General features: G+C 31.2%; 3 protein-coding genes and 1 long non-coding RNA gene across 14 annotated transcripts; 3 read left to right on the top strand and 1 right to left on the bottom strand.

The window, feature by feature from the left end:
• Positions 1 to 5,996: 5,996 nt before the first annotated feature.
• LOC107877780 (suppressor protein SRP40) lies at positions 5,997 to 12,246 on the top strand. The gene is made up of 8 exons (XM_016724494.2): positions 5,997 to 6,376; positions 7,943 to 8,007; positions 8,630 to 8,670; positions 8,785 to 8,981; positions 9,087 to 9,518; positions 11,100 to 11,189; positions 11,291 to 11,352; positions 11,866 to 12,246. The coding sequence occupies exons 1-8, from the start codon at positions 6,101 to 6,103 to the stop codon at positions 11,969 to 11,971; spliced, it is 1,269 nt and encodes a 422-aa protein (XP_016579980.2). The 5' UTR covers positions 5,997 to 6,100; the 3' UTR covers positions 11,972 to 12,246.
• A 23,629-nt stretch (positions 12,247 to 35,875) lies between these two features.
• LOC107876422 lies at positions 35,876 to 36,746 on the bottom strand. Its single transcript, XM_016723350.1, has 2 exons — positions 36,479 to 36,746; positions 35,876 to 36,318 (listed from the first exon to the last, which is right to left on the bottom strand). Exons 1-2 carry the CDS (start codon positions 36,744 to 36,746, stop codon positions 35,876 to 35,878), a joined length of 711 nt encoding a protein of 236 aa, XP_016578836.1.
• Positions 36,747 to 46,220: 9,474 nt separating this feature from the next.
• LOC107877781 (calcium-transporting ATPase 10, plasma membrane-type) lies at positions 46,221 to 108,781 on the top strand. 11 transcript variants are annotated; one of them, XM_047393474.1, is made up of 37 exons: positions 46,222 to 46,370; positions 47,111 to 47,185; positions 60,153 to 60,191; positions 78,329 to 78,378; positions 89,956 to 90,127; positions 91,981 to 92,097; positions 92,188 to 92,227; positions 93,086 to 93,210; positions 93,318 to 93,449; positions 93,555 to 93,644; positions 95,240 to 95,309; positions 96,636 to 96,706; positions 96,846 to 96,929; positions 97,014 to 97,091; positions 97,167 to 97,238; positions 97,516 to 97,599; positions 97,675 to 97,757; positions 97,844 to 97,952; positions 98,030 to 98,085; positions 98,308 to 98,350; positions 98,421 to 98,504; positions 98,694 to 98,831; positions 99,965 to 100,030; positions 100,107 to 100,205; positions 101,009 to 101,116; positions 101,534 to 101,701; positions 103,029 to 103,088; positions 104,412 to 104,576; positions 104,651 to 104,767; positions 105,129 to 105,227; positions 105,660 to 105,797; positions 105,906 to 106,006; positions 107,220 to 107,265; positions 107,359 to 107,493; positions 108,153 to 108,260; positions 108,339 to 108,430; positions 108,509 to 108,781. In XM_047393474.1, the coding sequence occupies exons 3-37, from the start codon at positions 60,156 to 60,158 to the stop codon at positions 108,618 to 108,620; spliced, it is 3,348 nt and encodes a 1,115-aa protein (XP_047249430.1). In that variant the 5' UTR covers positions 46,222 to 46,370; positions 47,111 to 47,185; positions 60,153 to 60,155; the 3' UTR covers positions 108,621 to 108,781. The 11 variants fall into 11 exon arrangements, 9 of the variants coding, with proteins under 9 accessions (XP_047249433.1, XP_047249430.1, XP_047249429.1 ...); XM_047393473.1 differs by having other exon boundaries at positions 78,326 to 78,378; XM_016724499.2 differs by lacking the exon at positions 60,153 to 60,191.
• A 762-nt stretch (positions 108,782 to 109,543) lies between these two features.
• LOC107877080 lies at positions 109,544 to 117,989 on the top strand. Its single transcript, XR_001676147.2, has 10 exons — positions 109,544 to 111,484; positions 112,036 to 112,844; positions 112,931 to 113,395; positions 113,564 to 113,659; positions 113,738 to 113,818; positions 113,905 to 114,000; positions 114,282 to 114,362; positions 115,121 to 115,201; positions 115,737 to 117,527; positions 117,611 to 117,989. It is a non-coding gene; the product is annotated as an uncharacterized LOC107877080 (long non-coding RNA).
• Positions 117,990 to 144,179: the final 26,190 nt, after the last annotated feature.

Here is a 144,179-nt window from a genome sequence, read left to right as displayed (position 1 = left end):
TCGATAATTATAAAGTGTTTTGAGCTTTGCTATCTTTATTGATATATTTTAAAATTATATATTTAAAAAATATTTAAATATGTAGTTTCTAAATTTATTTAAATGTAATAAATAATAGAATTACTTAAGTAGAGGTTTCATTAATTATAAAATTAACTAATGATTCACAAGTTATCAAATCGGCTTAATATAGAGGAGAGAGTCTAAATTAGTGCGTGAGTATTCTCTTAAGTCGATGTTAACTAGGGTCATCATTAATTATTTGAATTTTTATTGTACTTTTTAGAAGATGATAACTAATAAATATGTAAAACATCAACATTTTTTTTTTGGTAAATAAACGATTTTATTTAACCAAGTGAACGTTTACAACACCGGGAAGCTATAAAACTTTAACATTAATGCGTGACTCTCTTGAGTTGTTATAAAATAGGATTGACACTTATGGATCAATAATTTTTATGATTTATATAGAGTGGTGATTTCTACCATGTCTAAAATGTTTTTAGTTTAATTTCTACTGTCGTTATTGTATTATTTTCAAATAATGTTTAAATATTTATTTAAATATGTGTTTTAAATTTATTCAAACATAATAATTTATAAAATTATTTAATTATAAGTCATAATAATAACAAATATAAGTAATGATTCTCAAATTATCAATCAATGTAATATGGGCGCAAGACTACAATATTAACGTGTGACTCTCTTGGGTTGTTGTTAACTAGAGTCGACGATAATGAATACTTTGATTTTTATAACTTGTCAATGTCCACCACATCTAAAGTGTTTAAGTTTTTATTGCTGTTATTACAATATTTTAAAATTATACTTAAAATATTATTCAAATATGAAAAATTTTAGATTTAAAATTTAACAAATAAAATATACTCAAATATAAATAATGATTCACAAATTATCAAACCAACATTACATAAGGATGCAAGACTACAATATTAATACACGACTTTTTTGGTTGATATTAACTAGGATCGATACTTATAAACTATATAATTTTTATGATACATTAATATCTACCATGTTTAAAGTGTTAGAGTTTTAACTTTCGTTATTAAAATATTTTCAAATTACATTTAAAAAATTATTTAAATTATGTAGTTTAATTTTTTTAAAAACATAATAATTTTCTACACAATTTTTAAACAATGTATGTTATACCCTTTGTCTCAATTTATGTGGTATTGATACAATTTTAAGAGTGTACTAATTTTTTTTATATTTTTTAAATATTTTAATTTATTAATTATTATGATTTATAGTACTTGTTCTTTTGCCTCAATTTATGTGGCAGTAATAAAATTTAGAGAGTCAATTAAATTTTTTACATCTTTTTAACTATTTTAAGTTGTTAATTATTATGATTTATAATACTTTTACGTAATTCTCAAATTATGAATTATTACTTATATTTGTTACTAAAATGATCTCTAATGAATTTTTTTTTATTATTACGCTTAAATAAAGTTCACACACACACACACACATATATATAATTTCCAAATATAATTTATAAAATATTTTGATAACAACAAATCAACACACTTTACCTTGATCAAGTGTTACGAAAGCGGTTATTTTATTCGAAGATTCGAACCTCATCTATCTGAACAATATTTTTATAGTCTAGTACTAAATTATTAATTAATAATTATTTTAAATATAGTTATAATTAGTTAAACCAAGGATTAATAATTGAACATATCTATCACAAAAGTATATTTGTACAATAATTTATATCTAAATACATAAGTAATTAAATTTTGTTATTTGTTACTCAACTTATTATAACGAATTTAAACAAATTAACTTTACTAAATTTCACTTTAGACTTGTTTCATCGAAATAATATCTTTATCGGTCTAGTTTAATTAGTGTTGTCAATGATGCAATTTATTTTTATAACTTGTAAGTTTCAAATATAATTTTTTAAAAAATAAATATTTATATTAATGATTCTATCAACTTCAATTAACTAATTATAAAGGATTTAAACAAAATTTTAATAATGTTAGAGGTGTTTATTATTCGGCTTAATTCAAATTTAAAGGATCTTATTTATAAGATTCAAATATAATTTGAATAAATAAATTATTATATCTAATTATTTTATTAATTAATATACTTAATCTAATTTTTTTTTTATAAATTCTCGCTAATTATATAAAGATAGATACAAATTATTTGTTGTGGATAAAATCACTTACTATATATATATATATATATATATATATATATATATAGTAAAGTAAAATTCTCTTTATAACTACGGTCTACAACATAATAGATTTCATAGCAATAAGTATAAATTCTTAGTCATGGACCATATAAAATATGTATATAAATTATAGCCACATTTATTGCTACAAATATTACGAAAAAAAAACATTGTGGTTAAATTATTTAGCAAACTAACTTTTAACATTTAACCACAACCTATTTTGTTAGTATATCTATCTATAGACAAATAGAAAATAACAAAATTTTAAACACGCCAAAACATGTTATTATTAATTTGAGAATTTCTTTCAAATATCACATATATTTCATTTAGAACCACAATATTACTCAACTATCACTCTTTTTCTAAAAAAAAATAATAAACACCTCAAAAATATTTTTCTCTCTTAGTTGACATGCCATGTCATTAAAATCATATTTTTTAAATAATAAATTATTTAATTCATCAAACTCATTTACTTAAAATTATAACTTTATTCTTTAAAAAAAAAATGCATTAGTTTAATTTTTCTGTTTAGAAATTCTTTACCATACTTAATCTTTATCATATTATTTTAAATGCAAATTAAAATCTCTAGATAACTTATGTAATTTAGTGATATTATTTTCTTTAGAAAACAACTGATCTTTGTCGGCAATTATACATAAAAACCTGAATGATCATCTAGAAAAATAACTCTAGAAAAAAAGTAATTATATTAACTTTGATTAACTAATTATATCAAATCTAAACAAAATTTTAATAAGTCTCACACAAGTTTATCCTAATCATAAAATTGCTATTATAGCTATTATATGTCCTTTAATTTGTTATTTTCTAATAGTACACAAAAATTATGGTCAAATAATTTTTGTGTTCTAAATTTTAAAGGTAGAATATTTTTATGTCACAAATATATTAGTTTTTAAAGTTAAATGATGTTTATGTTTGAATTTTTTTATGTGATAGAATCAATGTTAGGTAATAGCAGATAAATTTTACCTATCTTTGATTTCAATTATTCAATTTTTCAATTCTTTTTAATTTTCACCTACAACATGCCTAGTGTAAGTGAAAAAATTATTCTTCACACGATAAAAGTTAATTTAGCAATAGTAACCTCAGCTTGTAGCTGTAATAAATTATTTCAAACAAAATATTATAATTAATCAATATTTCTACTTTGGGTTATTAATAAATGTAAAAACAATTAAATGTGGACATAGTTAATTTTTATTTAGAGTACTAAGAATTTATGACAATGGTTAACTTAATAGCTATGATGAGTGATTATTTTGGGCTGAGGGTCAACAATTATGAACTCTATAATTTTTATAATGTGTTGATATCTATCATGTCTAAAGAATTTTGAATTTAGACAATCGTTGTAGAAATATTTTTTAATTATATTTTAAAACTATTTAAATATGTTTTTCGATTTTTTTAAACATAAAAGTAAAATTACTTAGTTAAAGTTCATATTAATAAAAAATATAATTAATGATTCGCTAGTTAATAATTATATATTGTTAATTCACCGGTTAACAAATATAATAATTAAAGTACGCAGGATCACAAGACTATAACATTAATATAATGTGTGACTTTCTTGAATTGATGTTTAACCAATATCGACTTTTTTTGAACTATATAATTTTTATTTTGTGTCGATATCATGTCTAAAGTAATTTGAGCTTTGACTATCGCTATTGAAATATTTTAAACTATATTTAAAAAAAAAACTATTCAAATATGTAGTTTAAATTTCTATAAACATAAAAATTAATATAGTTCCTTAATTAGAAGTTATATATATTAATAAAAATATAAATAATGGTTCCTAAGTTATCAAATCGGCATAACATAGTGACGCAAGACTACAATATCAATGTGTTGCTCTCTTAGGTTATTGTTAATTAAAGGCGACACTTATGAACTATATGATTTTTATAACCTGTCAATGTCTACCACGTCTAAAGTGCTTTAAGTTTTTGTTATTTTTATTAAAATATTTTTATATTATATTAAAAATTATTTAACTATGCAAACTTTTAATTTTAAAACTCGTAAATATTTTTTATTATTTTCTTTATGTATTTTTCTTATCATTTATATATAATTTAAGTGTAAGATTAACATAGAGTAATTTTTGTTTTCAACTAAAATTTTTTTTATGCAAAAAGGAAGTGACAGAGAAAAGAAATTTTTTATGCAAAATTTTTAAAGCTTATGTTTACTTCTTTTCGCCCTACTTCTAAAAATAGATAGAAAAGATTTGAAATGAAAAAAAAATCATTTGAATTATCATGAGAAAAATTATAGCATAATTTAAATTATACAACTGAATTCATAAAAAAAATAATTAACTTTTTGTGTTGGAAATTTCGATAATTGCTTATTTTATGTAATACTAAACTATGAATCAGATTTCAACAAAAATAAAAAACTAAAAGTTATTCAAAATATTGATAGGTTTGAAGATATATATCTATACCTCCTATTTATCTATATAAAATAAAGAGATTTAAAATTTAAAATTAAAGATTAATAAAATAAGAATTATTTATATGATAAAACACATAATTATAATACTACTTTGGTCACACTGATTTTGGATATATGAGAATATAATTAATTAATTTATATTATTATTTTTATCCTAGACTATTCTTTTCAAGTAATAAGTACTATGCAATCATATTTATGAAAATTATGTTAATTTGTCCATTTCCTAAAAGAAAACTAGTTTAAGTGTGAATAGAATTTATTACTATTATGACCAAATTATGGCCAAAAGGATTTTTCCTTTTAATAAAAGGTAAAAAGTTCAAATCTCTTTTATAAGGGGCTTCACACTTTTAATATATTATAGATATTTATTTTAATTTAATTAGATTCTTAAAAAATAAAAAATATTTTATTAAATTTTTTAATATTATTTTTATTATTAAATAACTACATATATAATCTATATCTATATCTATAATCTATCTATAATCTATAATATATTAAAAGTGTGAAGGACCTTAAAAATATTGTTTGAAATTTTTATCCTTCATTAAAAATCTTTGGTTTAGACAAAATTATTTTTCACTATTTTTTTCTAATATTTAAAAGTTAAAAATTAATTAAATATATTTATGGTAAAACCTTTCCTTATTATAAGTCATCACAATTTCACTATTTTTTTTTTCTAATTTAAGAGTTGAAATTAATTAAACATATTCATAGTAAAACTTTTTCTTATTATAAGTCATCAAAATTAATGACAACTAATACTTAGTTCATTAGTTTAAGAATTCTAAATCAATTAAATTTGATTTTAAGAAGATTTGAAAAATATAGAAATAAATAAAAAATCGTTAGAATAAGAAAAATAATATATATATATAAATCTTTGTAATAAATAAAATTATTTAATTTTAATTAATCAAACGTTACACGTCCGAGGCACGTGCCGGTTAAACTAGTAAAGTATATACGTTCAAATTTCGTTCGCTTTTAATTATCACGTATTTTTAAAAATAATTTTTATTTTTATTTATCGCTTTTAACATATTACGAAAATATATTTTTATTTTATTCTTAATATTAGTTGTTTATTCTATAAATTACTTTTAAGATATAATATTATAAATAATAATTAATAGAGATAGATCAATAATTAATTTTTTAATAGGCATATCAAGTAAAAATGTGTAGAGGGAATTATTTTCTTATTGGAGTGCCAATTTAACATTTTTCCTTTTGTTCCAATGTTCATGATCTTGTAGAACCACAAATATAATTATTTGGTATGAGGCAGTCTCATTTTTTATCCTTTTGCCCTAAAACCCTTCCTTGTTCCTTCCTTAATATATGCTAGAACCCAAACACAAAATCAGGCAGCTGCAAAACCCTAGTGCCTCATCCTCAGCAGCAGCTCAGTTGCTAACCTTTAAGCCTAGGCAAGTAGTTCTAGCAGAGTCATCAAAATCCAATCTTCTTGTTGCTATGGCTAAGAAGAAGGAGCAGCAGAATGTAGAAAATAACAACAAGAACAAGTGTGTTTTACAAGAATGTATACTTCATTATCTTCACCTTAATGGTTTCTCCAAAACCCTCAAATACTTCCTCAAAGAATCTCAGATTGAGGTTTGTTTGTTTTTTATAAACCCCCTTTTCATTCCCCAATGCTTTATTTTTAAAATGTGATTTTTATTCAAGAGTTTTAGAACCTGTATATCGTATGTATGCTACTGTTGTTTGGAGCAGATTGTTGAAACTATTTTAAGGTCTAGCCTTGTGTGTCAAAATATAAAGAAGTAAATTCACGAAAAAGTCAAGGGGTTTCAATACGTAATAAATGTTTTTACCTAGCCACACAGTGTAATTTTCCAATAAAAGTATATGTGGCTCTGCCACTGGTGGTGGAAGGTGAAGGGTGCTTACCACCCAAGCAATCCCTCGTCTTAAGGTTTCGTCTCAATTCAAATAAATTCCTATTTTTGAAATAAGATTTATGTATTCAAAAGCTGCATAGAAGTACTACATGTCACATGATTATAGTTAAAGTATTTGTTCTATTTTTACTTGTCCAGTATTGTCTTGGCACACCTCTCGAAGAGAAATAAATAGAATGATAATTTTAAGCTTTGAATATAATAAATTCAATGTTTCAGGAAATGTAATGAGAAATAAGTATAGTTAATAATAAGGTCTAGGAACTAGAGGGATGAATTATTTCTTGGTTTTCTAAACTAGAGTAAAAGTAGATATTTATTTTTAGTATAGTAGATAAATAAAAGTGGATGGAAGGACTATTAACACTTTACAAACAGTAACAATGTCGTAGAGATATGGAGAAAGGGATTATTATTTTTCTTGAGAAACCGAGAAGTAGGAGTCAAGAATTACGACTCCAGTTTGATCGAGCTTGTGTGATGCTGTGTACACTGCACTCTTGAGATATGTTTTCTGGTTGACTATATGTCATATCTTTGATGAATTGTGTCTTGTGAATTTAAGTAGGATGGTTGGTTTTCCTTATCTAACCAAAACAAGGAGGATGGTTGGTTTCGTTGGAAGAAGTTGAGTGGTACATGATGAGAAGTCGGTAGTAGAATCTGAATTTGTTTTTATAGGCTCGTAGGAACAAGTGAGGAAGAAAGATACGGAACAGGGGTCGAGGAGAATAGTAAGATGTTTGTTAGAAAGACACGGTGTTAAGTGGAATGAAATGCCAAAACAAGGATTTCCTTGGAATCTAGAGAATAATTGTGCTTTGTTTTCCTCGTCTGTTCTTCCACGGAGAAGAAAATGTTCAATAAGAGTTTGTTTTTTGACTTGAAATTTTTTTCTTTCATTCATATTTTGTGTGATTGTGTTTCATAGTCAATGAAGAAAATTGCTTTTGAATTAGGAAGAAGAAAAAAGTCATTCACTGAAGGTTTCTGCATTTGTGCTAGTATAACTATGTCGAAGAAACCTCCACTTATTGAATTAACATTTTATATCATGTATGGCATTCTGTTCCACGGGTTGAAGAATATGCTAGGTAGTGTTTACAGGTTTTGTTGGAAATTCCATATGTACTTTCTGGTTAGTTCCTCCATTTTGATTGAAAAGCTTGACTTGATTTATTAAATCTGCAACTTGCCTACGCGCAAGGGATGTTGGTGCAGTCATTCACATCTTTCTTCTTTTGAATTTTTTATGCAGGGGAACAATTGGAAGTCTTGCTCTCTTAGTTTGGAGGATTTATACAACAAGTATCTAAACAGCGGGTATGTTGGGAAGTAATCACTTACGTCTCAACTAGCACAATCTATCCTGATGACAAGTGTTTCTGTTTCATTAATTTCCTTTGTTTTTGGGATTCGTGGAAGAAGTATTTTTTTTTCTCCCGTAATTTTGGTGTCCGGGCCGCTTGCACGCACCTTGACTCATTCCACCAACAGAAGAATTGGGTAACGATGTCCAACAAGGCTTGGGCAGTTTCGAGGAAATCACTTAGTGCTTTGCCTCCACTAGAATATGAACCTGGGGCCTCACGGTTCTCAACTAACTTCATTGACCACGGGAGTACATAGTTGGGTGTTAGAAGGAATTTTGATCTCAAATAACACAAGTACACAACTATAATGATTCTCAAGCAAGAATTTATCTTTTGTAAGTTTGTTGATTGAAAGTAGTAAATTTTTTTTTGGAGTGGAGGTGGGGGTGGGTGGGGAGTAAATTTGTGTCCAACACAATAAATATAACATCTCTTGTATGTGGGATGCTGTTTGGTGGGTTACTTTGACTAAACCTGCCCTGATTCCTTCTTACTTGACTGTGTAGTTATTTCTAGTAATTTTACTTTCTAGTTCCTTCTCTCATGCTGCTTGACCTTCTACAAATATGCAGTGCTGATAATGATACAATATCTAAGGGCGACAAAGAGCCAGGTAATTTATAGTATAGTTCCATTCATCTTGAACTTAGTTTTTCTCGTGAAGCTTGTATTTGTGATGCTACGAGTGTTATTCTAACTTGATTATCTTACACGATTTGGTGTGCAGCACAATGTGAAAATGGTACAAAGGGACACAACATAAATAGCAATGATGTTGACTCTCAGGAAAGAGTTAGCAAGAAAAAGAAGAAAAAGAGAATTGAAGACAATAATATCGATGTTCCAGATGCTTCTCATCCTGAAAATGTTGATAAATCCATGAAAAATGGTACTACTGCTCAAGAGGATTTAGCAGATGATAAGGTTAGCAATCAAATTCTCATGAAAAAATGTGAGTGACTAGATAGCCATCGTGACAATAATCTGAAGCATAAGAAGAGTGCTGATGATAGTCTTTTTCTATTATAGGAAGACGTACCCTTGAAGAAGCAGAAGGAGAAGAAGAAGAAAACTGAGGAGAAATCAGAAAGTGTAGACCCTATAGACACTGATAATAATGATCTTGCTGCAGAAACAACTAAAAAGGATAAAAAGAAGAAGTCCAAGGAAGAGAGTGGAGCTACTGATTCTAAGGATTCCAAGAAGAGGAAAAGGTTAGCTTCGGATGAAAATGCAAATCAGGGAGTTGATGGAGTTGGAACTGCAGAATCTAAGCGCAAAAAGACTAAAGGCTTGGAAGAATCAAAGGCTGTAGCGGAACAAGGGAAATCAAATGCTCTGTGCACAGACAACGGACATGCCACAAGTGACAGTCAAGAGCAAAATGGTGAAGTTATTGATGAGTTCAACAATTCTGCTAAGCAGAAATCCTCAAGTAAAGTACTTAATGGATCAGCAGAGGTACGCTTGCTTCTTTTTTCTGTTACCTTTTTAGCCTTGGATTGTCAGTGTGTGCCAATTCTTAACGAGTGAAGTCCGTAATTTGCTGTCAATTGTTAATGTCATGGTACAACTCTTAAATGGTGATTACGTTACTATTTCTCAAAAAACAACCCTTAAATTGTATGTTGTGTACTAAAGGAAAGATGATATGAAAGAATTCCTAATTGCAGAATAATTACAATCTTTTAAAATGACTTTCCGTCATGCTTGTCTAAAGCTTTTATTAATAGTCTTGAAGCATGCTTCTATTGGTCATCTGCAAAGATTCACCAATGAGGAAACAAATGTTGTTGTTTAGGCATTCATTGATCTTTGAGACTTCAAAGTAACCTCGGGCATTCACAGAGGAGTTATTTGGCCTTGCGTGGAGGATTAAGTGGGCATTATTTTTATGTTTGGTTTATCGACTTTATGCTATAGATTTGGATAATTATGTTTACGTTTGGTTTCTGGACATTATGTTTATGTTTGTTTTATGGATTTTATGCAATAGATTTGGATAATGAGACATCATAGTATGACTTGGTAGAGAGGAATTTATTTACACAAAAGAAAAGAAAATGGACTGGATAGCAAGGGATTGTAGTTCAACCGGATTATGAGAAATCATGGATCAGTCTGAAGAAGGATGAGCTAGGTATCTTTTGTGATAGATTAAAGGATAACGAAGGATAACAATCTCCTCATAGTTTTGGGTGGAAAGGAACTTAGGTTTTGTTCCTATTCCTGTTACATATACACTCTCCTTTCATTTCTCTCATTTCCTCTCTCGTTCTATCTAAATTGGCGAAACTCATAACTTTTTCCTTCTCATCACATTCTTTCCTTTTGTCTCCTTTGTTTCAATCCAATAGATAAGCCTTGTTAAATGCTCTCGTCATTCCAATTTATGTGTCTTAGTTATTATTTGGAGAGTCAAAGGATGTTTTCTTGATCATAGGTTTTTCAAATACTTCCTAAAATTTTGAGTTTTTAACTATTATGACTTGTAAGTCCTTTTTATTTAGTTTTTATACAAGTAAATTTATTAAAAATAATTGAAGATATCATGTTTGAATTCACGCCGAATATTTGTTAGTATTGACCCTTCTACTCCGAGTCAAGCCACATAAATTGAAACAAAGGGAGTATCTACTTTGACAATTCAGACAATGTATTTTAGCTAGAAAGTAGACATTTTAGCTGCCTTTTTTTTCCAAGTGAGATGGTAAGAAAGTAGACAAAATCTGAAGAAAAGAACCATATACAGTGAGAAAACCTGTTTCCTTATTTCTAATTATAGAAGGGGTTGGGGAAACTTTCCTGTAATCTTAAGAGAGTATTTCTTTTCTTCTTTCATATTAAAATTGATGATGTCAGCTTATCATACGTAGTTCTTTTGTTTGGTTTCATGCCCCATCATTCCTTCCATAACGTTGTATGGCTATGTTACGTTGGCTAACAGATTATCTATATGGTGGTCGTTGTTGGGAAGAATTATGAATTTGCTTACTGTATTATCACCAATGTTCTGAAAATGCATTTTGATTGTTATTGCAGCCAAAAACTGTAAATGCCTTTCAAAGAGTGAAAATTGATCAGGTGGAGTTTAAAGATGATAGACTGAAAGATAATTCTTACTGGGCAAAGGTAGGACCAGATTCTCATCTTCGACCTTTACTCATTTAAATATATGTTGGTTATTCAGCTTTTACCATGGAACTAACTTTTTCATGTACCTCTGTTTGCAGGATGGTGCAGATATTGGCTATGGTGCGAAGGCACAGGAAGTTTTGGGCCAGGTTAAAGGAAGGTATAATTTTCCAAATATTGTCCAGAAGTTTCACGTCCTTGAATTTACTCTTGACGAAAATGAATTAATTTACAAATAAAGATCACCTAGTCGACGCTCTTTTCACATGAGTGAAAATATAAAATGTCTGAAGTCAGTTGAGGAGGGGAAGTAGGGAAGAGTACTAGATTGCTTACATTTGTCAATGCTCCAATGCTTTGAAAATTACAAATCATCTTACAGGTATACTCATCAAGATTCATTAGCACTAAATATCATTTTGCACCAAGGCTTTTACTTGTTATCTTTTTCCACCCCTTCTGCTCATCTTTCTGTTTAAGTATTAGTTCTGTCCATGTTTGTTAGGCGAGGGACCAGTGACAATTCGTTTGATTTTGGGTGAAGGGAGTTATTGATATCTTTCTTTCTTTTGGTTGCTATTTTCTCTATCAAGAACTCGAATCATGTTCATGGTCTGTTTAGGTTCGACTCTTGTTTCAATGGCAAAGCTTAATTTTCTATGCTATTTTCCAGGGATTTCCGACATGAGAAGACCAAGAAGAAGCGAGGCAGTTATAGAGGAGGGGTAATTGACTTGCAATCGCACTCTGTCAAGTTCAACTACTCAGATGAAGAGTAGCTAGCCTGTTTCAGCCTATATTCAGGGATAACTGCTTTCATCCTTTTACAAAGAAAATATAATTATTTTTTGCTGTTAGTGGGGTTTTTGATTAAGATTTTATTAAAACTTTAAGTGGATCGTATCAAAGATAATCCCACCATTGAAACGCTGTCAAAAGGTCCTCTGCACTATCGTTTTGTTTGTTATTTTCTTCAAGTTGTTTTGAGCTCTCAGAAACTGTATCAATTCATGAATTTGTATTTATATTAATCAGCCTAGTGCCTTGTTTCCTATATAATTTTTGTATTTATATTCCTTGGAGGAGTTGAGGGTCTGTCAGAAACAATCAGATTTACGGTCGATCCTCTCCAAATCATGTTGTGGGAGTATATGGGTTATGTTTTGTATTTGTTATTGAGCTTAATATAATGTGAAAATCACCTATATAACGACATGTTTACTAGTATTTACAAAAGTCCAATTATTTTTTAAATTTCAAAAAATTTTAATTTTTAGCCTTTGATGATACATATAAATTAGTATAAATAACATAAATATCAGTCTTTTTGAAAGTAATTACACCCTCTTCCACCTTTTTAATTACTTTACTTGCTCTCTCTATTAATATACATAACTTAGTTGGCATATGCATAACATTCTGGGTATATGTTGAGATTTTTGTAATATGTTTAGGGAGTTGAATTTTTTTTTAATATTGAAAACATAGTTGTGTATTTATGTTATTTTTAGTATAAATTATGTTGAATCTATCCTATAGATACATGTAATAATTAAAATAATTAGCATATTTTAAGGGATGGAACGGCTAACTAGCATTAATATAGTAATTAACATAACTAATTATGGTAAAAATTTAATAAAATTCTATGAAAAAAGGTAATTTGTTTGTTATTTCAACCTTTTAAACAAATTCTCTTTCATAATCAATTTCAAACTATTTGTACAACTTTTTTTTTTTTTGTTTTTCTTGATTTTGTCATAGCTTTAGCTACAAACTCTTCTGCCGTTTTAAATTTTTGAGTTACTCCGTTGTCGTTGGTGATTGATGACGGAGGTTGTAGTGGAGTTTTCGGTTGCTCCGTCGAAGTCACCGGCACCGGAGATTGGTCCATAACACTGAATTTCTTTAATTTCTATGTGATTAAGCCATTGAGCAAGGTATGGAAAGTTATGTCATTGAGCATTCCTTCTATTTTTATGTGAAAAGATCGGACATAAAAAGGTATGTATCTTGTTTAACATATCAGAAGTAGTTAATTATCTCTTGTTTAATAGATTATGTATCTAACATAAAATTAATTACTGTTTTAACTAACACTTTCGTAGTTATTTTAAGTTGGCTGTTGGTCGAGATACATATTTTACCACGCATGATACATTTTTCATATTATTATGTCTTTGGTATTCTGAATGTGTACAAATATGTATCTCGTGATGTTTTAGTTTTAGTGATATAAGCATACGAAAGATTATGCAGTGTATGCATCTCTCATTATTTATTGTGCACGATGGTGCAGTGTATGTATCTCTCATTATTTTTTTAGTACGTTAAAATACATCTGATTCTTTGTAACAGATTATGAAGTTTTTTTTGTGTGATTACAATTATATCCTAAAATGTCGTTCGGAGGATTGTATATGAGATATTTAAAACATCATGTTGGTGGGAGATTAACATCTTTAAGTGGATATAGCCATATTAGTTGAAGACTATGTTACTGGAATCTCAAAAACTGATGTCTCGGTCTTGCCGGATTCTTCAAACATACACGCACCATTTTTAAAGAGTTCGAGCAACATAAATTGGACGTGATTCAGTTGAAAAAAGAAGAAAGTTGTTTCTGACTTTTACTTGTACTATACTATTTTCTGTTTATAGAGAGTTTATCTTATTCTTTCTTTTTAGGTTTTACAAGTCCATCCTATTGTCTATACCCCAAATCCTCCTTGAAATTCAAGGAAGCATTGTTCTGTTCCGTAGCATGAAAAAATCCACTTAGAATTATAAGATGTCAAAACACTCAATGATTTCTATATTGATCCGTTCAAGCTTTGGTGGATAGAGTTATCTGATATTTGTGTTGTTGATAAATAGCAGCTATCCCATGGAATATTCATGGTGCTTACAAATTGGTTCGAACACTTTTTTGAGTATAATATTATTTTCTTTTGTAGAAGTTTCTTTTATTTTTCTTTTTAGTGTTTTCAAGTCCATCATATTGTATATTCCCTAATCTTTCTTTAAATTCAAAGAAGCATTGTTCTATGCTATATCTTGAAAAGACTTACTAAGGATCATAAGTTTTCAGAATCTGTAACTTTTTTTTTTTCTATTCTACAAACTTTACTACTAAAGAATTTTAATTTCTAATGAATCTTGAGTTTTCCTGCTTAGCACTTTGTCAATATAATTTTTATTTTACCTCTTGAATACAAAACTTTTACAGCGCGATACTTGACAATTTGCACAAGATAGTCAAAGCAGGAGCCTATCCTTATCAACGTGCATTCAAAATTCTGTATCCGTATTTGATCATCTTAGAAATGGAAGTAGTTTGTTTTCTGAATACAGTGAAAGTTTATATATAAGGATACTCAATAAACATACATGAAGGTCATACACCTCAATTCAAATAGAATTTATGTCAATAGAATATGTTAATAAAAAATTTGCGCATTTCTCTCGACATATTCAATAAATCTTTGACTGCTTTCAATATAATAATTTGATAATGCAAAGTGTCATAGAGCTATAGATCCTTGGTGACATTAGCGAATGATATATCATCATTACATATAGGGCAAATCTGCAAAGAAAAATATAGAGAAGTATGAACATTAAGAAATTATATATATACAATAACAAAAGATACATACATCTACAATAACACAATATTAGAGATACAAAATGCTTAAATTGTATCTATTGTTTTACAAAATATGTATTTTTGATATAAATATTTGAATTCGAAAAAAATAAAATAATGCGAGATACATATAATATACCTCTCATACACAATATGTATCTTTAAGCTTACTACATGCATCTTTAATATGATAATTTCACTAAAACTTTAAAACAAAAGTTACATATAAAACTTAAAGAGATAACAAGAGATACAAGATATTGAAAAAAGTATCATGTATATCTAAATATGTATCTAAGCCTAAAGTTATCCAGATCTGAAATAACAAGAGATACATAAATCCACAATAACACAAAATCAGATATACAAAAAACTTAAAATGTATTTGTTGTTTTACAGAATATGTATCTTTGGTATAAATAATTGAATCAAAATAAAAAAATAATGTGAGATACATACAAAACATCCTCGTACACAATATGTTTCTTTAAACTTACTAACATGTATCTTTGATATGCTTATTCCACTAAAATTTTAAAAACAAGAGATACATATAAAAACATAAACGGAGAACAAAAGATACAAGAAATTAAAAAAAGTATCTTTAGTGTCTTAATATGTATCTCGGCCTAAAATTGTCATGTCTGAAGATGCAAATACCTCTGAAAGCACATCTCTTGAAATAACTTCAATAACTCTTCTCTTCAAGCTTCAATTATTTACCTTCTGATTCAAATTCGCCTAACAAAATCAATCCTTTTTCAAAAATATATATATATATATATATATAATGAAAATAACCTGGCGGCATTCACGCTTCATTTGTCGTTTAGATTTCTTATCCTTAATAATGGGAGCACTTTTAGTCTCAGATACATCATCATTTTGGATTCAAACAACGTCCTCCTTGTTCTTGGTAGAAGGTCTAGAAGGTGGAGGGGGAAGATACTCTCTCTTTAAAGGAGCTATAGCTTTAGCTACTAACTCTTCCGCCGTTCTAAATTTTTGAGTTACTTCATTATCGTCGTTGGTTGATGACGGAGGTTGTAGTGGAGTTTCCGGCTGCTCCGCCAGATTCGCCGGCGACTGGTCCATAACACCAAAAATTACTTTGTAAAAAAAGTCCCAAATTATTATTTTTTTTGAAATAAAATCGTCAGCCAAGATTAGAAGAAATTGAAAAAGATTTTAGGGGAAAATTTTACCTTACTTCAAAATTTTGAATTAGAGGAAAAAATGAGATTGAAACCGGCCCCTAAAATAATGGCATAGAATGAAGAGAAATCGTTCTTAATTTGATAAAGTAAAGGCGTAGGATGAGGGGCTTTTAACATGTATCTCAACTTTTAGTAAAGTAGTAAATGTTGAAATATATGTAATATTTTTAAAGTATCAAATTTTTTAATAATTTAAAAACTTAAATTGTTCTTTTAGGTAATTTTTCCTAATATAATCTTACTTGAATAAAGCTGAAAGGCCCAAAGAGTATTGTGTCCTTTCTAAGTCCAAATAGTTTGTTGTGAACAATTGAACCCCATGGGCCATGATGTTGTGGCAAAGCCCAAAGGTGACATGACATGGGTAGTGTGTGGCAAAGCCCAAAAAGATAAGGGTGTGTCATTAAAAAGAAGGTAGGGAAAATTGAGTTCAATAAGGGGTTGTTTGGTAGGGTACATAAAAATAACTCTGAATAAAATGTATTAATAATGACTGTATTATTAATGCAAGTATTAGTAATGTTGGTATTAGTTATACAAATATCATTTTTTACAGAGTGTTTGGTTCAATGTATTAAAAATAATATATATTTATATTTTATTATAAAAAGATATTTATTTACCAAAATACCCTTCTTTTTTACTTCTCTTTGAAGAACAGCAGTAGCAGTAGCTACTGCTGGAAAATCCGATGACGCACCAACAATACAGTTAGGGGTGGGCGTTCGGTATTCGATTCGCTATTATTATAATTCGAATTTGGTAATTCAATAATCAGTAAATGAAAGTACATACCAAATACCATACCATTAAATTTCGATTTGGTAATTCGGTAATCGATAAATTAAACTTTGATTCGGTACGGTGTTTGATAAGACCATATTAAATTTAAATTTGGTAGACTCTACTCTAGGCCAACGGTAACAGTTTTCTTTAGAACTTAAATCAAAACACAAGATAAAGTTTCAGCCCTATGCCTTACAGAAATAACACTTTTTAACACTTCATCAGTAATGTTTCATAGCTCATTCATCATAATTTAACATAATAACTATTTAATGCAGCAATTGCTCCGGAAGATAATAGCCACATTTGTTCCTCAAATATTTGCCTCGTAGTGACTAGTGAGTGAGTTTAAATAAAAGAATTCACCAACCCTTTCATAAAAAATAACTTAGGAGATATTTAAAATCACAAAACATAGCGTCAAACCTTTTTGATAACTTAGTTACTTAGATAAAGCAGGAAATGAGTAACTCTGCATCAACTCTCTCACTGGACATAACTTAGATATACCTACAAGTTGCAACAAGACTAGATAAGTTCAGGTTGTCTTGATAGATAGAACCAGAATGAAGAAAACACAAGTAATATGAAACAATAACTTCATATTTGAACATGTTGTCCACTGCTGCTAACAATAAAAATTTTAAAAGAGATTTTCATTTTAAAATTTTAAAATGAATATAGTATTATAGACTTTTAGGTTGTGGACTTTTTTTGATTTTTTGTAGAATATTAATTTGGACTCGTGGCCTATGGAGTATAGACTATAGTCAGTTAACAATAATTTGATATTCGGTAAATACCAAATACCAAATGGTAGTAATATCTTTTACCAATTCCAAACCCAAATACCGTAATTTTAAAATTTTACTCCTAATTACCATATCAAATACCGAATACCAAATTCTTCGATTTTTCAGTAATTCGATTTTTGATATTTTATACCCTGCCCTAAATACACCTACAAATCAGCTACAATCCGAGGACGCACTAGCAATACAGCTACAAATCAGCTACAATCCAAGGACGCACCAGCAATACAACTACAAATCAGCTAGTAGCAGCAACAGCAACACGCAGGAAGCCAAATATCTTCATGGAGGCAGCAGCAATACAGCTATAAATCAGCAGCAGCTACAAGACGGAGCAAAAAAGTGGAGGTAGCAACTACTCAGAGAAAAAAAAAACTGAAAAGAGGGGTAAATTTATCATTTAACAAATTAATGCATGTGTTAGAGATTTCGTATTACTAATACATGGGAACTGGTGTGTATTATTAATACACCCTTCAATATACAATAGTGTGTATAACTAATGCTTGTATTAGTTATACATAGACTAAAAATTGTATCAAACAAGGCACTTATAATACACATTAACTAATACATGCACTATTTTTTTCAATACACTCTACCAAACGATTAACATATCAGTTGTTTTTCTCTCCACCCATCCAACACCCCCAGTTCTTACTCCTTACACTTTGGATGGTGGTTTGTCATGATTTCATAATGTATGGTATAGTATGATATGATATTGTATTGTGCAGTATAACACAATACAATGTCTGAATGAACTGTATTGTTCATTGTTGTTTAATAGCAATTTTATTATTTGGTTTGATGGTATGGTACTGTATCGTAACCTGTAAGTTTACTAAAATATCCTTCATTGTAAGAAATATTAAATTTATCAATAATTGTTAATAAAATAGTTTCTTCCTATTAATTTGTCACAAATTATGCCATGTAAATATATTAAGTCGTTAAATTCATATAAATTCTAACAAAATCAATATAAGAGTAGATCAAAATAAGTGTAATTAGATTATTTTTTATTGTAACAAATTTTATTTCTTTTTGGTGTTTTGAAACCTAACACCAATGATAAATACAAAGTTTGAATGCATCTTTTGTGTATTCTACGAGTGTGTTCACTATGGAATTCAAAAAAAAAAAAAATTAGGAAAATAAATTGTTTCTTATTTATTTTCTTGTATTTATCACACAAATAGAATCTTTTTCTCTAAAAAAATTTGTATATATTTAACACAAAATAATGAGAACGAATAAGATAAGTGGGGAGGGGTTGTTGGTAGGAGTTGGAGGTGGTGGTGAGGTATGAATAAATTTCTTAAACTTTTTAAAAAATAAAAAGAAAATTGACAGGTGGATGGGATGAGGGTAGCTTGTGGGGGAAGGGGTAGGAAGTGGGTGAAGGTGGGGTAAGAAAAAAATTTAAAATATTTTAAAAAAATAAATTCTAAAAAAGATTGAGGTGGGGTTTGGTTAGGGGTTGGGACAGGGAAGTGAGATAAGAAAAAAGTTTAAAATTTTTTAAATAGAAATTTAATTTTTTTTTGTGTGTGTGTGGGGGGAGGGGGAGTTTTGGTGGGGCGGAGGTCAAACTTGTGAGGTATGTTAATATATATATATATGTGTGTGTGTAATAGAGATATTTTTGTTATAAAAAAATAATTTTCTGCTTCTTCCCAAAAGCAGAAAAACTGCTTCTGCTTATTTTTAAGAACATTTTTACAAATTTATCAAACATCTTTTTTTAAAAAAAAATATTTTTTTCTCAAAATAAATATTTATTTTGAAAAATAAATAATCTCAAACAGACACTTAGTAACCATATCATATCATATAGATCCCTTTCTGTAACAAATGATGTCCAAGATTTTTGACCATTTTGGATTTTAACATGCTGATCTAGGCTAACTAACTTGGGAGTATGAAATTATTGAATATATTTGTTAGAAGAACATGTTGAAAGTTGCTAGACAAGTGTAAATATTTCCAAAGTAGTTTCCTAGGAAAGTCTTAATTTTTTTTTAAAATGTCATACAGTAGTGTTATTTTAATTATTTAGTTGACCTTCAATTAATACAAAATGACCCTTCTTCCTCAAGACTGGTAGAATTATAAAATTCATTGGCTGGATGCAACAATTTAATAGTTACTTTATCCTTCTGAATGTGAATGGCATCAGTATCCATTTTGTAAGTCATCAGTTTATCATTGTTTTTAAGGTAGGTATTTGAAATACTTCTAAAAATATGCAAGAATCAGGCCTTTAGAAATTTCTTAGCCTTTTCCTTTTACTATTATCTCTTAGATTTCTTGAAATTTTTTTGAAAAATAACTTTGGAAAATGTACTACACTCGTATGTTATGTCTCAACTTATACTCAAGTGTATAATGGGTAGTTAAGCTATTCAGGAAAAGCATGTCAAAGTTTTTAAGTATGTAAGTGAACTTTAATTGGAATAGACCTCAAGTTTTATTGGCTCATTGAGACAAGAGTTTAAGTTTGGTGCATTATTGGTGCGTTTTCGTTTTACATCATGCAATTTTTATAGAATTAAAGGAGGTGACATATCTGTTAGGTTTTTACCCTGATTTTCTTACTAAAATTAAGTTTTATTTTTTCTTATAAAGAAAATAAAAGTAATCATAAATACTTTTACTTTTAAATATAAAACTTTTCCATATTTGGCTAACCTCTTTCTTGAAGGAAAAGTTTTGAAACTCTATAAATAAAAGACTCCTCTTCTCATACTCCTCTTCTCATACCTTAACACAATAACATCCACAATGTAGTCTTTAAAGAATTTTTTTTAGGGGGAGATTTCTCCTAATAGATTTTAAATTTTTTCAATTTTATTTTTAATATGTAGGCCGTTTGGTCAAACCATATTAATAATATGCCTTTTAGTATTATGTTTTTTGTCGTCTGATTTATCGTTTTATGATTTGGCAACTAAAAGCTTCCACATGACGCCCTCTCAATTTCAAACCCAACGAGTGGTATCAAAGCCTACAGTTCAAAGCTCCAATAATTTGGTGAAACGAGATTAAACAGGTTCAAATCGGTTTCAAATCAAGTTGCAATCAATTTGGCGATAATGATGTTTTTGTCCAACTACATGTGGAGATGATATTTCAGTCAACAATCTTGCTGTCATATATTTAAAAATAAAGCTCACTTTTAATCCCTACAAAGGGCTCATATATTTTTAACCCGAAAAGGCTCATATATTTTTAATCCAAAAGCTCCATTTTTAATCATGCCAAGCAACAGTGATGAAGACTATATGAAGAACAAAGATCAAAGATGTTAAAAAGACGAATCACGTGAAGGAAAGATTTATTAGGCTTTTTGCCCTGATTTTCTTACCAAAATTAAGTTTTGTTTTTTCTTGTAAGGAAAATAAAAGTAACCATAAATACTTTTACTTTTCCTAAAAGGAAAATATAAAATTTTTCCTTATTTGGCTAACCTCTTTCTTGGAAGAAAGGTTTTGAAACTCTATAAATAGAAGACCCTCTTCTCATACCTTAACACAATATCATCCACAATATAGTCTTTAAAGAATTTTTGTTTAGGGGGAGATTTCTCCCAATAGGTTTTATGTTTTTTTTAATTTTATATCATAATCCAAAAACGAGGATCATGATGGCACTTGTCGCGGCGTACCTTGACAAGTAAGCTTATCACCCAAACTGATACGAATAGAGAAAAATATAGAAATACCCAAGGTAAGGCTTCTAGAATGAAGCCGAACCATATAAATAATCATAAGAATGCGGAAAGAACTTATCCAAAACACCAATCATGCCCAAAACTAGGTGTCAATAGTGTAAGAACTACTAATACAATCCAAGAGTCAAATACATTGGAAAAATAACCACAAAGGAATAATAACTGTCTCTGAACACTAATAAGGACATAACTAGTATAGAAAGCTAAAGGTGAACTTCGGACGCATAAATGTCCAACCGCTACCTTGGAAGCTCCAACAATCGCCCGAATTAAGTAAGCCGAGGAGCACTCGAGCTAGGACCTGCACCGAAAGGACGCAGTAGGCATGAGTACGGTCCATTTGTACTCAGTAGGTATCATAGGCCGACTAAGCAAAGTAGTAAATAAGGCATACAAAATATACACTAAGGGTATGTCACCTGCAATCAGAAAATGTCCCACAACGGTAGCCCACACCGCTTACACTAACAGTTCTAATATATCTCACATATATTGCAAAAACACATCAAGATATAGAACATAAGTATAGATTATGTCACATATAAAATTGAGAAAGAGAGAACATGTAGATACAAGATCATCAAATATAAGTAAAGAAAGGTAAGGCAAATACATAGATGACAAGTCAATAAGGCAATACAACATAACATGAACACAATAAAGTAAGTGCAATGTATATGATAATGATAATGATGATTATGATGCACGAGGTTGTCGCACAACCTCCGGGATCATCGCACAATCCCCGTATACACCTACAGAGCCAAAGCTTTTCGACGTAAGACCCATGGGGGGTTCTTCAACCCATGTACAATCCACATATCTCGTATCTCCTTTCCGGCACATCCCTCAGAAAGGATTTTGTAAGGTGTTACAATATTTTTAAAAAGATGTTGTCAGTGTTTCTCAGATGTTGCCACAGTGGTACCAATGTTTCATGAATGAATATGATATAAAGATGTAATGCTCACAACCAATCACAATAAGTATTTCCACAACCAAACACATGATATATTTCCAAAACCAACCATAATGATACATTTCCATAACCACATGAGCCAATATTCACTCGTTATTTTCATTTCATCCATGAATTTCCACTGTTTCATATGCCAGTAAAGTATGAATATAATCACAATACACCCATGGTACCACATTAAACAATACAATACAATTACTCACATGTATTCAAGGCTATCAATGTCACATAGGACCCCACACGGTCAAACATATCACATAATATTTTAATTTCGACAATTACATCACATATAGGCCTCCACACAAGCACAACACGTAGATAGCCATTTTTCATGATTAGTTCCCACCCTTAACATGCATTTTGTACCATCATTTACTACTCATCCCTGTCTGAAGAGTTAAGCCATAACCTACTTCGAAAGCCAAAACTGGTTCGCTACACTTGAACCCGCGACCTTACTTTTCATGAATAATCCCAAACTCTACTAAAAACATCAAATATGAAATCTACCCATCAAAACAAAACCAACGACACCCATATTGACTACTTTTGGTTCGGTGTCAAAACGGACCCTCAAAATAGGTTTTCAAAAAAGAAGGGCAAAATTGGAACTTTACTTCAAAAATATGTTCCTCATATTTTTAGGAACCTATAGCTAAAAATTCAAGTTAAATCAAGTGAAAAACGGGGTTCAAATCGAACAAAAACCATTTTTGAGCTTTATCGGGTAAAATCCTTGAAATCTGGGTTAAAATCAAGAATCGAAGTTGTTTTGAAGGTTAAATTGATGAAAAACTAGTAATTATAAGATAAAAATATTATTCAAGTGAAAAGGGATGAAATTTTGATTTAAAATCATGCCCTAAGATTTTTGGAGTTTTGAGAAATTTATCAAGAAATTTCTAAGAAAAGGGTGAATTTTTACCTTTGTCCGTAATAAAACTAAGAAAAAGATGTTAATCTAGCTTTCCAAGCCCTCACAAACTTCACTTTTAAACTCCCAAACTATTTAGGGTTTAACTCCCAAGAAGCAAGATGAAAAATAAGCAAAATAGGTCAAAAAAGGTTATTTATCAGTGCAGATTTTTCTGCACTACTGTCAAAAGAAAAAGTTATTTTTTTAAAACTCAATCCGAACTTCAACGGGGTGCCCGGGATTCGTTCGAAGTTCGATTTATGCAAACGAACTATGCAACCACACTAAATTCGACGTTCCGGACGCGATGGCGATACAAGATTTTCCAGAAAAATCATTTTTCACAAAATTGACCCCCGATACCTGAAATCATAATTTTTCAAATCGAGGGTCGAAATGAGATTTAAAAGCCGTAAAATCATACCAAACATGCTAACACACTAAAATCGACAATCCGGATCTGTTGGCGAAGTCGGATTTTCCATACGAGGTTGTTTCAACTAAAAGTGGGTCCCACACCCAACTTTTCAATTTTTTCAACTTTTCGACCAATAGGTCGAAATGAGCTCAGGTGAACCAGGACCCGAACCAAAGGTCTACCTAGCCTGAAATCAATATTTCGGAGCTGCTGATGCATTCCGTTCGGTCATCCGTTGCACGAATCAAAATATAACCACATAAGTCCAAAATAAGGCTCTCGAAACCATCAAAAATCACAATATTGCATAAATGATACCAAAATGTATCAAAAATCATGTCAACCACTCCCACGCCCCAGAAATACCATAATGCAACTACGAGGAGGGGTAAAATAGTCAAATCACATAAAATCACAAATTTCACATATTTCATCAAATTTTTAGGTCGTTACATCATCCACCACTAAAAATCTAGTTCGTCCTCGAACTAAGGCAAGGAAATACCTGAATCAATGAAAAACTGAGGATAGGAACTGTACATATCAGACTCAATCTCCCAAGTAGCCACATCTACAAGTCAAAGTTGCCACTGGACCTGAATCACAAGGATCACTTTAGAGCACAACTGCCTAACATCCCTAGCCAAAATAGAAATTGGTTCCTCAACAAAGGACAACCGCTCATCTAACTAAACTGACTCCCAACGAATGACATGAGACTCATCAAGAATATAGCAACAAAGCATAAAAACATGAACAACTGATAGATCAAGGGGCAAAGCCAACTCATAAGCCACATCACTAACAGTCCAAAAAATCTCAAATAGATCAATATACCTGGGGCTAAGTTTGCCCCTCTTACCAAACCTCATCACACCCTTCATGGGTAAAACTCGAATGAAAACATGATCACCAACACCAAAACTCAAAACATGAAGTCTACGAACAACATAACACTTTTGCCTACTTTGGGCTGCTCTAAGTCTATCCTGAATGACCCGGACCCTATCCAAAAACTCACAAAGCAAGTCCGTACCTCAAGGTCTCACCTCTGAAACATCGAACCAACCTACTGGAGAGCGGAAACGCCTACCATGCAACGCCTCAAAAGGAGCCATATCAATACTGGAATGGTAGCTATTACTATGTCCAAACTATGCTAAAGCCAAATACTGCTCCCACTGGCCACCAAAATCCATTACGCACTCGCGGAGTATACTCCAAAACCTGGATAGTCTATTCTGACTGGCCATCAGTCTGGGGTGAAACCCTGAACTAAGATCCACTCGAGTACCTAACTCATCCTGAAAAGTTTTCCAAAAGTGAGATGTGAACACTGGACCTCGATCTGAAATAATGGACACCGGCACACCATGCAGACGCATAATCTCACGAATGTGGATACGGGCCAACCTCTCAGCACTAAATGAGACCTGAACCGGAATAAAATGAGCTAATTTGGTCGATCGATCCACGATGATCCAAACACTGTCGGAACCATGAGATGTACGCGGTAAACCAGTCACAAAGTCCATAGTGATGCATTCCCACTTCCACTCAGGAATGGGTAACCTCTGAAGTAAACCACCAAATCTCATATGGTCGGCCTTCACCTGCTGACAACATAGACAACGAGACACAAATTCTGCTATATCTATCCTCATACCACCCCACCAGTAGTGCTATCTCAAATCACGATACATCTTAGTCACACCTGGTTGGATGGAATATCTGGAACAATGGGCCTGCTCCAAGATCAACCTAATTCAATCACCACTCTCGGCATACAAACTCAGCCCTCAATCCTCAAAACTTCATCTGAATTAGGTGAGGCTTCCTTAGACTCTCTACTCAACATCTTATCTCGAATCAACCTCAAACCAACATCGTCAAACTAATGAGCTCGAATCTGCTCCATCAAAAAGGGTCTACCATCCATAAGTGCCTAAACACGCCCTGGTGTTGAAATATCAAACCTGACCATCAGATTAGCTAAAGACTGAACCTCCGAGGCTAACGACCTCTCCTGAGTCAAAAGATGCACCAAGCTACCTATGCTAGCCAAATTCTAGCTCATGGTATCCACAACCACATTAGCCTTTCCCTGATGGTAGAGAATAGTCAAGTCATAATCCTTAAGCAACTCAAGCCAACAACGCTGCCTCCTAGAAAGATCTCATTGATAAAGAAGTACAAAAGGCTACGATGATCTGAGAAGATCTCACAATGGAATCCATACAAGTAGTGCCTCCAAAACTTCAAGGCAAACACAACTGCGCACAACTCCAAATCATGGGTAGGATAATTCCTCTTATGAGGATTCAATAGACGAGATGCATAAGCAATTACCTTGCCCTCCCGCATCAACACAACACCTAACCCAACACCTAAAGCATCACAAAAGACAGTAAAACCCACGTCCTCCTTAGGCAAAGCTAATATAAGAGCTGAAGTCAACAAATCCTTGAACCTCACAAGCTTCGGACCACTGAAAATAAATCTTCTTCTGGGTAAACTTGGTCAATGGAGCTGCAATGGATGAAAAACCCTTAACAAAACGTCGATAATACTCATCCAAGCCAATAAAACTTCGAATCTCAGTGGGCGAAGTAGGTTTAGCCCAAATTACGAACCGCTGCAACCTTAGCTGGATCAACCATAATACTTTCCTTAGTCACCACATGACCCAAGAAAGAAAATAGACACTAACTAAAACTTACACTTAGAGAACATAGCATACTTCTCATCCCTCAATCTCTAAAGCACAATCCACAAATGCTCTTCTTGCTCAACCTCACTTTTGGAATAAACCAAGATATCATCTATAAATACCATAATAAAGGAGCTAATATATGGTCGAAACACTTATTCATCAACTCCATGAACGAAGCAGGGGAATTGGTCAACCCAAAAGACATGACCAAGAACTTATAATGACCATATCGAGTCCTAAAAACTATTTTCAAAATATCCAAAGCCCTAATCCTTAACTGGATGATAACCGAACCACAATTCAATCTTCAAAAACACTACAATGCCCTGAAACTGATCAAACAAATCATCAATGCGATGAAGAGGATACTTATTCTTGACCATCACCTTGTTCAACTGCCGATAATCAATACATATCTGTATAGACCCATCCTTTCTCTTTACATACAAGACAGACGCACCCCAAGGTGAAACACTAGGTCGAATAAATCCCTTATCCAACAACTCATATAACTGATTCTTTAGTTCCTTTCAACTCTATTGGGGCCATCCTATAAGGAGGAATAGAAATGGGATCGATTCCCGACTCAACATCAATAATAAAATCAATATCTCAATTCGAAGGCATACTAGGAAAGTCTGAGGAAACATCTCCATAAACTCACGGACAACACGAACAGAATCCAAGAAAGGAGGCGAAACAACACTTGTGTCATGAATATGGGCCAAGTAAGATAAACATCCCTTCTCAACCAATTTATGAACCTGAACATAAGATATAACCCTTTTAGGACCCGAATTAAGTGTACCCTTTCCAAGCTATCCTTGTCACACCAACTAAAGCTAAAGTCACAGTCCTAGTAAAACAATCTAAGACAACATGATAATGAGCCAAACAATCCATATCCAAAATAACATCAAAATTGACCATATCTAACATAAGCAAGTCTACCAAAGTTTCACGTCCGACAAAAATCACAACACAAGATCGGTACACCCGATCCACCACTAAAGAATCACCTACCGAGGTAGATACACGAATAGGCATGGCAAGAGTCTCCCTAACATAATCAAAACCCGAAAAAAAATATACAGACACGTAGAAGAAAGTCAATCCAGGATCAAATAATAACATGTAGGTCTAAAACAAACGAAACGGTACTTGCGATCACAACATCTGAAGCGTCCGCCTCAAATATGACTGATATAGCGTAGCACTATCCATGACTACCATCTGGATGAGTGGCCTCATAACCACCAACACGGGCTCTACCATCTCTACCTCTAGCACCTTTGGTAGAACACCTACCTCTCACAGCTGAAATAAGGTTATCTCTAAACACGCAGCGAGAACAGTCCTTGGCCACATGGTCAATCTCATCACACACATAAAAACCTCTGCGACTAGTCTCAATAGGAGAAGGTATAACTGGGCCTGAACAACCACCCTGAATTGCTGGACTAGAAGGTCCACCACCTGAACTCTGTAATGTTGCCTGTACTGGTCTACCATAATATCCACGAGAACCTCTAAAAGTTCTGCCTCGAGAGGTCTGACTCCTGAATTCACCAAAATATCGCGCCTTCTTGGCGCCTCCCTGAGATGCACTAAGAATATCCTCTGTCATCTTAGCATGATCCACAATACTCTAAAAAGAAGCCCCAAACACAACTATATGAAATGTAGCCAACAGAAGGAAGACAATCCAACCCTTCACACACTTTTGAATCTTCTCAAACTTGGTGGAAATGCTATCTTAGAAATATCAAGACAGGGTATGGAAGCATGCCTTATACTCAAAAACTGTCATGAAGCACCGCTCCAAATTATCAAAATCGTCCCACATATGATCTCTCAAACTAAAAGGCACAAATCTCTCCAGAAAGTCATCAACAAACTAATCCCATGACAACTCAGGAGCATTAACAAGCCTACAACCAACAAATGATATCCAATAATCTTTCGCTGCATCTCTCAACTGATAAGAGGTATAAGTAACTCCATTCGCGCAGAAAGAGTGAGACACAACTCAGAATATAGGGTATGAAAGAATTTCGCATGATAAAGAATGAAATGAGGGAATTTTCCTAGAAACATCCTATAGCCTCTCGAAGATAGATACGGACGTCTACGTACCGATTCGCGAGACTCTATTAGACATTCCGTTCTTACACTGTTGAGACCAATGAAACCTGGCTGCTCTGATACCAATTTGTCACGACCCAAAAACGAGGGTCATGATGGCACTTGTCGCGGCGTACCTTGACAAGTAAGCCTATCACCCAAACTGATACAAATAGAGAAAAAGACAGATTTACCCAAGGTAAGTCTTCTAGAATGAAGCCGAACCATATAAATAATCATAACAATGAAGAAAGAACTTATCCAAAACACCAATCATGCCCAAAATCAGGTGTCAATAGTGTAAGAACTACTAATACAATTCAAGAGTCAAATACATCGAAAAAATAACTATAAAGTAATAATAACTGTCTCCGAACACTAATAAATACATAACTAGAATAGAAAGATAGAGGTGAACTTCGGATGCATGAATGTCCAACCGCTACCTTGGAAGCTCCAACAATGCCCGAATCAAGTAAGTTGAGGCACATTCGAGCTAGGACCTGCACCGAAAGAGCGCAACAGGCATGAGTACGATCCACTTGTACTCAGTAGGTATCATAGGCCGACTAAGCAAAGTAGTAAATAAGACATACAAAATATACACTAAGGTCACATCACCTGCAATCAGAAAATGTCCCACAACGGTAGCCCACACCGCTTACACTAACAATTCTAATATATCTCACATATATTGCAAAAACACATCAAGATATAGAACACAATTATAGATTATGTCACATATAAAATAGAGCAAGAGAGAATATGTAGATACAAAATATTCAAATAAAGTAAAGAAAGGTAAGACAAATACATAGATGACAAGTCAATAAGGCAATACAACACAACATAAACACAATTAAGTAAGTGCAATGTATATGATAATGATGATGATGCACGAGATTGTCGCATAACCTCCGAAATCGTTGCACAATCCACATATACACCTACAGAGCCAAAGCTTTTCGACGTAGGACCTATGGGGGGTTCGTCAACCCATATACAATCCACATATCTCATATCTCCTTTCCAGCACATCCCTCAGAAAGGATTTTATAAGGTGTTACAATATTTTTAAAAAGGTGTTGTCAGTGTTTCTCAGATGTTGCCATGGTGGTACCAATGTTTCATGAATGAATATGATATGAAGATGTAATGCTCACAACCAATCACAATAAGTATTTCCACAACCAAACACATGATATATTTCCACAACCAACCACAATGATACATTTCCACAACCACATGAGCCAATATTCACTCGTTATTTCCATTTCATCAATGAATTCCACTATCTCATATGCCAGTAAAGTATGAATATAATCACAATACACCCATGGTACCACATTAAACAATACAATACAATTACTCACATGTATTCAAGGCTATCAGTGTCACATAGGACCCCACACGGTCAAACATATCACATAATATTTTAATTTCGACAATTACATCACATATAGGCCTCCACACAGGCACAACACGTAGATAGCCATTTTTCATGATTAGTTCCCACCCTTAACATGCATTTTGTACCATCATTTACTACTCATCCCAGTCTGAAGAGTTAAGCCATAACCTACTTCAAAAGCCGAAACAGGTCCGCTACACTTGAACCCGCGACCTTACTTTTCATGAATAATCCCAAACTCTACTAAAAACATCAAATATGAAATCTACCTGTCAAAACAAAACCAACGACACCCATAATGACTACGTTTGGTTCGGTGTCAAAACGGACCCCCAAAATAGGTTTTCAAAAAAGAAGGGCAAAATTGGAACTTTACTTCAAAAATATGTTCCTCATATTTTTAGGAACCTACAGCTAAAAACCCAAGTTAAATCGAGTGAAAAACGGGGTTCAAATCGAAGAAAACCCATTTTTGAGCTTTATCGGGTAAAATCCTTGAAATCCGGGTCAAAATCAAGAATCGAAGTTGTTTTGAAGGTTAAATTGATGAAAAACTAGTAATTATAAGATAAAAATATTATTCAAGTGAAAAGGGATGAAATTTTGGTTTAAAATCATGCCCTAAGATTTTTGGAGTTTTGAGAAATTTATCAAGAAATTTCTAAGAAAAGGATGAATTTTTACCTTTATCCGTAATAAAACTAAGAAAAAGATGTTAATCTAGCTTTCCAAGCCCTCACAAACTTCACTTTTAAACTTCCAAACTATTTAGGGTTTAACTCCCAAGAGGCAAGATGAAAAATAAGCAAAATAGGTCAAAAAAGGTTATTTATCAGTGCAGATTTTTCTGCACTACTGTCAAAAGAAAAAGTTATTTTTTTTTAAACTCAATCCGGACTTCAACGGGGTGCCCGGGATTCGTTCGGAGTTCGATTTATGCAAACGAACTATGCAACCACACTAAATTCGACGTTCCGGACGCGATGGCAATACAAGATTTTCCAAAAAAATTCATTTTTCACAAAATTGACCCCCGAGACCTGAAATCACAATTTTTCAAATCAAGAGTCGAAATGAGATTTAAAAGCCGTAAAATCATACCAAACATGCTAACACACTAAAATCGACATTTCGGATCTGTTGGCGAAGTCGGATTTTTCATACGAGGTCGTTTCAACTAAAAGTGGGTCCCACACCCAACTTTTCAATTTTTTTAACTTTCCGACCAATAGGTCGAAATGAGCTCGGGTGAACCAGGTCCCGGACCAAAGGTCTACCTAGCCTAAAATCGATATTCCGGAGCTGCTGGCGCATTTGGTTCGGTCATCCGTCGCACGGATCAAAATATAACCACATAAGTCCAAAATAAGGCTCTCGAAGCCATAAAAACCCACAATATTGCATAAATGATACCAAAATGGATCAAAAATCATGTCAACCACTCCCACATCTCAGAAATACCATAATACAACTACTGAGAGGGGTAAAATAGTCAAATCACACAAAATCACACATTTCACATATTTCATCAAATTTTTAGGTCGTTACATTTTATTTTAAATATGTAGGCCGTTTGGCCAAATCATATCAATAATATGTCTTTTAATTTTTGTTGTCTGATTTATCATCTTATGATTTACAAACTAAAAACTTTTGCATGACGCCCTCTCGATTTTGAACCCAACAATATCCTCTATAGTGTTTGAGAATCTGAGCAAATTTTTTTTTTTAAAAAAAATTAAATTGAAAATGTTTAATATGAACGAGCCTCGAGACACACTATCACGATGACGTATCTCCACTCAACCAAAGAGAAGTTCACCAATATGTGTGTACTAATTTACAAAAGCTGCCTAAGGTTTGGGATATGTTGAGACTCAAGTGTGTGCTAGATACAATGGAAAATGTTTCCTACAAAATTAAGTGATATATCTATATCTATAATATATTAAAAGTATAAAAATTCTTAGAAAAATGATTTGAAAAAGATTCTTCTTTAAACAAAACTATTTTTTTATTATTTTATTAATTTATTATTCTTTATTATATTAACTAGACTTCCTAAAATATATTGTAGAAGAATTAATCAATATTTTCCTTTCTATTAGACTTCCTAAAATATATGAACTCCTAAAATATATGGTAGAAGAATTAATTAATATTTTCCTTTCTATTAAGAAAATACTTCTATAAATATTGAGATATACGTTAAACTAGAGAACAAATCGATTTATTTATTGGGAGAATATGATTGATGTTAATCTAACTTGATTCGACTGCATGTCTAGATTGATAGATGCATGATTTTCAAACCCTTAATTTGTTCACTATTTTTGTCAGCATAATAGAATTCAACATGTGTGTGTGTGTATATATATATATATATATATATATATATATATATATATATCATTATTTAGGGTCAAAATTTTCGCTCAGATAAAAATTAGTTGGATCAAAATTAAAGCTTTGTGATCACTATTATATTGTTATTTTTTATAGTTTACAGGTCGTAGAAGAATGTCGGTTGACTTTGAACAATTTCTTGTTAAAAATAGATTTAATTGTATTGTTTTGATATCTTTATTATCTTATTGTTTTATTTTAATTTACAGATGCTAGATGAATGTGGGTCGACTTTGAATTTTTTCTTTTTAGGTAAATGTTAGCTTTAATTGTATTATCGTAATATCTCTATTAGTTTGTTATTTTGTGATAGTTTACGGTTCGTAGATGAATCTCGATCTGCTTTGAGAATTTTTTGTGTGTAAAATTTAAGTTTAATTGTATTATTTTTATATCACTTTTATCGTATTATTTTGTTGCAGTTTACAGGTGATAGATAAATATTGGTCGACTTTGAAGAAATTTTTTTATGTAAAGGTTAGGTTTAATTGTATTATTTTGATATCTCTATTATCGTATTATTTTGTTATTATTTACAGGTGGTAAATGAGTGTCGGATGACTTTGAGAAAAATTTTGTGTGTAAGGATTAGATTAATTGTATTATTTTGATGTCTCTATCATTGCATTGTTTTATTGCAATTTACAAATAGTAGATGAATGTCGATTGACTTTCAAAAAATATTTTTGGTAAAGGTTAGACTAAATAGATAAATTCTCCATCTTTATATACTCAAAAGATATTAAATTTAATTATTATATTTATTTCTATTATTTAAACAAATATGCTACTCAGTTTAATATTTGAACTCATCAAAGTGAGATACACGCGCAAGGTGCGTACACCTAAACTAGTGTGTACATATATATACATAAGAGAGAGTATTTGATGTGTAAATTTAAAAGTATTATCTTAAAAATGTTGGTATATAAATTAGATAAATATTATGGAAGGCGAAGATATAATCATGAAGATATGGGGAAGATGAGATATAACAACTAATGTGAAATGTTATTTTTGGAGTTTATTTTTTCTATTTCTTCGAGAAAAATCATTTTTCTCATTTTTAATAAATTTATTTTTCTAAAAAGAAAATTCTAAAAACTTTGATTAACCAAATATAAAAAAAAAAAATTAAAAATATTTTCCTCCACACAAAACACGACTAAGTTTAGCAGACAAGAAAGATATAAAATGGGAATGGACGGTGGAAGTCACTATAATAAACCCCCACTCATATGCATCCTCATCATCGTATGTTTTTCTTGGAAACAAATCAATCTTTTCACAATGCAAATCTAAACCGGAACTTCCTCTTTGTTAAACATGTGTGCCATAGACTTATGTTAACCAAGAGAATTTCCAAACTATTTTTTGGCTTAATGATGGATAGTGGTGTTTGGACTGATTTGAGTGAATTTTGATTACGAGAGATGGAATCAGAATTTAAAATTTTATCACTTCCAATTATTTATAAATATGTATAAATATATATAAAAATATTTAAGACAAATATAAAGTTTGAATGAAAACTTTATTTTTGTAAATTAAGTTCTAGATAGGTTTTATCTTTCTTGCTCGGTCTAGGCGTTCTTATCTTTTTGTTCCTTTGAAAATTCAAACTTATAATTTAGGATGGAGGTGAAGGATACTTACCATCTGAGCAACCTCTCTTATTGAGTTTTAGATAGCTTGCTTACACAAATTAATTAATTTTTTAAAATAAAAATACAAAATTTTAGCAAGAGTTTATAATAGTGTTGAATTATAGTCTGTTCGATACAAAAATAAAAGTTATATAGAGGAATTAAAAAAATATAACTATTCGTTTTGAACATATAGTGAATAGAGATCGGGTTACTATCTAATAATTAGGATGTGTGTTTCCATTTAGTATATGAAATTATCATCCGATTGATTCATATTCATGTCGTGTAAGATCACAATATAAAAAATGCTCTTTATTATAGTTTCTCCATTTTAAGACGTGGACATAAAATCTGTGATTAAGAATGGATAATTAGATTACCATTTCCACTACTGTTGGAAAAAAACAGAACTTAATCTGTAAAAGAGAAACAAAAACAGAACTTGAATTTAGAAGAGAAAGAGCAGAAAGCTTGGTTATATTTTTTATTGCTTATTGAAATAATCACTTTCACATTTATACATAATATTATAACTGAAAACGCTTAATTAAAGGAGTAAAATAAGATATCATAATCTCTAACATTTATAGCCTGAAGATCAGTAACGGTAATAAATTAAATTCTACAAGATTGCAATCTTATTTTGCTATCCTACTTTAAAGCTGTATTTTGAATCACAGCGGCAACTACATCTAATAATCTCCAGCTTTTGAGACATTACTATTAACACTCCTCCTTGACTCAAGAGCAGTAACACCAAGTCTTTCTCTGAGAAACTCGAATCTTGCTCCAGGTAAAGACTTAGTTAAAATATCAATATTCTGGAAATCAATTCTGCAGTGCACCATGTTTATGTCTCCATTCTTTTCCACCTCCCTTAAGAAATAAAGCTTGATCTTGAAATGTTTTGTCTTTCCACGAGAAACAGGATTATGTGCAATTAAAATTGCAGCTTCATTATCCACAAGGATTTCGGTACTATTCTTTTGTTCCATGTACAAATCTGCCAGTAATTTCAGAATCCAAAAGGCATGATTCACAGCTAAAGTAGCTGCAATGTATTCTGCTTTAACTATAGATTGAGCCACAACATCTTGCTTTTTTTTTAACACCAAGAGAATATTCCAGAACCAAAACTAAAAGAGTACCTTGAGGTGCATAAGAAAAATAAAGACAACTAAATATTTTCAGATTTGTTAGCAAAGGTTTGTAACCAAACCAAGCCTTAAATGGTGTCTTCTTTTGCAGAGCCTTAGTTGGCAATTTATTTAGCAGAAATTCTGCGGTATTGGTAGCTTCAACCCAAAATTTCTTTGGCAGCTCTTTCTCATGAAGCAAACACCTTGTCATCTCCATTAGCGTCCTATTTTTTCTTTTCACTACTCTTTTTTATTGAGGAATATAAGGTGTCGTTAGCTGATGCTCGATTCCTGCTTCATTACAAAAGTTATTGAACTTTTCTGAAGTATACTCGATTCCATTATCTGTTCTTATGTCTTGAATTCTGCAACCACTCTGATTTTTTACAAAAGTACCCTTTAAAGATGGTCTTTTTTGAGGTCCTCCTACATCTGTGTGAACAAGTTGCAGCTTATTCTTTGGCCTCTATGATGAATTCTGAAAAGAAAGCCTTGTTTGCTTCTCATACCGACAAGCTTCACAAGCAAGCAAATTTTTCTCAAGGATCGGGAGACCTTCTGCTAGTTGATTTTCTTTCATGAAGAGTACGACATCATGATGATAATTTTTGAGTCTTTTATGCCATAACTCGAAATCATTTTCCAACCTCACAACTATTGCTTGCTCCTCATCCAATAGATTTAAGAAAAATAATATTCCTCTCATCTTGACCTTGAACAACTCCTTATTATCGGGATCCTTCATGACACATGTTTTTTTCTTCAAACAACACTTTGAAACCATTTTCAAGTAGCTGCCCAATACTTAAGAGGTTTTGATCAAGGTCGAGAACAAAGAAAACATCAGCTATAAGTTTCAAACCTACAGGGCTTTGAATTGCAATTGTTCCTTTGCCTTTTGCGTCAAGATATTCTCCATTTCCAATTTTGACTTTGGAAATAACAAATTTATCTAGTTCTTTAAAGAGCTCTTGATCACTGGTCATATGATTTGTGCATCCGCTATCAATTAACCAATTTTCAGAAGTGTTTTTGCTAGCAAAAGAAGTTGTTACAAACAACTGCTCTTTTTCATATTGATTTACAGCAACCTTGGCTTCTTCTTGTTGCGTTTGTGACTTGCATACTCTCTCCACATGGCCCAGTTGACCATATTTGTTACACTTGATATCTGGTCTTCACCAACATTTCTGTTGAGAGTGATTTGTCTTTTTGCAATGAGGGCAAGGTGGATTACTTCCCCTGATTATTGTAATTATTGTCTTGCCTTTGCTTTTGGTTCTTTTTCTTTCCCTTGTATGACTCATTTTATGATTTATCTTGAGAAACACCTTCAACAGAACCTTCTTTCCTTATTATTCTCCTTTGCTCTAATTCCTGCAAAGCTTTAATAAGTTTTGCCAAGGTAATGCTTGACATATCCTTAGAATTTTCTAAAGAAGAGATTGTGGCTTCATATTTCTCAAGAAGTGTGACAAGAATTTTTTGAATAATTCTTTCATAAATAAAATCCTTACCAAACAATCTCACTTTGTTGGCTAAGTCGAGTAGTTGATCTGCATAATCTTTTATAGTTTCTGGTTCTTTCATTCTCTTCATTTTAAATTTTCGAATCAGATTCATCACTTACATATTCTGAATTCTTTCATTTCCTTGGTATTACTTTTTGAGATACTCCCAAATTTCTGCACGAACTTCATTTGCATAATTCTAGTAAGAATTGAAGAAGATACCGCAGAGAAAAGGCATGCTTTGGCTTTGGCTTTCCTTGTCTTTCTCTCTTTGTGATGTTTCATTTGATTCACTATTAGATTATCTACAAGAAGAGTTACTTCATAGTCCTCTTCTACTTCTTCCCATAGATCAGTGTCTCAAGATGAACTGTCATTCTAATTGCTCAAATTTGATAATTCTTACATTGAAGACAGGTGGAGTTAGAAAGCTTGTTTCAGAATTCATTTTCTATAAACTATTTAAGATAACAGTTTAAAGAATGGTTATATAGAAAGAACTTGTATTTTTTGACTTACTCTCTTCTCACAGGTCCCTCAAGATGGCAATGCACTGATACCAATTTTTTGGGAAAAAATAAAACTTAATCTGTAAAAGAGAAACAAAAACAAAACTTGAATTTATAAGAGAAGGAGCAGAAAGCTTGATTATATTTTTTATTGCTTATTGAAATGATCATTGCCACATTTATACATAATATCATAACTGAAAATGCTTAATTAAAGGAGAAAAATAATCTATCATAATCTCTAACATTTATAGTCTAAAGATCAGTTACGGTAATAAATTAAATTTTGCAAGATTCCAGCCTTATTTTGCTATCCAACTTTAAATATGTATTTTGAATCACAGTAGCAACTACAGCTAATGATCTCCAATTTTTGAGGCATTAGTATTAACAACCACATCCCTTGGTGGTGATCAAAGTCTAATAACCTTTTGGATCTGTTGGACAATAAAATTTCGAGAACGAAAATAATAATCGAGACAAGAAAATATATCGCAATAATTAATTTATTGATTTCAATATGTTAGTAGTACAATCTCTATGAATACTCTGATTCGCCTTTTCAAATATAAATTCAAGGGCTTAAAGCTTGATCTCAAATTTGAACTTGATTTGTTGATTTGAGGGACTTGGTCTTGACTTATGCTTGAATTCAAGGGCTTTTGAGCTTGTTCTTGAATATTCCGGTCTTGATCTTGAATCTTGATGAACTTGATTTGAATACTTGAGCTTTGTAGAGAAATTGCGGCGTTTTATCTAAGAGCTTTCTCTTACTTCTTGTTAGAGCTTTGGGGTCTTTCTTCTGAATTATGAGACCCCTATTTATAGTTGTAGAAAGGAAAGAGTCATGATGAGGATGGACTTTCTTTGACCAGTCAAATTCACGTGATGTGGCATCTTTTATGGGTTTTTTATTTCACTAGGTCTGCTGCATCATTTTGACATGTGGCATAGTTCTATTGACTCCTTCACTTGACTTGACATTCCACGTCATTTGACAAGTGACACTCCTTTGGGCCTCTAGAATATGACAATATTTTGAGCTTAGCAAAATGGGCTCATCATTTGTAGCCCAAATCAATGGGTTAGCCCAATAAATATTGCACTTTATTTAAATCCATACATATTTGGATTTAAATAATTGATTCAATTATATTAATCCGCAATATTTATTTGGGACTAATCTATTTTGAATTTAACATAATTCGAATTTCATATGAATTTAAATTTAATAAAATTTCATTGCCCATAAATGCCCTTACTTCAAGACTTGTCGAGACATTTTATTTTTTTTCGAAGAGTAGACTTAAGTATTCATTTATAATTAAATTGGGATCAATGACCTTTACTGCATGCATGTGAATCGTGCCATGTCTAGGATAGCATGCAGTACAAGTTGTGGTTTCAAGTAACAATGATAATTATTTATCATTTTAATGTCTCCTTTATATTTTTAGCAAATACAATCTTCATGATTTAAACATCACTGCTTAGCAGTCTCCTTTCCTTTTTCTTTCACCAGTTGATCATATTTAAGTAGAAAATTGTGCACTCGTAGCCGTCTTTGACACTAATTAGATTAGTGGTCAATTATTCAGTTCTTTTTGGACTCGAACTGTTGCATTGAATCCTATCAAATTAGGATGTGGGTGTCGCCCCTCTTTGCCTATAAATAGGAGGATGCCTCTCATTCTCTTAACATTAGTTTTGCAACTTCTTTCACGGATTGCTTTGAAGTTAATTTGCTGGTATTAGTAACGAGGTACTTTCTTTCTCTTTCTTCTTGACCTTCACCAACTTCTTTTCTTTTCTTTTCTTTGTTCTCTCTCTTTATTCTTTTGTTTTTGTTTTTGGAGAATTGAAACAAATAGCAACATGCAACAATTGGTCAGCTTAAGGTGCGAGAGTTTAACTTCGACTTCGTCACCTTAAGATCGAAAGATTTTGCTTGAAGATGGTGGACACCGGCTTAAGGTTCGAGAGTTTAACTTTGCCTCCGTCACCTTAAGATCGAAAGACTTTGCTTGAAAACGGTGGACACCGGCTTAAGGTGCGAGAGTTTAACTTCGCCTTCGTCACCTTAAGATCGAAAGACTTTGCTTGAAGATGTGGACACCGGTTTAAGGTGCGAGAGTTTAACTTTGCCTCCGTCACCTTAAGACCGAAAGATTTTTCTTGAAGACGGAATGGTTTTCTTTAAGTATGGGCCCTTTCATCGATGTATTTATGCGATGGTCTTCTCTAAGTATGAACCTTTTTACCAATGCACTTATGCAATAGTATTCTTTAATTATGGGCCCTTTCACAGATGAACTTATGCAATGGTATTCTTTATGCATGGGCTCATTTCAATGGTCATCTTAAGGTGCAAAAGGACAAATCTTGTCCGCTTTAAGACATGAAAATTTTGATATCCCTTAAAGGATAAACTCGTTAGAGGCCAGCTTAAGGTGCAAAAGGACAAATCTTGTCCACCTTAAGGTATGAAAATTTCGATATCCTTTTATGGATAAACCCGTGAGAGGTCAGCTTAAAATGCAAAGGGACAAATCTTGTTCACCTTAAGACATGAAAATTTTGATATCCTTTTAAGGATAAACCCGTGACAGGCCAGCTTAAGGTACAAAGGGACAAATATTTTCCATCTTAAGGCATGAAAATTTTGATATCCTTTTAAGGATAAGCCCGTTAGAGGCCATCTTAAGGTGCAAAGGGACAAATCTTGTCTACCTTGAGGCATGAAAATTTTGATATCCTTTAACGGAAAAACCCGTGAGAGGCCAGCTTAAGGTGCAAAGGGATAAATCTTGTCCGCCTTAAGGCATGGAAATACTGATATACTTTTAAGGATAAACCTGTTACAGGCCAGCTTAAGGTGCAAATGGACAAATCTTGTCCACCTTAAGATATGAAAATTTTGATATCCTTTAGGAATAAACTCGTGAGAGGCCAGCTTAAGATGCAAAGGGACAAATCTTATCCACCTTAAGACATAGAAATTTTGATATCCTTTTAAGGATAAACCCATGAGAGGCCAGCTTAAGGTGCAAAGGGATAAATCTTGTCCGTCTTAAGGCATGGAAATATTGATATCCTTTTAAGGATAAAACCGTTAGAGGCCAACTTAAGGTGCAAAGGGACAAATCTTGTTCACCTTAAGGCATCAAAATTTTGATATCCTTTTACGGATAAACCCGTGAGAGGCCAGCTTAAGGTGCAAAGGGACAAATCTTGTCCGCCTTAAGACATGAAAATTTTGATATACTTTTAAGAAAAAACCCATTAGAGGCCAGCTTAAGGTGCAAAGGGACAAATCTTGTCCACCTTAAGCATGGAAATTTTGATATTCTTTTACGGATAAACTCGTGAGAGGCCATCTTAAGGTGCAAAGGGACAAATCTTGTTCACCTTAAGCTATTGAAATTTCGATATCCTTTTAAGGTTAAACCCGTGAGAGACCATTTTAAGGTACAAAGGGACAAATCTTTCCCACCTTAAGACACAAAAATTTTGGAGACCTTGATTTAAAGACTTGGATTGTCAACTTTCACTCCCAAATTTGGCGTTTTGAGTGGTTCAACTTCTAAATTTAGAAAGTTTGGAGACTTTATCTTATGTGAACGAAGCTCATATTTCATTGGAGTTTTCCCCCATTGAGCCACCAATTCTTGGAGTGAGTCTAAGATTTAATTAGAATATTTTCATATTTGGTATCCATATGGCGGATACTGCAGGAACATGTTTTTTTTGACACTCATGCAACTGAACTCAGAATGAAATTCCAAGCGCCTACGCACCTCAATAAGAGGATCAAGTCATAACGTAGTTCTGGGTGAGTATTTTTTTCATCCTAACTTTTGCCTAGGCCGCCTCTTTGAGGTTTTCAACCTAACGGACTTTCCCTTTTATTTAGCCGCACACAGTTTATACTTTTGTGGGTCAGAAGTGATTAGACTTGAAGAATTAGCTTGAATTTATAGAGCTTAGCTTTATACAGGTTAAGCTAGAATTTCAAGGAGCATTTTGACTTGAATACTTAGCTCAAATTTGAAGAGCTTGGTGATATACAGTTTAGGCTCATGTTTCAAGGAGCATTTTGACTTGAATACTTAGCTCAAATTTGAAGAGCTTTGTGATTTGAAAATTTAGCTTGCAATTTGGAGAGTTTTATAACATTTAGCTCAAATTTGAAGAGCTTGATGATATATAGTTTAGGCTCATATTTCGAGGAGCATTTTGACTTGAATACTTAGCTCAAATTTGAAGACCTTTATGATTTAAAAATTTAGCTCACAATTTGGTGAGCTTTGTAACATTTAGCTCAAATTTAAAGAGATTGGTGATATACAGTTTAGGCTCTTATTTCGAGGAGCATTTTGACTTAAAAATTTTGACCAAATTTAAAGAGCTTCACAATTAAAATTTAGCTCATTATTTGATGAGCTTTGTGGCATAAAGACTTCGCTCAAGTTTGAAGAGCACTGTGATTTCAAGATTTAGCTTGAATTTGAATAGTGATTTAAAGTTTTAGCTCAAATTTGAAGAGCTTTACAACTTGCAGATTTGACTCAAATTTGTAGATCTTCATGACATGTATTTAAGCCCATACTTCCCAAAGCAATTTAACTTCCAGTTTAGACTCGTGCTTTGAGGAGTTTTATAAATTGCAGGTTAAGCTCATGTATTGAGGAGCGTTTTAACTTGCAGTTTAGGCGCATGCATTGAGAAGTTTTGTAACTTGCAATTTGATCTCATGCGTTGAGGATCACTTTACCTTGCAGTTTAGACTCGTGCATTGAGGAGTTTTGTAACTTGCAGTTTAAGCTCATGCGTTGAGGAGCCTTAAGACAAAAATAGTCTCTTCAAATTCATCTTCGGGTGTAAATTTTCCCCCACTATAAAGGTCTTCTATATCTTCAACTTTGTAAGGCTCACAGACAAGCATCCATTGATCTCCTCTTATAGCCATGCTTAATTCCATATCATGCGTATGAGTTACCAACTTTTCAAATGTATTGGATTTTAATCCTTGCAAGATATAACAAAGACCCCAATTCATGCCTTGAATGCACATTTCATTGCTAGAAGTTTCACTGAGGCGATCTTTACAGTTGAGGCTTAAACTTCTCCATCTATTGATAAAGTCAACAATTGGCTCATCTTAATCTTGGTGAGCCTTTGTAAGTTCAGTCATACTAACGATACGTCTTGTGCTATAGAAACGATTAAGAAATTCTTGCTCCAATTGTTCCCAACTATCTCTAGAACTAGGTTCGAGGTTGGTGTACCAATCAAAGGCATTTTCTTTGAGAGATCATACGAACTGCTTGACAAGATGATCACCATATGTTCAAGCATCATTCCAAGTCTCAATAAAGTCTGTTATATGTTGTTTAGGGTCACCTTTTCCATCAAAATGTTGAAGCTTAGGAGGTTAATATCCATCAGGCATCTTCACGTTATCAATCCTTTGTGCATATGGCTTTGCATATATGAGCGAAAATACGGATGACAACTCAAATTTGTCTTTGATTGCTCCCATGATAAAGTCTTTCAATTGACCAATAGGAATCAAACCTTCAGCAGAGACTTGAAGCTCTTTGGTCGTTGTTGTTTGCCTTATGAACGACTCTCTTTTTTCTAGAATTTCAGGAAACTTGATGGGTGTCTGACTTGATTCTCTCTCATACATGCTCTCCATATTATTTGTTAACCTTGCAAGTTTATTATCTCATTCTTGCACGCAATTTGTTAAGTATTCAACTGCTTTAGCCAAGCTTGCTAGTTGTTCTTTCATCGTGGAAGTCATTTCGATGTTCTTCAATATTGATATTGAAAAAGATAAGATGAGAGGTAGAGATTGTCCCACTGGGCGTACCAGAATCTGTTGGATAATAAAATTTCGAGACCGAAAATAATAACCGAGACAAGAAAATATATCGCAACAATCAATTTATTGATTTCAATATGTGAGTGTTACAATCTCTATGAATCCTCTGATTCGCCTTTTCAAATACAATTCAAGTTCTTAAAGCTTGATCTCGAATTTGAACTTGATTTGTTGATTTAAGGGACTTGATCTTGACTTATGCTTGAATTCAAGGGCTTTTGAGCTTGTTCTTGAATATTGCGGTCTTGATCTTGAATCTTGATGAACTTGATTTGAATATTTTGGGCTTAGCAAAGTGTGTTCATCATTTGTAGCCCAAATCAATGGGCTAACCCAATAAATATTGCACTTTATTTAAATCCATACATATTTGGATTTAAATAATTAATTCAATTATATTAATCCGCAATATTTATTTGGGACTAATCTATTTTGAATTTAACATAATTCGAATTTCGTACGGATTTAAATTTAATAAAATTTCATTTCCCACAGGATCCTCCAAACATAAGTTTATATGATTTTATATATGAATTATTGTTCTTATGGCAAATTATGTAAAACTCTCTACTTTAAATATGATCAGTCCTTTGTCTAACAAGATAAAATAATTTAGTGTAGAGTATAATAGCTCCAAAATCTTTTCTTTTTTTTGTTGCTGAAATCCAAAATTTGTTTCAAGTACCCCTTCTCAATTCATGAAACTTAATTACCACAAATTACTCTAAAACAAGATATAGTAAAATTAGTTGGAACATATATAATTGCAGGACAAAGTACTGATAATGATGGGATAATATTGGTTGAATTAAAATTGAAGTTTAATTATGCGTAGGGAAGACTAGATTAATGATGGGAAATCCCAACCTTAATCTAATATTGTTGTTGCGTTTGATTTACTCCCGAATTAATTGTCTTTTTCCAAGAAATTATACCGCAAGTCTTGAATTAAGGTAATGATCTCCATTCCCCCCTCCTTTTTTGTACGTTTGAAATTAAGAGAATGACCTCCATCGATCGACTAGGAAGGAGGTTGATTTGCATGCAACAATAAAGATCACTTTTAACCCTATAAAGGGATCCAATATTTTTAACCCGAAAAGGGCTCATATACTTTTAACCCAAAAACTTTATTTTTAAACATGTCAAGACTATATGAAGCACAAGGACCAAAGATCTCAAGAAGGCGGATTAAGTGAAGAAAATCAAGCCAAAGAGGGGAGATTTGTTAGGATTTTTGCCCCGATTTTCTTACCAAATTTTAAGTTTTACTTTTTCTTGTAAGGAAATAAAAGTAACCATAAATACTTTTACTTTTCCTAAAAGGAAAATATAAAACTTTTTCATATTTGGCTAACCTCTTTCTTGGAGGAAAGGTTTTGGACATCTATAAATAGAAGATCCCTTTCTCATACCATAACATAATAGCATCCACAATGTAGTCATTTAAAAGTCTCGTTTAGGGGGAGATTTTCTCCCAATAGTTTTTAATGTTTTTTATATTAGTTTTCAATATGTAGGTCACTTGATCAAATTACATCAATAATATGTTTTTTAATATGTTTTTCTTTGTCATCTGAGTTATTATCTTTATGGTTTGCAACTAATAGCTTCCGCATGACACCCTCTCGATTTCGAACCCAACAAGTAGTATCAGAGCCCACGGTTCAATGATTTCGATGGTCTAATTGTTGAATAAAGTTGCAACAAATTTGATGATAATGAAGATATATGTCCAAAAGCTACATGCGGAGACGATTGTCAAACATATTTTCAATAATTCTGGTGTTACATATTTGAAAATAAAACTCACTTTTAACCCTACAAAGGGATCCAATATTTTTAACCCGAAAAGGGCTCATATACTTTTAACCCAAAAACTCCATTTTTAAACATGTCAAACAATGGTGATGAAGACTATATGAAGCACAAGGACCAAAGATCTGAATAAGGCGGATTAAGTGAAGAAAATCAAGCCAAAAAGGGGAGATTTGTTAGGATTTTTGTCCCAATTTTCTTACCAAATTTTAAGTTTTACTTTTTCTTGTAAGGAAATAAAAATAACCATAAATACTTTTACTTTTCCTTTAAGGAAAATATAATACTTTTACTTTTCCTGTAAGGAAAATATAAAATTTTTTCACATTTGGCTAACCTCTTTCTTGAAGGAAAGGTTTTGGACATAATAGCATCCACAATGTAATCCTTTAAAGAGTCTCGTTTAGGGGGAAATTTTCTCCCAATAATTTTTAATGTTTTTTATATTAGTTTTCAATATGTAGGTCACTTGACCAAATTACATCAATAATATATTTTTTAGTATGTTTTTCTTTGTCATCTGAGTTATTGTCTTTATGATTTGCAGATTACAACTAATAGCTTACGCATGACGCCCTCTCAATTTCGAACCCAACGGGAGGTTGACTAGCGACAATGAGTTAATAAACAACAATAAGATACTGGGAAATGACCTCCATTGACAAAGAAAAAGGTTGATCATTATAGACTATAGGGGACAAAACAATAATTTTTCTTTGAAAAAGGTTGATCATTATAGACTATAGGGGACAAAACAATAATTTTTATTTTTTAATAATTAATTCTTCAATCTAATTAAAGGTTCACCCCCTCAATAAAAAATAACTTGAGGCCATTTACCTAATTGAAGACTTAAGAGGCTTTTAATCAAAATGTTCCAACTAAACGATCTTCAATGGCTTCCATTCGTGAGTAAAAGAGAATATAATGTTCCTTTTGGAATCTCCTGTGTCTAAAGATGAAAATTTCTAAAAGCAAATTTATGTGACTACAAAATTGACCCATAAAAGCCCATGTTTCTAACATCAAAATATTACTCTCGAGTGTATGTAATCATAATAGGACTAAAATTAACTAATTATAAAAATGAATATAGCTCAAACATAAGACAGAAAAGTGCACAACCCCCCCAATTCATGACCAATACATCTTATAAATTAAGATTAGAAATCAACTCTTGAAGTTTAATTTGCATAAACAACATTAACCCTTTTCTGCAAAAGGGGAAAGAAAGATGAATTGGCATGTCATTCAATTTAGTCATGATGGGGTCATCTCAGAAATTTCTTGGAAATTTCCTAAAGCAAAAGAATGACCAAGACTTCTCAACTAAACCTGAGAGAATCATAAAAGGGAAGAGGATTAGTTATCTTAAATATAAATTTTTGCTTGTCTCCACTTTCTATATCAACTGTACATATTAGCAAAAACACTATGAGTTTAATTAGTGATGCCTTTTGGTCATATCAAAAAACCAAGGAAAGAAATACGTGTGGTAAGCAACTTTAAATTAAAGTTACACTATTTCTTAATTTTTTACTCTATTAGGATAATTTAACTTGTTATGACATGCCACATAATATAATATTTATTGTAGGTTATCTGGAAATATTTATATTTATTTGTCTAAATTTCTAAAATTTACTTATTTTGGAAAATAAAAAAAGTACTTCGGAGAGTAATAATTTACGTTTGACTAATCAATTTCAGAAAGTGTTTTTACTAATATAAAAGCAATAATTTGTGTTTGATCAGATTTTCAAAAATACTTTGCGAGTAAAACTGCTATTTTAATTTTGTTTCGGGAAAACAACTAGTATTACTACTCAAAAGCATTCAAAAGTTGGTCAAACATTTTGATTTTCTAAACTTTTTTTTTTTTTGGAATAAATAAACATTTTTGACTTATTAAAAGATTAACCAATAAATTATTATTTGTATCAAATAAAGTGACCTCCAGCATCTTTCTAAAGTTATCTGATTATGTAAATATTGTTTATATCATGAGACATTGACGCATATAACTTAAAATCTTTTGTTCTTATTTTCAACTTTATAACAAGATATTATCATTTTCAACTGAAGCATACTCTATCTACTCCACTTTTATTTCTAACTTTACGCGCATTCAACTTTAAATTCTTTGATATGTGTCTAAAGATTCTTGATTTTATATATATTCTTGACCTTATTGTATAGTATTTTTATTCCTTGTCTCTCTATGTGTATATATAGGATTTGAGAAAATGGTTGTCGATTGATTCTTGAGGACTTTAACTTCACCTTTAGCTCATTCACACATCCCACAAGGCAAGTATATAGCACTTTATATCCATACATAAATATTATTAAAGAGAAAGATGAGTAATTGTGCATGATTTTGATTCTCTTCATATACTGTTTCTTAAATTTTACAGCACATGGTTTCATTTTTGGATCATTGTGATATATGTGGCGGCAGAATCATTAAAATATAATGAAATAAAGTATAAATAAGTTAATGACATTCAATATATATAAAATATAAAACAATATCAATATATATGTGTGTTTAGTATAACTCACAAGTTGAGTCTAGAAGAATAGTGTGTATGCATATCTTAACCTTACTTGATTTACCCCCTATATGGATGGTGGTTTTTCATGGTATGGTTACTAAGGGTTTGTTTTGATTATTTTCTGAAAGGCATGGTATGGTATGGTATCTTTTCATGATTTGATAATCATGAATTATTCCTCAATATTCACAGCCATTGATTCGGTGGTATTCCATGATTTTTCCTTTTTTTTTTCAATTATGCCCTTATATAATATTATTTAATCATATTTTACCCTTTATCCTATATTACTTCCTCATAGTTTATCTGTTGTCTCAAACTGCTTAATTTTGTAGTAGTAGTAATCAAATCAACCTAAAATTACATAGATCTGATCAGTGGCGGATGTAGAGAGAAGGTGTGATGTTAGTTAAGCATTAATATTACCACTCACAGGTAACTAATCAAGTGAACGAAAACCAAAGGAAAAGAGAGATAACGAAGAGGAAGTAATGGCACATATTTGTTCAAATATTCCCGATAGTTAGCAGCTCTAACACGAGTTGTTGAACTGTAATGATGGTGCATCGACACAACTAGAAAGCCTCTTATTATTTTGTTGCCAAAAATACTCAAGGAAATGCTTGGAACTTGCATCACTTTTTGTGCTGATTTTTTTCGTTACCATGGAAGTGGTAAGCAACATTTTCAACTAAATTTTTTTTCCTTCAAGGCTATGCAGATATCAAATAATTAGTCCTGATCAACAATAGTTTATTAAAAATAATTATTAAAAGATGAATTTTCATGAATTTAACAATTTAATATATTTACAAGGCATGATTTTTGATGAATTTGTAGAAAGAAAATTATTTTATTAACAATTATTGATGAATTTAAAATAATTAGGAGCAATTTAGTAAACTTGCCTGTTACGATACAATATCATACCATCAAATCAAACAAAAAAATTGTTATTAAACAGTAGTGAACGTTACAGTCCATCCAAATATTGTATTGTACTATACCATACAGTACAATACCTAAGTATACTGTACCATGCATAATGAAACCATGGTAAACCATCATCCAAACAGAGTATTAAGGAAAAGCATTTCAAAGCCGTTAATTTGGAAAAAGAAAATAACAAAAGTGAAGAACTCGTAGCAAAATACTAAAGAAAGCATGACAAACATTTTAATAAAAAAAAAGTAACTAACAACAAAATTATAAGATAATCAAAATATAAATAATAGATATATAGCAATAAAAATTGAAGATCAAGAAACTACAAATATAATATCATGACCCTAATACATATAAGAAAATACTTTTAACTTAATACATATAAAACAGCCTTGTGTCTCCCTAGCTAGCTTGCTCCGTCCTAGAGATAGTAGGATTTGAAACAGTCCTACTGTCGATATTATTGGAGGAAAAAATGATGGAGAAAGGTCAAAAGGATAAAGCTTTTGGTACGGCAGTAATAAGTCTCACTCACCTTGTTGACTTTAGTGGGAGACCTAGCTTGACCCCCACCCCCCACCCCACCCCACCCCACCCCTCCCCCAGAATTAAAAAAAAAAGAAATCTAACAAATAAGCAAACAAAACAATTACAAAAGAATAGTGAAAATTAAATTACAAAATAGGTGCGTTCGAAAATATTTCTATGAAAAAAGCTTTTTATATGAATATGAGGATTTTTATTTTCGGTCTATTCCTTAGGGTTCGTTTGGTTGGAAACATATTATCCTGCTATTTATTATTTGAGGATTATCTATCTTAAAATTAATTTTTCTATAAAATCTTTTCTCAAATATGTTGATACGTGATGTACACAAGTGAATATATAGAGCATCTAGCTTAGAGTCCTATGATTAAACAATTACAATAACAAAGTCAACACAAACTACGAGATAAGAGACCAATTTCTAGTTGGACTACAGTGATCTATCAACACTCCCCCTCAAGTTAAGCAGGGTGTTGAACCACTGTCAACTTGGTCTCTAAATCAAGAAAATGAGACTTCAACAAGGGCTTGGTGAGCAAATCGACAACTTGATCATGAGTACTCACATATCATACCGAAAGTGACTTAGCACAAACTTTATCGTAAACAAAATGAAAATTGATTTTCATATATTTGGTACGAAAGTGGAAAATGGAATTAGTTGTCAAGTAGGTAGCTACTAAGGTTATCACACCAAAGAATAGGAACAATAGATGTGAAGCAACCTATTTCACAAAGAAGGGATTCAATCCAAGTATTTCAGATGTACCTGTTGCTAATGCTCGATACTTGGCCTTAGTGCTGGACCTAGAGACAACTTTTTATTTTTGTTATGACAAAGAGAACAAGTTATCATCGATAAATATAGCAAAATTAGTGGTGAATTTGCGATGATCCACATCTCCCCCTAATCAGAATCAGAGTATCCATTAAGCAAGTTATTTGAAGCAGGCATAAAGATCAAGCCATGGGAAGCGGTAGCTTTAACATAATGTAAGATACATTTCACAACTGTCCAGTGAACATCCATGGGACAATTCATGAATTGAGATACTTTGTTCACAGCATAAGCAACATCCGGTCGAGTGAAGGTGAGGTACTGAAGTGCTCCAATAGTGTTGCGATATAAAGTAGGATCACTGAAAGGAACTCTAACAATAGAAGATAGCTTCGACACGGGCGAAATGAGTGACAAAACAAGACTATAATCAACCATATACACTCGATTAATAAGGTCCTCAACATATTTTCATTGAGACATAAATAATCCTTCACTTATCTAGGTTGCTACAATGCCCAAAACTAAGTGACTTGAGTCGAGCAGGGTTATTACCTATTAAGAATATATTCATCGACATATACCAAAATAGGACAACATATCAGTAACAGTAGACATGTAGAATAAAGAGCTATTGGTCTTGAAACCTAAGAATCCAAGAAAGAAAAATGCATCAATTAGTTTTTCGTTCCACATACGAGGTGTTTATTTCAAATCATAAAAAGAGCATTTCAGCATACAAACATGATCTAGATGAGACGGATCAACAAAACCTAGAGGTTGTGACATATAAACGACCTCATTCAAGTGCCTAAAGAGGAACACATTAGAAATACCCAGTTGTGTGATATTCCAACCACTAGTCACAGCTAAGGAAAACAACAGTTTGATTGTTGTCGGCTTCACCACCAGACTAAATATGTTCACAAAGTCAATCCCAGGTCGTTGATGATAACCCTTGGCAACTAAGCGTGCCTTGTGACAATCTAAAAATCCATCAGACTTCAATTTTATTTTGAACACCCAACGACAACTAATAATATTCTAAGAAAGTGGTGGAGGTATAAGTTCCCAGGTCCTATTCTATATCAAATCTTTATACTCCTCAGCCATTGCACGAATCCAATGATCATTTTTAACAACTTGTGAGTAACAAGTAGGTACCTCACTATAATGTGCAATAGCAGACAAGTAAACGGGCAACTTGGGCTTTAGCGAGCCTGCTTGAGAACGAGTGACCATGCGCTAAATTGGAAGTTGTAGAGTCAGAGATGAATTCGTATCAGTAGAGCAGTAAGTAAAGTAGTTTGAGAGAGGTCAACACTCAATGAGAGGCCATCACTAAAATCTGATGGTTTTGACACAGATGGTGGGATGAAACCTGACAGTGGTGAGTGTATATTTGTTCTGGTGAAGGCTGGTGCAAGGCTGGACTAGGTAAAGACAACAGAAAATCGATAACATCCATCTCAGAGGAAGCATAAGGTATTGGTTGTTAAGGCAACAGAGGTTATTATAATGTTATTGGGTCATTAGCAGAATTGGTCGATGATGTATGCACCTTGCTCTAGTAAGGAAAATGAAAATACATTTCAATCAAAAATGAAATGATGAGATATAAAAAAAAAATCCAAAGCAGGATCAAAACATTTATATCCTTTATGAATTTTACTATATCCTATAAAAACATAAAGCTTAGACCAAGGTGACAACTTGTCCTTTGCATAAGGACAAAGCAAAGAAAAATCAACCAAAGACGCGTAGTAAAAAGTAATTAGGATCTGTTTGAAAGTATGTGAAATTGGGATTGATGTTATAGCCATGGTGTAGGTGGCACGCCTCAAATCCTATTGGGGCGGATTGGCACCCGTAACCGAGGAGGCCCAGGAGAACCAGCTCATAACCTTATACTTCCCATGCATACCTCTATGACAACTCAAAATTCGGACAACATCATGTCGCATATAAAAAGAAATAATCATTTGTATAATCTCGAGCACACGTATATATGTATATACAATACTTGACCGTTGGAGCCATCACGTCTATTAACAAAACACCACCTTGACTGTACATTAGGTCTACAAAGCCTCTAGACAATACACAGAGTTTAACTAAGTTCGGGACACACCCCGCCATATAACTAACTTCTATACAATATCAAAAGTGACTGGATATGACACGGAAAGCCCCAAAGCAAACTGGAGTTCACCAAAAACAGCTGGATATCCTGGCTCCTACTTGTGCGGTGTATGAGTTGAGGTACCTGTGCCTGCAGCATGAAATACAGGTCCCCCGTGGGGGACGTCAGTACGAAATATGTACTGAGTATGTAAAACTGTAGATAATCACATATGATATAGGAGCTCAATAGAAATCAGAAACAAGTGAATAAATCGTAATAGGAGTGGACCACACTTACTAGAACTTGTGACAACTTGTACATTGTATTTATTCAATCACTTTACCTTCGTTATTATCATCTTTGTAATCATTACTGTACTGTACTGTGACCATTAGGCTGCCTCCAGTACATATCAACTGGGATCGACCCATGATAGGCTTATGCCCCTGGGATACCACCTATAAACACATAAATAGGGATCGATCCATGATAGGTTTATGCCCCTGGGATACCACCCGATAAGAGAGAACTTCCATCACTTAGTTCAATTAATCTTTGAGATTGTTATTTCGGTCGCCACTACATTTTTGATACTTTGAAACAATGATACATCAATAAGAGACATATAAATAGACCATCAATGCAATAACAATGACGTAAGAACTCATTGGCACATCAATGAAGTGTTTTGGAGTCATCAATGCCATAACAATAAAGTAGGAACTTATTGGTATATCAATGAAACGTTTTGGAGTCATTAATAGTATATGGATCTTGTTTGAGTAACCGGATACCTTCTGACATTTATTAGTGCAATAAACATGTAAGATTTGGAAAACAAGTAAGTATTGGAATGTCTTGACATCTTGTAGGGTGGAAACAAGTTCATTGGTAACGTAGGACATCATACAAAACCATTATGGATCACATGTTACTGAATAACTTTGGAAACTTTCTAAATAGAACAATTGTTCACTTTCATGCCAAAGATATGGTATAGAGTATGCTTTACATACCTGACTGTCAACCTTCAATACTAGTCCCAAATGGACTTCCCGTCTTTTTGGATTACTTATCTACAATGAACATATATAGCAATCTAGTATTAGCGACCAAACGTCACGATACAATTATTTGAATTCACCAAACTAGTGGTTAAGTAGTAAGCCTTAATTACACCATAAAGGGTGTCACTTTAACCCTCTTATACTCCAATTACATTCATATGTCATGCATATTCATACAACATCCTCTAATATCAAGTTTGGATTCATTTATCCTTCCAACCAATCCATTAAACCAAATTTAGCCATAGACATAAATAATCATCAATTCAATAGTATATCACCATATCCACCTTCCATAACTCAATTACCATATCCACCTTCCACAATTCAATACAGCCAAACCATGCAAAATAGTCCATAACACTATTTTCATCACCTTTCAATAACAACCAATACATATAATCCTTTATCACACATATACATATGGAAAAGAATAAAGGCAAACAATATTCATACCTTAGAATTCACCTCTTGATTATGCAATCTTGTTTGCACAAATAATAGGTGCCGTTCGAAGCTCTCGAGATGACAAACGCACTTATCGGATTACTTTGGAATTTCTACGGTTGAATCAAAAGTAATTTAAAGGTCAAATTTTGCTAGGGCTTGTTCTTTCTCAATGATTGATGATGAAAATGAGTTTTGAAATCATATACATGTATATATACACATATTCCCGTCCATAATATAATAGGAAATGACCAAAATGCCTTTAAAATTTAAATAATGTCAAATCTGTCCTTTGGTGGACTGTTTTGATAAGCTAAAGTAGATCGACCATAACTCTTTTCTCCGATATCGGATTTGGGTGAAATTGGTATCGTTGGAAGGATAATTCAAAGGTCTTTCATTTCATATAAAGTAGGCCACTCAGTTCGTCCTGTACAAGGTGTTATGGTCGTTTGAAGTTGACCCTAAAATCTGTTTTGATAGGTTGAAGTAAAACGAGTATAACTCCTTACTCAAACGTTGGATTTAGATGAAACCAATTGCATTGGAAAGAAGACTCAAATATCTTTTTTTTCATAGGTCGCAGATCTCCCAGTTCATTATATTAAGGGAGTTATGATCATTCGAAGTTGATCAAAAAATTCGGCTGGCCTCAGTAGTTTGTGTGCAGGAAATTTTCCTGCACATTTACTATTCCCAAATATCCCGGCCACCGTTTTATAGTTTCAAACGTGCTCGATTATATCCGAAATCTATCCGTTTTTGGAAATCTTTATATCGTTGGAAAGCTTATTCAATAACCTTCGCATGGAACCATCGAAGGGCAAATTCCGGTATAAATAAAATAAAAAAAATTAATTCCATATAAATAAGACCAATATACGTACTTGAATACACCAATACACGTACTTGAATACGGGGTGTTACAGTAGGTAGTCTATTAATAGCATAAATGACAGTTTCAAAAGATTGATCCAAAAATGAGAAGGAACATTAAAATGATGCAAGAATGCCCTCCCTGTTTCAACACTATGATTATGTTTTTGTTTGACACAATTATTTTGTTTCGAAGTATATGAACAGGAGAATCGTTGTGTAATCCCATTACCACATATTTTCCTAAGGGTTGAAACTCACCTCCCCAACCAACTTGAAAAAATTAATAGATCACCCAAGATATTTTTCAAAAATAGCACAAATTTGAACAAATACGAAAGAACTTTAGACTCAAAATGAATGACGTAGATCCAAGTATATTTTCTAAAATGATAAAAATAAAATATGACACAATAACAATAATCATCATTTGAAACAATAGGAGTAGAACCCTAAACATCAGAATAAATTAAATCAAGAGGGCCAGAGACCTTAAAACTAGACTCACTAAAAGGGACTTTATAATTCTTGCCAATTGTACACGCGGTGTATAACAACAGCTGATAACGCTTGACAAACTGTAGGGTAGGATGGATGCACCAGACTAGCATGCCAAACACCAAAAAAGCTGCAAAGAAATATGGTGAGCGTAATTTCATCACAGGAAGTGAATAAAGTTCATCACTACTTGAATCCTGTGCAGTATTTTTCTCGTTATCAAGTGTTTGATCAAAAAATGGTAAGAAAAAAATTCAACAGAAAAATTCTTAGACTTAGCAAAAGAACTAATAGATACCAAGTTCTACGTACCAGCAATAACATGTAGAATATTATCAAGTGTAGATTTTTTATCAGAAGCAGTAATGAAATTTTTACCAGGGTGAGATATGGATAATTTAGAACCATTATCTAGAATAACTTTCTTGGGACCTTGATATTCAGAGTGAACAGCAACGTTAACAAAATCAGAGGTAAAATGATGTATGGCGCTACTATTCAATCAATCAATTCTACGTAGATGGCCTGGCCATATTCGAGGTAGGGTGACTTGATATTCTAGTTTCGTTAGGTGTTTTAGATGAGGGACAGACTCGTGCAATGTATCCTTGGCCTTCACAATTGTGACAAATAATTATTGACAAATTCGAAGGTACTGAATTAGAGGGGTGGTAAGACATTTAATTTTTAGTCGATTGAGAGAATTCCTTATTTTTATAGCGTTCACGATAGAGATGTCAATATGAGTTGACCCATCCCAACCTATCCCAATTCTAGTGGGCTAGAAAGATAAATGGATTAGGACGGGCTGACCCTAACTAAAGGGCCATTGAAAAAACAGCTCAATCCCGTCCTAGGAGGGCCACGAGTTGACTTTTCAAAAAAAAAAAAATTGAAACACGATAAATGAAAATATATAAACAATATGAGCTTATCGCATATTTTAGTAGTCATAAATTCTCTAACAGATGCAAGAAGTGAATGAATACAATGACTAAAAAGATCAATTCAAAGCCAATAATATAAACATTCTGTAAATGGATCAAAAAAATTATGAGATTTAAAGTATAATCAGACAATATAAACCTGAATTAGAGATTTATAGTCATCTCATTTCAAAAAAAAAAAAAAAAAAAAAACCACCAAAAAATGGACAAAAATTAAATCGAAAAACTTACAAATTTTAACTGGACTAAAATCTTTCCTAGTTACAAAATAAATCTAGGATTTTAAATATTACAAAATTAATCAATTAAAGCTTATCGACTCCTCTTTCACTTGCACTTGTAATGTATTTGGAACCATCAATCACATTTGACATAATTTTCTTAAGAAGTTCATTTTTACCAATAAATACAATTCACATCAAACAAGATATTAGTTAGATAACTATTAATAAATACTTTAAGAAAAATAAAAAATATTACCTGTATTCATTGAGTAAATTCACGCAATTAATTTCTTACAAGAGTTTGAATATTTTCACGATGGATATAATTTTTATACTTGATAACAATATGACCATCAATACTAAATGTCAATTCCGATGCTACTGAAGTAATTGAAATACTTAGTACATCACGTGCCATCATTGAAAGATCAAAATATTTTTTTTTGTTATCCTACCAATACTTAATAACATCCATCTCATGAAAGGATTCATAATCAAGTTTTTGTTCCCCAAATAAAGGATCAATTATGACTTTCCAACATTGCAAACAAATGTACACTCAAACATTTTAAACTCCTATTAATTTGAAATATGAAATATAATTATAATAAGATTAGTAAAGATGTAAAAAAAATGTAAGCAATTTTACGATTTTGTTTGTCACTTAGCTAAGTAGCTAAGTCAGCTTTCTTTTTACTGTAATAGATTAATGTAATAAGTCCATTCTATGATATAACTGTAAACATAATAACTATAATAAACAAAACTAAGTAGCTCGGTGCTTTTTTCTAGTGCTATCATTGTAGTCCTCTATAAGTTAGCGTTGGTGTAACAGTCTGAAAAACAGAACTAGCGTTAGTGTTACAGTCTGTTAAGTGCCCTTTGCAAGTTGTCAGTTGCCACTTAGTAACTTAGCTATTGTTTAATAGTATTTTTATTGAACAAAGAATCTTGCATCAAAATAACCACAAACAAATTGACTATACAAAAAACAGAATAGTAAAATTAATTATTCTGTAATATAAGTCATGTAAGAGTTAAGATATGTACCACAAATCCATGACTGTAATTTCATTAATTATAAATTAACTATCATCAATAATGTCAAACACAACGTGCCACAAATCTGAAGAAAGGAAAGTAGAAGAATAGATAAAAAAAAAATTGATATTTACCACAAATAAAGTGAACTTTTTTTGTTTGGATTGACTTTCTTCTTCAATTGAATTACATTAAACAGTAACAGTTTTTTCAATTTGATTATTTTCATATTGTTCATAGAGTGTGCGAAATTTTTTCTCAATAGCTGCAACTTTTTTTTTATCGAAAAGCATCCATCTTTGAAAAATAAAATTCTAAAAGTTGCATCTTGAAGTGAGGATCAAGAATAACTTCAAATGAGAGTACTAAACTAAACCTATTCCAGTATTTTCGAAATTTTTTGAACATTCTTTAAGCCATTTTCTTAATAACTTCATCAGAATTACTGGAATTCTCCTTCAGAAAGCACTCAATTTTTAAAATTTGTATAAAGTACAAGTTGAAAGTTGGAAAACTTGAACAAGAAATCAAGTTAGCTATTTCATAAAAAGATTTCAAGAATTCAAATATTTTTCTGTCCCTCTCCAATGATCAAATGTAGGACAAAAAGAGTAATATTTGTCAATCAAATGTAGACTAGGAAAAGCTTTTTCATATGGTTGTGCACTCTCAAGCATCAAGTACGTTGAATTTCATCTAGTTGTCACATTCAAACGTAAATTCAAATTTATACTAATCCCCACTTACTTAGTTCATTGTTCAAATTTTTTCATTCTACCATCAGATCTTTTTACATACTTCACACTTTCTCTGATTCTAAATAAGGCATCAGTAGCTGCTTTTAAACCTTCTTGGACAATCAAATTAAGAATAAGAGCAAAACTACACACATGAAAAAACCCACCATAACATAATAAACTCCTTTGCAAATCAATATATTCTTTTAAAATAATTTGCAGGGTATCATTATTAATGGCATTATCCGAAATGATAAAGAACAGCTTTCTATCAATGCCCTATTCCTTCAAATAGTCATATATGATTATAACCTATTCAACTCAAGTATGAGGAAGAATCATACGACAAAAGTTTAAAATTTACAAACTAACTTTCAGTTATAATCAACATATTGAGCAGTTAAGCAAAGATATTATCGGATGTACTTGTTGTCCTGCAATTAAAAGCTAAGCAAATTCGATTAGGAATCTTAGTCAAGACTTGTCTTAACTTATCTTTCTTTTTGAAATGCACTTTTTGATATCCACAATAGAAGTATTTTCTTGATGGTACTATTACTTCTGAATTTACATAATCTATCTAGGCTCTAATTTTTTTTATAGTCAACAAAAGAATACGATAAATTTTGCTCAATAATAGCTTCAACAAGTTTTTCACGAGAAGCCAATGATCTCTTTTTTTCGACTGTATGTTACCTTGTTGATCCATATGCATCTAACCTAATAATGGTATTTGATCATTTTACATTTAATATGTGTTATTTTAAATGTGATGTTTCATAATTTTTATCATTAATCTCAGAGTAGAACCAACCTCATATACTTCCTTACAATCTCTGCATAATGTCCTTTCTACTCTATCTTTACCTCTACCAATTTTTCTGATATATGTCCAAATATATAATTTTAACTGCCTCATTTTCTTCTGCACGGGTTCTTCAGATTCATTCACCGCTACACTATTCTCATGTGCAATATTTTCATTACCATTATTCCGCATTGATTTTTTTGTAATAAGATGAACATGTCAAAAGATGATTTCAGACTTCAAAAAACTAAAAAAGTTAAAATTTTCAATTTGAATTTTAAAAGTATAGTTTCTGAACACAAAAATGAAACATAAAAACGTATATCAATTCCATTGAGAGAAGTTTTATAGATTCACCCCCATTCATATGATATTAAATACGATCACAAAAGAAATGAAAAAAAAAAGTAACAGATAATTAAGTTCAGAATGCAGTCGACTAGTACATAAAGTCGGTACCATCTCATAGTTGAAAGTAGCATTAATTTTTTCTCAATAATTTCATTATTTATGGTACCAACCTGTAAGGATTTCGATGATATCGATAAAATTTCAAAAATGCTACCACATGAAGAAAAAAGATCAAAGTCAAAACTCTCAAATCGTCGTTACTTAAATCGTCAGTATCCAAATTAATCAAATTTGAGTTCGGAGAGGTCAATTCATGATACCGACAACCATCAGGAGTAGATCGTTGGAGAGGTCAGTTCAGTGTCAATATTAGATTCTAAAATCGACAAATGTCATGAAACTTTCAAAATTCAAAAAATTAGTGATTAACTAGGAGAGAGGGAGGATAATTTTTTCATATGCTTACCTGTATCTATTTGGAGAAATATAAACGAACTCAATTTTTTTACTCAAAAGCATCACAGTCGCAGGTCACAACTATAAAAACTCAAAAAACTCAAAGAAAAGAAATGATGTAAACCCTAGTCCTAATTCTCTAATGTACGTAGTACGTTCAACGTTTTCTAAGTCTGTTGAGAGATAAGTTGGGTTGGGCTTGGGGCTTGGGCCTTAGAGTTGGATACTTGAATTTTTTGTTGATTTTATGGTTTATTAACACTTGGCAATCATAAAACTTCAACAAATAAAAGACTAACTTAAAATATTTTATAATTATTTTTAACATCGCAGCCTACGGATTGGCCACTAAGGCCGACGAGCTAGGCCCCGGAGACCTACGGATCAAGTGGGCCTAGGCTTATAAGTCTCATTTCTAAAAGGGATAAAAAAATATAACCCAATCCCACTTAATTAAAGGGTTGAGTTGGGTCGGCCTCACGTGTAAGCTCATTTTGATAGTTCTAATCCACGACCTCGATTACCTCTTTCTTCTCTCTCACGGTTACGATTTAGAGCGAATGAACTTTGAGTGAATTGTTCTGTCGATGCAACAATAATAAGAACTTTATCTCTTTTTAATTATCTTTCCCACACAAAGCGTCAAAAGAAATCTCCTCTTGATTTGATTCTAGCAATCTTGTGAAAGGATGATAAGTTGATCTTAATCTAATAAGAACAATTTGACCAAATCATCATTAAAAACTAGATGTTGTAAAGGAGTCAACTTGTTCGAAATTTCCTTCGCTTTTACAAGACTCAATACTTGTATTCTCTCTCTGTAAATTATGCAACTGAGATTTTAACTCACGAATTTGTGGCTTTGACCAGCTTATGCTTTGCGAGCAATTTCAGCACCAATTAGTTGAGGTAATATGGATTCAGAAGCTGAAGCAACAATCCAACTCAAGACAAGTTGATCTTCTCTTACCCATAAATTATACACTGGATTGAATTGATTGTCTAGAAGCTTTTCTGGAATCACCATCACTTTCAATATGATATCTAAGACCACAACCCCTAACTATATGGAGAAATTGTGTCTTCCACAATAAGAAATTGGAGAATGTAAATATCACAAGCAGTTGATAGGTAAGGTTTGGAGAAGATGGGGTAGTAGAAAATGAATTATGTAGCGACAAATGTTCTCGACCTAGGAAAAGAGATGCGTGCTATTGCTGCAGAAGTTATGCATGATTTTGTTGGGGTTGTTTTAACTTCATAGCGCTCTGACACCATATAAAACCTTTTCTCAAATATGTTGATACATGACACAAATGAATATATAGAGCATTTAGCTTAGAGTCCTACAGTCATACAATTACAATAACAAAGTCAACACAAACTAGAAGATAAGTGATACAAGATCGACAAAAAAGACACAAAAACATACACCAAAATAGTCAACGATTTGAAGAATCGAGGACCCCCTTTGATGACCTCTCTCGGATTCACAAGAAGAACAAGAAAGGAAATGACATCAAGAGTAAAACATACTAAAAATAATAACAACACTTGATGAACAAGATGCAATAACAACAACACACGGTTACAAAACAAGAACACAAATGGATTACACTAGATATAGACAAACGATTACAAGAAAGTAAAGATAGATGGATAGACAAATGAAGATGTAATATTAACAATCCAAAAGCTTATTCCACTTTTGGACCTTTAATCTCAAACACAATCTAAATCTATCTCTTACGTGACCTTAAGGGAACCGGAACCCCCAAGCAATCTTCGTTTCTAAGCAAATCATCAACACAAGGACTCCACCTTACCCAAGGATTCCACCTTCAAAGTGGCTACAAATATGTCATCTAAAATCTCCTTAAAATGAAGGAAAACTAACTATTTATAGGTCAGGGGTCTTTATTACACAATGGGCCCAAAAGTGACCCTAAAAGCTATTGGGCTCAAAAGTGATCCAAAGCCCAAAATAATGTCATAGACGTCCATGCTCTCTCAAAGTCCACGCTATCTTCCAAACACGTCGTGGTTCAATGCTCCGTGGATGACATCATCAAATGTAGCTTCTACCGCGCTCCAAGCTATCATCCACACACGTATTTCTTCCCTTAAAATAACTAAATCTTGGATCCATAGATGTGATCCTTGAAGCATCCATTCCAAAGGAGTGGAGCCCATTGATCTTGTATCATCCTCCCTTTCTTGGAGAGGATTCGTCCTCGAATCCAACTCTTTTATCAACTTGTCGTTGCATCTTTCAAGTTTGGAATTCTTTGGTAAGAACTCCGTTAGGCTTTCAAACTCATTTTCATATGGCATTCTCCTTGCATCATCCTTTGATATTATTTGTTCATAAACCTGCACAAATGAAGGAGCAATGCTAGGTAAAATGTTAGCATCATGGTTAGCGAGTGACAAAGGTTCCATGTTAGAATTGATTTTCTCAATTTGGATTTGGGTTGGATGAACAATGTCGTCGGGAACTTTGTTTGTAGTGGGAACATGTTCTTAAAGTGAAATCGGATGTGGTCTTTGGTAATGAGGTGTTTGTTGGTGGAATTGTGGTGGTTGGGGTACATTTGGTGAGTTTTGGGTAGTAAGACATGTCACCTTTTCCTCGTTTCCTTCCAAACGTGACCCATCCTTCTTCCAACTATTCAATTCTTATCGCCAATCCATGAGAGCTTTCATTATCGCTTTTTTTGAGATAGGTTGGATCTCATCTCCCAAAGCCATAGTACTTATAAATTAGGCAATCAACATAACTTTTTCTTCAATTTTGAGGATCAAACACCACGTTTTGAAAAGAATTCAAGATGAAGGTTTGAATCTTCTCAAGAACACCAAGAACTTCGAAAATCTCTAACTCTTGAACAGATTATCGGAATGCGATGAAATTTTGATCCAAGGCTATTCTCAACCTTCTAAACACATTCCAAACATCAATTTGTTCAATTTCTCAACCAAAATTCCAGATCTCGAACCCACCTCTCTTTCTTCAAGTTTAAGCCCACATCAAGGGTAGAACACTCAAATCAACTCCGATTTAGCTCAAATTCGAACCCTAGACTCCTACAGTGTTAGAGAACAATAATCTAACACTAAAAATACAAGAAAACAACAAAATCAAATCTCAAATTTTGACCTAGGGTCAAAAACGGGAATAGTTTTTTTTTTTTTGAAATTTTCAATTTTGACACTTCTTTTTTTTGTTGCAATTTTCAAGATAAAAAATCCAAGATTGACTTCGTAGGAACGAAATCAAGCTCGTCTTTGATACCAAATGATACAAGATCGACAATAAAGACACAAAAACATACACCAAAATAGTCAACGATTTGAAGAACCGAGGACCCCCTTTGATGACCTCTCTCGGATTCACAAGAAGAACAAGAAAGTAAATGACATCAAGAGTAAAACACACTAAAAAAAATAACAACACTTGATGAACAAAATGCAATAACAACAACACACGGTTACAAAACAAGAACACAAATGGATTACACTAGATACAGACAAACGATTACAAGAAAGTAAAGATAGATAGATAGACAAATGAAGATGTAATATTAACAATCCAAAAGCTTATTCCACTTTTGGACCTTTAATATCACACACAACCTAAACCTATCTTTTACGTGACCTCAATGGAACTGGAACCCCCAAGCAATCTTTATTTCTAAGCAAATCATCAACACAAAGATTCCACCTTGAAAGAGGCTCTCAAAAGAGGCTACAAATATGTCATCTAAAACCTCCTTAAAATGAAGGCAAACTAGCTATTTATAGGCCATGGATCTTTATTACACAATGGGCCCAAAAGTGACCCTAAAAGCTATTGGGCCCAAAAGTGACCCAAAGCCCAAAATAATGTCATGGGCATCCATGCTCTCTCGAAGCCCACGCTATCTTCCAAACACGTCGTGGCTCAATGCTCCCGTGGATGACATCATCAAATGTAGCTTCTCCCGCGCTCCAAGCTATCATCCACACACGTATTTGTTCCCCTAAAATAACTAAATCTTGGATTCATAGATGTGATCCTTGAAGCATCGATCCCAAAGGAGTGGAGCCCATTAATCTTGTATCAATAAGGGACCACGTCCTAGCTGGACTATAATAATCTGTCTTCGTATTTCACCCTCAGGGTGGATTAGTATAACATTATAATTTCAAAATTAGAATTTCTAATATGATTATCTCATGTATTTTATCTCAAACAAGTATGAGATAAACTCATCATAAAATTAATATCGAAGTTAATTATCCTTCATCCCTGGCTTGTATCAAATGGGCCCTTAGTGTTCATAACCTTTGTTTGCCTCCTTGTCAAACTTACATAACTTTTGGTTGTACCACCTACCATAACAATTTCATCAATTTAGTAAGCAATATTTTTCCATCTCAATGTTTTCATTGCTATAATAGCTAATCTGATTTACATTCATTGTAAGTGAAAAAGACCCATTTATTATCAATTAATATATTCAATAATTTGGTATACTTCTCTTGTCCTTCAAAATTGAGCATTAATGGAAAAATTTGCTCGAATTGAACACCTTCCATCATAATTCGACAGACACTGAAAAATTCACTTTGATACTAGGGGTCATTTGGTGTGAGGTATAAGGGATAAATAGTTTTGGGATAAAATTAAGGACTATTTTATCCCATGTTTGATGTGAGGTATTAGTTTGTCCCAAGATTATTTATCCCACCATCTACACTATAGTGATGAGATAAGTTATCACATATACATAGTGAAATAATTAATCCTGAGATAACATTTTTTCAATCAAACGACAGAGGTCTTTGGCATAAAGGAAAATACTTTTCAATCTTTTTTTATGTTCGATTAGTTAAAAAAATTTAAATATATTTTTCTAAAAAAAATAACTTTTCAAGTGATATTCTATGTTAGTTGTATCCTCCCTCCCTCATAGCACCCACCCCTTCATCCCCATCACCACATACAGTCCCCCACTCTATAATATAATATTTATCTAGATTATATAAAAATTATTTTAATATATATTATCTACTAATAAAACACAATAATAAAATAAACTCACTTATTTTTCTAAAAAACATTTTCTTTCGTACAAAACACACACACTAGATGTTGAAATTTGAGCGGTGAAATACTCAACGATTCTCTTAAAAATAAAAGGACCAAAGTTTTTTTTTTTCTTATAGATTACTGTTTAGATTAACTTATTTTAGATGTTTTTAAATTAAAGTAGTTTTTAAGTACATTTATAATATTTGAATAAAATAAAAAAAATATTTATAAATACTTAATTTTAAGTCAAAATAATAAAATAAGCCAATGATCATAAATATAAAATCCTAACTTATGGTTTTTGATTTACAAATCAAAAGCCAAATGGCACTCCAAGCACTCTAATTATTGGGTTAAACTAGATTTTGAGGTTTTCAATTTGTGGTCCAAGACTCCAAGTACAGACAATCAGAACAATATCCACCGCCCAAAATGTAAGATAATGAAATATCGATCTTAATTAATTTAAGTCCTAGATAAATGTATAATTCTCAAAGTGCATGCACGTCTGTCTTTTTCCTTCATGTTTTCTGTTGGATGCATCTTAGCCCACAGAATAAAACTTCCATTATAATATTAGTCTCTTCTGCCTGTACAATGACGAAAGGTACTGTTCTGGTCATGATTTACAGGTTAGAAGAGTCAAAGGTTATAACAACAATATATAATTTGTCTTAATTCATATGAAAGTGTTTGATTAATGTAAAATTTAAAAATGTGTACGTTTTATTTTAAAACTTATATATTTTGATATAGTGGCAGAATTTGATGGGTTATTGTAAATGTAAATAGAAAATAGAGATAACAAATAGAGGGAAAAGTGGACGGTATTTTCACTTTAAATAAGTAAAGTTCTCCCACATTGATTAAAAAAAAAAATGTTCTTTTATGTGGTTAGTGATGCAAGAACTAGACAAGTCTAGTGTCATTGTCGCATACTTGGCTTGAATTTGTTTTTGAAAAATAATTAAGAGAGATTGCTTTTTTGGAGAAAGTTCATTTGAAACTTAAGAATTGGTAAGTTTTTAAATTCGAAAATCTGTTTGAAACAATTTTCTTAATTGCGGATGCATATGATATGTGCGGATGCATATGATATGTGCGGATGCATGTCATACCTCGAAGGAACGTGACCTTCAAGGTACTGTTTTGGAACAAAATTATAACTTGTGCGGGAAGGTGGCCAGCGCAGGCTGAGTTGGAAGTTTCTGGTTTTGAGAAAAATGCCACCTCTGGACGCAGGTCCCCATCTGGGGGCACAAGTGGGATTCCCAGGTCATCCTAATTTTTTTAAAAAGTTGCAACTTTTTCATGAACATTGTTTCTTTTTTGAAGCAATTCTTTGTGGCTATAAATACAAGGACGGATGTAGAGTATTCGGTGGGGGTTCTCGGGAACCCAGTAACTTTCGTATGATTCTTGAATTTATATTGAAAAAGCTAGTAAATATATAAGAATTATAAGTTAGGAACCCACAAACAAAGTGTGTTATTGATCTAGCGGTAAAGAATTATAAGGTGGGAACCCACAACCTTTAAATTTTAGGTCTCTGTATAAATGTCTATTTTTTCTCAAGTTTTAGTACGAAATTTTGAAGTGAAAAATCATCTTCTTCTTCTTAAAAACTCTAGTGTGATTAACAAACTGTTGAGTGAGTTCGTTGTTCGGCATATTTGAGGTACCATTGTTTGATGGAGTGAATCATTTATTCTAGAAGGATACATTTCATTAACCTCGGGTACTTGAAGGAAATACATTTCTTAAAAACACATTGTGAATTCGGTGGACTTGATTCTTTCTGTTTTCATCTCTTTCTAAAGTTGATTTTACTATTTTTCAAGAAAATAGTTTAAACTTCAATATTGATAGTTCTTCAACCGTTTGAACTTGTATTTGAAGTTCTTGAAACTTTATTTTGAGATTTCATAAGTTAGTTGAACTTGTATTTGAAATTCTTGTGAAAAAATCATCTTATGTGGTGAGGTGGCAATTGACACCCTTTCCATTGAAAAATTACAGTATTTTAGCTAGATTAAAATTTTATGTTTATATATAAATACATTATGTTGATTCTCATTATCTTTCATATATCTGCTTTTTTATATTTTGACATCATTAACTCCATCACTATTTGGATACCTTAATGAAATTGCGGACAACATAAGAACTTTAAAGTTAAAATAAAAAAAAAATATATCACATAAATTAAGATCAAATAACAATATACTTTAGTTATTATTAGATAGTTTCTATTCAACTTAAGCAAGTGAAGTAAAAAAAAGGATAAAGCACACCAATTGTTAAATGGATATTTTGGGTTGCTTATCTTATAAGACGCAATAAAGTAAGAAACATCTATAGGCTTCTATCAAAAAAAAAAAAAAGTGACTGCATATTATAATTGGTTGAAAACTGACTAGTTGGAGGAAAGTATTAATTAGTGGATACATGAGAGAAGATAAGAAGATGATGAGAAGATGTAGAAGTAACTACTGGTTAATAAAGTGAGATGAAATTATAAGATTTCGCTGATTATAAATATTTTTTTCTATAAAGTATTGGATGTTGGATTTAATTCAACCTTAAAAGTTAACTTATAAGAAGAGGATTATCTAAGATCATTTAATGAAACTGTATGTCCATTTCATGAAACTCTTCAAGAAGATATTTGGCGCTCACAATGCATATTTAAAACGTAAATAATTTAATATGAAGATGCAATATTAGTAAACATGAATTAAGATGAGTTTTTTTCTGATGTTAAAAATATGAATATTAAGTTTAACTCAACTTTTAAAATTCGCCCAGTAGTTAACTATATTATTACATAAATTATATTAAGAGATCACACAAAATTTAACATTTCTTACTTAATTAAGTTTGGTAATAAATAAAGTTGTTTAATATTTATTTAGTGAAATGTAAATATATTTGATGAGATACCAGTTGAAATGAATCCAAATTTTCACCAAAAAAAAATATTCCAAATTGGACACAAAAAGTCATTAGTTATTGTGGAAAGATGCAATATAAAGTCAAAGTTCAAAGAAAAGTACAAAATAGAAAGTGACTTTACCTTTTAAACGAAAAAACATTTCAAGAATTACGGCTTACGGATGAATGAATGAATAAATATAAATATTTACCATAAAAAAAAAGAATAAATACAAATAAATAATACTAAAGGACATGTTTGACTTGAAGTATTATGGATTCGGTTTGTTTGTCTTTTCTTTTTTCAAATATTTTAGAAAAACTTTTATTGTTGCATATTTCGGTCATGTGTAATATACTTTAATTATGTATTATATATACATTATGTATTTGTTAGATAAAAATATTTTTAAAAATAATTAACATATTAAGTAAAACTTACACATGGTGGAAGGCTGAATTATCTGTAATTGTGATGTTAATGTTAGTGAGATAAAAGTTTTGAGATTGTCCTATTAGAAAACACTAGTATAGGTAGCCGCTCTATGCGCGGAATATTTTTCAAAAAATAAATTATTAAAAATGTTATTTTATAGTTGGAAATAATAAATTATTCTTTATTGTATCACATTAATATATTGAATAATTTTTATAATAAATAATTCATAAAATTACATAGTTCAATTAATTTAGTTGAACTATGTACTTTCCATTCGTCTCCATCGCTCTGCCGCGCCATCTCCACTCGTCTTCAACCCTCTCAACCTCTGCTCCAGACAATCTCATAATCAAATCATATCAAAAGAAAATAAATAATGAATCATGTAATTATCAAAAATAAAAATAATCAACAATTTTCTTTATTTCATTATTCACTATCAAATATTATTCGATTGTTAATGTTGACTTTTATTAACTTATCAAATTGCTTAATGTTTTTTAAAGCTCAAACTTGTTCTTATATTTAATTATTTGTTTTAAAAATTCATAATAGTGCTTCTACAATATTTTAACGTATTTTTAATAGTGTTTTAATTATTATTATTATTATTATTATTATTATTATTATTATTATTATTATTATTTCCACTTTCAAATTTGATTTAATTGTTTAATTTTCTTTTTATCTTTTGGACTGATCACCTATTCACCTTAGACTCGATTTAGTAATAGATTTTAATTTTTGGACTTTTTAAATAAAAAGGCCTGGAGCCCATCTTTAATTTAAAAAATATAAAAAAAATTCTAATAATAATAATAATAATAATAATAATAATAATAATTATTATTATTATTATTATTATTATTATTATTATTATTATTATTATTATTCTTTTTATCCTACTTATACGTACTAACACAACTGCTCCTATCACTATACTACTAATTATTATTATTATTATTTTAATCACATTTTTATCTTTTATTAATAAGTAATTAAATTATATTTAAATAGTTTTTTATAATTTAGAATTTAAATTTAAAAAGAGATAAGTTTAAAATAGTAAAAGTCTATTAGAATTCTTTAAGCATGCTTCTATTATTAATATAATAATTTTTTTTTAAAATGAGGATAATATTTTTTTAAAGAAGAATAATATATTTCAAATTCAATTTTAGAGCTTAGTTAGGACTCCTTTTTTCCCCTCTTTTATTTTCAAATTCAAATTTTTAATATTCTTTATAACAAATTTTTTATTATAACACTTAATAATTTTGTCCTAAGAATTGCCACGTGGCTTAACAACAGCTTGCCACGTGGCTTCCTCTTATGCTTCGTCCTCTACTTTATAATATACTAGTATACATACCCGCGCGATGCGCAGATAATATTTAAGTAATATTTATGATCGTTTCATATTGAAATGTCTCGTTCGAATTTGTAAATTATATTATCTTAAGAAAAATCACTTATCATCTTATTTCTCGATAAAATGAGAAAGTAAAATAATATTTTTTTCCATCCACTTCTCCCATTCCTCAATCATTTTTTTCATTTTTTTAATATAAATATTTTTCTATCGCTTTCCTCTCATGCCTCCACCCACATCCATTCCTTTCACACCCAATCCCCCACTGGTAATCAAATCTATCCCGAAAAACAATCATCTAATTGTAAACAAAAATTATGTTTCATATATTTTAATAATATTATTCACAATTTAAAGATAGTGGATTGTTAATAAGATAGTGGACTGTTAATAACCTCTACCCCGCCCCCGTCCCTTCAAAATCAACTATATATTAGCAAAAATAATAATGTAATTGTAAAAAAGTGTTTATGTAGCATATTTTGAATTATATTTTGACAATTTAAAGATTTTAGATTATCAAAAGCAATTTGAATTTTTATTCTATTGTCCCTTCATCTCTTCTGTTGAAAATTTTATAAATAATAATATGTGTACTATGATTTTCTCACTATATTCTCAAAATTATTTAAATTTCCTTCACCCCCCCCCCCTCCCCCTCCAAACCAATCCTTCATGTATATTTCTTTATTGTAATTTGATTACTTTATTTTTTTCTAATTTGACCTTGAATTAGTTTTCGTCTTTCTTATCTCAAAATATAAAATTAAAATAGATAAATTTTGTTATGCATAACAAAATATATGAAATATAGATTAGAAGAAGATTTCAAAATAATCTAGTATGTTATAAATGGTTATAATTTAAAGTTTAAGTCAAACATTTTCACGTCTATCAAAATATGAATTTATCTCATATATTTGATATAAAAAATATCTACTTTTTTAAAAATCAAATTAAAAAAAATATTAACATGTCCTTATAATTAAAATGAATTTTATAATGTACGTGAATTTTTTTTAATATGAATTTTAAAGTAGAAAGTAAAATCATGAATTTTATTCTAAGAAACAGAATTTTCTTATATAACCTCTGTACATTATATTTAATTAAACTCTAAGTTACATCATTAAATGTATTTTTTTAGATTTTAATTTGACATTCAGTGATTATGATTCAATTGCATTTACTAAAAGTTATTTCATTAGTTTTTTAAATTTTTTAGTTTTATTTTTTATACTACACAAAATCAATTAGAAAATAAACAAATAGAGATGTAGATTTTTAGGTAAAATCAAGAAAAGACTAAATCAATTGAAATATCTAAATACCTGTAATTTTTTTTTGTTAATCTTCCCAAAAAATATTTTATTTTATAGTAATAATGCTCCATGAAGTTGTCTTTCTACTTAAGATAGCATTGTTAAAGTAAGTGCCTAAATAACTGATTTTATAAAATTCCACTTAAATAAATAAAAAAATAGTTATCAATTCAAACTAAAATTAATACAACAATTAATTTTATTATTGAGCTACCATGAATATTATGATTTGAATTTTAATAAATCTGTTATTCTCTTGGAATAAAAAAAATGATGAAAAATGAGATAAAAATGTTATACATGTCATTAAATTTTAAAATAATGACATACCTAAATATTTTATATACCCGCGCGACGTGCGGTTAAAAATATTATTTCTAATTTTTTCGGATTGTGATGTTCGAGCATGTTAAACCATATTACCTTAAACAAAATTTAATTATCATATTATTCCTTAATGAAATAAACCCCAACTCCAAATCATTTCCTCTCCCCCCTCCCCACTATTTCATAGTCAAAATTATACACATCGTGACAATGAATCACAAAATATTGAAAACTTTTATATTTTATATTTTATTTATAATATTGCTCAATTTTTAAATTTATTATTAACTCGTTAATATTAATTTTTAATAACTTATCACATGGCATAATGTAGTTATTAAGTGTCCTTTTGATTAATTATGAAATAGATATATTAATTTTGGTTTAATTGTGACTTTTTTTATTTTTTTATTTTTATTTTATTATTCACATCTTTTCAATTTAAAATTTATAGATAGTAATATATATATAATCTAGTTACTAAATTATATTCTCAAAATTAGTTCAAAATATTACCCTCACCCTACCCCCACTCCCCATCTTTATATTTTTTTTCTACTGCATTTAATTGTTTTCTTTTGTATATTTTGATATTTATATTCTTGCTTATTTCAAAACATACAATGCTAATTTAAAATTTAAGTTACTTAAATTTTTATATTTTGATATCCCTTTAATTCATTATCATCAGAATTTTAGTTACTATTTATCAAAATTTTAGTTAATAACGATAATAATAATAATAATAATAACAACAACAACAACAACAACAATAATAATAATAATAATATATTTATCATTATATCTGATTTAGATAAGCTTGTGAAATATAAGATTATATTTAACTATATTTTATATCATTTAAATTTTAAATAGATAAGTTATGAGTTTCTATTTTTAAGATAATGAAAAAAATTTATTTAAGGATAATGACTTCAAATACTTAATTTTTCAATTCAAAACTTGATAAGAGTCCAATTAGAACTCTCTAATGTGCTAACTAACCATTTTTAATAAGTAATTTTATTTTATAATTATGTTTAATTTAAAATTAATAATTTAATAGTCTTAATTATCTTTTTATAGTTTATCTTCTTTTTTTTGGCACTTTTTTAATTTTATTTTCTTTTCTTTCCTTTCTTTTTTATTTTGTTTGTTTGTTATTTTTTGTTTTTATAAAAATAAATTGACAACTTAGATATATAAAGGTATTTCAAGTAGATATATATGTTAAATTTATTTATTAAATTTTAATTTATATTTACAATATTAAAATAATCGCGAGTAAGGATAAATTTTAGATACACACACAAATATATATTATTTATATCTATAAATAATAGTAATAATAATAATAATAATACATTTATCATTATATTTGATATAGATAAATTTATGAAATATAAAATTATATTTAACTATATTTTATTACATTTGAATTTTAAATAGACTAGTTTGAAATAACAAATATCTATTAGAACTCTCCAATTATGAGTTTCTATTTTTAAGATAATGAAAATCTTTTTCTTTAAAAGATAATGACTTCAAATTCAACTATTTAGTTTTTCAATTCAAAACTTGATAAGAGTCCAATTAGAACTCTCTAATGTGATAACTAACCATTTCTAATAAATAATTTTATTTTATAATTATTTTTAATTCAAAATCAATAATTTATTAGTCTTAATTATCTTTTGATAGTTTATCTTCTTCTTTTTTGGCACATTTTTATTTTATTTTATTTTCTTTCCTTTCAATTATGGGTTTCTATTTTTAAGATAATGAAAATCTTTTTATTAAAACGATAATGTATTTCAAATTCAAACACTTAATTTTTTAATTCAAAACTTGATAAGAGTCCAATTAAAACTCTCTAATGTGATAACTAACTGTTTCTAATATGTAGTTTTATTTTGTAATTTTTTAATTTAAAACTAACAATTTATTGATCTAATTATCTTTTGATAGTTTAACCTTTTTTTGCACGTATTTTTTAAAAGATTCAATGGTAAAGTTATTATTAACACAAAACTATAATGGCCCAATTTTTTTTGCACGTTTCCTTAAAACTATAATTTATTATTATTATTAATATTATTATTATTATTACTCCTATTCTTCTTCGTATTATTATTATAGTCTTATCTTTAATTTAATATTTAAATAAATTTTTTAAAAATATATTATATAACTTAAATTTTTAGAGAGATAAGTTTGTGAAAGAGTAGAAGTCACTCTAGAGTTACAAACTATACCACATTCAATAGCTATTGACATCTAGAAATTTATGGTTGTCATATTCCTATTTAAGCAAAAATGAAGACATGGACACTTAATATATGTGTCACAAACACGACACCTCAATGTCAAATCCTTTCCTTTTAACATATATCATAAGGAATTGACTATGCAAAATTATTATGCATAAAGAAAAATAAATAGGCATGATAGTCAAATATACTACTGAAAAGTAAAAACGAGAAGCGCAAAAAAAAAAGAAGAATCATACCCATAAAAATTGAGCATTGAGAAACTTGTTAGCTCCAGCCATATGTGAATCAAAAGGGTTTAGATTTAACAATCTTGGAGTCGAAATCTTATTCCCCATGCAGTCAGCAAAATCAATTTTAGTACTTCCGTTCTTGTCAACAAATAAGGTGCATATCAATATCAAATAAGTATCAGTTGTCCCTAATATCTACTTCCCATCATAGGTAACATCGATATGAGTGATAGGAGAACCAAGCCCTGAAAAAGCAGTTTTAGTCTGTCTCATGATACTGCTTGAGTACAACCTAATCTTGCCATCATGTGAACCAACAACTATCGATCCATCACCAATAGTAGCAAAGCACTGAAAGTTAGTTCCCCTTGAAGGACATCAATTTTAAATGTCGTGGTTATTGTTTCTACCACTACTATTGATTATATAAATATAAAAGAGATATTAAGAAAATAGAACTCTACTTCAATTTAAATTTCATTTAAATTCAAATTCAAATTTATATTCAAGTTCAAATATAATATCTATTTATTAAAAGAAGATGAATTATTATTCTTCCTTATCCATAATTTTTCAAATATAGTACATACTTATCTTATAATGTCTAACATAAGTTTAATTTTTTAATACCTAAATATACTATTTAGTTATTTATTTATATTATTATTATTATTATTATTATTATTATTATATTTTATTATTATTAGGATACTACCACCATCACACGTATGTGCTACTATTATTACTACTAATATTATTATATTTTATATTATTTTTTTATTATTAGTATACTATACCACTAGGGGCTGAGCTACACTTGGTCGAGGGGGTTCATCCGAATCTTCTTCGGTAATTTTTTTACTATTTATACACCGTTAAAATTATTTTGTATGTATATACAATAGAGATTGAACTCCTTTCGATTAGTTCTTATGTTTACTTCTGAACCTCTAACAAAAATCTTGGTTCTGCCACTGACTACCACTATCACACGTATGTACTACTATTATTACTACTAATATTATTTATTTATAGATTATTATCATTATAAAATATTTAGAGTTTATTTAGACTCTTCAATTATGAATTTTTATTTTTAAACTAATGATTTTTTTTTCTTTCTAAAAGCTTTATATTTCTAAATTCAAATAATTTCAAATGTTTTATTATAATATTATAAGTTTTGTCCTAAAATCTGTCAAGCGGCTTATTCTTATGCTGTCACTCGGCTTCTCCTGATGCTTCGTTCTCTGCTTTATAATGTATATAGATATAGATAATTATCTGGCTTCTCCTGATGCTTCGTTCTCTGCTTTATAATGTATATAGATATAGATAATTATCTGGTTTTGATGCAACGAAATTATGATAATTTATGAAATTTACTTCGACCTTATTAAATAACAATTCTTTTAGCTTGAATAATCATGTAATAGATTTATTACCATTAAATAGATTGTTCGTTTCTCGATTTAAACTGATTGTAAGGAAAAATTAAACTTATGTTTATTGGGAAAAAATATTTATACTGTATATTTTAGTGTGAAAAATAATATACTATTATAATAATTTAGCCATATTTATATGTAAACACATTTTGATATATACTATTATATAATTTACTAGATACTGAGATGTTATTTTTTTTTCTCAATTTATGTGACACAAATATAATTTAGATAGTTAATTATTAAAATAATTTAAATTTTTAATTATTGTGATTTAAAATATTTTTTCTTATATTCCAATTTACGTGACACTGATATAATTTCGAGAGTCAATCGAATAATTTATATCTTTTATATTCTTAAGTTTTTAATTATGTAATTTATAATGTTTTTAGCATATTTTTTAATAATTTTTTAATAAAATATTAACACTATCTCCATCCCAGTTTACGTGTTTTCTTATCTTTAAATAATATATGTTACTTTATGTCTTCCCCTGTCCCATCGTAATTTCTATAACACTAATATAATTTCGATAGTCAACCAAATGTTTTATGTTGACATATCATTTTGTGTGTATTTTTTTTTGTGAAATATTATTTATTTTTTAATGCTTAGATGACCATAAAAATTAATTAGGGGTGATATAATAAAATCACGATTGAAATAACGAAGTCTTAAATGACTTATAACAATTAATTAAAAGTGATATAACAAAATTACTATAAAAAATACTTGTGAAAAAAAATTAAATGGGTCTCATATAAGACATCAAGTTAATTTAAAACATCAAGAGTTAATTTATTATTTTATATCCAAATTATCTTTTTTATTAAATATTATTAATTTTTTAATATTTAGATAATTTGTAATAATTAATTAGGAATAATATAATAAAATTACGATTGAAATATGTCAAAAACATGCCTACTTACTGCCCTTTATTATTAGTTAGAAATTAGAAATGCAAAGTTGACATGTAATAATTAATTAAAATTAATATAATTAAATTATGATTGAAATAGATGAAGCGGTCAGCACAAACAAACACAGCAGGCATGCTTATTACCCTTTATTCTTAGTTAGAATATAAGGTTGACAGTATACTGATTTTCTCCGAATACAATATTTTACGGGGTATACTACATGACGTAATATTTTTTTGTTGGGTAGTATATTTTTGAAATTTCTCCTTAAAAATGAAAATTTAACATGAATAACCATCCATAAAACCAACAATTATATACTTTTTATATACTTAACTAATAAATCTAGTTATTTCTTAACAATTGATCAAATATATAACTTACTCATAAGTCATAATAATAGTCCTTCGTTTTCCGAACTTCGTGATGCCTTGCCGCCCACGCTAGAGATATCGAAGACACTAAGGGATCGTTTGGTACAAAGAGATGTTATCCATGGATTAACAATATAGGGATTAGCAATGTAGGGATTTATATTAAAACATAGATATATTATGTATTGTGTTTGGATTTAAAACTCTACCAAATTTCTTTTATAACTATAGCCGTAATTTTTTTTGGAATTTTCTACTTCATTTAACCAGTCAAATTACTCACCCTTTGCATGATCTTATAGAAAAGTTAAAATATGAATAATAATTTTTATTTTGCTTAGTTAAGCATTTATTTTTTTTCAAAAAAAAATTGAGTCTATTTGATCAAGAAAAATTCAAAACAACAAATAATTGTCATATTATACAGAAATAATTTTTAAAAATACAAAAGCACATTATATAAGAACATCACGGATCGTTGATAATATAGTTTTAGATTTTCAAATTATATATTTGTTTGACAATAATCTTTTCTATATAAATAAATCCATTTGTAAATTAAACAATTATAGAATAGCATAAATGTAGTTCTCATTCGACGCTATCAACCAATATAAGGAAGAAAATGATATTTAAGCACTTGATCAGCATACACAAAGAAAAAAGAGGTTGCAAATTATTGTAACATAACAATCAAATTTTTAGTGATTAGATTTAAAATGGAACAAAAAGAAAAAATTTAATAAAAAGAATTGAGGGGTAGTTAAGTCATTTAATTCACTTATTCATGTATCATTATACCATGGATAAGTAATCCCATGATTTCCAAGGTATAAGATATTACACCATATGATGTATTAGTTATCCATAGATGAGAAGGGATTAAATTAAGTTGTGCAACCAAACGATCTATTAAATTGAATTAAATTTTAATATATAAACTATTTTAAATAATACATCCTACCAAACGTGTCCTAAATAGCAGGAAAAACAGCAGGAGATAGAGGAAGTCCGCTTTCCCTTTTTTGTTCTTGCTTAATTGCTTGTATTTGGTGCCAGACTAAAGCGAAAGGGAGTTGTTGTTCTTTTTTATTTATTTGCTCGGTGTTTGAAATTTATATTGAAATTTAATAAAATTTAAATTTGTATTAAAAAGTCGACATTGAAGGTACTTTGTTCGCCTAATAAAAATAATTTTATATTTAAAAAGATTCAAACTTAAAATATCTGATTAATAATAAAAGAGTACTACTACTCCACCACAATTCGTGTTTATGAGTTGTTAGTCGGCAACGTAGAGAGACTTGCTGTGTAAATTTGGTCTGCTGGCATTCGTACTCCTTGATAGGCGCTCAACGTGTCATCAGCTGTTCATGACTCAGCTTACACCTCCCAATATTCATACCCCTCTTTCCCAGTAATTTACATCAAAGTAAGCTAATGTGACTGGGATGAAGAAAAATGTTTTCATCCAAAATATTTTCTTCACGTTGTTATTCTTAAAATATTTACATATAATAATTTTAAATCAATACTATGGAGAAGGATAATGGAAATATGCCGAAGTCAGAATTTTTATTTAAAAATTTAATATATAAAAAAATAAACGTATGAAAGAAATTAAAATTATATAATATATCAAAAGATTTTAGGATGAAATCCTCAAACCACGTGGATTGGAGTGGGGGAGGACCGAGGGGGAGGGGATGAAGTGTTTAAAACAATAGAATCATGAATCTGAAATTTCTTTTATAAAATTTGTTTTCTGTACTACCTAATTTCATTAAAAAGGACATTTTCTGCATGGTACAGGAACTTGATATTTCTAAAAGTTTGACCAATCGAAGATTGAAAAAAATAATTTGCAGAATATATTTCACCCATAATCCAACCCCACCTTAAGTGTCTAATTTTTCTAAAAATTTGACCAATTGGATTTTTCTCTTGCTTTGGTATATATATATATATATATAACAAATACGTTTTCATAGTGAGTCTTAGCTTTCTGTAATAATACTAAATAAAAGAAAAAGTAAGGCGGGGGAATATCAATTTACTACTATTATAAAAAGGCCTGCATCTAGTGATTACAGAATGTGAACATTTGGCACATTCGTTAAATTCTTTTCTTTCTAGTGAAGCATAAAACAATATTACTATATAAAAAGGTAAGATATATTTTTTAATTGTATTAATAGAATATATAAAAGGGTCATCGATGATAATTGTGGATGTACGCAATAAGTTCTGTTCAGATAGCAGGGATTTGGACTGGAAGTGAAAGGTTTCAATATATAATTTGCAGTTTTATATTATTGTAGCAGTTTTCTGAAAGTTGGAGGAGGAAGAAGAGAAGAGAAGTTCTGCTCTTTTGGTAAGTAACATATCAAAGCTTGTTATTATTACTTTTATAATCATCGTGTCTGGATCAATTTCATCTATATTCTTGTTAGAAATATCGCGAGACTTCATGGTATTGAGCTCACGTTGTTGCTCAATATATAGGTCACCATCCTTATTGCCGTTGTTATTATTACTCCCTTAGTTTACTTTTATGCGTTTCAATTTTTAAAAAATGAAAAATAATTATTTTTTTCTTATTGTACCTCAACATTACTTAATTATTCAAAAATCATTTCTCAAGTATAAGCATAAGTTGAGAGTGGACAAATAAAGTAAATAGATGGAGTATTTCATTATAATTATGATTTCCGAGTTAATTTAATTATGCATATATTTATAATTTCTAGAATATAAGTGTATCATTATAAAGAAGGGAAAATGTATTTAGTAGGAATTGATTTCTAATTCTTTAAGTAAATAACTCAATCTTCAAGGAAATGCATTATTTAATTTTATTGTAACAATGACACTTTTTTTGAAGAGACTACTACTTTACGTGCTTTAATTTTTATCTATTTATTCATCTTGGCGCGTACCTCAACCGTTTTCATGTACTATATATTTTCGACCATCATAGCTACTATCGAATAACTTTATTCGCTAAAGCTGGAATGAAGTTTCATTTATTTTTTCACGGATTAGTAAATTGTCTGCTCTATTAGTTATTTCAGTTTGTTTTTAATCCTGTGATCTAATTCTTTTCCGTGTTTCGCACATAGTATATTAATGTAACATGATCAGTACATTGAATTGTCAATTCTTTAATTAATCATTTTTTGCTTGGACACTTGTACACTAATGCAACTGGCAAGATCAAAATATTCCCAAAAAAAACTTTACTGTACATTAATTCGTCTTAATTATTGTAACTTACGTGCTACCGAAGAAAACCCCATAATGAAAGATAACAAAAATTAAGAAAAAAAAAAAAAAAAGAAACTTTGAGAACTACTATTTAAAACAAATTCCATAACTTGTAACTTGAGAAAAGAAAAAAAGAGTATGCCACCTAATTATCACACCAAATAAAACAATCAATACTTTTTTGAAGAAACAATTAGATACCGCTTTTTAGGTTGTCATTTTCAGTTAATCAACTTAATTTATCTAGACAACTAATACTAAAATATAAATATATATTCCTCTTCGAAACACGTAGTAACCCCTCGAAGGGGAAATTAATATTGAAAGACTCGTAATTAAAGTCATAATCATGTGGTGGGGACAAACTAATGTCCTTTATATCTAGGGTTTATGCATGTGATCCATCTGTCTTTATTGACAAATTAAAGTTATATAGTCATTAAATTTTTTCACATGTCACGACTTTAGACATATAATGTCTACAATTACGCTTTTGATAAAATCAAACTTCAAATATATATGAAGTTTAACACCATAGGAATTGAATATTATCGAATATTATATTTAAAATTAGATTTTATAAAAATTAATCTTACATAAAAAAATACCACATATTATTATATTAAAGCAAACGAAAAATAAATAATGATGTTAAAACTGTAGGGATTTCACCTTTCAAAATCTTTTAATTAGATATTTTGAATTTGTATCATACAAATTTTTTTTTTAATAGTAAAAATAATATAAATTTCAACCTTATTAGAATTATTTACACTATCTCTTACTTACTTAATTACTTTACTCTCTATCAATTCATATACATATCATAACTGACATTTCTTTTCTATATTATAGAAGTGTGGGTTTCGACATGACAGTTTCTAGGCATTGAATAACATGTTTAAGGGTATAATAGACTTAAGCCATCTTCCGGTGTAATCTTGGGCAAATATATATTATGTGTTTGTTCTTTATTAGTTGGACCATAGCAACAAAGTTAAAGAAAGTCCACCTTTTTTTAATAAATTACAACTCATGTCATTTCAATAAATTATCACTCTGCCATGGATGCTATTCCTATTGAATATGATGGGGCCCAGAGATGATTATCTATTCTCATTTCTTCCATATAATAATATAATATAAAATGTTCGTTTGAATACGTGAAAGATAAGTGGTTTTGACTGGTTATGCTTGCTTCGTAACTATATCACTCTCAACTAATTATTATAAGTTAATTATATATTAAAAATTAATAATATTTAATTAAAATAAAATAAATATTTATAACATGTCTGCTTCAACCATAATTATACTATATCATTCCTAATTAATTATTACATCACACATAATTAATTATTATAAGTTACTTATATATTAAAAATTAATAATATTTAATAAAAAAATAAAATAAATATTTATAACATGTCTGCTTCAATCGTAATTGTACTATATCACCCTTAATTAATTATTATATCACACCTAGTTGATTATTATAAGTTATTTATATATTAAAAAATTAATAATATTTAATTAAAAATAAAAAGATATTTATGATATGTCTGCTTCAACCGTAATTGTACCATATCACCCCTAATTAATTATTATATCATTCCTAATTAATTATTATAAGTTATTTATATATTAAAAAATTAATAATATTTAATTAAAAAATAAAATAGACATTTATGACATGTCTGCTTCAACTGTAATTTACTATATCACACCTAATTAATTATTATATGTTATTTATATATTAAAAAATTAACAACATATAATTAAAAATATAAAATAAGCATTTATAACATGTCTGTTTCAACTGTGATTTTACTATACCACCTTTAATTAATTATTATAGTCATTTATGTATTAAAAATTAATAATATTTAATTAAAAATAAAATAAATATTTATAACATGTCTATTTTAACTGCTTCTATCATAATTTTACTAAATATTACCCTAATTACTTATTATAAATCATTGAAGTATTAAAAAATTAATAATAATTAGTAAAAAAGGTAAAATAGATATAAAAATGATAAATTAACTCTTGATGTTTTAAATTAACTTAACCTCATATATGAGGTCCACTTAAAAAAATTTCACCAGTAATTTTTATAATAATTTTGTTATGTCACTTCTAATTAGTTGTTGTAAGTCATTTAAGATATTTATACTTCGTTGCTCCAATCATGATTTTATTATATCACCCATAATTAATTATTATAGACATCTAAGCATTGTGCCACTTAAATTTGAATAGAAAAAATATTATAAATCTCAATAATTAAAAATTTATTTTAAAAATATAATTGACTATCGAGAAATAAAACTTTGGACAAAAAGAGTAACATATATTATTCAAAAATTACATAATTTTTTTTTATAAGTTACAGTATTTAACAATTTTAAATATCTAAAAATAATTTTATATGTTATATATTTCAAAAAAAATGTAAAAATACTATAAATTTAAAGCTTAAAAATTTTTTTAAATATAAAATATTTGATTGACTCTCGAAATTTATTAGTTTCACTTAAATTGGAATAGAAAAAAAGTATTATAAATCACAATAATTAAAAACTTAAATTATTTTTAAAATATGATTGACTATCAGTGCCATAGAAGTTTGGACAAAAAAATAATATATATTATTTAAAAATTATATAAAAAATATTTTAAATTACAATAGTTAACAAATTAAATTATCTAAATACCTATTAAAAGTATGATTGATTATCTAAATTTTATCTGTGTCACATAAATTGAGATAAAAATTAATATATTGAACCCGTGCTAGATCTCGAATGAATCATGAAATGTATATGCAATTCTTCTTTTAAAAAGAAAACTTTTATTTAAATATATCACAATTGAAAAGGCAAATTCTAATGCACCACATTAAACAATTTATAAGAACTAATGTTAACATAAATAATGCCAGTATTTACTAATAGAAGCATTACTAATACAAACATGACTAATATATTCTATTCAAAAAGAAAATTTATACACACTAAGAAACGACTCCTACGTTTCCATGGAAGGAATATATACAAAAGAAAAGTTTGATAAAAAATTTACAGAAGTATATTTTATAAGTATATTTTACCATATTCTCAAAATCAAATATCTTAAATTAATATGACAGATGTTAACTTATAATTTCTCTCTCTTTTTAAAAATATTTTTCAACACACTTTAAATTTAAAATATTAATTTAATTTAACTTTAAAAAACAAGTTGACAAATAAAAGAGGAGGAAAAATGAAAGCAAAGGATGTTTATGTCGACTAATACGATGCAATTTTGAGTTATTAATTACAATTCATATGTGATGTAATATGCAATGAAAAGATAACCCTTTATCTTTTCAACAATTAGTCTCTATTTTATACGAGTGTCAAGTCTTATGTATTAATTTTAATCTAATATTTTATATTTAATGTGGCAAATTTCAATCATATAATTAAAGATCTAAACTTTAAAATACATTTAATTTTGTTATTTATATATGAGTAAGTTATATATAATTATCTTGTGAAATAATTTGGCCCCTTAAAAAATATTATTAAGTAGTTAATACATTTTATTCATTCATGTTTTATAATTCATAATTGAAATCGACATCAATTTAATTTATCATATATAATCAAATAATCTTAATTTTGGGTCAGTGCTGACACGAGTCATGTACCTCTAATATACATAGAAACCTTTGTATATGACAATGTCTACATAATATATAATAAGATCGATTCATATACATAACAAGTGTGACAAGATTGATATATACATAACAGGCCGACATATACATAGAAAGCTAGGTATATGTATTTTTAGAGAAAAATGAGATTTTTATAATATGTTTGGAAAAATTATTTTTTTTGTAATAAGTGAAACTTAGGTTGTTGGTTTGTATATTTTTTAGTTTAATAATGAGCATTTCTTTTTTGAATAATCAGTCGAATAAGCGAATATTGAATGTATAGCAGTACTTTATCATATAAAAAGAAAGTTATTTATGGTCAAGAAATTTCTCTTATTTTTTCTTGATAAAAAAATATATTGTCTTACTGTTTTATAATATAGTTTTTTTTTAAAAAATTAGTATACATACTTGCGCGATGCGCGAATATATTCAAGTAATATTTTTAATATTTCATATTGAAATGTCTCATTCAAACTTGTTAAATTATATTATCTTTAAAAAAAACGTTTAGCATCTTATTTCTCAATAAAATAAGAAAAAAATAAAATCTTTTCCTATCCGCCTTCCTTCATCCCCCATTATTTATTTTTATTTTCTTTAATATAAATGTTTTTCTACCCCTTTCCCCTCATGCCTCTATCCGGATCTATTCCTTTCCTCACACTCAATTTCCCCATTGATAATTAAATTTATACCAAAAATAATTATTTAATTGCAAACAAAATTTATGTTTCATATTTTTATTTATAATATTATTCACAATAAATGTGGTGGATTGTTAATAGTCTCTATCACCCACCCACCCACCCACGCATTCGCTTTCAAAATCTCATATATATTAGTAAAAATAATCTTATAATTGCAAAAAGAATTTATGTTTCATATTTTTTATATTTTGACAATTTAACGATTTTAAATTGTCAAAAATAATTAGAATTTTTATTCTACTATCCTTTCATTTTTTTGTGCAAATTTTTACAAATAGACATGTGTATTATGATTTTTTTTCATTATATTCGTAAAATTGTCTAAATATCCTCCCTCCCCCCCTCCCCCCAAATAATAATAATAATAATAATAATCCTCCATGTATGTAATTTGATAACTTTACTTTTTTTTAATTTAACTTTGATTTAGATTATATTTTATGTTACGTACGTAGGCAGTTGAATTTTCTTCTCTCTTATCTCAAAACACAAAATTAGAATAGATATGAAATACAGATTAAAAAAAGATTTCAACATAATCTAGTCCGTTAGAAATAGTTATAATTTAAAATTTAAGTCAAATATTTTCACATCTATCAAAATATGAATTTATCTCATATATTTGATTTTGAATTTTTTTATAAATCAAATTGAAAAAAAAAATATTAACATGTCCTTATAACTAAAATGAATTCCATAATGCATGTAAAAGATTTTAAATTTAAATTTTAAAGTAGAAAGTAAAATCATGAGTTTTATTCTAAGAAAAAAAAATTATAATATGTAAATTTCTTCTAATATATTGAAATTTATTTTTTATTTTATTTTCGTATTCATTCCAAGCTAGTTCTCTCCGTTTAGTTAATTTATCAAAAAATATTAAAAAATAAATATTTTTTTTACTTATACTTTTCTTGTCTTTTTTTGTCTTTCATTCATACTTCTATTATAAAATATTTTATTTTTACCTAAAAAATAACTGAGTTAAAATATTACAAATTATAAAAATATTTATTTTGAATTTTCTTCAACCAATTCAAAATATCAATCTGCTTTGCCATGAACTGTCAAAGTTGTTCACAAGTATAAAATTTTAAAGTTATGGATAATAATTATATTCATCAATCTCAATTCGAACTTGAATCCTAATAATCAAATTTTACGTAAAATAACAATTACTTTGTCTAATATCACGTATTAAAAATTAAGGATATATTTAATTACTTTTATAAAATTATATGAAAAATATCACTTACTTGAATTTAGATCCGAATACAAAAAACATAATTATTAAACATCATCATCTGCATAAAAAAATAACAATGTCAAATCAAATGAAGTTTTTTTTTTTAAAAAAAATGAAGAGTGTAATAAGTAAATTTATAAACAAAGCTAATAATCAGTAATCAATAACAAGGAAAAAGAAGAAAATTTAACACTACATATCAGGATTGGAGTGAATATATATATATATATATATACACACACATATATATATATTTATATATATAAAAGAGATTAAAAAGGAAGAATTCTATTCCAATTCAATTTTTATTTAAAAATTCAAATTCAAACATCCTTATCCTTATATTTTTCAAATTTACATGTTTATCTTAAATATATATTTAAATTAAGAGGCATATTTGAAATCAATGAGATTAATTCATATTTTTTATATTAACTACTAACAAAATAAAAGAGAAATAAATTTATTTCTCTTCCTTATACTTTTAAATATAATATTATTATATCTTATAATCATTATTAATTATTACTTCTACGTAATATTCCAACTCTTAATGAATAAATTTTTAAAACTATTTTCATTTTTTATTTTCATTTAATTATTATTTCTATCATCACTATTACTATGTAGTACTATTATTATTTTTATTTTTTATGCTTGTTGTTGTTATTGTTGTTATTATTATTATTAAAATCAAATGTATTCAAATATATTGTTATTATCTTAAGATTGTCATTTGACTTATTCTTGTGTTGTCACTTTGTTTCTTATCTTGCTTTTAATTTTACTTTTATATATATATATATAATGTTATGGATGAGTAATAGTTTCCTTAAAGATTGGAATAATACCACGTATCCTTCAACGTGCCTCCCTTTTAGGAGTTCCCTCAAGACACAAAAAGGCAAATACCGCGTTACCTTTTTATCTTTAAAAAGAAAAAAGAAAAAAAAAATTACTCCAGGGGACAATCTTTATTTTCTGAATTTTTGATAACTCTAAACCAAAAAAAGAAATGTCTCATAATCTACAGCCTTTTCTCCACGGACGATATTCATGAAAATGTAAATGAGCAGCATCGTCTTCTGCTTTTCTTTCATAACAAAAATTAATTATATCTGATTAAATATTTACAGAGTAAAAATGAGATGATGGGGGCGGTATATGAGATGAGGGTTAAGTTTGGGGATAGAAAAGAGGTCTCGAGACAATATTTGAATATCAAGTGATCATAGTGCAAAAATAATATATGTCATATTTTAAAAAGAAGCTCGAATGACTATGAGCAAAAGGATACATGTACCCAAATCCTCCTCAGCCATTGATCACTTATGGAATTTATCATTCTGATTTCAACATTTTTTTAAATTTTTTTTAAGCAATCTATTTATTTTTTGAAAAAAATAATTTAACTAACTAATAAGGGAATAATTGAATTCATATCTAAAACAATAGAAATAGAAAATAAATTAATAGAATTCTATATGCAAAACGCGTTTTGAGGAAAATATGGAAAAAAGGCATGCCGCAAGATTGGCCTGCATCGTTAGAGTTAAAGAGTATAAAGCATACATACTGTTTAGTGAATTATCTAATATTTGAAATTCATTCAATTAAAATCATCTATCAACTACGTAATTTATTTCTTTTTACAGTTTTGTTTTAATTTTTTTTTTCAAGCTACGAATCTATTAAAATAATCTTTCTATTTCGTAAAAATAGAAAAAAAATATGTGTATATTTTATCTTTTTTTTTTTTTTTTTTTTACTTCAATTGTGTAATTACTTCACGCTGTATATATCTAAATTCTAATGCATAATATCTATTGATTAAAAAATTTTCTTCTGAACTTATCGTTGGATATACTTTTCCTAATTTCAATCTAATATTTTCCGAGAGTATATATTAGTTTCAAAGTTCCCTTACTAATATAAACTTCTAAAGTTTAAAAGGAATATTTTACTGACAGTTTAATTCAGTACAAGTGAATTTCCCCGTGTTCTTCTTTCGTGACCCCAACAAATGACCCACCTAACTCCACTTTTTAATATTTATGAATTTATTACTCACTCAACATATTTTACCAATAAATGGAATTTACTTAGCTAATACGTAGGTACACGTGATATAAAAACAAAAATAATGAAAATAACCACCAAAGTTGCGGTGATTAACAAGGTACTTCTTCTTTCTTAATTATAAATCTCGAGTTTAAATTTTGTTTCTTAATTATAAATCTCGAGTTTAAATTTTGTGAATGAATCAGTTAGCATTTACTATTAAAGCAGAATTATTTAACCAAATTTAAATTACATGAATTTCAACATTAATATATATCATGTAAAAAATAATTTTTAAAAAGATAATAATTGCGGTAGCATCACATTTCCAATAATTGATTGAAAAAAATTTATAGAACCGGAACTTTAGATGTAGGTCGATTATTTGATAGCTCAATTAAAAGTAAATTGTTAAAATAATAACATTTGGGTAGTTTAGTTATTTATTATACACCATATTTAATATTCTCACTTCTTAATAGTGCGAAGTAAATTTTATTCTTATAATATGTTTGACTATGAATATTATTCACAATATTTTAAAATATATTTTTAATTTATTATGAAACTATTGTGGCCATAAATATTCTGAAAAACATTTTCACAATATTTGAATTTTTGAATAACACTTCAAGAGGTAATTTTACTATTTCTTAATTTATTTTTTGTATTTCACTTTTGTACTTTTTAATTTCTTTAAAAAAATCTATTTTCTTTTATTTTTATAAAACTCTAAAATTTTTAAATTTATTTTCACATTTTATATTTTTTAACTTCAAAAATACTCCATTTTCGAAATGCAAACACAAACAAGAAAGAAGAAAAAAAGAACATCATCATTGTTACTAGTATTTTACTATTAAAAAAGGTACTTATAATCTATTAATTAAGTCCAGTTAGTAGGCTGGCCTTGTTTGTTCATAGGTATAATTTCAAAAATTTGAAAGTAGTTCTATAGAAATTATTTCTAAATAAAGATTATTTTTAATTATATCAATTCATTATTTCGACTTCAAATTTAAAATACGACAACTAACATTTTTTCAAGTTTTTATTTACGATCTTTTAGCTGTGTTTTCATACTAATTTTTCTTATATTAACCAATTCATTATCACATGCCTACTTAAATCAATACGAGTTGTATTATGATGAATATCATTTTTGTGTATAGAATTTTAAGTTCTAAGTCTTATATATAGAAAACATAAATTTTGTGAGGAAAATTTTTCTTTATCAATTATAATTGGGACTTTAATAACTTAGATAATTTTATGTTGGATCATGTGCTATCCTAAAATATAATTTTTGTTAGGAAATATTACCTAAATGAATCATATTCTATAAGGATTAATTGGGTTTTAATAGAAGTGCTCGATATCGAACTGGAAGCCAAAGGAGAAAAAAAAATAATTATTTTGGAATTACCTATTATGTTTTTTATGTCGTATCATGTACTCCCCTAAACTAAAATTTTTGTTAGGAAATGTTCCTCTGACCGAATTATATAACTTTATGAATCAACAGTAATCCATGTTTAATATAAGTATTCAATATTTAATGTCAATTGAGAAGCTAAAGAAAAATATGAGATAAATTTATTTAAAAATTAATCTACATATTAATTATTACTCCCTCCATTCTAAATTATATGTCATTAATTCTTTTTTAGTCCGTATCAAATAAGTGTCGTCTTTTTTTATTAGGCAACTTTTTAAAGATACAATTACTCTTTTATCCTTATTGGTCCCACTTAATTTAAAAAAAGAAAAGATATTGACACATTTTTTGATAAAGAATAATTTAGTAAACTTTACCAAGTCTTTCCTTTTTTTCTTAAACCTCGTGCCTAATTAAATGATGACACATAAAATGGGACGGTGGAAGTAGTATTTTTTTGGTATCAAACCACCCTACGGAGGCTGGGAGTTTCAGTCACGTATTTGTTCAGTCTCCTAGGTAAAAGGGTAACTTCAATATTTTCAACCGATTTTTCAACACCACAAAAGGCAGTAATTTTTTTTTAAATTTTTTTAACAATAATATGCCTTTTATGTCGTACCATAAGCTACCCTACAAGTACTTTCCTGTAAAAAATTAAAATCATAACAGAAAAGTATAAAAATAAACTTTGCTTTCAAACCACAAAACATACACAGGAAGCTTCCCAACACTTTCCCCCTATGAAGTATACACATTGCAATTTCCATTAATCTGCAATTCTCCTCAAATTTTCTTCGCAATATTGTCGGTTTCTCCACTTCTGGTAACTTCTCCAAAATCTACCCTTTTTTTCCACAATTCAAAATAATCTATGCAGTAAAAAAACTTATTTTAGTCTCAGTGAATTTATTTACAGTGATGAATACAAATAGTATACTTTATTATATTATACCATTAATATATGTTTTTTTTTTTTTTTTTGGATTTTGTTACGTTGAAAATGGTGATTTTGGCTGAATATGAGCAGTATTTTTTTTCTCCTGGTATTGTAAATTGTGCTAGTATTTGGTCGGTGTTAGGTGATAAACCCTAGTAATTTATTTTTTGTTTGTTAGATTTATTATTGAGAGTTTTTGAGAAAAACATTGTTAGATTGTGTTTTTAGTATATTATCTTATATTATATGTTCTTCTTTTTTTAAAGATTTTGTTACGTCGAAAATGGAGATTTTTGGGTGATTATGAGTAGTATTTGTGTTTTTCTTAGCTTTATAAATTATGCTGGTATTTATAAACCCTAGTATTTTTTTCGTGTGTGTGAAATTGGGGTTTATATTAGTTCTTTTTTTGTGTATTAGATTTATTGTTAAGAATATTTGAGAAAAAAATTTGTAGTGTTTCTTCTTTTTTCGGTTTTGGTGCAATTGGGGTTTATTTTTAGTATTTTTTTTTGTGTATCAGATTTATTGTTGAAAAAAATAGTTATCAAATCTGGTGTCATCTCTCCTGCGACAGTGAGGAAAGGATGAATGAGGAGAATGTGAAAAGTTCGCCGTATCGGCGGCATCAGAATGAGGATTTGGAAGCTGGTGGGAGTAGCAGCAGGTTGTCTCTGGATGATTGTGCAAGTCCGTTTGACATTCCAAGGACTAAGAGTGCACCTATTGATCGCCTGAAAAGGTGGAGGGTAAGTATTCTTTTTGATTTTTTGGATTTTTCGTCGTGTAACTGTTAGTATTGTTATTATTTTTGTGTGTATGCGTGTTCATTTGGTGAAATTTTAGTATTATGTGGTTTTTTAGATCCATGTTTTCGGTTTATTCTTTGTTTACTGTGTTAGTAAAACCATTGTAGAGTTGAGCCCCCCTGGGGTATGGATTTGTCTTTGTTAGTTTGCGCTTTACCCCAATGTGGTACTTCCGGGCGTGGATGGGATTAAATCAGGCTCCAATATGGGTACCGGACACAATGTGGGAAACCAAAAAAAAAAAAAAGCCATGCTAGAGTTCCCTAGTACCTATTGCTGATTGGAGGTGGAGGGTATCCACATTGCATAAGCTTGCCTGGACACAACGGTCATCAGAAAAAATAAACCCATTTGTGATTTTCACTTTTAGGGGAGTTCTCGTATATTACCTTATGAAAAAAATAATTTTCGTATGTTGTTTCTTTAATTAGGAGAATTTGGTGTCGGTCTTCTATTGGTTGAGTCATGACTCATGAGGGAGTTGTGTTGTTTAATAGGGCCTTTAATGAACCATGGAGCATATAATTTGCATTATGCCAAGATTTATGGGGAAATGGATTATAGTTTTTCATTACTATTAAATGACAGTGAATTTGATATGGGCTTTGTCATAAAAGGGTGGTTTCTCCAATTTCCATCCTCTCTATGTTCAAGTCTTTTCATTCATTTGTTTTAAAGATGGCCAACTTGGACCACCTGGTTGATAATAGCTTAAGAATTAGCTGGAGGTAGAAGTTTGAAATAAGATTGAACTTATTAAAGATGGCTAACTTGGACCACCTGGTTGAGAATTGACTGGAGGGAGAAGTTTGAAATAAGATTGAATTTATTGGTGTCGCTGCTAGAGACGCTAATTTTCCATCTTCTGTCCTCATGTTTGGGTTTGAGATTTTTCCGAATATAACATTTTTATCAGCCTATCATTAGATACAATGAATCCTTAGATACAACGGACTGGGAAATTGGTATTTGGTTTCCAATCCTGTGAGTATACTGATAAACATTATAAAAGGAAGTGGACCAATGAATCTGTTATGCCAAAATGTGTTTTGCAACCATTGGCAAAACCCGAATGGTTATGGTGCGGTCTTCATGATGGTTACACTAAATCCAAAATTTTGTTACTGAGAGGACACAATGTGGAGTATTGATAGACAAGAGAGGATACTCAAGTGGAAGCACCTAACTTCCAACCTTAAGGTTGAAGTTGCGAGTCACCAACGGAGCAAATTACCATATCAATGAAGACAAACAATGTGGAGTGTTGAAGCTTTTTGGTTACCCTATGCAACGTGGCTATCAATGTCCACTTTCCTATATGACAACAACAACAACAACAAACCCAGTATATTCCCACATAGTGGGGTCTGGGGTGGGTAGAATGTATGGAGTCCATACCACTACATCCGAAGAAGTAGAGAGGCACTTTCCTATATGACAGTGTTATGTTTTTAAGTTACTTGAAGGGTAATATATTCTTTATTGTGAAATGGGTACTACAGTGGTTGACGGATATGCACTCAGGAAGAAAATGAAACTTTTTTTTACAAAATGGCAGAGAGCAGTTCGTTTCCTGGTTATTTGAATCCTCTTTTGTTATGTTATATTGTTTGTTGATGTGATGGAGAAGTGTAGTGTTTTAGTTTTCTTGTTTCTTTGCAAGCTTGACACTTCCCTTTTCCGTTTACAAATTTATAAATTCATTTATTAAAAAAACTTGCAAAACTGTGTTTCTTCCATTGGTTTAAGATGCGTATAAACTTTTGCTGACCGGAGTTAAAATCTTTTCTCAGCAAGCTGCGCTTGTCCTTAATGCTTCTCGTCGATTTCGATATACCTTGGACTTAAAAAAGGAAGAAGAAAGAAAGCAATTGATTGCTAAGATAAGAACCCATGCACAAGTCATTCGGGTAAATATTACTCTCGAGTATTTCACATTACATACAGTGCATTAAAAGGAAGTAAATATTCTTTGTTCCTTTTTTCTTTGCTTGAATCAGGCGGCTGTTCTTTTTCAAGAAGCAGGGAAAACAGTCAACGGTAAACACTTCCTGATGCTACTTTAAGTCATTGGGTGAAAACTATGTTGTGATAGTTCTAGCTGTTTAGCCTAAAAAAATTGTATACATATCTAAATACTGGGATGCTGAAGTAGGTGTGAGAAAGTGGGTAGTAAATAAAAATGTCTCATGATTGTTTGTTTTGTTACTTCACTTGAACCAATATATGGGAAATTTGTGTTCTTTCCCTGTTTGGAATGCTAATCAGCTTTTCCTGGTGGAGGGAATTAATCTGTAATCTGTAACTCTCGTTGTTCAAGTTAGTGGTGGTAACCAGCTAAAGGTGTCAACAGATATCCGTCAGATACCTTTCTAATTTGCTTTATTTTATTAAAATGGAGAAAGTTTAAAATGATGAAGCCCAGTTCTCGTGTGTTTGTTTGGTGCGAATCACAAATACAGAAGCAGATTTAATTACTGATGGGTAAGCAAAGAATTTATCACAAAGTATGAAATAGTCGAATGAAGGTGAACCTTCTTCCATAGTTATTCTTTAACTGCAACTGTTACATTTGTGCTGTTATTTATTCGGAAGGTATTTTATGTTTGAAAGGGAATCTTACATTAGGCTCTTTCACTTGGGTTTTGGATTATGTTGCTGAGATTCTCCAAAAATGTTTCCACACCCGTGTCGGATCCTCCGACAAATGCACTACTTTCGGAAGATCTGACACGTACTCATCGGCATCTTTGAAAAGTCTGAGCAACATAGTTTGAACGGTTTTCTATAGGTGCACCTTTGAGTCTAGATTTCTAGTCGTATTTTGAATTGGTAGATGTGTTATTTGTGACATGTTTCTGCAGAGTATTATTTTGTCTTACATTTTTCTTGTTTTAGGGGATGGGGCTCTTATACTGTCGGCCCCAACTGCTACCTCTCTTGGCGAGTTTGATATCAGCCAGGAGGAGCTGACCTTTATGTCTAGAGAGCATGATTTTAATGCGTTACAGCAATGTGGAGGGGCAAGTTCACCTTCAAGACCTTTAGTTTTTTCTCTTAGTTATACGAGTGCCGGATGAAGTAATAGTCTATATTTGCTATTTCCGTTGTGCAATGGTGTAAACATCAGGTTAAAGGGGTATCAGAGAAGCTGAAAACAAATTTAGATAAAGGAATTGATGGAGATGAAGTAGATTTGCTTAAGCGAAAGAATGCATATGGATCCAACACATATCCTCGGAAGAAAGGAAGGAGTTTCTGGGTATGTCTTACAGTTATTGCATCATTTAATGCTGTGATTTATTGTTGAGAATCAATGTATTTATCATCCAACATATTTACCCTTTTCGTTTGTTCTCCACTGTAGAGGTTTGTTTGGGAAGCTTGCTGTGATACAACCCTGATAATTTTGATGGTAGCTGCAGCTGCATCATTGGCTCTGGGCATAAAGACTGAGGTTCGCTGAACACATGATAACTTCTGGTCACCATTTTAAGATATAAATTCTGCATTGGAAAACTATTTATTGAAGTTTCAGTAGAAAGAATCGTTGTTCCTCTGTCTTTGTTTATTGATAACAACAACAACAACAAACCCAGTGTATTCCCACCTAGTGGGGTCTGGGGGGGTAAGATGTACGCAGTCCATACCTCTACCTCTGAAGAAGTAGAAAGGCTGTTTGTGATAGACCCCCGGTTCAAGTCACGAGATACCACACAAACTCATAGTAAAGCACAGAACTAGATTACATAGCATAAATACGGCACCCATAAGTATTAGAAAACAGAGGAAAGCACACAGATTCGTAATAAAACATGGAACACGGAATCATAACAAGAATAAAACCCCTACCAAGTAATTCCCTACACTAGCAACCCAAACCGGCCCTAGTCTTCTGCCCTAATTCGCGTCCTCCAGACCTTCCTATCTAGGGTCATGTCCTCGGTGAGCTGTAACTGCTCCATGTCCCGCCTAATCACCTCACCCCAATACTTCTTCGGCCTACCCCTACCCCGCCTAAAACCATCCAACGCTAGCCTCTCACACCTACGAACCGGGGCATCCATGCCCCTCCTCTTCACGTGTCCGAACCATCTCAATCGGGCTTCCCGCATCTTGCACTCCACTGGAGTCACACCAACCTTCTCCCGGATAGTCTCATTCCGAACTCTATCCCCTCTAGTCAGCCCACACATCCAGCGCAACATCCGCATTTCTGCCACCTTCATTTTTTGGATGTGGGAGTTCTTAACTGGCCAACACTCCGCTCCATACAACATGGCCGGACGGACTACCACCCTGTAGAATTTGCCTTTCAGCTTGGGCGGCACCTTCTTATCACACAACACTCCTGACGCGAGCTTCCACTTCATCCATCCCGCCCCAATACGGTGCGAGACATCCTCGTCAATCTCACCGTTACTCTGGATCACGGACCCGAGATACTTGAACCAGCGGTACTTCACTCACCTCCAAGCATCTCCAAAGCACCTCCCTGGGGACTTTGTCGTAAGCCTTCTCCAGGTCGATAAACACCATGTGCAGGTCCTTCTTCCTTTCCCTATACTGTTCCACCAACCTCCGCACCAGGTGAATTGCCTTCGTCGTCAAGCGGCCAGGCATAAATCCAAACTGGTTTTCCGAAATAGACACTATCCGTCTCAGCCTCACCTCGACCACTCTTTGTTTATTGATATTGAGTGGAAATATATTTAGAGGATTCACACGGCTGTGGCTGGGGATGAGAATTGTACAGCCTTATAGATCTCGAAAAACTCATTTTGTATTAATAAAATCTCCTATGTTCTTACCTATAAGTAAAAGCTCTTACGTTCTTCGTCTTTTATGGGAAGTCACATATGCAAAGCATATACTATCTAGAGAATAATGCAGCAATATTTATCAGTTTGTGTCTGTGAACATCTTTATTCTTTTTATCCAACAATTTTGGGCTTATTATGTCTTAACTTCTCCAGTATGTTGTCTTCAAACAAGTATTTAGTATCTTCTAGGGAGTTTCTCCTTGTGCTCTAATTTAAGCTTGCTCTGTAGGGTATAAAAGAAGGATGGTACGATGGAGGAAGCATTGCTTTGGCAGTGATTATTGTCATAGTAGTGACAGGTACAAGGATTTATTTTGCGTTTTATTTCAATAGAGCTTTGATGTTAAGCTTGTGTTTAATTTGGCTAGTATGAAGAAATGTGCAATGTCAGTGAACTCTGAACCCTGGATTAGAAAACATGGATTCGTTATTTATAGCTTGTTTGCCCACTCATTTGGAAAGTGCTTCTCAAAAAAGTACATTTGCAGAATAGCAGTTTGTGTTTGGCTAAACAGTTTCAAAAGCACTTTTGCCAAAATATTAGAGCATTAATTTGTGTTAGGTTATGGTTCCAAAAGTGCTTTTGGAGGAAAGCAACTTTATTTAACTTCTGAAAAACAATTTCTGCTACTATTCATAAACGCTTATTTTGTTTCTAAAAGCTTGACAAACATTTCGAATTCTCTAAAATAATCTCTTCAATAAATGAGCACTTTTAACTTCCTAGAAGCCAAATGGGATATTAGATTTATTCTTCGAATTTCATGTCAAACTTTAGAACTACATGGTTAGTTGAAATTTGGTTTAAAATGGGAAAGACACATGCTGATTACGTTAGTCAGTTCTTTAATATAAAATGTGAAAGATTGAGAGATTGATTGATGATTATACTGATAATGTTATTGACATACATGTCAATCTTACATGGAGGGTTTTTACATGGTAGAAGTCCAATTAGGAGTCATTTGGTATGCCAGCTGGGATAAGGTGAGATCACTATTTTGCACATTATACTAGAAATGTGTTTTAAGAGAGTTACAGGGTGCCTCAAGTCTTGGGCTGTAGATGAACATCTCCTGCACTGGGGTAAACGTTTCATTCATAATTTAATATCTCCCTCCAAGTTTCTGATGCTTGGTTTCTCCTAGCAACCAATGCTTTTACAACTATTAACAGTCCCAGCATCTATTTTTTCATTTAGGTTTTTGTAGGTACGACTGTGTCCAATTTGCAATCAACTTGTAGGTTAAAATACAACTCTATGTCCAGTGCCGATTGCGGATTACCTAAAGCATAATCACAGAATCTTGTATAATAAGGATGCAGATGTTGTTAAGTCAGTGATCTCTACCTAGTTAGCTGGATGAATTGTGAACTCGGAGCAAATCTTGTGTGGTCTAGATTAGTAGCTTCAGTTACAACAATATCATAATAGCTGATTAAAAAGATATCTAAGTCTATTATGCATTTACTCGTCAATATTTATTTCCCTAAAGTTGTTGATGTAAGCCATTGTGTAGAAACTATTTTAGCATCTGGATTGTATCTGGCCAATGAATAAAGCCTTAAATTTCATTTTAAGTTTTCCTGTTGGCAACTCAAAAGTCTCCTGTATGCATTTGCAGCTGTTAGTGACTATAAGCAATCACTTCAGTTCCAAAATCTTAATGAAGAGAAGCAGAACATACAAATTGAGGTTTGTATTCTACTGTTTCCTGGTATTGCTTGTGGTTGTCTCCTGTTTTTGGGTCCTTCCTTTTTTATTTTAATATTCTGAGACTTATGGATTGTACTGGGTATGTTGTTGTTGAATGTTTCGCGACTAATCTGTACAGGTCGTTAGAGGGGGGCGAAGAGTTCCTGTTTCAATATTTGATGTTGTTGTTGGTGATGTTGTACCTCTGAAAATAGGTGACCAGGTCAGTTTCCCTTTCTTCTTCCTTTTTTGATGTTGTAAGTACAATAATGTTTCTATGAACCTCTTTTCTCTACTTTGATTGCAGGTACCTGCTGACGGAATATTAATCTCGGGTCAATCTCTTGCGCTTGATGAATCAAGCATGACAGGAGAGAGCAAGATTGTGAGTGTTTTCTAGTAATCTCATAGGTTACATGCTCCAATTTCCTTGTTAACTTGTATTAATTTCATTATCCAGGTTCACAAGGATTCTAAATCTCCTTTCCTAATGTCTGGATGCAAAGTAGCCGATGGATATGGAACGATGCTGGTAGGCTCTTCTTCTGCATGATTTCCGTGTGTTTGTAGGGTCTACTTTGGTTGTTTCCTTTGAACCTTAATTTCAGATGGTCAAATGGTTTTATAGATCCTTGATCTGGGGTAAAAGACTTGTTAAATAAGCAAAACATTGGAAGGATTAGGGCCCAAATCTAGATGAATGGTTCAAGGAGTTCATATAGTTGACCTGAGCTTTATTTAAGATTGGGGCATGCTAGATTTTTTGATTGATTTGCAGATGATTTCACACACATCATATTCATTTCCAGGTGGTAGGTGTTGGAATAAACACAGAATGGGGATTGCTGATGGCAAGCATTACAGAGGATAATGGAGAGGAAACACCATTGCAGGTTATTTGAGCGTAAATGTTATGATTCTGTTGAATGATACATTCATGAGTTCACAATTTGTGTATTTCATTTTAGGTCCGCCTTAATGGTGTGGCAACCTTCATTGGCATAGTTGGGCTCACTGTGGCTTTAGCTGTTCTGATTGTCCTTATGATCAGGTAGTGGCAGCACTCAATTGATGCTGTTTATCCTTCACCTTACCTCTACTGCTCCAGGAGTCTTATGTTTGAGAATATATGTGCAGATTCTTTACTGGCCATACTTATAACCCAGACAAATCTCCTCAATTCGTAGCTGGGAAAACAAAAGTTGGCAAGGCTGTAGATGGAGCTATAAAGATCTTCACTGTTGCTGTATGTGCATTTTTTTATTATGACCTTTTGTTCTCTAATTCTTTGTCATCTCGAATCAACGACCTGTGGAAATGTAGGTTACAATTGTGGTTGTGGCAGTGCCGGAAGGGCTTCCTTTAGCAGTGACCCTAACGTAAGTTCAGTCCTTCAGTTCTTGCTTCTCTTTAAATTCCTTGGTTGTTAAACACAAACCTGAGTGTGGTTGTGAGGGTCATATGTATTGCTGGAGATCTCTAAGTGTTTGATTAGTTTGTCCTTATGTTCTTCATCAACTTGGGTAACTGTTGGTCTTTGCATCAATATAATTCTCTGTTACACAACTGGTATTTGAAGTAGTCTCTGACTTGTTTTGCAGGCTTGCATATTCAATGAGGAAAATGATGGCAGATAAGGCTTTGGTAGGAACAGTCATCTTTCTCTTAATTCTTTTCTCAAGATATCTGTGTTCTTATCAATGTTTAACTGCAGGTGAGAAGGCTTTCTGCTTGTGAGACTATGGGCTCTGCAACTACAATTTGCAGTGATAAAACTGGGACCTTGACTTTGAATCAGGTTGAAATTTTTTAAATCCTCTTGTATTTTGTTTTCCCGCTTCCTTGTCCTTCCTTTTTTCATTCATTTTCCCTTTGGTTCTGGATGGCTTTTGTGCTGATGTTGTGGATGAAGAGCCAATTTATACTGTATACAACTTTGCTTTGCGATGCTGCATAGCTTCAATTCCGACTTTTTCCCTCTTTGTAGATGACTGTGGTTGAGGCCTATGTCTCTGGTAAAAAGATTGATCCACCTGATGATAAAACTGCAGTGCCTCCAGCTGTGTTGTCTCTGCTTCATGAAGCGGTGGGACTGAATACAACTGGCAGTGTCTTTGTGCCACAGGCAAGTTTCAATAAAGATTTTTCTGCTTTGTTTAGTTGTAGCCTTTATGATTTCTATCCTTTGCCGTTAGAAGTTAATATAATTTGGGTAACAGGATGTTTTACTGTCAATCCTCTAATTTGTATTACATTTTCTTTTGATATTCCAGGATTACTTAAAGACTGTAGCATTCATAATACTCTCTATATGATTTCTTTACTTGAAAATACTTGTAATATGATTTCCACGGATGTCAAGTATCTCCTTCATTGATTATATTGATTTATTTATATGTTGTCATAATGTTTTTTCCATTTTCAACTATTATTTAGTATTTTCTTTTACTACTAATAGTATAATGCACAAGTTGAGCTATATATCTTGAGGTCTATATCATGCCAAATGGATGAGGGAGGGGTTATTTCCTTAGTTATGGTGTAACCAAGTGGGGTTTAAGTTATGATTTGAGGCTGAATCTACTAAGAGGAGAGTGTTGATTTTTCTTTTATTCCTTAGGTTTCAGTGTATCAGTTACTGCTCCCAGCTGATGGTCTCTTTCAGCTGCATTGTTTTTTGAATGGGTGTTTATTTTTTATTCTTTGAATAACTGAAACACTTCTACAACAACAATGACATACCCAGTATATTCCCACAAAGGGGGGGGGGGGGGGGGGGGGGGTCTGAGGAGGCTAAAGTGTACGCAGTCCACACCTGACTCATGCTTCTAGTCTAGATTATGAATGGAGTAGAAGAGAGTTACTGGTTGCACCTTATGCCTTGACAATATGCTGTTGGCCTACACTACATATGTTTGAGGAACTATTGATGTTTTCAGTAATCTGAATAATTGTTAATCTGCTGTTCCATTACTAGTGTGGAAACTGTTCTCCTCGCTTATATTGATAGTTTTCTACATTTTATAAGGTGGTTAATATTTTTTAGCTGTATGTTGGCCTTGCTAGAAGTGGTGTTGGCGAGTTTTGACATGAATGTGATGCCTTGAAATATAGTGTTTCAATTAGTCCGAGTTCGTTTTATCAGTTAAGGGGTGTTCTTACCGTTTTTTCCTTTTCATTTTGTGGGGATTACGTTTCTGAATCTAGATAGAGAACATACTGCAATCAATGATCATGTGCTTCCTCATTTTCTGATAGGGTGGGGCTGCTGTTGAGATTTCTGGATCGCCGACAGAGAAAGCAATTCTCCAATGGGGCATCAATGTAATTATGCTTTGTTTTATGCTTATAGTAATTGATGTCCGAATTCTCTGAAGTTAACTGGTATTTTCTTCTATAGCTAGGAATGAATTTTGATGCAGTACGATCAGAAGCATCTATTATCCATGCTTTCCCATTCAATTCAGAGAAAAAAAGAGGCGGTGTTGCTGTGAAGCTGGTAATGCATTGCTCAATTCTGAAGCTTTGTTTCTTACATATAATATGACTAGATTTTAACTATGTTGCTCAGACTCCCCAAAAATGTTGCTACATACCCGTGCCCGATATTCCAAAATTTACCTTTTTTTGAGGATTCGACCCACTCAGCTGAAGGCATTTCTGAAGAGTCTTGAGTAACGTACTCTTTGTTTGATTATACATTTTGACTTGAGGGACTTCACAGAGAAGGAAACCAAGAGAAAAGTGATAGATGATTCCCGTTTCATCCTTGCTTCTGAATGGTAGCCATGTGCTGTTTCTTATCTTCGGATTTTCTTTTTCCAACCTGCCTGTGAAGTGCAATCTCCGCATCATCTTGAAGGGCCAGGCTTATGATATAAAAGTTGTTTATGCTTTGAGCTTTTATCATTCTAGAAATTGGCTTGCTAGATGTTTTTACTTGTTGATGGCAAGCTTAACGACCAAAAGTTGCTTAGATATGATGTTCAGAAAATCTGGTCCTTAAAAAAAAGAAAAAAGAAAAAGATCTGGCTCTTTTATTTGGCATCCAGATGACTCAAACGAAAACATTGCTTTTAGTGCATCTCTTCTTTGGGTGCTATAAGATTTTCTCATGTTAGGAAAATAGCTGAAGCTATCTGGTAGGTCGAATGTTGTAAATCAGCTCTTAGAGCTTTATGGTCATGGAAAAAACACCTTATTAGTTTGGATTTGTATCTGAACGATGCTTGGGGTGATGTCAATGCTTTTTTCTTTGATTCGAAATGTAGTGATCTGCATGTGTGGTTTGGTGTTTTGCAGGATTCTGAGGTTCACTTGCATTGGAAAGGAGCTGCGGAAATTGTTCTCTCTTGTTGTACAAGTTTCATCGATGAGAATGGGTCGGTGGTTCCTCTGGGCAATGATAAGGTTTGTGGATCTGTTGGTCTTATCAAGCAGTTGATCTGTTAAAGAAGTAAAAACTAATCCTAGTTTGGAAGTATCTTATCAAGCAGTTGATCTGTTAAAGAAGTAAAAACTAATCCTAGTTTGGAAGTACGATATTTTCTTCTTCATTTTGAGGAATATTGGTCAATGTCACTCCAAAAACTTGTCATCTGAACCACTGAATCTAAATTGGGCATTCATAGGAGATAAAAGAATGCCAAAAGTTGAATGGTCTCTTCCATGAAATTTTACTATCTGTTGTAACTTTCTTCTATATAGATGTTAGTGATTTCTGCACATCACTTTTTGCAGGAGATTTAGCACAATTTTACTGATCCGAAAAATTTAACGTTATTTTTCAGCTTTAATTCTGAGTGTGAGTTTATTTATGGTCCACAGATGTCCAATTTCAAGGAAGCAATTGGAAGCATGGCTGCTTCGAGTTTGAGATGTGTTGCTATTGCCTACCGGCCATATGAGGTTGAAAAAGTACCTGCTGAGGAAGAAATAGATCACTGGGAAATCCCTGAGGGTGACCTGGTATTGCTTGCAGTTGTAGGCATTAAGGTACTCTGTGAAACTCTTCTTAACCTAATTTATATGGTTTATAGGAAATCTCGAGGGAACCTTTCTGCAGCACACTGAAGGAAGATGTTACAGAACTCCCAAGTTATTCAATTATATTTGTTGTCTGTGTAAAGGGTCGAAATTTTGAGCCAATCCAAAACCAAGCTGAGATCTTTATGGACTCATCTTAAACTGATACTTCTCCGAGCAGTTTTTTGGGGTTGGCTGACTGAAAATTGTGGCTTGAGCTCACAGGAAGGGGATGATTTTTAGGAACTTGAGACTCTGCTGAACTATGTTGCTTGGACTCTTCAAAAATGTCATCTGGTGCGTGTCGGATCCTTCAAAAGTAGTGCATTTTTGGAGTTCCCGACACGGGTGTGGCAATATTTTTGAAGAGTCTGAGCAACAGGGCTTACCTAATTTTCAGTTGCAAACAGATAACTGGAACAAAAATCCTAATTTTCAGATTTGCTTTATCTAGCCAGGGAAAACTTCTTAAGCCATATATAGTATGTCAATGAAGGCAAATTCCCAAGGTTGAGGTTGGAGAGGATTTATCAAAACCTTGTTGACATTGATTCCTTGAGATCTTCAAAATCGATTATGTCTTCCAGCTGCAAAGCACAGTAGTATGAGAGTCGAAGGTGGTTACACTTTGGGGAGTGGAACCTATAGCGCAGATGCTATGGAGCAACAGTGATGGTGAAGAAGGGGGTGAAACTACCTATGCAGCAAAGCAAAACAATCAGGTGCAGAACCACAGCTATGGGGAAGTTGAGTGGTGGACAAGAAGTGGCAACTTGGACGGAGTAGCAATGGCAGCTAGGAAATCTGAGAATGGAGGGAGGGATAGGAGTGAATGATTACTGCCGTCAAACAAGAACTAGGGTTTCATCTTTAATATTTTTAATGCAAAAAAATTATGACATGTATCTCAGTAAAAACGAAATGCCGACATGTGTATACACACACACGCACGCACACATATATATTATATATATATATATATATATATTTTGTGTGTGTGTGTGTGTATTATATAAAAGCAAACTTGACGTCTGATGAGTCTATTGACCAAGCTCAACCTTAAAAGAAAAAAGCCAAGCCAGGCCTCAGCTTTATCTTTTAACCTGGATAATTCAAGGAATCGGGTGCTCAATTTTATACTTGCTGTGCACTCTCATAGCCTTTCCTGGAGTTGCAATTCAGTTCACTTCCTGTTCTCTCTACATTTCCTTTTCATTTTTAAGGATATATAATGCAGAAGTATCATTTACTTTGTTCTTGTGACATTTAATTAACTCTTTATATTTGTTTCTTATAGGATCCATGCCGACCAGGTGTAAGAGATTCAGTTCAGTTATGTATTGATGCTGGAGTGAAGGTAATTGTAACAATGCATTTACATTTGATTCTTTGAAACTTAATTTTGTTTTGGATGTAATCCTGCCTTAATTTTTTATGGTTTCTCATGTATTCTGTTATTAGCTCAATGATGCTTGCATCTCTCTTTTTACTGTAGAAATGGTTCTTCTCTTTGAGTTTCTTTTGGTTTCAGTAGAAAATTGTGTTCTATTTCCAAACATGGCATCCCGAGGCTTTTGAGTGTTTTTATCACATTGATGTGCCGATACTGTTAATGTTGTGGGAGAAATTGTGAAGAAAGCCTTTGCGATTTTTATCATGGGAATTTGCAAATATATTTTGTAATAAGCCTATTTGTGTTTTTATTATTTAGATAAAGTATTCTAGTGTTGCTTCTGTGCATGTCTGTACTTTGTTTTCTATTCAATATCCTGCTTGTGTTTATCAATGGCATTTAACTCAAGCATGTCAGATTGTCAGTTTGCTTACAGTTTATCTAACTGAAGATACTTGAGTCAGTTGTAATTAATATAATGCAGTACTGGGTTTCTAGTGCCATAAAGAAACAATGTGGAAAGTTGCGAACTCCACTGATGATTAGCAGTGCTTATAGGCTAAGTTGCTCCGACTCTCCAAAAATGTTGCCGCACCCGTGTCGGATCCTTCAAAAATACACGATTTTTGTAGGATCCGACACGCACCCGAAGACATTTTTGAAGAGTCCGAGCAACTTAGCTTATGGGGAGCTGTGATACTTGTCTTTTGTAATGAATATGCCAATGCTCTTTTTGGTTTCATCATAGCTGTGGTTTTGAACTAATAGTGTGATTCCTTGACACTGAAGTTTGATTGAGTGTTTCCTGTAATTGGTATACTTTCTTAGAGATCTTTTTTAGATTCATGCGACTCAAACAAATTAGGCACCTTAGATGCTTGTTAATCTGTGGTTTTGTTGTAGAGTCCTTGACTCGTGTCACTAGCTAGACTGTTCCAGGAATGTTTTAAGGAATGTTCTCCTTGACTGCTGTGTTCCTCTTGCATGAATAGGTGAGGTTTGAAACAGTTGATGAATATCCAAAAAGCTTGGAATGTCTCAATACATGTTATGCCTCTATAAAAAATGATTCTTTTTTGCTCATATTACCCTATTCCTTTTCATATTTGAACTTAAGTCCCTGCATGGGGAGCTTTGTCATATGCTTGTAGTGTAGGATGTCCACTACTATTGGAAGTACTGTTGTATTAGTGCTTCTCTCTTTCAAATCCTTTTTTAAATATTTAGCTGCGCTGCTTCCTTCCATTATATGTGATAGCATAAATCTGTTTCCCCTCAAATTCACAGGTAAGGATGGTCACTGGTGACAACTTACAAACAGCAAAGGCAATAGCTTTGGAATGTGGGATACTTAGGTCTGATGCTGATGCAGCTGAACCAAACCTGATTGAAGGGAAGAGGTTTAGAGCTTTGTCTGAGGAAGATAGAAAGGAAGTGGCAGATAAAATATCGGTATGGAATGAAACTAGATTGTTCTTAGTCATTAATGAAGCTGTTTCTCACTCTTAAATCAACATCATGTCCAGGTTATGGGAAGATCATCGCCAAATGATAAACTCTTGCTTGTTCAAGCACTAAGGAGTAAGGGCCATGTTGTAGCTGTAACTGGAGATGGTACTAATGATGCTCCTGCATTACATGAGGTGCTCTTCTTGGCTGGTTTAGAAAATAGTTATGTGATTATACAAACATGGGGTCTGCTAGGTGTACTTCAGCTGTATTCTCTTCTGAATCATTTTATCCCGTTTGCTGTCCCTTTGGATCGATGATTTTCCTTCTGTTACTTATGGGGATACACGCGTATGGGGCCTTGGGATGTATCTCTAGAAGGCTTAGATCGTGTCTTGGTACATCAGTTGCCACTTATCTGCAGTTGTATTTTTGTAATTTGCTGATCAAACTTTTTTGTCTGCTCTCTGTGATTCTTTCATGGGGTAGCAGGTGTTACCTTCACAGCTAACCACTATATTTGCTAATACGGTTTCCTTTGCTGCTGTCTTGTAGGCCGATATTGGTCTTGCTATGGGAATTGCTGGAACAGAAGTTGCCAAAGAAAGTTCAGATATCATCATACTCGATGACAATTTTGCTTCTGTTGTGAAGGTCAGTTTATCAAGGTGACAGCTTGTGCATGAAGCTATCAAGATTTTTTTCCCTAGTATCCAAACTTACCTCTCGTGTTTGACTTAACTTCTTTGAAGGTATACCCAAGAGTTGTGTTTGTGTAGTTTGAACCTAAAAAAGGTGCTAAGTTTTTTGATGTTGGGGATTGAATAATCCTGCCAGGAATTTGGGATCTTCAGGAATGAAGTGCTTAATCATCTCTTAATGAGAGCTTCTCTTAAGATCTTAGTGCTACCAAGTTACCTATTTCAGAATGCATGTTTTCTCTATGAAAGTTTTAATTGCCTTCAGCAGTTCCGAAGTCAGATCTATTTTACCTGATATTTCGCAAACCCATTAGTATCTTTTCTAGTTTCTTTGATTGAAGTTCTCCATTTTTTCAAACCAGTGCAATTTCCCCTTCAAATGCAGGTTGTGCGATGGGGCAGATCTGTGTATGCTAACATCCAGAAATTCATCCAGTTTCAGCTCACTGTTAATGTTGCTGCTCTTATAATTAATGTTGTTGCTGCTGTTTCTGCTGGTGATGTCCCATTGAATGCTGTTCAGGTTTAGTTTCTCTTCCCTCATATTATTGATCAGTGGGATTAGCCAACACACTCCTAGTGTTCTACATCCACATTCTGAGGTTGATCGTTTTTCCATTAACCTGTGCAGCTACTTTGGGTAAATCTTATTATGGACACCTTGGGTGCACTTGCACTGGCCACAGAACCACCAACTGATCATCTAATGCACCGAGCTCCTGTTGGTCGTAGGTTAGTTTGTAGATTAATCTTCTGAAGAAAGAAGCTTGCTTCAGTATTTTAATTGCAAGGATTTTGGGTTTGTGACGTCAAGTTACTTTAGCTTGGCTCTATTACTTTTTTTAGTATATTCTGCCTATTTCTAGTATTACAGATGGACTAGGTTTTTAAAGATAACGAATTCATCATGTGGCTGTGCACTTGGTTTCCTATAAGGAGGCCTTTATGCATGATGGTTTGTTGGAATTTCTTCTTTCATGCCATTTTGCGTGGTGTCTTGGAAGTTGATTTGTATTTAATCTGTGAGGTATCTAGAGCTCCAGGCACTCAATGACGTGCAGCGTAGTGGTTAATAAAGTGGCTCAAACCTTGGAGGCTAGGGTTCAAATCCCAACAAAAACAAAACACTAGGTGGTTGCAGAGTTACCTAGTACCTGTGCTGGTGGAAGGTAAGAGATAGCAGGGTACCTGGTGGAATATTTGATGTGTGCACAATCTGGCCCGCCCAGCAATGTTGTAAACATAACCTTTTAACTCTTCATCATCTTTTGTTATCTCACGCTATTTGGATGCCACCCATATATTAATTGGACTTCGTGTAAATAGGGCGACCTATTTAACATCTGTCTCTTTGATGCGCTGAAAACCATTCTTCTTTCAGTGGGTTTAAACAATCTCACTACATTCTTAACGGTCATGTGATTATAATGTAAGCTGGATTCTATACGTTTTCGACTCTTTCCACTTGTGTCACTTGATTATAGGGACTTCTAATTTCCATACCTTCTGTAATTCATTTGATACTTTGGTGCTTTTTCTTGTTTTGGTAACCATGGTGTCTCGGCCAGCTTGGGTGCACCTCGATTAGTTCCACGGGTAACTGCTACCTCCCATCAGCAGCAACAGATATTTTGTCTAAGGCTAGGAGGGGGAGAAGGGAAGAAATCACTTAATGTTTTTGTCTTCATTGGGATTTGAGCCTGAGACCTTATGATTCTCCTCCCACTTTAACTTTTACCATTAGGCCACTTCATGCTTTGGTACCTGGTGCATCCTACTTGTATTAAAAACATTTAGTGGTGGAAGTATTTTGCAACTCTAGCCATGATGTCCCAATTGGATCAACTGATTTTCAGCTTTTTTCTGTATTACTAAGTGATGTTCCTATAGTTATGATGTTTCTTGGGCTCAGCATCAATTGATTGTTTGTTTAATTCTATCTTAGGGAACCTCTTGTCACCAACATCATGTGGAGAAACCTGTTAATACAGGTAAAATAAATTTTAACGGCGATGTTCCAAATTGAGAAATATTCATTCTATGTTAGTTTTTGAGGTTAATATCTCCTGGTCGGACATCTGCAGGCTCTGTATCAAGTTACAGTTCTCCTGGTCCTGAATTTCCGAGGTAGAGAAATTCTGCATTTGCAGCATGAGACGAATGAGAGGGCTGTTAAAGTGAAGAACACCTTAATTTTCAACGCTTTCGTCTTGTGTCAGGTAAGAATATAACTGATAACAAAATATTCTATGATTGGCTTTTGCTCTCTCCATATTATCTAGTGTGGGACTTTGTGCAAACTTGAGCACATCTGCTGTTGCAGGATAATTGTCCTATTTGCGTTTTTGGATTGTGCAAGTTGTCCACTTTCTTGATTCTAAATACGTTTGGAATACCAGAAAAATATTAGCCTCCCCACTTTTCCACCTTATTAATTTCCCCTTTATTCACCAATAAAAACATCAAAACATGCTCCATGTGTTTACTCAACGAATTTTAAACAACTTATATTTTTCAACTCTTCCCTTACTCGAATCAAGTGTGGACAACCAAATTGGATGGACGGGATACTCAGTCTCTTCCCTTTTTAGGATGTTGGTTGTGTTTCCGGAATTGAGACTCTAATTAAATATGAGATGTGACTATCTTCTTGGGCTTCCTTCAATTTTCCCTGCAGTCCTCCTTTTTCCTCCTTTTTAAGTTTGTTGGGAGATCGGTATATGATGTAGAAAGTCTGAAGCTAGTTTGTTTGGGGATATGGGTGTATGGGAGTATAAATCTAAAACTGAATTCTTCATATTGCTCTTTGCAAGTGAGCAACATAAATTCAAATAGTTTCCGTTGAGATTTAATCACTACCAATGACTCAAAACCGCAGGTTTTCAATGAATTCAATGCTCGGAAACCAGATGAGATAAATGTGTTCAAAGGAGTCCACAAAAACCGTCTATTTGTTTCAATCGTCGGCCTCACAGTGGTGCTTCAGGTAATATACATTATCCCTACCTTCTCTTGGCACTGAACATCGACCTTTTTTATATTAACAATATCTTTTTATTGGTAGGTTATCATAATATTCTTTCTTGGAAAATTCACTTCAACTGTGAGACTCAGTTGGCAATTATGGCTTGTTTCAATTGGCATTGGAATGATAAGGTTAGTCTGGTCTTATGCACTGCATTATAATTGATCCAGTAATCTTTCTAGTGTTAATTTTTTTTTTGGGCTCTACAGTTGGCCCCTTGCTGCTCTGGGGAAGTTGATACCTGTACCTGAGAAGCCATTTGGCGAATATTTTTCCAAGAAACTACCAAAACGAAGAAAAAATCAACAGGAGTGTTCATAGGCATTTTACACACACAAAACTTAACTAACCAATGTATGTCGTGCTTTGTAATAGTGGCATTTATTTTGCTGCTGTACAGAAATATGGTGCTAATATTTCATTTTGTGGATGTAGTAGATCAGTATAAATATATTTCTTGAATGCCTTCCTAAGTTTGGGGATGGAGTCGCCTTTTGCAGCAGATAATATTTTTCCTACGATTGTCTCCACTAGGGGTGTACATAGATCGGGTTGGTTTGATTTTTTATTAAAATATAATCAAACCAATAATGTCGATTTTCTAAATCTATAAATCAAATTAAATCAATATACAATTGTTTTTTTTTTATTTCGATTTTAGTTCGTTTTTTTTTTTTGGTTTTCTTAGTTTTTTTTATAATTATAATGTTATTAAAGAAAAATTAAATGTTTTCATTAAAAAGATTAAAGAAAAATAATGGTCATAGAGTAATTTCAATAAAAATTAAGTTGGTAAATTACTAAGACGTCTAAATTATTATCTCTCAAAGTAATATTATGTGAATACCAAGTAGTTCAATTTCTAAGTCACTAGTCTAAAAATTTAACTCCATAAAGTAATTAATTATAACATAATTTCATAAAAAAAATGAGGAAGAAGAGAAACAAATATAAATCACAACTTGACGAATGAGAAAAGTAAGATGAAAGTAAGATGAGGAAATAATGAAAACTCTTTGAAAACTTGAAAAATAAAATGTAAAAATTGAAGCAACTAAAAGGTTTTAGATTTTTATATTAATATTGGGCTTTGTATTAATTTGTTATTAATGGAAAAATATTATAGTTAAAGGCTAAAAAATATATATCTATTTTTTGAATATAAAAAATAATAAAAGTAATTAGAAAGTAGATTATAAGTAGTATTTTTTTACGTATAAAAAATTAAAATTATATATGTATTACGTCGGTTTGGTTTGAGTTCAGTTTGATTTTATTTTTGCTAATACCAAATCAAACCAAGAATGATCGTATTTTTTTGCCAACATCAAATCAATCAAATCAAATCATAATTCGATTTATCGATTCGATTTGACTTAACGGTTCAGTACACCCCTAGTCTCCACTGTTATGCTCTGGTTGAGTTGAGAAAGCCTTTTTGTGTTGCTCACATAAGATGAGAACTTCTATCATTTATAATATAATTAATTTAGCAACTTGCATTTTTTTAAAATTTTCCATTCACTGTGCCATCCCACTTATCATGATATGGACACTTGATTATTACAGTTGCTTTTGCGCGTATGTTTTCACCATCTTAGACGCTGATGATTGCTAACTGTGAGAGTATTTTTTATTTAGTGTTGCCACGCCGGAATAGTATATTATAGATGGGCATCGATTCTTTCACCTTGCGTTGACAGATGTGAATGGAATAACTTTGTGAAAACCAAAAAAATGAGAATCACTTTCACGGAAGTTCAAAGAATTTTTACTTGTTTCATTCCCAATGACTTCAGCGGAAGAAAGCGAACCCTCAAAGCAAGTAATCTATATAGCCTTTTAAACTTTATAATATGTTAAACGTTGGAAGCGTCGAGGGAGAAGACAGTTGCATAACAAAGTTGTAGGAAACAATGAAGATAATTTTTTTTGTACCCTATCAGACACCTAATCCATCTGAAATTTGATCCACATAAATGTTTTTTGCCCACATGGCATCTCGTGTAATAATCACTCAAAATGGGTGTGTCATCGTGAAAAATCTTCCGATGTGGCAATAAGTTAATGTTAAAAAACGTCAACTTTTCTCTCCCCTCACCCCCATATAAAAAATCCTAAATTCTTAGCCCCAAATTTTCCATTACCTTTCTTCTATTTTTGCATTTTAGAAAAATGGTGAATGTGGCTACTTTGCATCAAATTTTTGAGTGTTGTTGAGCTTAATGAATAGGTTTAAAGATGGTGAAAATTCATGTGATTGATTGAAGGAGAAGCTCAAACATGTTGAAGAAGAGAGGGACACTCTGTCTGAGAAATTGAATGAGAGTGATGAGAAGTTGATTGCATTGAAACAAAAATTCAAATAAGTAAACTTGAGAGGGAATCTGCAAAGTTTAAATTTACTAAAAATTACATATATACACAAGGTAAAGTTACATAATTACATTAAATTTCAAATTGGTAAAATATTTACACAAATCTCAAAATAATTACAAAAATCTCCTTATTTGGTACTTTCTCTCTCCTAAATATTATACATGTAAAACACGGTTTTTGGCTTCTATATTTTGGTCTCTATTGCTCCCATTATCCATCTGAATTTTACTCCATTTTTGAAACCCATCTTTTACGGCAAAATTGAAGTAACGTCTACTTAGTGGTTATCAAATTACAAGTTATCAAGCTTTAATTGTTTTTAATAATTTACTTCATTAATTTTTTGAATTTTTTTTTGTTCAACTTTACCAATTCAGGTTTTTTTTTTCATTTTTTTTTGCATGTTGAAATTACCGTATTGTTCAATCATATTCAAGTTCAGTAGTTTGATTTTTTCGTTATTTTTCATATAGTACAAGTTAGATCTTTGAGTTTCTTGTTTTGTAGTTAGATTTAACACTTCTGTTAAATCAATATAGTGTTAATTGGTAATAGATTATCCTCCAAGTTTTAGTTTAGAAATTACTCAGTTAGATGCAAAAGAAAAAGATATTCCCCTTGGATTTGTTCCTGTTACATTTGATGAACAGGATCCGAAATTCGCAGAGAATCGGTCAAAGCACAGAAACGACTCTATTACAATAAAGAAGTTGAGGAAAAAGGCCGCTTCTAGATCGAAGAAGTCTAGTTCAAAAACGGCAAGTAAAAAGAAGTTTGATGATTCCGACCGACCATGTCTTCCGAAGGTATTGATTATGATTTTATGTATAAGTTGACATATGTATAATAAGACATGATACATTAGCTTTTTCATCACACTAATGTATAGTGTAGGTATTTTGAAATATATTTCTATAGATTATACATTGGCCTAATAAAGCAGTTATTAATTTTGAGATGTATAAGTTACCCTCATACATGTGTAATTTTGTGTATTTATGGTCTGATATAAATTGTTAGATGTATAAATAACCATCATACATTTGTATCTGTTGTTTAATTATGGTCCTGATTGAAATTTTTAGGTGTATAAGTTACCCTATACATGTTTATCTGTTGTTTTATTTAGAGTCTAATATGAATTGTTAGATGTATAAGTTACCCTCATACATGTGTAACTCTAGTGTTGTTAGGGTCTGATTTTTATTATACATTAATGTATTTTATTTGTAAATGTATAAGTTACCCTCATACATGTCTAACAGTTGTTTAATAAGGGTCTGATTTAGTTTTTGAATGTATAAATGACCCTGATACAATGTGTAACTGTTGGGTAATTATGGTGTTTTTTTTTCAGGGCATAAAATACCGAATTGACAAAGTCCCAGCACACCCATTTCATATGGGGAACTTATGTAATCGGGCTTTTGGTGAAGAGATAAAGGAATATTTTGGAGAGGATGTTTTAGGTGCATTTAGAAATATGATTTTTGGGATATTTCTGGACTTACCACAGTGCTACTGGATAGGAAAAATTTCGAAATGCCTCCCTATGCTAGAAATTCAGTAGGATAATAAGGATGAGCTTTATGTTTTTGTATAAGGGGAAATTCTCAAATTTACAATGCTTGAATTTGCCATTATTACCGGTCTTAAGTGTACGATAATATTGATGATTATATGTATACTTCATCATCAAAATCAGTGTTGATGTCGAAGTATTTTTCCGACAATAAAGGAAGAATAACTAGGTCAAAACTGATAACACGTGTGAAGATGAAAAACTTCAATAACTCTGAAGATGCTCTGAACCCGACAATATTGTTCTTTGTTCATACATTCATGTTTTCTCAGCATAAGGAAGCAGCAATCAGTTTATCTCACTTTCAGATAGTCGAGGACGATCGGTACATTCACTTTCCATAGGGGAAGATTACATTTGAAAAGTTGATGAGTTCCTGGAGGCAGAATTTCAATATCGTAAAGCAGTTACATTCATTGGGTGGAATTCTGCACACTCTAAATGTTTGGATGCTCGAGCGCTGCTTCGAGGTAGAATAAAAAATTGATGTCCGTCAGAGAAATGTAATCCCAAGAATACTAAACTGGTCTGTGGAGTGTACAAGGCCTAAGTACGAATTTTTTATGTCTGGCATGTTCAGTAAGGTAATTGTTTAACTTTGTACGTATTTTGATTATTTAAGTCGTTTTATTTATGTGCAAATATTTCATTTTGAAATTATTTTTTCCAGCATTCGTACAAGAATATACAACCTACAATCGAAGAAGTTCGTAGGTTGAATTTGCCTTTTTCTCAAGATTTTGAGACATTTGATCCAACAACTTCTGCTTCAACATTCGTTGCTAGAACGTTGAAAAGGCCAGCAGATAAATTTCAACAGCGTGTCGGTACCATTGCTGAAGAATTTGGTGATTTCAACATTATACCACCGCTGAAAATCCTCATAAAGGCTGGTTTACCTTCGCCTGTATCACTTGAAACCTTTCAAGAGAAGAAAGACTGTGATGTTTCAGTAAGATAGTCTAGCGGTGATGGATGATGATATATCTACACGTGATTGTCCAGTACATTATGTGTATGATTTATATTTTGAAATGCAAAAGAATGCAGTAGACAAAAAAAAAATTGGTGTGTCTGAATTTGAACATCACCAACAAGGAGAAATTGGTGTGTCTCCTGAGCGTCACCAACATAAGTATGTTCCTTCATCTTCCACACAGTTAGAAGGGACTTCTATATTAAATTTAAATGGTGATGACATAATGCATCAACAAATGTGCAAGTTAACTTTCTTATTGACAATTTTTATTTTTAAAAAGCATGATGTGTTTTTACTAATTTATTTTTTCCTCTACATTATAAGTTTGCTGAAAAGATGGTTGAGCTGGTTACACTAATATAAAAAATACCTGCTGAGGTCGTCAAAACATTGAAGAATAAAGAAAATAAGCAATCAGAGGTATAACAATTAAATTTCATTTAATTTTGTCTTACGTTGATGAAATGTTCACACATTCGAATTTTTCGTGTTATATAGGAGGAGAAAATTACTGATCAACAACAAAGTCAAGAAGAAGGATCGAAGAAACATGAGAGTCCATATAAGGAGGATATGCAAGTAATTTTTGTCAATTATGTTGTTGTGTTACTATAACTCTGTATAACTCATATATTAAAATCAAATGTTGTTTCTTTTTTATACAGCATGAAGATTATGATAAGGGATCAGTCAACGATATAGAAAAGTCTCGTGATGAAGAATTTAATAAGAAGCACATTCTTGATGTGCAAGAGTTGCTGGTATTTTTTTGTTCCTAATATTTGTTATGTACTAAACAGTATGTTTATACACATGTAGCACCAGTTGGGCAGTTTCATTTTCATCATACATTATCTTGAATGTATAATGATCAGTTATACATTAATCATACTATTTTTTCCTTCAACAAAAAACATGTTATTTATGAATATCTTAATACATATGTATGTTATTTACAATTACTTAAATAACAACATTCTTGATTCACCTAAAACACATTTATGAATAACTGTTCATACACGCTAATTGTTATTTAATTTAGAATGTGAATGCGTTCGATAAAGAGGAAGGTCGTGATGATGATTTTAAAAAAGAGCATTGTTCTGATTTGAAAGCTTTGGAGGTATATTTCTATACATCATATTAGTTTTTTTCTACAATATATATTTACATAAATGTTGCACCTGTTATTGGTTAAAAAGGGATCGTAATATTCTCGGCTGAATATAAAGTTGTTTGGATCTTGACGCTTTCTATATTTTATACATTATTTAACAGTCGTCTTAATAACTACAAATTTTTGTCTTGATGCAAATTAGATGATGATAATTATCACATAACTAATAGGATGAGATTATGACCTATGAAGAAGAAGGTATTGATGATGAATTGAAAAAAATACATTCCGGATGTAGAAGATTTGTCGGTATTTTTTTGTCCCTAATATTACTTAATTACTACAAAAAATTTCTACACACATGTAGAACCTATTAACTTATTTATATTTGGACAGTTAAATTTTCATAAAACATTCAATCGAATGTATAAAGAACTGTCATACATTGAACATACAAACAATTTCTTGAACATGAAGCATGTGGTTTATGAATATCATCATACATATTTATGTTATTTAAAATTACTGATATAACATCGTTCGTGAATCACCTAACACATACATACATGTTATGTTTATTCAAGTGGGGGTCGTAGTGAATGGTTTACCTTGTACAAACATAGGATATGTAAGCCAAAGATTTATACATTCATATGCACCCATTACAGATAAAAATTTCTTATCATCGTTATAAAACTTAATTTCAATCTTTTTTCTTTTACTTTGAATAACTGTTCACACACGATGATTTTTATTTAATATAGGATGTGAATGTTACCGCTAAAGAAGATGGTCATGAAATGGATTTGAAAAAATAGCACTATACTGATATGGAAGATGTGCAGGTATTTGTTTGTCCCTAATATTAATTTTTTAGTACAAATTATGTCTATCTACATGTTGGACCTGGTAAAGGTAGACAATGGGACTTAATGTTTCTCTGGTGCATGTCAGTTTTTTGGGATATTGATGCTTCCATGATTTCTAACGTTGTTGTAAAGTCATTTTCTTAACAAGTAGTTTTAAAATTAATGCACATTGGGTGATGACGATTTCCTGATAACTCATTACTTAAACATGTTGTATGAAAATTTGGTTATGTATTATCTACTACTAACTGTTTATCTTGTGGAAGGACATTAACTAACACTAATAAAAATTATTGGTTATGCACTGATGTTTTTAGTGCAATGATAAATGTTTCAGATTACTGATTGTACTGTATATATGAATGAATAACATTATACATGTGGAATTATGTTTAATGTAATATGTAATAATAAGTATCGTTCACCTTAGACATAAATTTAGTAAGCATAAGTATAGTTATATATTCAGATATTGTATTTATACATTACACATCCTTATGTGTTCACGTAGGATAAAGTTGGTGGGATGATAACCGATTCAATTCAGGCCGCTGTAGATACAATTTTATTTGATTTTTCAACACCTTCGACTACAAAGTCATTGGATGTTGCTACTTCAAATAAAATGACCAAAAGCCAATGGGATCTTTCGGACAGTCAAATTTCACCTGATTTCCCTGATGCTTAGGTTCGGGAGCTTGAAGCCACAAAAACAAAAGCACCTGCCAAAAGGGAAAGAAAGAAGTTCAGAATTTTAAGGTCACCGTACATTGCATCTAAGGATGCGGGCAACTCTGATAAAGAGGAGAAATTGAAGTATGCTTTTGATGGTTACACCATTAATCAAGATTTGACAAATGAATTAATGATTGATTACTCACAGTGAATTGCCGTAGGATTACTAAAAACTCATTCTGCCAAGCAAGAAATTTTTTTTTTTTCTAACAATACTAAGGCAACAAAAATATTTGTGATGTGCAATCAATGTTGATTTTCAGGAAAGAAACAGACAATCACAATTGAGTAAATGCTTCGGGATTAGGTTACCCTCAATAGGACTTTGTCGTTGCACAACCATAGTCCAAGAATTAATTTTACTTGATGTTCGAACGTAAGACATGCTGGAACGATTAGGTAAATTAATCTAAATATGATTCATATCATAAGTGTTTTTGCTGATAGTTAATTTACTGCAATATCATATCATAAATCTAACAACCTTCTATTACTTTTACAATATGCTCTAAATATTTTTGAAGTCTAATTTTGAAATGTAATCTGAAATATTAATATTGTAGGTTCAATGTTGTATTACATTTTGTACATTGTAGCATATTGTACTAACTCGGCCTAATAAAGTCAACATGTTTATCATACATGTAAACCTATGTATAGTATGATATCATACATGCAGTATTTTTATTATCAGATATCCAACTTTAATCAACATGTCTTGTAGAATACCATGTAACACCAGTTATTGTTAGAAATATCATATCAACACCATATCATCTATGTTTTAATTATGGATAAATTAATTTTTTATTACATCCAACCCTAGAATATAAAATTTTACAAATGTAAGGATGTATAACTGTATATCATACATGCAGTGTCAGTCCCCCATACTGTACTGCCCTTGACTAACATGAAACAACCTACAATGAAGCTAGTGATTTCTTTCAATGATTTTTCTTTTGTTACCCTATTTTCACGTGTAGCATTTAGATGTGATCTTCTACCACTTGAGAAAGAAATCGAAGCTTTAGCTGCGTGATAGTTATAGATATACAACGACTGGCCATTTTTTTAAAACATATGTCGAAAAGACACATAGTCGATATTATTCAACAGAATCGGCAGTTGAGCTGTCCACACAATAAGACTATGAAGAATCATTTGTGGTGGCTAAGAATGAAGATACTATTGCAAATATAATTTAAGGATTTTGTATTTCTGCTGGGTTACCATGACACATGGTTGATGAGGTATATGTTTCAGTTAACTGTGACAAAGAATTTCACTGGGTATTAGCTGTGATTGTCTTGAAGGAAATATTGATACGTGTGTATGACTCATTGACAAGTAAAAAAAAAAGGAACCACCAATCAAAATACAAAAGCTTGCAGTGATGCTGCCTACTTACTTGTCAGACAATATTCTTTTGAAAAGACTGAGCGAATGAATGGTCAACACTTGAAGCGTACAAGGGGAAGCTTGCTCAACATACTGGTCTTGTCAATGAAATTCCATTTGATATTGACTATGTTCAAAACATCCCACAACAAGCGTCTGATAGTTTGTAAGTAAATTACAGTATTTTTTCATGTATTACGATGTTATAATTAATGTACCGACTCTTAATTCATTTTTTATTTTTTGAAGTCAGGGACTATGGTGTCTTTGTGTCTGCCTATGCAGAAAGATTAAGTGAAGGGTAGCAAGTGCATTCATGTGGGTTTGATGATGAAAGTCAACGTGCATGCTATGCTTCATTACTGTGGCATTACAGAGTAGAAAAGGCAAATGAAGGGTACACGAGTGATAATGGTGATCCTCCTCAGCCAAGGAATAGTGTTCTCCAAGAAATTAATGAAAGTGCAATTGTTACTTTAGAGTAGCATTGTTTTATAATAGCCGGCACTGAAACAACTAATTCTTAGTTTTGTGGTTGATGTTAAACAATTTCAAGATTACTTTCTGGATGTTAATGCACATTTTATAAATGTCTTCATATTTTGATAAAATGCTTTGCAGTTACTAACACACTATTGTTATGTTACTACCTAATTCTTGGTAGTTATTGAGTTTGCCTTTCACTTTTTTTTAAACGTGTACAAATAAATTACAAATTAAATTGATATTGTATTTGAACACATTATATGTTTACTGTTATGTACATTTTCTTATAAGTTAAAAATACATTGAAATAATGTCTAATACGTTTAAATTTATGTATTACATAACATCATACATGTTGTTATACGTTTTTCCTTAAAAAAATTACGAAAATAGTTTACACCATACACTTTAACAAAGTATAATACTATATCATACATTGATACGAATGTATAAACTAATATTATACATTGGTAAATTTACATCACATATTTTTCAATAAAGTATAATATATAATCATACATAAAAAACACGAGTCTGACATTTCATATACCGTTTTAAAATAAAAATTGAAGTCAGTTAAATATCATTCTTGTCTGTCTAACATTATACACGTAAATAAAGTATAACGCTATATCATACATTTCTTACACATTAACTAATAATGTATAACAGTTTGATACAACTTATATTTCAACAATTGATTACTGTAATAGTTCCCAAGTTACATACTAAATATACCCATCAGTTATAACTGCAAGTTATATGGTGACAAAATATGATATATGAAATATGCTTAAAATTGTTATTATAATATAAAACATTGATTAAAGAAGTGAAAATCAAATAGCAATTAAATACATAAATATTAGTTGCTCCAGAATTCCAACAAAAACTAATAAAAAAATTTATACAAATAAAACCATTCAAAGCATCAGCATATAGAAAAACATATTATCTTCTTCATGATTCCTTTGGAAAGAAACCGCACGTCCACATTTACCACAACGGTTCAAACTTGAAGACAGTGATTCACTTGATTTCAAATGATTTTTTTTTGGTCTACCAGGCGGTCTTCTATATTTGGGAGGCAAAACTTCTTCATCATTAATAAAATCTGAAACATTCCAATCCTTCTTGTCTGGCACTAGAACTATCGGGAGTTCATATGTCTTGACTATGGTGTTTGACCTATACAATTCAGAGCAATAACGACCATTATCCTTTGTATCCATATTTTTACTTTTTCATATGACAATTTTTCGTGACATGATATTTCATCAATTTGATATCGATCACAGTTGCACGTGCCACGCTCAATATCAACAATGTACCTACGTTCCAATTCATATACACAATAAAGATAACTACCTGCTGGCTTAACCTGTTAGAAAATGATCATTTAGTACAGATAATAAAATAAGAATATATAATCAATGGAAAATAAAGTTTTTGTTACATAATTATTCTAATACACACCGTCATCCGTAGAGTTTTAACCCCATTAAGAGTCAGTATTACTTCAATTCTTCTCTCGAGAGTTGTATTGGTGTAAGATGCAATTTCGTTGTTCTTACAATTCCAGGCGACAAATAAAATTCTAACTTCTTCAAGAAAACCTAAAATTGGAAGTCTTCTAGCATCAACCAAACAACCGTTAATACATTTGACTATATTAGAGGTCATCATTCTACCTTTATTTACAGGCGAGTGCTATCGAGACCATTTTTCATACATAACATCCTCCAGATATTCCTTAACTCTTTGATCACCTTAGCAACCTTTGACATAATATAATCAAAATCTTCTTTTCTATAAGCTTTAGCCATGGAATAATAAAGATCATTAAGTCTATCTTTGCTTTTTCTATAATGGGTGCAAATATTTTTCTATAAGTGCCCAATACATGTTAGATGAGGGACATTAGGATAAACAATGCTTACACCTTTTATGATATTTTTATTTCTGTCTAATACAACACCCACACTGTCTTGTTCACCAAATGCCTTCCTAAACTGTTGAAAAAATCAAGTCCACGCATTGTCATTCTCCGAATCAACAACACCGTAAGGTAATGACAGAACACAACCTAAATATAAAAGAAAAAAAAAATAATTAAAAAGAAAAAAAATTGAAATGTCAATGATATAGGTACTAATTTAGCAGCTCTATGAATTATTACACATAAAATATCAATGTATAAGCTCATATAATACATAGTAAATAACATAACAATAAAAGAGTATAATAAAACATGAACGAACAGTACCTGCACCATCTAATGTGCTTGTCGATACAAAGGTTCCTTCGTATGGACCGCTTAAATGAGCCCCGTCAACAACTACAACAGGTTGACAAAATTCAAAACCCTTATCATGGGATGCAAAACAATAAACAAGTATTTAAACTAACTATCTACTGCCTTATGTATCTGAATGTGCGATTGTGGATACACTTGGTTCAATATATAGATATAACGGGGTATTTTTCTATATCCATCTGCTGGTCCACCTCTAAGCATCGCAATCGCCTTCTCTTTTGTGCGTCAGGATTTCATGTAGTTAATATTGACTCTGTAAACAACCTTCATCTCTTCAATAATGTATGCGGGGGTGTGATTCTCTTGTGATTGATTAATTTTGAAGCTGTAAATTCACCCACAAAATTTATTATCGCAACCAAATTATTCAACACTCTATCGCTAAGATTGGAAGTATGCTCTGACTCAAATATTTTTATCACAAATAATTCTGATTCATTCATACAAGACGCCTTCAAGACCCACTTGCAATCTTTGCTACGATAATTCAGTACATAACTGCATTAAATTTTTAACACTGAGTCAATGTATTAAATAAAAGTGCTACAAATAAAAACATATGGACAAAATGCAATTTCGGCACTGCCCAAGTTTCATTATACATTTCTTTGAATGTATTATCCAATATTATACATTCGTAATTTAATTATTCAACTACACAAAACCCAACTACAAAACACAAGCTACTTCAGAATATCTTAAATCATATTACCATACATTTTTTTGACTGACACAGTTTCATTATACATTGGCATACATGTATAATAACACATTATACATTCGTACCTATATGAACTTCAGTAACACAGGACCCAACTTTAGAATATAAACTTCTTCAAAACATCTAAAACTATATTACCATAGATTATAAGCTCAATAAATAAAATTGATAGTTTTATGTCATAGTTTTTTTTGTCGGATCGTTTCTCTTTAGTGTTGAAGCCATTAGCTATTGCATGTCTTGCCATTACTGAAACAAGAGTTTGCTTATCCTTATAAATCTGATTTGCCATTATTTCAGTGTTCTTGCTATCAGTAATGAAGTTTTTCACTTTAATTTCAGGAACATATAGAGCATACTAATTATGCGTTTCAATAACCGTTAACGCAACCGAATCATATTCACTACCATCGATACATAATACAACACCCGTTTCTTTATCAAAATCTATTTCCTTATTAGATTTATCGAAAGTTGAAATACAAAGTGGAAAATTAATCAATCTAGAAAATTATTTCTTCAACTCAATGTAAACCCTCACTCCATTGTTGTTTCTTATGACAATTGGATAAGAATTTTCTTCAATCACATATTTAACTTTAATTTTTTTTACGTACTTCTTCGATATCCAATTCCATGACGATCGTAGAAACTAATTTCAAGAAAGTTATACTTTCCGAAATAATTATTGTGTCACTTTTGTATGATTGATAACTAATTTATGACTCTCAAATTCCAGAATGTCGCAGCAATATGGGGATATTCATATTGATTTTAGTAGTATTGAAGAATGAATGTAGAAGAATTTTTTTTTTTTTGCTTTTCAGATCTTGAATCCCAGATTAAAAAAAAATTGATGTTTAAAAAAAATTTTGAAATTCAAATATCAGTTATTACTTTTATCCATATACGAGTTAATATTAGCTAATTATTGCCGTTAAATAAGAAATTGTAAAATAATTTATGATTTCTCTTACCTTAAATTTAGGATTAGCAGTTTCATCATACATTTGATCAATGTATAATAGAAGGTCGAATGTATGAGTATCTTTCCAAAAATTAGGAGAGAAAAAATAATAAGGAATTTTGTGTAAATAGTTTCATTAACTAGGTGATTTATGTTGTTTACACTTAAATTTAACCGATTTATTCTGCTGCTTCTCTATGTTCTGACTGTAAAATGGTTCTTTAGTATGGTGTAAGCTTGTATGTAGAATGGTAGCAGTTAAGCTTGGGTATTGCATAGTTAAGCCTAGTTAATTAGTCTTTAACGGAGTTGTTTGGAAAGTCTTTATTTTGTATCATTTGACATGTTTAATGTGAATGAATTGCCCTGTGATGCATCATAGATTGTCAATTCATTTGTGTCCTGTTGTGCATCAAATATTGCCATCCAACTGTAATACCTCAAAATCTAATCCCGAGATGTCACACGGTGCTCAAGGCTATGAGTATCCCCAAGCTAACCCTTTGAGCCTGCTACTAGATCTCTAGATCTGAACCTTACTTTATGATAATCTAATTAAGAAATAATATTGTATTATACGAAAAACTAAACTGAATAAACTGTAGATACTGTCTGAATAACAAATACTGAAAGTATGTAATAAAAATCCTAGTCCGATAAGCCTCTACTACTAAAGAACTAGAGAGTCATTGGGACATACCCCCAACTGACTCAGGCTAAATTAAAAATGATAACTCAATTACTATGAAAGCTGGAAATCTGAAGAAGTAGGCCCTCGAATCATGAGAACTCACCAACTGTGGGAGCGTAGATAAAGATGCTCGAACTACTCGTGCTATTGATACTGAGCACCTGAACCTACATTATAAGACAATGTAGCACATAGACATATATGTGGATTAGCACCTTGAGGATGTACTGAGTATATGGGGCTGTAATGCATAAGTAAACATCATCATAAATATAAAGTAAATGCATGTGGATGTATATGACTCACATAAGCTTGATTATCCAAAATATCGAAATATAAAATCATGATAACAAATCATACTTGTAAATCTAGTGAGTCATAACACTTAGTCTTATAAAATCTTTTATATCATTCTTTTCTTTTGAAACTTAGAAGCTTTGGGAGCTTTGAAAATGTTGAAACTTTGGGACTTAGTGAGTTTCGGACTCAGGGAGTTTCGGACTCAGGGAGTTTCTTCTAACCAACATAAACCATGTAAGCTGACATGGAGTCCACCGTCTTGCTCACGTTGGGGAGAGCTGTTTTACCCTTGCCATCGGAATATAACCTTAACTTTAGTGATGACTATCTTATCCCACTATGGGTAAATCAGAAACCTACGGTGGTACGTAGTTCTGGGGAATGAGACCTTGAAATCATACCCAACTCGGTGCTAAATACTACTCCTATACTTATTGCTCAGAACTTTTAGAAAATCTACTTTAAAACAGCATAAGGGTTTATAATGAAAATCAAATATACTTCTCTTTGCTTTAAATCATAAAATGTATAAATAATGTGGATTCCAATCTTTGCTTGGATCAATAGATCAATTTTCTTTATCAAAATCTGAAAATAGCTAATCATGAGATGCTTAAAACATAGTCATTCTTGACATGTCAACATACAAACTAGAGCTTAATGACCCATGTTTCAATTTCATGTCAAACGCCATAAGGTTCATGCTTGATAATACAAATATTCATAATTCAACTTAAAATCTGAAAAATATGATCATACACATTAATTTTCGAAAGTAGACATATAATTCAATATCCAAATCACTTAAAATCTCAAAATCATGGAATTAGCAACATTGGATATAAATCCTAACTTAAATTTCATGGGATATCATACAAAACTGAACAATTTATAATTTAAAGTAAGTTTTTGGGCACAAGGATGAATGATTTATCCCTGTTCAAAACCCCATATACCTGGGATGATGAACTAGATAAACAACCTTACTTTTGAGACTCTATTTGTGCTCTTGAATGATGGCTCTTGAAATTCTTGTGTTGGAAATATTGAATCTTGAATTAATTTAGAAAAAGGATGGTGGAATCTTGGGATTCTTGAGGTTGATTGTTGAAGTTTAGGGTTTTTGGTTGAGAGAAATCTTGAGAAATATATCATAAGATGCTTTTACTAACCCTAAATCTTGTGTTTGGACGGAATTGTAGGCTGATAAAAGTCCAAAATACCCCTTTTTAACTTCTAAACGAAACTGAAAAAAATAAACTGGGGTCCTAATTTAATGGGCCACCGCGATGCGCCACTATCGCGGTGGCTCACTGGAAACTGACGAATGGGAAATTAGGGTCCTCTGCGACACAGAGCTATTGCATTGTCCTACTGGATTTTGACACTTGGGACCTGGAACTTCAATGCGACGCGCCACCATCGCGGTGCCCTATAGAAATAAATTTTTGGCCTTCGGCATGATGCGCCACTTTCGCGTTGGGCTACTGGAATTCGACAATAGGGAAAATGGACATTTTCACGATGCGCCAATATTGCGGTGGTCCTCTGAAAGGTGACAATTATGAAATTGTCCTTCTCTGTGACGTGGTGACTGCCCAGTTGGCACGCTGTCAACTTAAAAATGCTCTAACTCCTTCACGGAGTGTCGAATTTGGTATCGATAGAAGACTTATTTAATTTTTCACACAAAGAAAAGTTGAAATCTATAAAATTGTATGTGAAAAAATATTAATCATTTTGGAAGGCATCCCTTAACATTCTATGAATGAATTTAAGCTAGAAAAAGTTTGGGCTATCACACCAACTAGGCATAATCACTTATTAGTGACTGCTAAAAGTATTGCTAAAAAATGCACGAAAACACAAATTATAATGCAATCAAATTGGATGAAATCACTTCAGAAACACATTATATTAACTACTCAATGTTGAGCTAAAAAGTACATCGTAACACCGAATAAGTTGTTCAACATAAAATTGCATTAAAAGACTCAACATTGAGCATAATAGTACTACAACATCATACCACAAAATCATAGCTGGTGCCTAAAAAAAATTATTCCAAAAATAAGTGACACAATTTGTTCAAAATGAGAGCATAACCCTCATTACAGTATCATATTACTGACCATTTTTAAATAAACTACTTGTTGGAGGATCCAACTGATGAATAGGACTTGGCTATATCCACTTTGTTTCTCTTATTTGCTTTCATTTGTTGTAACTGTACACTGGTGAGTGCATATCTCTCATTCCACTTTAGGTCACAAAATTTAAAATCAATATTAATATTGGTTGGTGAAGCACTCTTTAAATTTGTACCTCGATAAAGAACCCTCTTACTTAATGTACTGGGCTGCAAAATCAAGCAAAAAATGTAAGATGAAAAATATTGATAAGTTGAATAAAAAAGTAGTTATAGACAAAGAAGGAAATAGAGAAAAATATATTGTACACTTACGTTTCAATTGTTGAATTAGAATAAATACCAAAATCAGTTGTAGGCCTTTTGTATCCAGTAGCAGCAGCAAATGAGGCAGCACTGTATGACTTCTTGTTGGTTGGAAAAGATGAAAATTACTAGAAGAAGCATTTTTTGCACTTTCAAGTGGAATTCCTCTTACTACTGCTATCTTTCTTCCTAATCCTCAACCAGTACCTACTTGACCTCTACCAATTCCTCTTTCACCTCTTCTACCAGTACAACATTAGCCTCTATTAACTCCTCCTTCACCTTCTCTACAAGAACCCCATTAACCTCTATCAGCCCCACCTTGACCTCTACCAGCCCCACTTGACACCTTTCTTTGAGGTTTTCTTGACACAATAACTTTTTCATCAGAAATAGGTTCTGCTTAACTGGATTGTGTTGTTGCATATATTTGAGAGATTGTGCTTGACTGTGAATGACACCCTATTCTAGACTATACAAAAAAATATTTCATGATAGTTGAAAGATTAATAAATGCGATACAATATTTTCAGTAGTTTCAATAATAATAATAATATAAAGGCTGAACATATATCACTTACTGTTGTTTGACTTTCATTGTAGGTATCCCTCGATGTTGCACTAGTGTCACCACAAACAAAACTTAATTGTGGTGGCTGTAGTAGGTTCCATGTGGGTGCGGGCTGAGTGCTAGGCTAAGTATCGCTACTGCTTCCCATTCCATTCTAGCATACAAATAGAAATATCAAACGTTCAATAATATCATAACTTCTTAACAAATATTAACTATTATGAAATTGATTTAAGACTTACTCTTTTTGCACATACAGTCTTGTTATGGACAACTTGATTGCATCTTGAATAAGTTATTTTAATATCTTTTTTCTAACAGTTTGCCCTACATTTTTGGCTCATCCTTGCTCTTGCTTCTGCTCTTGCTAGGTCTGCCTGACATCTTCTTGATTTTTAAGGCTCAAGTGATGGATTTGTGATTTTAGGCCATATTTTCATATTGAGAATTGGTTAGATGAAATGATCATAAGACTTAAGAATGATTTCTTTTCTATATCAGTACTCTATATGTTGATCGAGATCTTTATTCAAGTAATAATAAGCAAAAATAACATGAGAACAAGAAACACCTCTTAACATCCATAACCTACAGTCACAATACTTCTTGTCCAAGTGAACAATACATGTGTACCCCCATCCCTAATTTCAAAATCATTAACTCCATTCAATTATACTCTACATCTATTTGAATATTCCTTGTTATCTTCTAAAATAGTTCTTGCCATAGGTGCAATGTCTGAAATTCATATATCAACAAATCTGATCATATCTACATGTCTATTCATCATTTATGCCTGATATCCTCTAACATTGTGATTATAGACATATGTCTAGCAACTACGATTCAAGAATTGAAAGTCTCACACATGTTATTTTCAATAATATCACATTTAGAATGTGGTTTGAAATATGCGCTACACCAACAAGAAGGAGGATTAACAAACATGTCCTCAATTATTTCTTTCTTAGCTAGTTTTGACATTGCCTGTATCTCTTCTCTAAATATGACTTCAAAGTTTTCTTTTGTATATCTTCAAAATTGCTTTCTTCTTTTTTCTCCTTTTCAGTGTACATGTCAATTACTCTAAATATGTCTAACACACATTTTTCTCTCAACATTTGATAACAACTCCATCAAAACAAGAATAAGACTCTGTAATAAGTATAAGTATAATTAGATTAGAAATTTTAATGAAAATTAAAATCCAATAACAAGAAAAAAAAGTTAAATAGTGGCATCGTTTATTGGTCTGACATACAGTCAAGCCCTCATCAATTCTCAAATTTAGATCAACAATCAAATACCTTATGAATCAACTTCAGCTATATTTTGTATTTGTATCCACAACTGCCTATGCAATAGGATACATTTGGTTGCTTCTATTTTCCCCCGCATCAATCAACAACTCACCCTTACAAGCTTCTTTGAGAAAGCATCCATCAAAATCAATAATTTTTCTACATCGATCTAACCATCCTTGCTTGAAGACATGAAAACACTCATAGAAATAAACAAAGAGATTCTTTCTTGATTCTGTTTTTTCTGTCAATTTTTATCCAACAAGAGCTTTCGAAATTTGTTTTCTTAATCTTATCTGAATAGTCACATAATCTAGCATATTTAAATTTTTAATCACCCATATTCTTCCTCATAACAATCTATTTAGCCCTATAACACACAATTTTATCAACATAAAGACCCAACACCTCTGTTATCAAATTTTGAATTTCCCAGATCCTTATGTATGATTGAGAAATAATTCTGTCCCTAAACTTTCTTGCAATCAACTTTGAATTACACATCTTGTTCTTGTTTAGAGGAATACATTTGTGAATAAGGTGATAATTCTTAACAATAAAATCACCTGAGTTCATATCAATAGAAGCAAACAACAATCACGTGTAATTAGGTATAATGCACTTCACCATTATTATACATTATGTTTTAACTTTAACTGTCTCCTATACTCTACAACATAATCTGTAATAGTTTTTCGAAACTGTTTTGCATCCTAAAAAATTATTCCAATCTCAAACACAATCACTTCACAATTTTAATCATACCTAGCTTTTTTTGCTTCACCTTCTAGATCTACTCCTCGAACAACATCTACATTTTGCTCCTCTTCACTATTTTCACTCCAACAATCAGAACTATAAGGATATTCCTTATCTCTACCCAACTTTCCAACATATTTATTGGCTTTATCTTTTTCAATATCCTCAAAACCTTTATCTACACAACCAACAACTCTCATATGTAATTCAATTTCAATAGTCTTTTTTCTTATTTTCTTATTTCTTTTTTGGTTGTTTCTTCTTTCTTGTCTCAAAGCCCTCAACTCCTTATCAATATCTGAGCCATCTTCTGGAGGAATATTTTCAAGATCTTAATTACCACTCAAGTAATATGATAGATCATATTTTGTATTAATATTTTCTTGATTAATATCTTCTAGTTTAACATCTTCTACATTTGCCTCATCTACTCTGTTAGAAGTCTCTCTCTTTTCACTTATGTTAATATTCTTCCTCTTTTCACCTAAGTTAATAGACTTTTTCTCTAAGTTAACACTCTCACCAACATTAATAAATTCTCTTTCTAAGTTAACATCCAGACCAACCCCATCCACTGACACCCACTCACTATCTATACTCTTTGGTCCAATTAAATAACTACCAAGTGTATTAGGATCAAGCACCAGTTCATCTAAAATATAATTGATATAAAAGTCAATAGAGTCCTCATATTTTAAGTCTTTAGTTGATTCTAGGAGATGTCAGTCATTTGTTATCAAGTTGAACTATTTAGTTACTACATCTTGATCGTAAAACCCCCAAACAATTTCATACCTTAATTCTCTAGTATAATATAATAATTTCAGTAATGAAAAGTGGTCTTTATTGATATACCTTAATGTTGGCCCATAGTTTTCAACATATGTAGGGACAAGAATATCGAAAAAGACCCCTCTACAGTGGATTTTTGTAAAAATGATTTCCATTTGTTAGGTCACCTGCAACAAATGGTACAAAATCAAAGTTATTAAATGGAATATACCCAAAGAACACACCAACAAGCTAAAAGATACAACCTTTAATATATATGAAGAAACTAACGTAATATTCTCAAAAACACATCTCCTATAGTGACATTTCAAACTCTAAAAACTAAATGAAGCTAAAATTTAACAAATTCAACAAATACAAATCATAAAAACACTTACACGAGAAAAATGAAAGCAAAAATCCTGAATTTCTTCTTTGATTAACAAAAATTATGGCTAAATCGCAAGAGAGAGAGTGTGAAGGTTGGGGAGAGAAAAAAAGGCGTTAAGTTTTTCATCAAATTGAAGCTTTTTTTCTTTTAACTTTAGTATTTTTTTTTTTAAAAACATGGATATATTTTATCCGCGTGGAGAATGTTGAGTGGATTAATTTTTCACATAAGCAGTGTTTAGTAACACTCGAATGATATTTGATGAGATATGGACAAAAAATACTTAGGTGGATCAAATTTCGAGTGGATTAAGTATTTTATAGGTACAAGTTTGAGTTGAGGAGTCCAAGTGAAATCTTGAAACAAGTCTAAGGGCCTATCGATAACTTAGGACCAGTGAAAATGATGCTTTACCAGCCAAAGCATATGCAGATGATTCAATAAGAGAGATTTTCATATAGAATGCAGTGAAAATGATACATTGCCTTCCTAACTTGTGGAGCATAGCGGCCCAAACAATATGCTGATGATTTAAGGCCTCTTTGGACAACTTTATATAACTTTACATCATCCAACTGTAAATAACAACCAACAATATTAACCAGAATGTAATGAGTGTGTGCATGTCTGAATATGTACAGATTGAATATATCAAATCAACGTGACAATGACTGAATTTAATTAAGACATTTTGCATATTTTACTTATCTGCACTATCTCTCTATCGTCAGAGAATCTGTGATATAAAACTCTCATCACCTTAAGAACAAAGAAGAAGAGACTGCTAAAGCAAAAGACTTAGATACACCAAATTTTGATTTATGATTCCTTTTCTTGTTTATCATCTACTCCTCCTTACACCAGTAAGAAATGAGACACAGTGTTAGAGTACGTGTCCTACTGATCAGTGACTTTAACGTAAGAGTTGCCTATGGATGAAATGGGTTGCCTGACGTGTTCCAAGAAAGCAGTAAAACATGAAGTAAAGAACAAAATAATTTTTACGTGAAAAATATCCGGCTCAAAAAGGTGTAAAAAACCATGACCTGTACCTCTACATGATTTAACCCCAACTTCACTAAATAACTCTGAGCCTAAAAAATGACTGGTTACGAAACTCTTGTAACCAACAACTAGGAATTATAAACTCTAATTCCTGTACCTCAATAACTGAAATTATAAACTCTAATTCCTATAACTCAATAACTGAAATTATAAACTCTAATTCCTATAACTCAACAATCACCCTTGACTGTTGAACCCACTTCGAGTTATCCCAAACTTGAAGTTAACTCAACTCAGTATTGTTCCTAAACAATCAATATAGGAAATACATAAATTACAATGCAATAAGAACAATACATTTAAACTGACTCATGAACTGTAAAGTTTAATCCTGTGAAAGAGGTTCGTCAATTTGTTCCTTTGTACTGGATGCACTTGAATCTTCAGTCAGAATTCTCTCAATTATGAACTTTCTCAATTTACTCGTGTTTAGCCTTTTCTCTCTCTATAAGTACGCCAATTACTATGAATTATGTATATTCTATTTAAGCACAACTCTCTAAAGAGTCATTCTTTATTTCAAACTCCTCCTTTAATTAGAACTCTCATTGCATAGAGTTTTACTTCAAGTGAGACTCCTTCTTCAATTCCAACTCTTGTCTCCTTAGTGTTGTAGTCAAACTTCAACTCTTTAAATCATCTTATCTTCAAGTATTTTATTTAACCACAACATCTTCAATTTCTCACGTGATTAGTAACTTGAGTATATCAGAATTTGGCTCGCTCATTCATTCCTGACTTTAAGCAATCTTTGTATGCATCTATTAGTGAAACCTGAAACCTGTCTTCCTATGCTTGGACCAGCTCAAGTAACATGATCCATTCATGCGTCAGTCATCAAAAACTTCATTGATCTAACAAAGAGTCCTTCAACTAGTCCGTTTCCTATCTTGCGTAGATTTCTTCAATCTGCAAAATTTTTCTCCTTCTACACATAGGACTCTTCAGGATATGCTCAAAAGTGAAACTCCTTTCCATAGGACTCCTTTTTCAACTCAACTTGCTTTCCCTTTATCATCAAGTGTTTGAATCGAATTCAATTTCTTCAAATTAGCATATGTTTTTATCAGAATTAACCACTGGTTCTTGATTTCTTCCACCCTTGTCTTTAATCATCGATGATTTTGCTACAAGTTCAGCTACATGAGACAGTGTGTCTGTGAACCAGCTTGATTGACATGTTTCATATCACTTTGTCAGTTTGTCAATCATCAAAACTACATCGTACCCAACACACAGTTCATACATATAAGAAAAATAACTATGTAGTAAATCTCGGTTGACCTATAATGCAGTCTATTGGGAGTTATATAGATCCACCAATTCAGTAATTATACTACTTAGGCCTCTTGAAATATTGTTACCAATCCAAAACTTAGAGCCCCATAGACTGAATTGTTCTCGTACAGTATGTGTGATTCCAACTCCCAAATTTTGATCCCAGAAGGAACACATAAGTACATAACAGGACTATAAAAATAGATTTTTGAAATTTTGAATTGTTCTCGTACATTTTGAATTGTTGGGATACACGACTGCAAATACCTTGAGAGAATCAAATATCACTAGACATTTCCGAGGTCCTTGAAGCAGTACGAGGTTCGTGTCTATCCTTGATGCACCAACCTTTTGATCATGAAGTTGGGATACACGTACGACTGCATATAAAGATCCAAGTCGATCAAGAAAGTTTCATATCATTGGATCTGACTTTCTCTTGTATCTGATTCATTATTAGGCGTTACATGCAATAATAGAAGTAAACGTTAACGTAATTAGAAAACAATCATCTTAAGCAAGCATAAAAGATGGGATTGAATAAACATAAAATCTAAAAATTGAAATAAGATGAAAAATTAAGAATGGTGAAGATGGTGTTGGAAATATAGTGGCGGAGTATGAGTCAAGTGTCAGATCGAATGCAAGACCTCTATGAGCATATGGGACATGACAACCATCATCCAAGAAGTTGTCTCAGAAGACCTGCAAGAACATATTGGTTTGAAGTTTCAAGTTTTAAAATTCAGCTTGATAATGGGATCAAGTGCATATCGTCATTCAAAGTGATCGATCACTTTAGATACTCAAGAAAGCATGCGTCAAATACTTTTCTCGGCCAGAATTTAGTATTTTTCTTGTGTTTTTTCTATTATTATATGTCCTCTTAGCCTCGATTATCTTATGTTCCTGCTTGTTGCTACTGTCGATTTGACATTATATACCTCTTTTTCGTATAATGCTAAAAAGATTGACTACACGGTATCAGTGTGAAGTAGTTTTTTAGGACTTTCAACTTCCTTCCATTCATATCACCAAGAAGAGCATATATAAAAATCTTTAATGAAAGTAATAATTTTAGGCTTGCTTTCTAAAACATATCACAACATGGTATCAATATATTCAGGACTAAACAACTACTAGAGTTCAAACTCATAAGAGAGTTGGACAAAACAGATTCAGGACTAGAAATATTATATATTTCGTGATTTGAAAAAATTCAACGAAAGTGTGATATAGCAGGTTAGATCAAAAAAGTATTTTTAGTCTTATATAGAAGTGAACTGATACATGTACGCATTTATCTTTATTAGTACAACAGCCTATATTTATCATGAAAAACGATAAATCATTTGATCTATTGAAAATACTTTTTTGATGAATAAATTTTATATTTGAACAGTTGATATCAATAAATCGAATAAACGATGAATTATTCTATGAAAGAATTTTTGATCTTATAAAAAATGAAATTAGTGCTTGTGGAACTATGGAGAAAAATGGAAAAAAGGAGATTCAAAATTTTGTGAATAATGAAGAATGAAAGTTGTTAATTTTCGAATATACAAATATCAAATAGTTTCTATCTTCGTATACACAGATATCAAATTGTTTTTATTAAACTTTCCTTTTTTTTTTCACTTCTATCGAATGTTTTTTTCTTGAAAATTTCATTTACTTAAAATAAATTTAATATTGTCAACTTATTATTTTACTTCCAAGTATGTTAATGTAAACATATATTATAATTCTTTGATGTAAAAAATGAAAGAGAAAAGATAAAGTAATTATCTTAAATTTTACCGGTGTTCTATTCCTCTACAAAACCAGCAAATTTTCACCCTTTGTATTCACACAAATGTGTGTGAATGAGAAATATTTGCTGCAACAACAAATTAAAAATGTCACATGTAAATGATTTTGTCAAGAAAAGAAGTCATGTTTATTTTGACTCCACTTTCATTCATTATTTTCTTCCTCAACCGTACTAAAATAGCCATTGAAGACAAAACTCAAGCTTTTCATTTCCTTCGTTTCTTGAAGAACTTCGTAGCTCTATATCATGGTTGAGTTGATAGCTTCCCTTGATATTACTAATTGATTTTATCCATTTTAATTCACCTTCTTTAAATTATATAAAATTAGAAGACGTATCTTGATGTAGAATTAGATTGTATGGACCATCGAATAGTGGCTGATTTCTGAAAGTGGGCTTTGAAGAGGAAAGTACGGATGAAAAAGATTAAATTTCAGAAGAGCAAATTTTTCACATTATCATTAATAGGTTGTTTATATAATTTCTTTTTTCTGACAAATTAAAGTTTATGTATAATTAAATTACATTAAATTAATTATTAATGATTTAATTAAATGAATTCATTAATTAAAAAAAAAGGGTCCAACGCACATTGATTTTTAGTCCAAGGTTGATGAGAAAATTTTTCAAAAGCGTGTAATTGAAATGATCTTTACAAGTTTTGTGGGGGGTAACAAGACCCACACAAATAGGGCTGTTAAGTGGGTTGGACTGGGTCAATCCGGAACTGGCCCGTCGAGTTTATCCGGTTTGTGAGTTAATTCAGATTTGGGTCTGGTTAAACGGGTCGATCTGGTTTCGGATCCAATAGTAATTTTTTTTAGGAAAAAAATACGTAAAGTAGCATACTTAAGTATTAAATTATAAAAAATAACAACATTTTTACCAAATTACATTTTGTAGCATATGTATTTGTATGTATTTGTATTTTTGTAGCAATAGTTTGCTAAAATACAAAATAAATATCGATCATAAGGGCAGTTAAAATCATATGTATTTGTATTTTTGTAGCAACAGTTTACAAAAATACAAAATACAACTTGCTATATTAGGTAATTATGAAACTGTTGCTATGAAACTCATAATTAAGGGGATAAGTATGCTATTTCTGAATTTTACCCTTTTTTTTTATAAACAACCTTGAACCGGCCACTTAACCTAATTCGGTCCAACCCACCTAAACCCGGTCAAAACCGATCCAAAATCCAATCAAAACCGATCAAAAATACAAAAAAAAATTAAAAGTTTTTTCTCCAATATACACTATATATATCCACCTATATACATTTTAAATACGTTAAACAATATATATACACTATATATATAGTATATAGTACATTTGATATAAAAAACATATACACAATTACACATGTAATCACGTATACGATGATACGTTAGTTATATATATACTATTCTAAATAAAACATATGTTACAAGATATATACTACAATATAATGATATATATACTAATTTATAAAACACATACACATGTATACGTTAAATATATACTACTTTATAGTCTGTAGAAGATATATACACATATATACGTATCATTCAATATATATGTACTACTTTAATAAAACATATACTACAATATATATACTACAATATATACACACACTAAATATATAGTTATATACTAATTTATAAAGCATATACACGTGTATACATTAAATATATACTACTTTAGAGTCTATAGAAGATATATACACATATATACGTACCATTCAATATATATGTACTACTTTAAATAAAATATACTACAATATATATACTACAATATAATGATATATACACTAATTTATAAGATATATACACATGTATACGTTAAATATACAATACTATGGAGTCTATAGAAGATATATACACATATATACGTACCATTCAATATATATGTACTACTTTAAATAAAATATACTATAATATATATACTATAATATATACACACACTATATATATAGTTATATACTAATTTATAGAACATATACACATGTATATTTTAAATATATACTACTTTATAGTCTATATTCTATATATACACATATATACGTACAATTCAATATATGTACTATTTTAAAAAATATGCTCCAAGATATATACTACAATATAATGATATATATACTAATTTATAAAATAAATACACATGTATACATTAAATATACACTACTTTAGAGTCTATAAAAAACATATATACATATATATACGTACCATTCAATATATACGTACTATTTTAAATAAATATACTACAATATATACACATACTATATATATAGTTATATACTAATTTATAAAACATATAAACATGTATACGTTAAATATATACTACTTTAGAGTCTATAGAAAATATATACACATATATACGTACCATTCAATATATATGTACTACTTTAAATAAAATATACTACTATATATATATACTACAATATAATGATATATATACTAATTTATAAAACATATACACATGTATACATTAAATATACACTACTTTAGAGTCTATATTCTATATATACACATATATACATACTATTTAATATATATACTACTCTAGATAAACATATACTACAATATAATGATATATATACTAAATCTGATTTTTTTTTTTTTAAAATTAGTTATTCGGGGCGGTTAACCGGCGGGCCTGGATCGATTTTGGTCCGGGCCGGGTTAACCGGACCCAAAAAAAATTAACCCAGCCCGGGACCCGATACCCTACAGCCCATGGGCTGACTGGGCCTGGTCAAATCGGGCTGGGTTTGTTTAGTGGGTCGGGTTGGGCCGGGTCAACCTGACCCGTTTGACAGGCTTACACACAAACTTAAAGTATCTTTTAGTAAATTTGGGACAACTTTAGTGGTAATTTTATATCTTTTCTCAAAATGAAAAGAGTAAAGCACCTAGTACATCCCTGAACTATGACCAAATTTGCTACGACACATTTCAACGTCACAGGGGTCCTATTCCTCCCGAATTAAATTTTAGTGTATTTTTGTCATCCTTTTCTGCTGACGTGACATCTTTTGTCAACTTTTTTAGCTGATGTAGCACCTTTAACGTGGATCCTATTTTATGTGATAAAGGTTTCATGCCAGCACAAAAGAGTGATAAAAATACGCTAAAATTAAGTTCAAGAATAATAAGACTCCTATGAAGTTAGCATGTGTCGTAGCAACTTTGGTCTTGAACCAAGGATGTACTGGATGCTTTTCTCAAATGAAAGTGCTAATAACTATTCTTTTGATTTTGTTAAAATTGTAGTAATATGTAAAAATTATACAAACATATAATAAGATGGAAATTTATAAATAAAATAAACAATTACATTTATGTTGAGCAAAAGAAATTTTTATGAGACAATTCCATAAATTCAATGGTGGCTCAAGGGTAAGGTTCGTAAAGTGTTTGCTTTAGACCCTCAAAATTTGAGGCCTCAAAAATTTAATAGTAAATTTTATGATTTCAACTTAGCTTGAAATAATTATAAAGATTGTGAAATTCATATAAAAAAAATTATCGAAAAAATAAAAAAAGAAAAAACTATCTAATTTTTATCAGAAATATTTTAAAACATTAAACAATTCAAACTTCATTTAATAAATAAAATTCTAACAACAGCATCCAAGTTAATACAAACATCTTAACTAAAATTAATCCTTACTTTTTATTAATAATCATATTAATATGTGAAATTAAATATTATGTGTATTTTAAAAACACTACAACAAAAATAACTAATATGCAAGAGTGGTTCTTATAATTATAAATCTGTAATGCATCATTGATTCTCAAAATTGTGTCATCAGATTGATGCGCTGACTTGCCACCTCTTAACAGGTTGAAAATGAATTGAATTGATAATGAGTATTTTAATAGGCAATCAGAATTAGAATGGGTCGGGTTAAGGGGGATAAGCTTACTTTAGCCCCCTCGAGCTATATATATTAGTCTTCACTAGTCTGATTTTTCTTTCGTCGTTCTTTCATAGCCGAACAACGTTCTTCCATGCTTCTTGCGTGCATGTATTGTAACTATAAAGTTATTGCATAAGATACAAAGTTGCAAAATTACTTCTTGTTGTAGAAATTGTATCTTTTCAGATACCTTTCCTTTGTATCTTTTCACATATCTTTTCACTTGCTTAAAATAAATTTAATATGGTCAACTTATTATTTTACTTCCAAATATGTTAATGTAAACATATATTATAATTCTTTGTTGTAAAAAATGAAAATGCTAAGAACTATTCTTCTGATATTGTTAAAATTGTACAAACAATTAAATATTATACAAACACATAATAAGATGGAAATTTATAAATAAAATGAATAATTACATTTATGTTGAGCAAAAGAAATTTGTATCAAGCCCTCCCTTTGAGGCAATCCCATAAAATATTGAAGCAATATAAAAAAAATCAAACATTCACCTCGAGTAATAAAGTTAGTTCTTAAAAATGTAATTCATTCAATATGTTAAATTTAGATGCCATTAATATTTATCTAGATTAATATCTAGATGCTTTTGAACTAATATTTTATTTTTATCAATTAAATATTAAAAATAAATAAAAAAATTCGTTATTTCTCACTAAAATATTTTCTAGATAAATATTTTCCTTCGTACCAAACACTCGAGTGGATAACTATATAGGTTCAAAAATGTATCAAATTGGGGGATGGAGGGGGGAGGGGGTGTGTATCTAGGGTTGTGGAGGTGGCACCACACGTGGAAGCTTGGGTAAAATTTTGTATACGTAGTGATTTGTTACAATATAAAATGGCTTACGTGGCATATCTGCAGGTCCCGGTCTTGCGATCGAATCTCGCGCTGGCCACAAAATTTTCTTTCAATTGATCTTTGTTGCCATAAGTGTTTTCTTTTTCCCTTCTTCTGATTTTTTTATTTTATTTGGATGTTAAAATTCTTTTTTAAATATAGTTTTAATTAAGGAAAATGGTCAAATTTACTCTTCTACTTTGAAAAATTGACTAAATATATTCTTCATCATACTTTGGATCAAATTTATCTTTGCTGTCAAATTTTGGGGCCAAATTTATCTGACCAATTTCTTAGATCAAATTTTGTTTCTTACATTACTTTCCACTTTGACATTACTTCATAGGTGACTTTAGTAAGTAAAATTATGATTTTTATTCAAATTTATCATCTGGGTACACAGTTATTGCCATTTTTTCCAACAATGGATAGAACTCGATCATGAATCCAACATAAGTGCCCACAATTAATTAAACAAATCACTCATCTGATGCATTAGATGAGTAATCTGTTGCAATGGAAGACTCATATATTAGATTCATGTTTATGTTTCTATACCGTAACATGAATAGAACAGATGAGTAATCTATTGCAACAAACTAATTATCTGTTGCAATAGAGTAGTTATCTCTTGCATCAGACTGATTATCTGTTGCAACATATGAGTAATCTGTTGCAACAGATGAATAATCTGTTTGGAATAATATAAATCAGCTCCTACCACAAACCCAACAGATAACCAATATGATTCAACTCTTGCTATTTCTATTGGATTCAAAATTATTCCTTACATCCAATCGTCGACATGTTTGTTGAAAAGATAATAGACAGAATAAAAATTAAATACTCCCTCCGTCTCAAATTATCCGTCCCAAATTTCCTAATTTGATTTCTTATTTTACTTGTCTTTTTTCATTAATCAAGAACAGACAAATTTTTTTCCATGTTTTACCCTTTGTATTAATTACTTTTTCTTCAAATTAAAATGTAAATATCATTTAATAGGGGTATTATGTTAAATTAGATATGTTATTAGTTATTTTTCTTAATTAATATGTCATCTCAATTTGGGATGGATAATATGAGACGGAGGGGGTATGAATTAAAACGTCAAAGCCATGCAACATACTAGTTATCTGTTGCATCAGACTGATTGTCTATTGCATCAGACTGCTTATCTATTGCAACATATGAGTAATCTGTTGCAACATATGAGTAATTTGTTTGGAACAACACAAATCAGTCCCTACCACAAACCCAACAAATAATCAATATGTTTTAACTCTTGCTATTGCTACTGGATTCAAAATTATTCCTTTCATCCAATCATGGATATGTTTGTTGAGAAAATAATAGACAGAATGAAAATATATATGAATTAAAACGTCAAAGTTGATCAAACATAATTTTATTATTAAACAAAACAAATAAAAATCACAGACTAAAAGAAAAAAATAATCTAATTATTATTATTATCATCATCATAATTATTATTATTGCCAGCCGGCCAATCTTCAACCGGTAGCAGTAAGACCCTCCTCAGCCTGCGACTCTCGCGGAGCATCCTTGCTCTAATTGCTCCCAATTCCCATTGCAGGTCACGAACCTGCATTCAAAGTTCATTCACGGCGCCTTGCAGGAAAGCAACATCTCACACTGGATCAGCCATATCTAGAACACATATGAACTGACCAAAAACGTAAAAATAAAAGTAAAAAAATAATATTCGAATGTAATACAATGTATACTACAAATTGACAAGACAAAAAACTTTCCTGAGTCAGGGAAGAGAAAGTGGTGAAGGTGTAATATGAAAGACAAGATGCAATAAATAAATAGAGTGTAGTTGAATGAACGATTGAGTAAAGAGGGACCTATTTATAGAGGATTGGATTTGAATGAGTGGCAAAAAGGCGAGACTATTCACCTCCATTTATTAATTACATTTTTGATTATTGTGAACAGTTATGACTTAATTAAATTAAGAAATATTGGATAAGTCATGACATTTTAGATTATTATTATTAATTAGTTCTTTCCAAGAACCGTTTTTATTGAGTTGTGACAACAGTTTCTATATCTGTTGCATCAGATAACTCATCCGTGACAACTAATATATAATCTATTGCAATAAATAGAAAATCTGTTGCATCAGATAATCTATTTATTATGACATATAAATCTAATTGTTCACCTCCATTTATTAATTACATTTTTTGATTATTGTGAAAAGTTATGACTTAATTAAATTAAGAAATATTGTGATAAGTTATGACTTTTCAGATTATTATTATTAATTAGTTCTTTTCAAGAACCGTTTTTATTGAGTTGTGACAACAGATTCTATATCTGTTGCATCAGATAACTCATCTGTGACAACAAATATATCATCCGTTGCAACAAATAAAAAACTTTTTACATTAGATAATCTATCTGTTGCAACATATAATCTATCTTTTTTTTTTTAAAATTATCATCATATCATTAATTCAAATTTGCTGATTTTTTAATTATATAAATTTAAAAAATAGAGTTAAAAACAAAAATATTTTCTGTAAAGAGAAATGACTTAATTAAATCAAGCTGGTGAGTTTTTTATTATTGTGATAAGTCATGACTTTTCAGCTTATTATTATTAAATAACCTTTTTCTCAATTTAAAAATTGAAGACACCTTTTCAATAATCGTTTCTTTAATAAAATAATATCCATTTTTATTGAGTTCTGTCAATAGATTGTATATTTGTTGCATCAGATAAACCATCTGTTGCAACAGATATACCATCTGTTGCAATAAATCGACCATCTATTTTAATAGTTTTTTTGATTTCTTCTAACAGCTGATACATCAGTCACAACAGATGGGGAATTTGATGCATCACAACATTGTTGAATGTGTTTTAGACAAAAAGTCACGACTGTTCACCTTTTTCTTAACAATCATCATATAAGTTAATTAATCCAATATTGTGACTTTTTTTTTATTATATAATAATAAATAATTTTAAAAAATAAATTTTAAAACAACAATGGTGGAAAGGCACGACCAATTATTAAAATTAAATAACCGTTCTTTGATGGTTATAAATTATGTTTATCATTTATTTTCTTATTATTTATTTACGAACTATTTTTCACATTAAATAATAAAAAAGACATGTCTTTTCACCCTCTCAATAACAATAATAACCTTTTTTTTATTAATAACCGCCTGTTGCAACGTATGATCCATCTGTCGCATCATATTAACCTCTATTGCCACAAATGCTCAATCCCTACCACCAACCATCGACATGTTGAGAATAACGAATAAATAGAATGATAATTAGATATTAAATAAGAATTAAAAATTCAAAGTCGACCACCAAACATAGATTTTTGAATCCCTTAGGTAGATCCGATATACAAAAAGAAAATACATACGCTAAAAGAAAAAAGATAACCTAATTATTATTATTACTATTATTATTATCATCATTATAACCTAATTATTATTATTACTATTATTATTATCATCATTATTATTAGTAATACTATTATTGTCAACCGAAAAATTTTCCTTCGGCAGTAGGAGGGCCCTTCTCAGCCTTGCTCTGAAGTCGGTCAAATTCCTCTAGAGTTCATCAAACTGCCTTTGAAGTTCCCACAAGGACCCGATATGAATCTTTTTGTACGAATCTGGATCAACCATATTTGTAAGTATAGTAGAATTAACGAGTAAAGAGGGACCTATTTATAAATGATTGAATTTGAAGGGGTTAGTAAAACAGCCACGACTGTTTATCCCTTAGTTAAATAAAACTGGTGACTTTTCGAATATGTAAATTAAGAAAATGGATCTAAATACAACAAGTTATATTTTATTGTATTTCGAAAAGAAAAAAAAACTTTAAAATAAATGTAACAGATGGGTAATCTCTTGCAAAATATATTCCATCTATTAGATAACTTACAACATATTGATAATCTTTTACAACAGATGGATATATCTGTTTGATTTTTCTAACATATATGTCATATGTTGCAACAGATTGATCATCTATCATAGCAGATATCTGTAATTGTTTGAAAATTTAAACAGATGTGGAATCTGTTGCAACTTGTTAGTCATCTGCTTATTCAATTTAAGCCATAGATGGGCTAGAAAGAATAAGGTGCGTGCAGATGGATGGATCCATTTTTATGTGTGGGAGTTATGTATTACTGATAAGGTCATCGGGATATTACACACAAAGTATAATATTTTTGTGAATGCTGTTTTTAACCAATTAGGCACTGATCATTCAAATAAGATCCTGCATTGTACAGTTAAATTTGATGGGTTCGAATTGATAAGGCTGAGGCCTCATGATGATGATGTCGATACCCTATTACGAATTACTGATGGTTGTTGCTCATGTTTATGCGTGTTAAGTTTTGAGAAGGGACCAATATTTGGTGTCATTGTAGAGATCCAATAGTGATTGGACTTAACTTTAAGTGTGTATTGGACTCTGAGAAGGCCTTCGAAGCCTGCACTGCATCAAATAAGAATGGAAAACCAATAGAAATTTCCCTGACCTAAATTTATATGGAAAGATTATTTGAGAAGATGATTATACTCCAGAAGAAGCCGAAGGAGAAAGCCTGCGAGGGAAAGGGGAGTTGATGAAAGACTATATCACCTGAAAGCTAATTGAAGAGGAGACATAGGGTAGCAAGAAACTTCTAGCGAATCTTGCCAATGAAATTGACTTAAAATATGAGAAATCTGAATCAAGTGCAAATATGAAAGTGTATCCAGTAATATAAATCCGTTTGTTATTTCTCTCAAAGAAAAATAATGCATATGGACACTTGCTAGGGAGCTGCGTCTAGGTAGCGTGGTCGGGATTATCACCTAGATAGAAAATAGCAGAAGACCAAGAAAGTAGCCTCGTGAGCATCGAGGGTTGAAATGATGTATAGTAAGTCTACAAAACTTGCGCCAATAATAGCTGCAGTTAAAATAAAAAATCTAAGAGAAGGCTGCAATTTCTGAATTTTAAATTACATCCCATGCCTTCTTGTTTGTGGTTCCAATTAGGTCCACTGTTGTTGACCTGATCGGAACCATAAACAAGATTGAAAGGCAGATTAAGTATCATTACTTTCTTAGTAATATGGATTAATTTATTGTGTTTTCTTTCCTTAGCATGTTTTCAACATATCTTGGAGAAGATTAGAGGCTTACTGTAGCATGTGAATCCCGATAATTTTTAAGCTTGTCGATTGGGTATTCAAGCTTGTCGTTTCCGTCCTTGAAGTTGGTATAGAGTTCCTAGTCTTGTGTGAGCTCGATCAGGAACACTTTCTTCGAAGTTCTGACATTGTAAAAGGCCTTCAGTAGCCTTAAATGATACATGGAGGGTCACTATGTTTATTTTAGGTCAAAATGTGTTGATGCACACTCAAGCAGTGGTTCTAACAGTTGAATAGATCACTTTTATAGAGCGTTGCTCAATGCAGCTTTGCTCAACCAACCTTCAAGGGATTTGATAAATTAATTAGCAAGGAGTTACGTAACCTTTGATCTAAACTGACTCTACCAATCCTATCAAACATTACGTAACTACAGGCTCATTACTCTATCAAAAGTCTTTGCTCGAGTTAGTGGACAAATCAAATGAGCTCAATCTCCTAGGCTTTCACTGATCATTCTTCTCCCATATAGATGACAAGATATCTGCCATGCAAAAGTCTACACCATCAGTAGAAATACTTGCTACAACGAAAGTCTTTAGAAGGCATGACTAGTAATCTCTCAATATCACTTTTATGGTTATCTTGACGTCTCTTGCCAATATATTGGAATAGACATAGATATCAATTATGCTTAGTTTCGTTTGTCCATTCTAATATAATTGCAAGAGACGTCAAGAAAGTCATAAAGGTGATATTAAGAGATTACTAGTCATGCCTTCTAAAGACTTTCATTGTGGAAAGAATTTCCACTAACGGTGTAGAATTTAGCATGGCGAATATCTTGTCCTCTATATGGGAGAAGAGATATCGGCAAAAAGGCTGAGATATTGAGCTCGTTTGATTTATGCACTAACTCGAGAAAAGATTTTTGGTAGGGTAATGAGCCTGGAGTTATGCAACATTTGATAGGCTTGGTAGAGTCAGTTTAGATCAA

Source organism: Capsicum annuum, chromosome 7 (assembly GCF_002878395.1).
Source record: "Capsicum annuum cultivar UCD-10X-F1 chromosome 7, UCD10Xv1.1, whole genome shotgun sequence".
NCBI classification, from domain to species: domain Eukaryota; kingdom Viridiplantae; phylum Streptophyta; class Magnoliopsida; order Solanales; family Solanaceae; genus Capsicum; species Capsicum annuum.
This window is presented reverse-complemented; position numbering and strand designations above follow the sequence as displayed.

What these genes read in the sequence shown, in the direction of transcription:
- LOC107877781 (XM_047393473.1), top strand. Translation starts at nt 60,156, where the DNA reads ATGCTTTGCGAGCAATTTCAGCACCAATTAGTTGAG. An exon ending in TTCTCCAATGGGGCATCAAT is followed by an intron (nt 100,031 to 100,106) that starts GTAATTATGCTT and finishes TTTCTTCTATAG; the next exon opens with CTAGGAATGAATTTTGATGC. An exon ending in CGAGCTCCTGTTGGTCGTAG is followed by an intron (nt 106,007 to 107,219) that starts GTTAGTTTGTAG and finishes ATTCTATCTTAG; the next exon opens with GGAACCTCTTGTCACCAACA.
- LOC107877780 (XM_016724494.2), top strand. Translation starts at nt 6,101, where the DNA reads ATGCTAGAACCCAAACACAAAATCAGGCAGCTGCAAAACCCTAGTGCC. An exon ending in TCAAAGAATCTCAGATTGAG is followed by an intron (nt 6,377 to 7,942) that starts GTTTGTTTGTTT and finishes TTTTTTATGCAG; the next exon opens with GGGAACAATTGGAAGTCTTG. An exon ending in TTGGGCCAGGTTAAAGGAAG is followed by an intron (nt 11,353 to 11,865) that starts GTATAATTTTCC and finishes GCTATTTTCCAG; the next exon opens with GGATTTCCGACATGAGAAGA.
- LOC107876422 (XM_016723350.1), bottom strand. Translation starts at nt 36,746, where the DNA reads ATGAAGAGAATGAAAGAACCAGAAACTATAAAAGATTATGCAGATCAA. An exon ending in GAAAGAAGGTTCTGTTGAAG is followed by an intron (nt 36,319 to 36,478) that starts GTGTTTCTCAAG and finishes GGTGAAGACCAG; the next exon opens with ATATCAAGTGTAACAAATAT.